Consider the following 141,875-nt stretch of genomic DNA (forward strand, 5'->3'; position numbering starts at 1 on the left):
AGCCTGGCTTTGATAAACCAGAGTTTGGAGCTGGGTCTGGCTTTGCTGCCTGCCCCAGGAGATGCTGGAGCAGAGTTTGTCCTCCTGGAAGCACAGCATGGAATGACAGGTAGGATACACCATTTTTTGGTTCATTGAGTTTGTGAGTGGAGGGTCTTTGTGCTCTCAGGGGTTTTCCCTCCTGACCAGTTTGCAGGGCCTGGGCCTGGCTGGTGCCTGGGGGGGGAACTGGGATGGGAGGTGGGTGAGGAACCCAAGGAACTGCTGCTGATTCCCAGCTCCAGGAAAACCTCCTGGCTCTGGTTAGAACATTTTATTTGCAGCTCCGTGAGCGTGGAGGGGTTTCTTTGAGCAGAGAAATCCCTAAATCCTGCAGGATCCCCTGGAGCTGCTGCTGCTGCTCAGGTCTGGGCTGGGTTTTCCCAGTGCCTTGCACCCTCTGGATTTATTTGCTATTTCTTGGTAACATGGGAAAAGGATTTTCTGGTGATTCCAGCAAGGAAATCAGGGCTTGCAGAACCCTCCTCCCCGTGTCACTGATGCAAAGAGCCTGACAGTCTTTCCCAGCCTGTTCTCCACTCACATCTTCTGCTCTTTCAAGTGTTGCAGTGTGCAAATAATGTTTTGTGTGTGCTTGAGGTCCTGAGACAAAAAAATAATTGGCTTTAACTTCGTTTGAGTCGCTGTCATACAAACACCAAGTCAGCACTCCAGAAAAAGGGAGATTTCTCTACATCTCAGCAAGAAACAAAGGCTATTTCTGTGGGGGACATTTCATCTACATGCAATGAATTAAATATCAAAGTGTGAAATTAAAACTCAGAGTAGTTTAAAATATTGTGTACAGGCTTTATGTGAGATAGAGGTTTATTTGCTTTAAAACTCATGGGTTTTCTTTTAAGAACCACCTGTGTAATTGTTTAATTTTTGATTCATGTCAGATCCAAAGAATGCTTTGGGTTGGGAGGGACCTTAAAGCTCATCCAGTCCCAGCTCCTGCCACGGGCAGGACACCTTCCCTGGAGCAGGGATGGGGATGATGCAGCTTCCAAGTGCTGGGAGCTTCCCAGATTTGCAGGACCAGCAGCTCCAGGGGTTTCAATCCTGGGCTCACTCTGGAGGTGTCTCTGGCTCAGCTCAGGAGCTGTTGCCAAGGAAACACCTGAAATCAAGGGCAGTAACCAATTAAGTGTGTTAATTATGCTGGGAGGTGCCAAGAGACCCAACTCAGCCTTGCTGAGCTCTGGGTGTGACATGGGGGAGATTCAGACAAACAAATTGTGGAACTTGGGAACTGAGGGAAAAATAATGCCTTAAATCCCAGGGAACTGGGAAATTCCTGCTGCTCTGGTGCAACAAAGACTCAACCAGGAAATATATTTGGGTAAATAATGTGTTATTGGGTTATTAATGTCCAAAAAAAAATAGGAAAGGAGAGAAGGAGTTGTTAAAACAAGCCTGACCTTGTTAAGAGGAGTGTTTTGGCCCCCACGTGCTGCTGGTGGTGGGAGGAAAATCCACACCAGCCTCTGCCTGGCTTGGCTGAAGAGCTGTCCTTGTTTCCCTAATGGGAACACGGATTTTCCATGAGTTTAGAGGAAAAGCTCAGTGACTGTTGTGCTTCACCTCCATCGATTGTTCCACATGAAGTGCCTTTTGAAGGACTGGAAATGTACTTTCAGTGTGAAGAGAAAGCCCTTTGCTGGCAGTGCCGGGGGGGCTCAGGGAGCTGTGGTGGCTTCATGGATCAGTGGGAATGGCTGAGCCAGCCCTCACCTCTGTTGGATCAGGGCACAAATTAAACCATCACCAGGAAAAGCAGCACAAGGGACAAACTGCTCAATTATCCCAGGAGCCAAATCGCAGCTTCCCCGTGCTTTGATACAATTAATGAGTTGTTCTCGAGCCTTGATTGCAAAAGGAGAATTTTTAAGCAGGCTGGGAAAGCACTTTATACCCTCCCTGAGGCTGAGAGAGCAATAAAACCATTTCTCTGCCTGTCCAAATATCAAAAGGGAAAAATAAGCAGTTTTTCCGGAGCCGGTTGTCGTTGGTTGTTCCCGCTTTGGAACATGGAGCTGCTCATGAATGGAGTTGTTGTGTGGTGTTTGCTCCAGGAGTAAAAATGGGCTTATCTCCTGCTGGGACTCTCCTCCAGCTGTCCCTGGGAGCCAGGGATGCAGCATCCCACTGGGAAGCAATGGATACTGGTGTGGCAGCTCTTGGGAAAGCTGCTCCCAGCTGGAATCACTGGGCACTGCCCCGGGTCTGGGATGTGTCCCAAAGCCACATTTAACCACAGGGAAGGAGAGAAACAGAGGGAATGAGAGAGTGAGAGGTGTGGAGTGACTGGGTGGGGGTGGAAAGCTTGGCTGCTCCCTTCAGCTTCCCTCCTGGACAGGGATTTTCAGGGGGTGATGGTGGTGAGAGCTGGTGTGGGAGCTGCTCTGGGGCTCCAGCCAGCCCTGGGATGGATGGATGGATGGGTGGATGGATGGATGGATGGGTGGATTCCAGGGATCTCCTCCCACCACAGACCTTCTCTTGGGTAAGGTTTTCCTGCAGTGGAGCAGAAGAAAACCCCTGAGTGCCACATGAGCAGGGTCAGTAGTGTCAGGGGTGGGATTCCCAGTGGGATTCCCTCAGGTCAGACTGGGATCAGCACTGGAGCTCTGGGGGCTTTGCCATGGAGATGGAATGAGCTCAAGCTGCACCAGGGGAGGTTTAGGCTGGATACTGGGGAGATTTATTCCCCAAAATGAGGGTTGTCCTGCTCAGGGCAGTGGTGGATCCCCATCTCTGGAGGGATTTAAAACCCCTGTGGATGTGGCACTTGGAGACATCCCAAGTGGTGGCCTTGGCAGTGCTGGGGGATGGTTGGACTCGATGGACTTGGGGGGCTTTTCCAGCCTAAACCATTCCATGATTCTGGAACACAGCAGTGAACAGAAAAATGAAACTCAAAAGGCAGAAGGAGGTGATTTCAATTTTTCCTTTCCACAAGATTCCCAGATCCAAATGACAGAGGGAGGAGACTGTGGGATTCTTGGGATGGACACTGAGGAACAAGGGGACTGGAAGCTCCAAGAGCAAGGAATGGTTTTCCCTCCCATCAGGATATTAATCCATGTCCTGACAGGCAGGGCTGTGCCCTGTTAATTAGCCAGGTTAATCCTCAGTGTCTAATTAAGGGCTAATTATGGAGATCCCAATCACTGCCCTGCTCTGCTCCCAGTTTATGGCCCAGGCCCTGCAGCTCCAGCAGGGATATTTTGGGAATGTTCACCTCTGGCCTTCCACTCCACAGCTGTATTTGCAGGCTCAGGAACTGCCCCAGCCGTGCTTGGAACTTTGGGAGACAGGAGGGGAAAAGCAAAGGGAAGAGGAGGGAAGGGGGAGAAACCTTTTCCAGGGGCTGGACATCATCTCCCCCCTCCAGATCTCAGCTGGTTTGTGCAGCTGCAGCCCAGCTGGGGCTTCACCCAAAGCACGGGGTGGGAGTTGAAAAATAGGTTTATCTTTTATCCTGGAGGTGCAAAATAAATGCATTTTCTGTTCTGGAGAGGGGATGTGTTGGAGACACGTGGGAATCTGGAACCAGAGGAGTAGCTCTGGGGGTGACAGGCTTAAAACAAATTCAAAATAACCCCTAAACCCTCAGCATCCCTGGGGTTTCTCCCATTCATTCCAGAGGGAAAGAGGGATTGTGACCGTACAGCAGGGGGTTGGGCAAAACCAGTTTGTATTTTTAGGTTCGGCAGGGAGGGATTCCTGGAGAATTAGGGAAAAAGAGCCTCGGGAGGAGGGTGAGAGGTGCTGGAGGGGACTGTCCCAGCACCATGGAGAGCTCAGGGCTGGTTTGGGGACGGGAGGAGGTGACAGGAACACTTTTGAGATCCCCAAGTGAGCACGGAAAGAGCTTTTCCATAGGGATGAGGATGTTTCTCTTCCTGGAACACTGGGATATCTGATGTTCCCTGCTCGGATCAGCAGCCTCAGCCCCACGCAGGGATCACACTGTGCAGAAAGACTAAACCATAAAACATCTTTCTGAGGAATAATCTCCAAAGGAGATGTTTTCCACAACATTGATTTTTCTTCATTGTCTTCATACATTTAGAATTTATGTGGGAATGTTTTAAGCTCAAGAGCAACCCACAAAGAAATAAACTCACTGTCCAGAAAGAGCTACAAAAATCAGGAAAATGCTCAGCTAAGCAAAACATCAGACATGGGGGAATAAATGTTAAATATGGACATAGAAATGTAGGAGCTCAGCACAGGATTTTGGGGAAATAAATGTTAAGTATGGACACATATATGTGAGATTTCAGCATAGGATTTGGGGGCAATAAATGTTAAATATGGACACCAAAAGTGTGGGAGCTCAGCACAGGATTTGGGGGAAATTGTTATTAAATATGGACACAAAAATGTGAGAGCTCAGCACAGGATTTGGAGGAAATAAGTATAGACACAAAAATGTGGGAGCTCAACACAGGGTTTGGGGGAAAAAAATGTTAAATATGGACACAAAAGTGTAGGAGCTCAGCACAGGATTTGGGGGAGATAAATATTAAATATGGACACAAAACTGTGGGAGCTCAGCACAGGATTTGGAGGAAATAAATATGGACACAACAATGTGGGAGCTCAGTGCAGGATGTGGGGGAAATTATTATTAAATATGGACACAGAAATCTGGGAGCTCAGCACAGAATTTGGGGGAGATAAATTTTAAATATGGACACAAAAATGTGGGAGCTCAGCACAGGATTTGGAGGAAATAAAAATGAACACAAAAATGTGGGAGCTTGGCATAGGATTTTTGGGAAATAAATGTTAAATATGGACACAGAAATCTGGCATCTCAGCACAGGATTTGAGGGAAATTAATATTAAATATGAACACCAAAAATTGTGGGAGCTCAGCGCAAGATTTGGGGAAATTATTATTAAATATGGACATAAAAATCTGGAAGCTCAGCACAGGATTTGGCAGAAATAAATATTAAATATGGACATAAAGATGTGGAAGTTCAGCACAGGATTTGGGAAAAATAACTATGGACACAAAAATGTGGGACCTCAGCACAGGATTTGGGGGAGATAAATATGGACATAAAAATGTGGGAGCTCAGTGCAGGATTTGGGGGAAATTATTATTAAATATGGACACAGAAATCTGGGAGCTCAGCACAGAATTTGGGGGAGATAAATATTAACTATGGACAGCAAAACATGTGGGAGCTCAACACAGGAATTGGAGGAAATAAATATGGACACAAAAATGTGGGATCTCAGCACAGGATTTTTGGGAAATAAATGTTAAATATGGACACAGAAATCTGGGATCTCAGCACAGGATTTGGGTGAAATTATTATTAAATATGGACACCAAAAAATGTGGGATCTCAGCACAGGATTTGGGGGAAATTAATATTAAATATGAACACCAAAAATTGTGGGAGCTCAGCACAGGATATGGGGGAGATAAATATTAAATATGGACAGCAAAAAATGTGGGAGCTCAACACAGGATTTGGAGGAAATAAATATGGACACAAAAATGTGGGAGCTCAGCACAGGATTTGCAGACACTCTGTGCTGGCAGAATTTAAAAATTAAATCAAGGAAGGCTTCATGTTGAAATAATTGTTTAAAATTTAACCCAGGCACTTCTGTCAGGGTGTGTGTCCTGGTGACTTTTAAAGAGAGTGACCTGCGGGTAAAAATATCCTTTGTCTTAAATTTTCAATGTACAGGCCCTGAGGGATTCTAAAATTAGGGCAGAGACCTTCCCCCAAAAGCACCATTTCTGTAAAAATATGGGAAAATAAATATGCTTTTTGCACCTGCTTAACTGGCCAGAGAAACAGGCACCAGGGTGAGGGGACCCACCTGGGAAAAATGGTTTAATTTTTTATAGTTAACAGTTAATTTTGAGCCAAATGAGAAGGAAAAATGGCCTCACAAGATCTTTGACCCCCGTGCTGCCTCAGCAGAGAAGGAAAAGCAGCACCAAACACAAGACTTTTTTATTTTTTGGTTGTTTCTTTTTAAGGCCCTGGGAGAACAATGACATCCAAGTAGGTCTCATGAATAATTCACCCCTGACTTAATGCCTTTTTTGTGCCAGGGCCAGTTATCCAAACAAACACTTGGCTTTCTGGAGGTCAGGAAATGAAAAAAGTGGTTCCTGGGACATGTTAGATGTGCTTTCCTTTGGGTTCTGCTGCCAGGCACAACTTCAGGGCCTCTCTCTCAACCACTCTTTAAATGGGATTGCCTGGAAAATCTTCCTTTTCATTCTTCTCCAAGAGAAATTAATGGAGAAACTATCATAGAGTTCTCAGATTAAATCTTGACCAGGTTTGCTCTGCTGCCTCAATGAAAAAAAATCTCCTTAATTTGTTTCCTTTTAGTTAATTCCTGCCAGAATTTGCATATCCCTTGAAAATACTGTGTTTTATAGTAAAGCTTTGATAAAGCAAGTTAAAGTTAGCAATCCTAATCATAAAAATAAGGTACTTCCAGTGCATTCTAAATGTAATTTTGTTAAAACCTCTCCTTGCTGGTGCACGTGGGTGGGTCAGGATCTGCAAAGGGTTGAGGGAAGTGGTGTTAACCAAGTCTTTTCTTTATTAAATTGTCTCATTGTCACTTGACTTTATAAAATCCCTCTTCTGTGTGAAGTGAGATTGGAATAATCTCAAATTCCAGCAGTGGGTTCAGGGCAAGGTGTGTCTTGAAAGTTTTATGTGCTCAATATTCAGAGAACTCTGGTGCGAAGTGCTGGGATTTGAGGGATTCCTGCTTTCCCGGGCGAGAATTCCACGGATTTAAGTGGCTCTGACGTGGCAGAAGAGCCTCTGGAGCATCCTCTGAGGAACATGTGAGGGCTGGGAGCTGTTGGGTGTCCCCGTTGTTGTTTGGGCTGTCTGGGAGGAGGATGGATGGCCCCGTTCCACCGCTCACAAATCACACCACGAGCCCCCGGGCTCTGTAATTGCACTTCACGGCCTAATTTATGGGTCCTCTGCTCAGAACGAGCCTTCAGGCTGAGAAAACAGAAATATTTAGCTAATGGATTTTTTTTTTCTGAGCCACTGCAAGAGATTTATTTGTGTTGTAACTTCTCCAAAGTGCCCGGTTTTGGAGCCGTGCCCCTTTGCCAGGAGAAGCACAGGAGGCTGAGCAGGTCCCTCTACCCGAGCTTGGGATGGGAAAGGAGGGTGGAGTGTTGGTATTTGGGGTGTCTGAGGGAGCTGGGGGGGCTCAGCCTGGAGAAAAGGAGGCTCAGGGGGGACCTTCTGGCTCTGCAACCCCCTGACAGGAGGGGGGAGCCGGGGGGGGTCGGGCTCTGCTCCCAGGGAACAAGGGACAGGAGGAGAGGGAACGGCCTCAGGCTGTGCCAGGGGAGGGTCAGGTTGGACATCAGGAGGAATTTCCTCCTGGAAAGGGTTGTCCAGACCTGACAAAGCTGCCCAGGTAGGTGGTGGAGTCCCCATCCTTGGAAATGTTCAAAAACTGTGTGGATGTGGCACTTGAGGACACGATCAGCGGTGACCATGCTGGTGGTGCTGGTTGGGGGTTGGACTTGCTGGTCTTAAAGGTCTTTTCCAACCTTAACAACTCTGCAATTCTAACTGGAAAAGGTGAGCAGTATTTCTGCTGCTCTTTTCTTTTAGTCCTCTCTGGGATTGTGCCATAACAACTTCTGTTGCTCAGAAGTGCCAGGGGAGGGGTGGCACCAACTCCCCTGACCAAAATTCTTTGAGGTCTTTTCCCACCTCAATGATTCTACAGTCCTATGATCTTTGGAATCCACCCATACATAAGAGTCTGGACAGCTCTGTTTTATCTTGACATGGCCAAGCTCTCACAGGCTGATAAAACTTCAGATGAATCCCAGGACACTAGGGGTTGGAAAAGCCCTCCCAGCCCATGGATCCCCCCTGTGCCCGATGCCCCCCTTGTCCCCCAGCCCAGAGCACTGAGTGCCACGGCCAGGCCTTCCTGGGACACCTCCAGGGATGGGCACTCCAAACCTCCCTGGGCAGCCCCTGCCAAGGCCTGACCACTCTTTCCAGGGAGAAATTCTACCCCAAAGAAAAATTTCCTCTTCTAGGCTGACTGGACAATTGTTAAAATGTGTTGCAAATGAACAATTCCCAGCCAGAAGGATCCTTTGCATCCTTGTCCAGAGAACTTAATCTGGACTAAGAAGGAACCTCCAAGATGTGTTGTGGCTTGTCACCTCCCACCCAGGTGTTCCAGAGGATTTAGGGAAAAAAAAACCCACCTAGAAATTCCATTCTAGCCCAAGTATGAGAATCTTTAACTGAAAATGCCACCAGAAAAGCTCAGCATAATTCTCTCTCATCTTTATTTTTGTTACCTTCTCCCTCCCTCAGTTCAGTCTCAGGTTTCCTATCTGGGGTGGGTGTTTGGGGATTTTTCTGTCTCATCCTATGATTTCTTCCTGTCTGAGTAGCTTTTCTAAAAGAACTCCAGGAGTTTTCCTTTCTGGCTCTGCCTGATAAGGGCTGTCTTTGGAAGATCAGGTGTGTTTTTTCCCTTTATTCATCTTTTCCCTTCCTCCCAGTGTAATTTCTCTCCCCTGGCCACTTATCTCTCCCTCTGCACAGCACATTTGTCTTGTCTTTCCCTTCTGTTTTACTTCCCTTGCTCCCACTCTTCTCTCCAGTTCAGATTGTCTCATCTCCATGAAAATATTCACTCCCGCTTCCCTCCAGCTGCATCCACCCCAGCTTTTATTCCACTTCAATTTACACCTCGTGGATGTTTCAAGTTAAGCAAAAATTTACTGCTTTTGCTTAAAATTAGCTCTACCTGGGTTTGTGAGGCATTTTGGGGCAGGACTGGTGTTCTCCACACCACACAGTCCATACATTAATATCAGGCCTGTTACTCTGATTCTCAGCTTTCACTCCTTTAGAGTTGAATTCCCCACACCAGGATGTTTAGTTAATAGTTTAATTCATCATTAACTACCTAAGAAACCTCCTTGTGCGAATTATTTTAATTAAACAGCCCCTTTTAATGTCTATTCCTCTTTTTTTTTTTTTACTTTTATAACAGCAGATTATTGTTAATCCTGCCTTATGTGACATCAGTTCTCAGCTGTAGGCAGGGTTTGAACTGAATCCAAAGTCTGAAGGGACATGGAATGGACACTACATTATATCCTTATACCTTTGATATATTATTTGACTATGAATTTTTAGACAAACTGGTGGGCAGGGGGTCCTGCAGTGCCTGAAAAGCACATGTCCATGTGAGACTGTTTTATGACCACTTGAATTTTTTTTTTTTTTTTTTTTTTTTTTTTATTTAGTGTTGCATCTGTGGGGTAAGAAATGGCTATTTTCTGTTTTATAGATCAGGAGTAAAGGAGAGGATTCACTATGGAAGTGTCACACTTTAAGCTCAAATGATTAAAAAGTGTGAATCCCACTAGGAAAAATACCTTTGCCAACAGGAAAAGGTATTTTCATTAATACTTTTGACACATGGGGAATAAATTTCTTCACTACCTCAGTTGTAGCAGAGCTTGGACATAACAGGGAGCTCAGAACAGGCACAGAAATTGATGTCCAAAATGTCATTTGTTTGGATGATGCTCCTGAAAGCACAGAATTGGAATTCAGTGGCTTCTCAGCCCTAACCAGGGCACTGCTGGAATGTGTTGGAGTAAAAGTGCTTTAGACAAACACAACAGGCTGAATGAGGAGCCAGGACCACTCCACAGGGATACAGGAGGCAGTTTGTAAGGATTTGTGTTCTCCAGCCGTACCCAGAGAGCACCAGGCAACATCCCAGAATCCTGGGATGGTTTGGCTTGGAAGGGAAATTAAGGATCATCCAGTGCCACCCCCTGCCATGGGCAGGCACACCTTCCACCAGCCCAGGTTGCTCCAAGTCCCATCCAACCTGGCCTTGGACACTTCCAGGGATCCAGGGGCAGCCACAGCTTCTCTGGGCAACTTAATTTGAAGGATTTTCCCTTCCAGCACTCCCACACTCCTGGTTCTGTTGGAAAGTCTGGAATCAGCACTCTCAGAGCTGGGCAGCTGGTCCCAAATTCAACTGGCACAGAGCTCCACTTGGAATCCTTTTATGGTGCAGGCTCAGGATTGATTTTCATGGAATCAAAGAGCAGCAGGTTGGAAGGGGGACCTCAAGGACCATCGGGGCTGATTTTAACCCACAACAGAGCTCTGTCCTTGGAATTTAACTCATTCCTGCCTTTGTGCTGCTTCAGGATGAGGGAACCCACACACACACACACAGAACTGGAGCAGCAGGAGGGGCTGAGGGAGCTGGGGGGGCTCAACCTGGAGAAAAGGAGGCTCAGGGGGGACCTTCTGGCTCTGCAACCCCCTGACAGGAGGGGGGAGCCGGGGGGGTCGGGCTCTGCTGCCAGGGAACAAGGGACAGGAGGAGAGGGAACGGCCTCAGGCTGTGCCAGGGGAGGGTCAGGTTGGACATCAGGAGGAATTTCCTGCTGGAAAGGGTGGTCAGGCCTTGGCAGGGGCTGCCCAGGGAGGTTTGGAGGTTTCAAAGCCCTGTGGATGTGGCACTTGAGGACGGGGATCAGGGGTGACTTGGGCAGTGCTGGGGGATGGTTGGACTGGAGGATCTCCAAGGTCTCTTCCACCCTGAGTGATTCCATCAGTCTGGGATTTCTTTTGGTGGAGTCACAGACCTGAGCTGGGGCAGGAAGAAGTTAATGGCTGAGAGCAGGCTCTGGATCCTGCCATGCGTGAAATTCCGGCAGCAGCATCCAAGGAGGCAATTAAGCCACTTCCAGGTTTGGATGTTACTTGGAGACCGACTCCAACACAGCAGCTGCTCTGCCAAGGTGTGGGTGGCATCTTCCCACCACCAGAAAGCTTTCAATGAGCTGCCTGCTCTCACATGGATTCACAGAGTGCAAAATTAAACCAAATTAATGCGTTTTTTTAACGAGGGAAATTCTGCAAGCAATAGAAGTGACATTTGGGTAATGCCTCGGGAAAACATTTGGGAAGAGTGCTTACAAAGGGAATGGAGTTTCTCCTTTTATAGCACACTTCATTCCTTTCCCAGGAATATTTCTGTTGGTGTTGTAGGCACCGAGGCCAAACCCCTCTGCATTTAAACAGAGTGAATTGAGGCAAATCTGCACCACAATGGGAAATAACTGCTCGTTTATTTGTACCTAAGAACATTTGTGGGTTGTTTTTGAGCCAAAAAGCTTGTTGGTTGCTATTATAGGCATAAAAACGTGCTCTCTCCTTTCAAACACGGCAGCAGTTCCTGACAGGAGCAAAGCAAACCCCGGGAAAACGCTGCCCATGGAATATCTGCGTCCCTGAGAGGAGCGAGGTCACCCCTGGCTGTGAGAGATGTGTCCCTAAAATGAAACATCTCCCCAGGCAGAGGAGCCATTAAGGCTGAATTAATGCCATAAATATCTAACAGCTACTTCAGGTGAATAATCCTGATTAAAACAGGGTTGCAGCTTCTGCTGGAATCGCGTTCCACGAATGCCAGGCTGGAAATGAGGAACAGGGGGTTTGGCACAAGGTGCTGATCTGCAATGTCATGGAAGCCCAGGCTGGTTTGGGTTGGAAGGGACCTTAAAACCCATCCCATTCCACCCCTGCCACAGGCAGGGGTATCTTCCAAGCCCTATCCAACCTGGGAAAGGTTCTTCCCCCAGAGGGTGGTTGGCACTGCCCAGGCTCCCCAGGGCAGTGGGCACAGCCTCAAGGCTGCCAGAGCTCCAGGAGGGTTTGGATGATCCTCTGGGGCACAGGGTGGGATTGTTGGGGTGTCTGGCAGGACCAGGGGTTGGACTGGATGGTCCTGTGGGTCCCTCCCAGCTCAGGATATTCCATGAATCCATGACTAGCCCCAGCAGGTGTTGGTGCTGTGCCCCTGGAGGTCCCACAGGTGCCTGGCCCAGGGCAGGGGCTGCAGAGCCCAGGCAGGGTGGGAGGGCTGGGGTTTAACTTCCACCTCTGCCTCAGAGAACTCCCATTCCCGGGAGGCTGCTGGGAATGAGGCAGGAAGGGCCCTATTCCAGCCCTGGAGCTGGGCACAGTCATTAAGGATTAATTGGGGCAGGAGGCAGCTGGGTGGGGCTGGGTCCTGTCCCTGCCCTTGAGCAGGGTTTGATGCTCTCCCTTGGAACAGCCCTGGGAGCAGGGACTGGATCCATGGCTGCTGGGATGGAATTCCCAGCCATTCCAGGCACATCCAGGGACAGGAGGAGCAGCCTCACCCTGCCCAAACCCAGCCCAAGGCTCTCCAGGGGAGGAGGGTTCCCACACCCTGCTGTCCCTGTCCCTGCCTTGCCATTCCTGAGCCCGGGAATCGCTTCCTAAAACCTGGAGCTGTGCAGCCAACACTATTTACAGTCACAGAATAGAGCTGTGGAATTGGTAAGCTTGGAAAAGACCTTTAAGATCATCAACTGTCAAAGCCTCAAACCAGGCAGAACCCCCACAGAGTGGAGCATTTATTTATTGCCACCTTTATTTTGTGAGCAGCAAGGGCATTCAGGGGCTCAGCTGGGTCACAAAGGGTGATCTGGATTTAAAAATTTGGGGTTTTTATAATTATTTTGTATATATTATATTTATATTATATTATATTTATATAATATTTATATATAATGTGTTAGTATATAATGTTTACATATAATGTAATATTCATATTATATTTATAATATATAACTATATTTATTGTATAAATACATATTTATTGTATAAATACATATTTATTGTATAAATACATATTTATTATATAAATACATATATGTAATAATTACAAATAATTTTAAATCATTTTATTTCTGAGTTCCAGATATGAAATTATCCACGTGAGATAAAAGCAAGAAATGCAACCCAGAGAACTCCTTTTGCTTTCTCAAAGGAAGAAAAACTTCTTCAGTCACTGCCAAGGGGAGTCACTCAGACATTCCCAGGTTTGCCAACCTCCCTTTTCCCCGGGGGAATTATTTGTTTCAAGGCTGATGAGTTGTTTCAAGCGTGACCTGCACATCACCAGATCAAACTCCTGGCACTGTTTTGTGTTTTCTGTTTGAGACTCTCATTTCTTTGGGGTTTATTTTATTTCCAAGGGGTTTGTAAAGCACTATTTTTCCTCTGAGTTGAGGGCACAAAAAGCAGGAATTCCTCCTCAAGGCCTCTGAGGTTTCCAAGAGGCTCAAACCCCAAAGGCAGTTTCCTGGTGTGAATTCCAGTCCCTTTTTTTATTCCTAATAACAAATTTCTAAGTTCCAATATTCACAAAGCATTGTTTCTAGAGAAGATTTTGAAGTACAATTTGCCCTTCCTGGAGACAGAGATTGGGAGCACAGATTAAGGAGTTAAAAAGAACCCACCCCAAACAATTGCCAGGATGATGCTGGCAGCAGAAATGTGAATTTTCAAACAGATCACTCGAAGGGGAAAGATGAATTGTGTTGACAAAGAAAATTGAGTTTTGCTAAAACAATGTCTTCATTTATCATGGAAGTTTTGCTGTGAACAAGTGGAGGGAGGGATCAGATGTGATCAAAATTCTGCTGGGGTTTGGCAGATCTTTATCTGACGCCCAAAACCTCAGTGAGAACTGCAAGAAAATATTAAAAATATGGAAATGGGATGTATTTTTATCATAGGATACCCAGAGAATCACAGAGGGGCTTGGGTTCGAAGGGACTCCTTAATAATTCTCAGTTAAGGACCCCACTGAGGACTCTGTGTCAATATAGAGAAGCAAAAAGATTTCTGTATCACACAACCAGTTCGACCTTTTAGGGTGATTTGTGTTCTAAAATCAACACTAACCCACCTTCTCTCCACTCTGAGAAGGTGGAAATGTCACCTGGGGGGGGGGAAAAAAGTACCTTAAAGTCCCCTTTCTGTCACAACTGAGTTTCCTCAGCTTTAACTGAGTTCAGGTGGTTTTATGCTGTTTTTAACAAGCAGCCAAAACAAAACCACTCCTGGCCTAAAATTATGGTAAGTTAGAGGTAATGAAAAATCTGGGCTTCAGACACTCCCCCACTGAATGAAATGGCTTCACTGGGAAGGGAGGAGGACTAATAAAGTCGTAATAAATGTCAGAAAGATGGGAGGCCTTTATTGGAAAAAACCTCAAGTACTGCTTTTAACAACTGGAGCTGTCAGGGATATAAATGATAATGGGCATTGAGGGAAAGGAAGTTATAAATCCTTCATTTCTGAGAGGAATTGGGATCAAACAGGAAGCAATGGGTTGGTGACAAAACTGATTCTCTGGTAATGGCAAATGTCTGGAGAACAGTGTTTGGAACTCGGAGCTAAAAGGCTTTTCCCACATCTTCTTGTGTCACAAGTGCTTTGCATCAAAGGTGCCCTTGCCCTTTGGATCCTCCTCACCCTCAAACTGAGAGCAATCCTGAGATGCTGATTTTGCCATCACTGACTGGGGCTGGGCAGAGGTTTTGGGGCAAACAGCAGGATGTGGGGTCCTGAGGAACCCCCTCCAGGAAATCCAGACCTCGGGGTGCTCCTCACCTGCTCCTCACTGCACCTGAAACACAATTCACTGAAATTTAGGATTTGGTTTTTCTCAGACTCAGTGTAAAGCCTCAGACTCAGTCCCACACACGTTTTCCAGCTTCACCAACCTCACTTATCTTTGTAAATCAAAGCAGACGATGCACCTAATTAAGAAGCAAAACATGGCCCAGCATTAGTGCCCTTATTTCACTGCCACCAGCTGAGAAATATATCCTGGTCTTTAATTAAGAGAGCAGAAGCAGAGGTAAATGATTCCACCAAGGCAGGACTAGCCAGGAGCAGCCTGGGATTTACCTCTATAAACAAGGGAGGAGGACTCAGGACACAGGGAAATGGAATCCCAAAGCCCAGGTGACGTTTGTCTGAGCAGAAACTCGAGTGTGAGGGACCTGAACTGCTGCCAGTGCAGGTGATTTATCCCTTCCCACACCTCCTCCATCAGCTGAGAGCTCTGAGTGCCAAACCCTGCCCTAAGAAACCTGCAGGATTCGTGTTGGAGGCGCAAAGGGAGCGCAGGGAGCACAGGGGGGTTTCAACCTCCTCACATTCCAAAGGTTGTCCCGTTTTCTTTCCAAACAGAACAGGCTGCGTCGTGTGGGAAGTCCCTGTTGGAGGCTGGGATTGCTTGAATGTTCCAAAGGACATTGCAGGGGGTTGATGAATGGTTACATTTGCTGTCCCTGCATTTGAAGAGGTAACACAGCCAGAGCAGTAACAGTGAGTGAGTGCAATAGGCTGCTGTTCCCTGGGGAAGAAGGGATGGATCACTCTGGAAGGCAGCACCCACTGCACAACTGGCAGCACGTTTTATTTCTGAGCTGGTGGGAGAGGGAGCTGCATTTTGCCTGATTATTGATGTAAAACTCAGATGAAAACAAATCATCTCCTTCCTCCAGCTTCATTTTCCTTTCTGCAGATCAGACCCAAGTCACAGGGTCTGTTCAGGGAAACAAACACACAGATATTTATTCTCCAGTAAAACCAGTTCCCTTCTGGCATGAAAAATTAGCTGAAGGTCATGGTGGATATTCCAGTTTTATACTTTGTGTTTCCCCAGTTGTTCAGAACTAGATTCCTGTAATAGAGGTTATTTCCTCTGTCCTGCCAAGACTTCTCTCTTTAAAATTGGCTTTATCCCTGTGCTAAAGGTGCTATTGGGAAAAAAAAAAGAGTGGACACACTTGATGGAATGACTGGCACTGATCTGGAGTGGATGTTTGGGAAACGGGCTAAGGAATAGCAAAAATATAAAATCATTCTGGAAAATGGGCTAAGGAATTGCAAAACTGTGGGACAATTCTGGAAAACAGGCTAAGGAATAGTAAAAATATAAAATCATTCCGGAAAACAGGCTAGGGAATAATAAAAATATAAAATCATTTTAGAAAATGGGCTAAGGAATAGTAAAAATTTAAAATAATTTTGGAAAACGGGCTAAGAAATAGCAAAAATATAAAATCATCCTGGAAAACGGGCTAGGGAATAGTAAAAATTTAAAATCATTCTGGAAAACAGGCTAAGGAGCAGTAAAAACTTAAAATCATTTTGTAAAATGGATTAAGGAATAGTAAAAATATAAAATCATTGTGGAAAGTGGATTAAGGAATAGTAAAAATATAAAATCATTGTGGAAAGTGGATTAAGGAATAGTAAAAATATAAAATCATTGTGGAAAGTGGATTAAGGAATAGTAAAAATATAAAATCATTGTGGAAAGTGGATTAAGGAATAGTAAAAATATAAAATCATTGTGGAAAGTGGATTAAGGAATAGTAAAAATATAAAATCATTGTGGAAAGTGGATTAAGGAATAGTAAAAATATAAAATCATTGTGGAAAGTGGATTAAGGAATAGTAAAAATATAAAATCATTGTGGAAAGTGGATTAAGGAATAGTAAAAATATAAAATCATTGTGGAAAATGGATTAAGGAATAGTAAAAATATAAAATCATTGTGGAAAGTGGATTAAGGAATAGTAAAAATATAAAATCATTGTGGAAAGTGGATTAAGGAATAGTAAAAATACAAAATCATTTTGGAAAATGGGCTAAGGAATAGTAAAAATACAAAATCATTTTGGAAAATGGGCTAAGGAATAGCAAAACTATAGGATAATTCTGGAAAATGGGTTAAGAAATAGCAAAAATATAAAATCATTTTGGAAAATGGGCTAAGGAATAGCAAAACTGTAGGAAAATTCTGGAAAAACAGGCTAAGAAATAGCAACAATCTAGAATGCTAATGGAACTCTTTCCCAGCAGCCTGTGCTTCCAGCAAATTCTCCATGTGGTGTTCCCAGTGTGGGGGCTGCATCCCGACCATCCCACTGGACTCCTATTTTTAGCTCTTCCAGGAATGTCTCTTCCCATCCCTTTCATTCTGCTGGCACTTTGGGTTCCAGCAGCAGCTGGAGCTGTGACAGTCCCAGGATTATTGTGAATTTTGTCCCAGAGCACCTCAGCCCCAGCAGGGAGCTGGGATGTGCAGCTGGATGCTCTCACTGGCTGCTCCTCCAGCCCAAACCGTGGATAATCAGTTATATCAGACTTTTTGAGGACATCTGGGATTTCATGGGCTTCAGTCTCTCTTTTCCTTTGGCCTCCACAGGCAGAGGAAAAATCCAGGTGGCTCCAGTTTCCCTCACAAAAAAGCCACTTCCCATCTCCACTCCTCCTCAGCTTTCCCTATTTTTGGTTTTTTTTTTTTGTTTGTTTGTTTTTTTTTTTTCCTACTAGAGCTTTTCTTTTTCCCTCCCAGAGCAAACAGGAATGCAGAACATCCCTTTGCTTCCAGATCCATGAGTGTTATCCTGGTTGTTGCATCCCAGAATCCTGCAATGCTTTGGGCTGGAAGGACCTTAAAGCTCATCTCATCCCACCCCCTGCAACAGGCAAGGACACTTTCCCCAAACCTTTCCACAAGTAAAACTGGAGGATTTTTAGGCTGCTCTTCCAAACAGGTGCCATTAGTGCTGAATTAATAATTCAGTCCCTGAATTTTGCTGTTCCTTTTTTATTTATCCCGTGGTGATAAATAGAAATTAATTCAATATAATAGAATGTAATAGAAATGATGAAAGGTGCCAAACCCTGTGGATCATTTTTTCCCTCTGCTGTGATTTCCCACTTGGAGCAAACACCTTACTCTGAGTCTTAGGAGGGGAGAGGGAAAGGATCCTCTGCACTTGCATGGGGATGCACATCCATTTGTGCATCTCCACGTGCTTTACAGGAAGCAATTAATGCTCTCACAGTGCTGAGGGGCTGGAGATAAGAAAGCTGCAATGCAGAGGAATTGACTGGCTCATCCTCAGGGACACAGGGAATGCTGGATTCCCAGCCCTGCACTGCTTTGCTGGCTCTGAGTTGACCTCAGGAATCACTTAACCCTTTGCTGCACATCTCACATAGACAGAGCAGTTAAAAAGCCCTGAGCAATCATCGGCGTGTTTTGGGGAGTGTAAGAGGCCCTCAAATCATGTGGTTAAATATTTTAGATCAGAGTGAAAAAATGTGTTTATTACTTATTTTATAAGGGGGGGGAAGTGCTTACATCACTTATTTTTGTAAGAGGAAAATGCTTATATTACTTATTTTTGCAAGAGGAACAGAAATACAAAGTGCCAAGAGGTTTCTCATCCTTGGATCAAAGCACTTCAGTTTCTGCACTTAGTTTTCAGTGTAAAAACAAATTAAAAGATATTATTCAACTGACAATACAACGCTGGAAGTCAGGAGTTTCTCGCTGTGCTTTAGTTCTGCCAAGGCTGGTCACAGACAGGGGAGGGAAAGGAGAGCAAGGATTGCTGGATCCAAACACCAACCCTCCTGGACAGGCTGGGAGAGCTGGGGGGGTTCCCCTGGAGGAGAGAAGGCTCTAGGGAGAGCTGAGAGCCCCTTCCAGGGCCTGAAGGGGCTCCAGGAGAGCTGGAGAGGGACTGGGGACAAGGGATGGAGGGACAGGACACAGGGAATGGCTTCCCAGTGCCAGAGGGCAGGGAGAGATGGGATATTGGGAAGGAATTGCTGGCTGGGAGGGTGGGGAGGCCCTGGCCCAGGTTGGGCAGAGAAGCTGTGGCTGCCCCTGGATCCCTGGAAGTGTCCAAGGCCAGGTTGGACGGGGCTTGGAGCAACCTGGGCTGGTGGAAGGTGTCCCTGCCCATGGCAGGGGTGGCACTGGATGGGCTTTAATGTCCCTTCCAGCCCAACCCACTCTCTTATTCCGTGATTTATCCACTCCTCCCTTAGGGAATGTCTGTGCAATCTTCCCGTGGCTCCTCATGCACGCAGGATGAACAGCTTTTACCTTCTGCTTTCCTTTTCGACTGAGAGATGTTTCCCTCAAGAAGTCGGGAAGGAAGCCTGCAGGGCCCCGGTCGGAGCGGTGCAGGGGGGGTGGTGCGTGTGTGACCCCAGCACTGCCCTGCTGGGATGGGCACAGCGCTGGGCGAGGGGCACAAACCTTTGACGCTGACCTGAAACGTGGCGCAGGAGATGTGCTTCAGTGCCCCTGCCTTCCCCTGCTCCCTCAGTACCCTCCTGCTCCCTCCATCTGCCCCCGGCATCGCTGCCCGCTCCGCTCGGCACCCCCTCCCGCATCCCCCGATCCCCCTGCTCTGCTCAGCTCCCCTTCCCGCATCCCTCGATCCCCCAGTCCCCGTGCCTTCCTCCTCGCTTCCCTGAGCACCCACCTCTGCTCCCTGCAGCCCCCCTGCCTTCCTCCCCCCTCCCCTCATCACCCCATCTCGCATCTCCCGCTCCCCTCATCACTCCATCCCGCATCCCCTGCTCCCCTCGGCCCCCCTGCCTTCCTCCCCGCTCCCTTCATCACCCCATCCCGCCTCCCCTGACCCCCGCTTTGCTCAGCGCCCCTTCCCGCACCCCCCGACCCTCTCAGTCCCCCTGCCCTCCTCCCCGCTCCCCTCATCACCCCTTGTCGCATCCCCCGCTCCCCTCAGCCCCCCTGCCTTCCTCCCTGCCTTCCTCTCGTCTTCCCCCATCACCCCATCCCGCGCCCCTCGATCCCCACAGCATCCCTGCCTTCCCCTATTCCCTTCATCACCCCATCCCACAGCATCCCCTGCTCTCCTCCTCACCCCTCCTCGCTCCCCGTACCGCCCCTTCCCGCATCCCCCGACCCTCTCAGCCCCCCTGCCTTCCACCCGGCTCCCCGCATCCCCCGATCTCCGCTCCTCCATCCTCCCTTCCCGCATCCCCCGATCTCCACTCCTCCATCCTCCCTTCCTGCATCCCCCGATCTCCGCTCCTCCATCCTCCCTCCCCGCATCCCTTCCTTTCCCCCGCCTCCCTCCCCGCCCCTTTCCCGCCCGCACCGCCCCCGCCCCTTCCCGGCCGCCGCTGTTCTGGAGGCGCGGAGCCTCCCCCGGCACCTGCCCGTCCTTCCCATCCCTCCATCCCTCCATCCCTCCATCCCTCCATCCTCCCGGCCCCGCCGCCTCCCTGTCCGCCGGGCCGGGCCTCATCCCGCGGGATCCGCAGCCATCGCGGGCCGAGGCGGTGCCGATCCCGATCCCCATCCTGATCCCGATCCCGGCGGCCCCGGGGCCGCGCTCCCGCCGCGCTCCCCCCGCACATTCCCGGCCATGCAGGGGAGGCGGGCGGCGGCTCCGCGCTGAGCCCCGGGCAGGGGGACAGAGCCCCGGGCACAGGGACAGAGCCGAGCCCCGGGCACAGGGAGCCGAGCTCGGGGCTCCGCCGCAGGTAAGCGGGGCGGGGGGTGCGGGACGAGACGGGACCCGGCTCCTGTCCCGCTTCCAGGGGGGTTGGAGGGACCGCCGGAGCCGGGGAGCCGCAGAAGGAGCGATGCTCTTGGCGCTCCCCCCGCCCTGATCCGGCTGCCTTTCCTGCCGCTCCCCGCGGGGTTTGTTAATCGGGGATTATCCCGACCCGGAGCGCGATGTGTGACAAGCCGGGATTGAATCCCAGCCCTGGCGCGCAGGGATTTGCCCGGGATCTCCCCGAGGAACAGACACCGTCTCCGCTGTGCGAGGCTGCTGGGAAGCATCGAAATATCCCTGGAAAACCACGGACAGAGGCTGCGTGTGGTAGGGACGGAGCAACGTTTTGGGCTGTGGATTTCAGCCGTAGGTTTCCCTGGAATAATGTTTTGGGCTGCCATAGGTTTCCCTGGAATAATGTTTTGGGCTGCCATAGGTTTCCCTGGAATAGCGCTTTGGGCTGCCGGTTCCAGCCGTAGGTTTCCCTGGAAGCCGCTCAGCCCGGCTCGTTCCCGTTTTTCCCAGCGCTCACACAGAGCAGGAAGCACCCGCTGCCAGCTCGGAACACCGGGAGGATTTCATTGCCCGCTGATATTCCTCCTGCATGGATATAAACCGGTGTAAATGGGATTTGGCACAGCTGCTCCAAGCTGGGGTTTTCCCTAAAAAATTCTGAAGTTGGGGTTTTCCGACTGTTTTCCCGAGGATCGGGTAAACGCTTCTTCCGAGCTAACGGCAAATAAAGTTTATTTTGCAGCGTTTGCTACGAAATTTCATCAATCTGAAACAGCAAAGAGAAAACAACTGTTAGAGCCGCTGCTGTTTCTTCTTTGTCGCAAAATAACGGGCTGAATAATTCTTTGGGCGCTGGAAATAGCAGGAGGAAAGATTAATGGGAGATTAAGGCAGGCTCGGGATGATGCAGAGGAGGGCAGGAGGCAAAGATTATTTTAACTGCTTGCTGGCTGCTGGACTTCGAGGAGAGAGATGAGGCCTTAAAAGCTCGTGGTTTTCAAGTCTGTTTTGGTTTTTCCTCTCCTGCACATCTGTGGTCTTGGTGTTCTGTGTAACTATCAGTAAAACCAAAAAAGGTGATGCTGAGAAGGTCTTAAAAATTCGACATAACTTGAAAAGTGGTGCTTTATCTCGTGGTGATGTTTTTTTTTTAGCCAGGCCTGTTATTACAAAACCTTTTGGATTTTATTAATTTTTTCTGTATAAAAAGTGGGTTTGGATGGAATTGAACTGATTGTGACACGGCATCAATTTGGATTCCACTGGGGTTGGGTTTTGGAGGTTTAGAAGTGATTTCTTCTCGGAAATAGAGCTCTAAGAAACAATTTATCTGCTGTGTCTCCTACCTTTGTGTTCACACCCGAGTGATCCGTGTTTGTGAGTTCCCAGAGGTGCCTGTGCTGGCAGCAGGCACTGATGCTCAGGGAACTGGGTGGAATTCCACCCTCCTGCTCTCCTGTTGGACTGTGGATGAGCTCAAAGAAAATCTGAGTGTGAATAACTGCTTTTCCTGCCCAGGAGAGGGACTGGAGGCAGGAAATCAGCCCACGGGCTCTGGGGTTTGTGGCTCTTCACACCCTCCTCCCCCCTACCCCAGAAACGGCTCCATTTCTTCAGGAGGGGGAGGTGACAGAGCTGTTCCCGCCATCTGTACCCCAAAAACCCCATTCCTGGGGGACAATAAAGTGTAAAAACCTTCCCTATCAACCTTATCAAGCTTAGGATTGGTTTGTGTGTGGAAATGTGGGTTTGTTTTGGGGTGAGGCAAAAGATGGTAGGAACGACCAAACCCCACCTTTGGGTGACACAACAATTAAGGCCCGAGAAGAAAAGCAGAATTGCTCTGGAAATAAGAAACTAGGAAAACTTGGCATATTTTTCTATGTGAGACACAGTTCCAGGGGGTTTTGTGCACCAGCAGGTGAATCCAAGGGAATAGTTTGCCTGAAAAGGGGGGAGAATTGAGTTCCAGGTGGCTGCACATCACTTTTATGAGAACAGGAAAATACGTTTAAGGGATTTTTTTTTTATTTTCTTTTTAAATCCAACATAGTGAGAGCTGGTCACTTCTAAAAAATCTGCCCTTCAAAAACTTGGAGATGAGTGGAAACTACAAAAGAATTTGGCTGTGCATATTCTACTTCTTTTGTGATGACCAGTTTTAAGTTGGAAGGAGTGTGATGTGATAAGTTAGTGATTGTACAAACAGCCTTTTTAGTACTCAGAAACTTTGGGGGTCTTTTCCCAGATTTGTTCTGTTGGGCTGGAAGAAGTGAGGGAATAATGATTTTTGTCCATGGAGCACAAAGTGTGATGAGGAGCAGCTGAGGGAGCTGGGGGGGCTCAGCCTGGAGAAAAGGAGGCTCAGGGGGGACCTTCTGGCTCTGCAACCCCCTGACAGGAGGGGGGAACCGGGGGGGGTCCCTGCTCCCATGGAACAAGTGATGGGACAAAAGGAATTGGCCTCAAGTTGCATCAGGGAAGTTTTAGGTTGGATATCAGGGAAAATTCCCTCATGGATAGGGTTGTCCAGCCCTGGCACAGCTGCCCAGGGAGGTTTGGAGTCCCCACCCCTGGAGGGATTTAAAATCCCTGTGGATGTGGCACTTGGGGACAGGGGTCAGTGGTGAACACGGTGCTGGTTGATGGTTGGACTTCATGATCTTAAAGGTCTTTTCCAAGCTCAAGGGTTCCCTGATTTGTCAGTGGCACTGGTGCCATGGGAGGGGTCAGGTAGTTTTTGGTGTGATGTTGATAAGGAGTGGTCCCACATCCCCATGGTGTCTGTGCTGGTGGTTCCTGCCAAGCCACACGTTTGTCACAGATCCATGTGGGCTGTGTCCTTCCTCTGCTACTTGTCCCACAGTCCTGAGCTGGAAGGGCCCCACAAGGACAATCCAGTCCGACTCCTGGCCCTGCACAGACACCCCAACAATCCCCCCCTGTCCCTGAGAGCGTTGTCCAAACCCTCCTGGAACTCTGGCAGCCTTGGGGCCGTGCCCACTGCCCTGTAGCCTTTCCCAGTCCTTGGATCACTGCCTGGCTTGCTCCAGCATTTTCTCCCTGTTTGATGAGCTGGAAAACTCCTCCTGGGTGGGACTTGTCAGGCTGTCAGTGCCACTCAACACTCCTTTCTTTTAATTTCCCGGGTATGTGGGAGAGCACCCACCATCTGAAAGCAGATAATTACAGTCAGGTTCAGCTGCTAATTAGCTGTGAGGAGGCCCTGCAGCAGCTTGGAGGGGGATAAATACCTGCCTCACCTGAGGAGGGGGAGGAGAGAGATTGGAGGACATGCCACGTCTGGCTGGCAGGGAAAAATCTGGGAGGCTGGTGACCGAAGCTCTCCAGTGTGCCTGTGTCCCTTGTCAGGTGGGCTGTGCCTTGGGGGAAGAACCTGGGAAAAGGAATGGGAGGAGGACTTTGAGCTGCTAATATGTTATAGCCCCTGGGGTTGTCAGAGTGAATTGCCAACACTTGAGTTCTTGCAGAGAAGCTGTGGCTGCCCCTGGATCCCTGGAAGTGTCCAAGACCAGGCTGGACAGGGCTTGGAGCAACCTGGGCTGGTGGAAGGTGTCCCTGCTCATGGCAGGGGGGCTGGAACAGGACAAACCTTAATATCTCTTCCAACCCAAACCATTCCATGAGCCTACAACGTTCTTTTAAGGTTTGGGGGGCTTTTTCAGTTTTCATTTTTAATTTACTTCAGTTTTTTGGTGCTTTGTGCCAGCATATTGGTAGAACAACCTGCTTTAGGACAAGGTCGGTGCCTGAAGGCAAGGACTTAAAGGAGGGGTAAACCCAGAGCAGTTCTTCCCAAATTGGCCATCCCGTGCAGGACAAATGACTTGCAGGGAGGTGGCTCTGAACACAAAAGCTCTTCCTGTCTGCCTCGGGGGGATGGGGTGCTTTGAGGGCTCGGTTTGGGGGGAGAAGCTGGTGCCTGGCATCGCCTGAACAAAGCAGCACAAAGCACAGGGGGGGCTTTCATGGCAGAGCACTCGGCTTGGATGAATTAATTAGTCTTTTCCACTTTAATTTCTGAGTCACGGAAATGCATTTTGAAGTGAAGAATGGGTCTGTTATCAAATGTCAAGCAGCCTATTTCAGGAAAGGAGAGAGGGAGAGAAACTAATTCTTAAAGCACAAAACACTGGGTGGCTCTGACTAGAGGTGCCTAATTTCTATTTTCTCCTTCTTTTTTTTCCTTACTGAAAGAGTTCCCGTGTCGATCTTGGAGTTTGACAGTTCTAACACTGGAAGTTCTTCTGACAGCTGTACATGAATTAATAAGCTGCTCATGGTATTAAATGTGGTTTTTGGAGGCGTGGTGTGTAGTCAGCTTTGGTTAGACCCAGCTGGCCAGAAGATTTCTGTAGGCAAGGTACAGCTTTAAATACACTATTTAAAAATTAAGGTGTGTTTAGAAAGTGAGAGCTGCAAACCTTCCTGGCCAGATCCCTCTGTGACTGACACTTGGATGTTGTTGTTGTTGTCGGGGAGCTGCAGTGAATCACAGGGACAACCACGAGGAGCAGCCACGCTCATCCTTTGATTTATCAGAGGTGAAGGCTGGGAATCTTGGAATTCAGGCGAGCCGAGCTCTGCTCTGCCTCCCTTGAGCGGCAAAAAATACATTTCTGATCGCTTCTCTTTCCCGACGGGAATTTCTTCCAGCAAAGTCCCGCGGTGGGTGCTCAGCTCCCGACCCCTCTGTGTCCCAGGCCGATGGAACGGCCGTGACGGAGCAGATGAGCTCCAGGCTCAGCTCGGAAAGCCTCCAGCACTCCTCGCTGGGGGGATCTGGGGAGTCTCTCCCTCCTCAGTTGCATTTATTCCTTAAAAATCCAGTGTTCTGCCGCTCCCCCCAGCTGGGGGTTCATTAGCACCAAGCGCTGCATCAGCTGGAATTTAATGTCCGATTAACGGGCTCAGAAAACGAGCTGGAATTCTCATCCCCAGGGCTCCTGTGGTCCGTGTCAGAGCAGTGGCTGCCGCCATCCCGAGGTTCCTGTTCCTAAATCCTTTGGAGCGTGTGCGAAAGGAGCGCTCGGGGCTGTGAACGAGGCGCTCGTACCGCACAGACCCGTCGGGCGGGATGGATTTCAGCGCCGAAGGAGGTGTTAAGTCACATCCATTAAAAGAATGGTCTGCATGACAAATTGGAGATTCCCTGGAAAACGCAGCCCGCCTCAGTTAAATAATGAAAAGGCAGGAAATTTCCTCTGGAAAACCTGCTCCCTCCTCTCTCCTATGAGCCGAAGGCTGCGGACAGCTCTGAAAACGTGCCCCCAAAACCTCAGCCAAGGCAGTTTTCTGCCCCCTCCCGTTGAGTAAATTTTTCCCCTCGATACTTCTCGAGAGATGTAAAGGCCGAGAGGAGGAGGAGGAGTTGTTCTCTCCGTGGTTGGTGCCGTGCAGAGGTGCTGGGGAAAGTCTCCGTGGGGCTGTAGATGATGTTTAATGTGATGTTTGACCAAACCTGTTTTGGAAACCGGCGGTACAAATATCAACAGATTTCCAGGAATGTTTTTGATTTGCTTTCCATGAGGTGCTGCTGAGCTGCAGGGAGAGCCCTGCTGTGCTTTGGGTCACAGTAGTGTCCCTTGTCCCCTGAGAAAGACGGCCCAGGTGTCACCAGGGCGTATTTTGGGGTGTCTTCAGTTCCCCTTCCACTGTCACCATCCTGGTGGTTGGAGTGAAACTTTTAAGTGTGACCGTGTCTCCTTATCCTTCTCCTTTGAGAGGTTTTGGAATGCTGCTGGGTTCCTGGTGCCCTGTGATCCCCCTTGGCACTGCCCAGCACATCCAGCCGCTCCCAGGGGGCTGTTGGGACCTGCAGGCTCAGCTCTGGGAGAGGCTGGAGGAGCCTGGAAACACCGGGAAGCAGGAAAAACAACTCCCCTCCCCTCCCTGAGAGCAATTCCCAAACCTCCCTGCAGCTGGGAAAGCCAGGCTGGGGTCCACTCTGCATCTGGTGACTGATGGGGAAACTGGGGAGCCACTGGGCAGCCTGGAAGGGATTTTGGGGAGCCTGGTCCCCAGAGGAAGAGCTTGGGATGGATTTTGGGGAGCCTGGTCCCCAGGGGAGCAGCCTGGGAGGGATTTTGGGGAGCCTGGTCCCGAGGAGAAGAGCCTGGGAGGGATTCTGGGGAGCCTGGTCCCCATGGAGCAGCCTGGGAGGGATTTTGGGGAGCCTGGTCCCGAGGAGAAGAGCCTGGGAGGGATTCTGGGGAGCCTGGTCCCCAGGGGAGCATCCTGGGAGGGATTCTAGGGAGTCTGGTCCCCAAAGGAACAGCCTAGGAGGGATTTTAGGAGAGCCTGGTCCCCAGAGGAGCAGCCTGGGAGGGATTTTGGGAGAGCCTGGTCCCCGGGAGAACAGCCTGGGAGGGATTTTGGGGAGCCTGGTCCCCAGGGGAGCAGCCTGGGAGGGATTTTGGGGAGCCTGGTCCCCAGGGGAGCAGCCTGGGAGGGATTTTGGGGAGTCTGGTCTCCAGAGGAGCAGCCTGGGAGGGATTTTGGAGAGCCTGGTCCCCAGGAGAAGACCTGGGAAGGATTTTGGGGAGCCTGGACCCCAGGAGAAGAGCCTGGGAGGGATTTTGGGGAACCTGGTCCCCAGGAGAGCAGCCTGGGAGGGATTTTGGGGAGCCTGGTCCCCAGGAGAAGACCTGGGAGGCATTTTGGGGAGCCTGGTCCCCAGAGGAACAACCTGAGTGGGATTTTGGGGAGCCTGGTCCCCAGGGGAGCAGCCTGGGAGGGATTTTGGGAATCTGGTCCCCACAGGAGCAGGCTGTTGGTTGCCTGGCAACTGCTGGCTGATGCTGCACAGCAGCTTGCTGTGGATGCAGACAGATGTGGCCACATCTGGCAGAGGAAGGAGGTGTGGAATTCCTCCCCACATTTGCCTATCACAAATGTTAAATTAAGCCATGTTTTTATCAGACCCAGCTCCTGGAAATCCTTCACTAAGCTTTTAAGGTGGCATTAAAAGCAATGTTGGCTGGAAAAGTGATGTTCAGCTCTGGTTTAGGTTTCATTCCATAAAAAAAGTGGCCTATTTAGGTTTGAAACCATCCTCCCATACTAATAATTTGGGCTTTGGATCCTTCCTTGTGCAGGCATTCAGTGAGTTTGGTGTCCCTGGGAGCACAGGTGGCCAGCACAGGTTTCAGTCTCTCAGGTTTTTGGAGATCAGATGAAATAGTTTTGATATTAATTTGGGAGATGTAACCACAGTCGTAGGATGTAGCTGGACTCGGACTCCAACTGTGCTGCTGTGCTGAATCAGGAGGAGCTGGGTGAGAAATTGGGCAATTCTCCTGATTTTCCGTGAGGAATTTCTGCAAACAGTTTATTTCTGGCTGGCTCAGGGATTAGGACACTTAATTCCTGGCGAGCCCTAAGAGTGGCAAGAGATTAAGGGGCTGTTCAGGGATGTGCTGATCCTGATTTACAGAAAGTGGCCATTTGGGAAGGGAAGGACTTTGACCTGTTGGAGTCCAGAGATGGTCTGAGGGATGGAGCAGCTCTGCTGGAAGAACTGGGATTGTTCAGCCTGGAGAAGGGAAAGCATTGGGGTGACACCCCATCAGTCTGGAAAAGAGCCTGGAATTACCCCAGGATTTCACTAAAAAAGTGAGACTGGCAGCGCTGGTAGGAAAATTCTGGCTCAAGAATTGAGGGGGTTTTTGTCAGATCAATGTTTATTTTGTCTCGCAGAGGTGCCTTGAAAGTGAATTAAGAGCTTTGGAGGCGGCTGGATGGAGTGGTGATGAATGTTGTGGCTTCGAGCCCCTGGGAAAATTAAATATTGTTCATTCGGTGCCTGGCCCGGCTGGTGGGGAACAAGCAGGGGCCGTGTGGGGACTCACAACAAGAAATGCTGAACAATTGCTTTGTTTTACCAAATTGTAGCTGCAGAGAATTGGGTTTTTTTGTTTTGTTTTGTTTTTTTTTTTTAGTAAATGAGAAAAGCAAGTCAAGGTTTTACATCTCCAGCTCTGCCACTTATTCAGACCTTGCATTTGCAGCCTCCATAACGTTGTCCTACCACAGCAGTTTATTGTGGCAGTTTTGGGAAAGGCTGGCAGTGCAGATGATTCCTAAAATTTGCATCCTGTTTTCTGCTATAAAAACCTGCTTTTATTGCTTCTAACACTGCCAAACTGCAGGGGTTGGGGGCAGGAGTTTCCCTCGCTGCTCTGCTGCAAGATAATGTTTGAAAAAATAGCTTTATTCTTGGAAGGGGTAGCTGAAAACCTCAGCGTTTTTGCCTTCCTCCTCTTCCTGGAAAACTTGTTATTCTGTATTTTACTTAACAATAAATGTGGTCTTTGAGAAGCTTCATCTCTTCTGAGGTCTGGAGGGGGGATTTTGTTATAGAACCACAAGATCCTGGGATGGTTTGGGTGGGAAGGGACATTAAAGCCCATCCAGTGCCACCCCCTGCCATGGGCAGGGACACCTTCCACCAGCCCAGGTTACTCCAAGATCTCTTCAACCTGGCCTTGGACACTTCCAGGGATCCAGGAGCAGCTTTTCCTGGGCAATGTGGGTTTTCCCTTTACAATTCCCTTCCTGTAACGAGACTGTTCCTGGTGACCAGCATGGAAATGAATTTTGCTCCCCTGAAACAGCAATTCCTGTGCCCTGAAATTCTAAATCAACTGCTGGGAGTCCCTCAGCAGGAAGAGCCATTGGTTGTGTTGATGTTGAAGACAGATGGGAAATGTTATTAATGAGGACACAGCACAATAATGCTTTGAGAATAATTTAAAAAACTTCATTTAAATCATTCCAGCTCTTCCACCCCATTGGCTCAGATGAGCTGGAATTACAAAGTCATGTAAAATGTAAAGCTGCCAGTTGTGATACTGCTGGGTTGGAGAGCTGAGGGGTTCAGAGTCAGCATGGAAAACTGTAATGGATAAAGGATTCCTTCCTGGAAAGGGTGGTGAGGCCTTGGCAGGGGCTGCCCAGGGAGGTTTGGAGTGCCCATCCCTGGAGGTGTCCCAGGAAGGCCTGGCCGTGGCACTCAGTGACAAGGGGGGCATCGGGCACAGGGGGGATCCATGGGCTGGGAGGGCTTTTCCAGCCTCGGTGATTCCATGAAAATTGCATTTAATGTTTTCTTTTATAGGCGCTTGGAAAATTATCCAGCAGTTGAGTGCTGAGGGGGTGCTTTGGGAGCATGGCCGGGGCAGGACAACCAGTGCTGGCCTGGAGTGCAGGTTGTGATGGTGAGTGGGACGTTTAATTACGGTCATTAATTAAATTGTAATTACTGAGCACAAATTGCAAACAGGGTAGAGATCAGAGAATCTCAGACTTGTTTGGGTTGGAAGGGACCTTAAAGCCCATCCAGTTCCACCTCCTACCGTGGGCAGGGAGACTTTCCACCAGCCCAGGTTGCTCCAAGCCCCATCCAACCTGGCCTTGGACACTCCCAGGGATCCAGGGGCAGCCACAGCTTCTCTGGGCAACCTGGGCCAGGGTCTCATCCTGATTCACAGCAGCAATTCCTTCCCAATATCCCATCTAAACCAGTTTAAACACATTTCCCCTTGTCCTGTCCCTCCATGCCTTGTCCCCAGTCCCTCTCCAGCTCTCCTGGAGCCCCTTTAGGCCCTGCAAGGGGCTCTCAGCTCTCCCTGGAGCCTTCTCTTCTCCAGGGGAACCCACCTGATTCTCCATCCCTTGGAGAATCAGGCATGGAGGCCTCACCCTTCCCTTTCTTCGCCCCAATTTCCTATTTCAGGCAGGAGCCAGACTGTGTCTGTGAGTGCCTCACTGCTCCTTTACGAGGTCATGGCCAGGCGGTGGCCAGAGTGTTTTTTGGCAAGATAAAAATGAACTTGCTTGTGGCGTTCAGAGACCTAAAATAGCATCATAAACACACCGAGGGCACTGCAGATCCATGTGCTAATATAACCTGATGGTCAGGAAAGCAAGGGGACTGTTGTAACCGTGTGTTGTTTTTCCCTCCCTTGCAGAGGGAGTCCCATCCCCGCTCCCGGGGCGGGTTTTATCCGTGGCTCTGTGATCCCTCCTCCCTCCCCGGTGTTTGCCCGGCTCCGGAGCCCGATCCCAGCAGAGGATGAGGAGGTTCATCTACTGCAAGGTGGTTCTGGCCACGTCCCTGCTGTGGGTGCTGCTGGACGTGTTCCTGCTGCTCTACTTCAGCGAGTGCAACAAGTGCGATGACAAGAAGGAGAGGTCCCTGCTGCCCGCCCTCAGGGGTGAGTGCCACCTCCAGCACCTCGAAATTCGAGATATTGATTGATTTCCCCCAAGTGTTTGCCTTTGGGGATGTTTGTCTGAATGAGTTTTCAAGTCAAAAAAAAAAAATGCCAGGAGCTGAAGTAGTTTCTGTGCTGCCTCGGTGGTGTCTCAGCAGCTTCAGGTGTCTTTGTGTGTCACGGGATGGTCTGGGTTGTTAAATGGCCAGTTAAGTTATATAGTGAGATGTTACTGTGTTTATTTCTATAAAATGTAAATATGAAAATAAATGTACAGTTGTGAATATAAAAAGGAAATAAAAAGTTGTGAATAGAAAAGGGGAATAAAAAAGGTGAATATGAAAAGGAAATAAAAAGTTGTGAACATGAAAAGGAAATAAAAAGTTGTGAATAGAAAAGGTGAATAAAAAAGGTGAATAGAAAAAGGAAATAAAAAGTTGTGAATAGAAAAGGGGAATAAAAAAGGTGAATAGAAAAAGGAAATAAAAAGTTGTGAATAGAAAAGGGGAATAAAAAAGGTGAATAGAAAAAGGAAATAAAAAGTTGTGAATAGAAAAGGGGAATAAAAAAGGCGAATATGAAAAGGAAATAAAAAATTGGGAATAGAAAAGGGGAATAAAAAAGGCGAATATGAAAAGGAAATAAAAAATTGGGAATAGAAAAGGGGAATAAAAAAGGCGAATATGAAAAGGAAATAAAAATTTGGAATAGAAAAGGGGAATAAAAAAGGCGAATATGAAAAGGAAATAAAAAATTGGGAATAGAAAAGGGGAATAAAAAAGGCGAATATGAAAAGGAAATAAAAAATTGGGAATAGAAAAGGGGAATAAAAAAGGCGAATATGAAAAGGAAATAAAAAATTGGGAATAGAAAAGGGGAATAAAAAAGGCGAATGGAAAAAGGAAATAAAAAATTGGGAATAGAAAAGGGGAATAAAAAAGGTGAATATGAAAAGGAAATAAAAAATTGGGAATAGAAAAGGGGAATAAAAAAGGCGAATATGAAAAGGAAATAAAAAGTTGGGAATAGAAAAGGGGAATAAAAAAGGCGAATGGAAAAAGGAAATAAAAAGTTGGGAATAGAAAAGGGGAATAAAAAAGGCGAATGGAAAAAGGAAATAAAAAGTTGTGAATAGAAAAGGGGAATAAAAAAGGCAAATGGAAAAAGTCAGTGTAAAAACGTGAATATAAAAAGCAAATACAAAATTGTGAATATGAGGGAAATATAAAAACGTGATTATAAAAACGTAAATAGAAAAATGTGAATAGAAAAAGTAAGTATAAAATTGTGAATGTAAAAATAAATACAAAAACGTGAATATAAAAAGTAAATATAAAAATGTAAATATAAAACTGTGAATATAAAAATGTAAATATAAAAAGTAAATGTAAAATGGTGAATATGAAAGGTAAATAAAAAAGGTGAATATAAAAGGTCAATATAAAAACGTGAATATAAAAAGCAAATATAAAATAGTGAATATGAGGGAAATAGAAAAACGTGATTAAAAAAACGTAAATAGAAAAAGTAAATAGAAAAACTAAATATAAAATCGTGGATATAAAAAGTAAATATAAAAATGTGAATTTAAAAAGAAAATATAAAATCGTGGATATAAGAAGTAAACATAAAAATGTGAATGTAAAAAGTAAATAAAAAATTGTGGATATAAAAACGTAAATAGAAAAATATAGAGAAAAACGGAAATCGAAAAATACAGAGAAAAACGGAAATCGAAAAATACAGAGAAAAACGGAAATCGAAAAATACAGAGAAAAACGGAAATCGAAAAATACAGAGAAAAACGGAAATAGAAAAATACAGAGAAATAAAAAATTGTGAATATAAAATCGTAACTATAAATATTAAGTCGTCACTGGAAATTTAAAAAACCCGGAATAATTTTTCATTTTGTTACAGAGATTTCCCCAAATGCCTTCGTTTATTTCTCCCGGAGAGAAACGTTTTGTGTTTGACTTCAGGAGTTAAAAATGCGATTTAAATTTAAAGGAGTTGTTTTAAAGCACCTGCAGACAAAGAACCGTCCCCTTTGTGTCACTAATAACTCATTTATGGGCTCAGAATGGCCCTAATTGAGGGTGTGGATGAGCTGGAAACAGAAAATTACGGGGATGTTAAAGGAGACACGAAAAGAATGGAATAGAAATTTAAATTGTTGTGCTCATTTGAAGCCATTTAATTAATAATTAGAGAGGAAAGATTCATTCCAGACTGAGGAATTTGAAGTGGCATCGACTTGGTGACAGAAAACTTGAATTTCAGATTCAAAATGCTGGTTAAACCAAGTGTTTTCTGTTTGGAAAACTGGGGTTTTTTGGTAGATTTTGGCAGGTTTTTTGCAAAAAAAAAATATTTATAATAGAAAATAGAAAATATAATATTTATAGTAGAAAATAGAAAATATTATATTTATAATAGAAAACAGAAAATATAATATTTATAATAGAAAATAGAAAAATATAATATTTAGAATAGAAAACAGAAAATATAATATTTAGAATAGAAAATAGAAAATATAATATTTAGAATAGAAAACAGAAAATATAATATTTAGAATAGAAAATAGAAAATATAATATTTAGAGAAAGCAAATAGAAAATTTTGAATGGAAAAAATGAATAGAGAAAGCAAATAGAAAATTTTGAATGGAAAAAATGAATAGAGAAAGCAAATAGAAAAGTAAAAAAAAAAGGCTCCAGCCAGAAAATGTCCTGTTTTTGCAGCACACTGTCAGATATTCCTTCCTGGAGCAATATTGTTTCCTAAATTCCCATTAATTCTTATTATTGAGTAGTTCACATATCAGATATCAGGAGGAAGGTTGCCAAGCTGGTTTGGAGTGAAATGGGTCTGGAAAAACGTGTTTAAATTTGTGATTTGTGGCTCCTAAAAATGGAATTTCACGTTCTGCACACGATTTGTGTCTGGGGGTGAATCCCATTGGGTTTATACAGATCAGGAATTTCGTGGAAAAACTTCACTAAAAATCTGGCAAGGGAGGGGAAAAAAAAAAAAGTCTTTCTGTGTGTGGTGTTTTGAAATGCTGTCAGTGGTTCCGTGGTTAAAGTGAAGTCAAATCCGTGTTATTTTCCAAGCAAAGGGAAAATCTGTCACTCCAGGCTGGCAGGAAGGAGCAGGGTGAAGTTCTGTTGTGTTCCATAAAATATGATTTCATTCCCGGTTTTGGGATGGGGCTTGGAGCAACCTGGGCCTCTGGGAAGGGCTGTGGGTGGAGCAGGATGGGCTTTGAGGTCCTTTCCAACCCAAACCATTCCAGGATCCTGGGATTTCTACCATTCATCCATTTAAAAAACTGTTGGGTTAGAAAGCAGCAGGAAAACCTTTAGTAATACTGAGGAAATCTTTTAAACTGACAAGTGCAAAGCACAAGGTCCTTGTTCTAACAAGTGGATACAATAAAAAAAATTCAAGTTTGGAGCGTGAAAATTGATTTCAGCTTTTTTTATTTTTATTTTTTTTTATAGCTCATTTCATATTTTATACCTTTGCTCGCTGGCACAGCCACAGGAATATTGGGAGGCATCAGCAGGGCTTTTCAGCTGCACAGAGGGACAGAAAGATGACACAGTGCTGACAAAATTGAGATTATGTTCTCCCTTGCTGCCAACTTCAGTGCAGAGTGTGGTAGGACCGGCTTTTAAAGCTGGCTGGAAACTTCCAGCTGTCAGATCAGTTGTTGAAATATGATTTTTTTCCCCCCCTACATGGTACCTTGAGGACTTTATAATGATTCTTTTTAGCTTTTTGGTTGATGTTTTGGAATAAATTGTTGTGTGAGAAACTCGTGTGGGTCTGTCCTGAAGGTATGAACCAAATATTGTTAATTTTAGCCAACAGCTCACATTTGAAGGGAGAAGGGCACAAGCAGTTGGGGTTTTTGACTTATTTAATTTTACTTTTTCTCTTGAGCATCCCCCACCCTTTTGTGAGATAAAATACTGTCACATGGACAATGTTTTTCCATGTTTTATGTTAAATTCCTGGATTTTTTTTTAATTTGAAAGAGTGGAGTGCTTTGCTATGCTGCAGCTGGGGAGATTGATATCCTTTATATCCAATTGATATCCTTTATATCCAATTGATATCCTTTATATCCTTCCCTGTTTTACCCCCACACTGAGGGATCAGCACCTGAAGATGGAACACGAGTTCATTTTGCACATCCCATTAATTATTCCTTGTGTGTTGGTCCCTTCCCTAATTGTCTGTCTTGCCTTATCTGAAGCTTTTTTTCACTCTCAATCTCGGTTTAATTAAAGCATGATACGATTTTTACTGTGGAAATCCATCCTTTTGCATTGTATTTCATGACTTTATTGTCAGGATTGGATCAAAGCTGGAAATGTTGGAAGTATTTAACTCTTGAGTTGCTCTGTTTCTGCCCTTACAATTCCAAGATTGTCTTCCCAATGTTTTCTTTCCTTCTCTTCCCTTGTAAACTTTTTGTGGTGAAATCAGAGGGTTTTTGGTGCAGCAGGTTCTGCTCTAGACCCAGCCTGGTCTGGTGGAAGGTGTTGGGAAGGAAGGGGGTGGGACAAGATGGGCTTTAAGGTCCCTTCCAGCCCAAACAATTCCATGATTCCATGACTGTCGCAGCCCCTGTTCCCCCTCTGTGTTTGCAGTGAGTTCATGTCTGTGTTGGGCTGGTTGGAATGTTGAGAGGGTAAATCCTGGTGGGAGGCTGTGACAGGAATTTCCTCCCTCCAGCTGCTCGTTCCTCAGTCCAGGGCTGTGCAAAAAAAAAGCTGCAGGAGTGCTTTGGGAAAGGAATATTTTTGGCTGAGTAGGAGAAAAGTGACTTTTCCCCAGAGCTCTGCAGAAATGACCCCCCCCCCCCCCTCAGGGGAGCCTGGGGTGCCCTGTTCTCTCATCAGCACAGGGGAGTGGCCATTTCAAATTCACAGAAATTACCCAAATTCATTCCTTGAAAGGAATCCCAATATAAACTAGTTTGGCAATTCTAGTGCAAGTGGATAAATTGAGAAATTGTGGAATCTCAGCATGGTTTGGGTTGGAAGGGACATTCAGGATCATCCCATTCCAAACCCCTGCCATGGGCAGGGACACTTTCTACTAGCCCAGGTTGCTCCAACCTGGCCTTGGACACTTCCAGGGATCCAGGGGCAGCCACAGCTTCTCTGGGAATTCCATTCAGCCCCTTGCTACTCTCCCAGGCAGGAATTCCTTCCCAATATCCCATCTCTCCCTGCCCTCTGGCAGTGGGAAGCCATTCCCTGTGTCCTGTTCCTCCATCCCTTGTCCCAGCTCCCTCTCCAGCTGTTTTGTCCAGGTTTGTCTTGTGGAGCTGCTCAGGGAATCATTTTCTCTGCCTGGGAGTGGTCCTGGCTCCTCTGAGGACAATAAAAGTGTTTGGGGACTGTGACAAGGAGCTGAAATGAAGCCCAAAACCATAAAAGACCCACCAACCACCCCTCAAACCAGGGAGATCTCCATAACCACAGAACCAGGGCATGGTTTGGCTTGGAAGGGACTTTAAAGCAACACATCCTGTGGAATTATCCCAGGGAATTCAGCTGGAGGTGTCCCAGGCACCGAGATGATCCTACTGAATTACCAGCACAGTGTTCTCTGTGTAACTCTGAGATCTGAAAACCAAATAAAAGCTTCAGTCAGCAAAGCCTTTCTCCATTAAGTGATAAGAGCCCTTTGTAATGAAAACTTGTCAGTCTTTCACGGTTTAGGAATAATTGAACCGCGTTAAATTCTTTTGTTTTGGCCTTTATGGAGCTCCAATCTCCCTTCTCTGCTCCTCCACTGGAAATCAGGAGTTTAAAGAGGGCTTTTTGGGGCCTGGTCCTCGTGGGTTCAGCAGTTTGTTCCTCTTCTGACGGTCTTAAAATTTAACTGCATTGAATTTCTCCAGTTTTAAAACTTCATAAAATGGCAATTTGCCTCGTTTTGCTCCTTGGTGGAAGCTGTAATTCCGGGTGGGATGTGCTGTGACTTTGGCAGGGGCTGGTTTGGGGGGGGGCCCGAGTCTCCTGCTCATCCTGAGGTGCTTTTTTGTCATGTGCTTGAGGTGTTTTTGTGGAGCTTGTTTTGTCAAATGTTGCACTTCGTGGGGACCTGGATGGTTTTCCCTGCTGGGACATGTGTGGTGTCACTGGGAAATGTTTCTTTTATTGAGTTATGGAATCAGGGAATTGTTGAGGTTGGAAAAGACCTTTAAGATCATTGACTCCAACCCCACGGTCTCCACTGCACCACGTTCCCAAGTGCCACATCCACAGGTTTTTGGACATCTCCAGGGATGGGGACTCCACCTCTGCCCTGGGCAGCCCCTTCCAAGCCTTACAGCCCTTCCCATGAAAAACATTCCCTAATATCCAACCTGAACCTGCCCTCCTGTTGGGGCTGATGTCATCCATGGGGTGTGCCAGGGTGTGGAGTTTTGGAGTTGGCTCCATGAAGGAGAAGCCCACCAGCAGCTCCTCTGGGCAAAACTGGGGTGGGAAGAGGCTTTTGGTGGCTTTTTTTGGGTGTTCTGACTTCTCAGAGCTCTGGTTCCCTTCCGAGAGGGAAAGATGTGGATCCTGGATTAACATTTCAGTCGAGCAGTGGGTTGAATTTCCTCCAGGATCCCGTATCCAGGGTGTCCATTGTGGAGGGATCCGAGCACTCCTGAGGGGTTGTTGACACTTTAATCCCTAAATGTGACATGACAAGACAATGGAATTGAGAGATGTGCTGTGTAAAAAGCCTTGATATTTATATATTGTATTTGCTATACTTCAAGAATCCCTTTGGTCTTTCATTTTAAGGATGCTGGAGGCATTTCTATACATTCCCAAAAAAACCCCAGAGTGACAGTTCTGTTTGGTCAGAATTTTAAATATTCTTTTTTTTTTCTTTTGTTTCAGTGGTTCAAGTATTTTTAATTTTTTCACTGTGTGTTGACAATTTCTAGGACTCCTGAGTCTACCTGTAGGTAAAATATTCCTTATAGAAAATGCACAAAGTGGCTTTTTATATGTTAATTGTTACTTTTGGGGGGGTTTGAAGATGATTGTGTTTAAGGAAAGTATTATGCCACTGCTACAATGGGGATTTCTTCAACTGCCTTTAAACTGCTGCTTGTGTCAGCTTTAATTAAATGGTTATTCCTGAAATAATTTTCTTTAGGGAATGTTTGGGACTTTCTGCAGATACAGAAGTTGCTGTGACGTTCTAAGGGTGTATTAAAAAAAAAAAGATAAAACAAAAAAAAACCCTTCAGAGTTGTGAACCACAAATAAGACAAGGCAGAGGATGCAACAGAAATGTGATTTATCTCGTGTTAAATTTTATGGGATGAGGGCAGGATCAGTCTCAGGGAAAAAAACTCCTTCCCCACAAGGAGGTTGTGCCCCTCAAATTAACTCTGAGCTAAACCTCCCTTGGTTTATTGTTTGCTGCTCCAGGGCACAAGGAATAATGAAAAATAATAAACATATCCTTTAAATGTTCTAAAATGCCCCAATCCCAGGGTGGTTTGGGTGGGAAGGGACCTTTAAGCCCATCTCATTCCAGCCCCTGCCGTGGGCAGGGACACCAGTGAGGGTGATAAACAGGGATCCTTTAGATGGGAATCTAATCCTGCAAAACCTTAATTACTGGGTAATTTGGAAGACGAACTTGGTCTGGAGATTCTCTTAAACTCTGCTGGTTGTTTGTCTGAGGCTGCAGTTGGAAGGTTTATTTCTGTGTTCCTGGGCACACGTTTGGAGCCACCAGTGGGGGGTCACCTGCTTGTTTTGGGGGGATTTTCAGAGAGATTCATGAGTTGGTTCCCCATCAAAAACGACAGAACCAGGTGGGATCCTTTAGGAAGGCTTTTCCCTTCCTTTTCCACGGCTGTGGTATAAAAATTCGGACTATAAAAAGCAGTAGGAAGCCGAGAACACAGAGCTGGGAGCTCCAGACTGTCCCTGAATGCCTGATCCTGCCCCTCCTTGCAGGTCTCCTTGGCACAGTAATTCCCAGCAGCAATTACACTCCAGCCTGGCAGCAGGTTTTAACTCGACCTTGCAATATTACAAAGAACTCAGTTATTAACTCCACTCCCAAATTGCTGCCTTTTCCATGGTTTTATTTCAGGAATGGCCGTTGTTTGCAAAAGGCACCTGAGAGTCTCCAGCAAGAGAAGTCCTGATGTCTTTGATTATCATCATGTTCTCATCAGAGCATTGTGGTATTTAAACCTTCACGTTGTTCTGGTGTCAGGAAGGACGTGGAGCTGCTGGAGAGAATCCAGAGGAGGTCCTGGAGCTGCTCCAGGGTTGGAGCCCCTCTGCTCTGGAGCCAGGCTGGGAGAGCTGGGGGGGTTCACCTGGAGAGGAGAAGGATCCAGGGAGAGCTGAGAGCCCCTTGCAGGGCCTAAAGGGGCTCCAGGAGAGCTGGAGAGGGACTGGGGACAAGGCATGGAGGGACACGACAAGGAGGAATGTGTTCAAACTGGTTTAGATGGGATATTGGGAAGGAATTGCTGGCTGGGAGGGTGGGAGGCCCTGACCCAGGTTGCCCAGAGAAGCTGTGGCTGCCCCTGGATCCCTGGAAGTGTCCAAGGCCAGGTTGGACGGGGCTTGGAGCAACCTGGGCTGGTGGAAGGTGTCCCTGCCCGTGGCAGGGGGTGGGATGAGCTGATCTTTAACATCCCTTCCCACCCAAACCATTCCATGATTTTAGGATTTACAAATAGGAGTAAACTTATTTATTTTTCCCCAGAAGGAAAGGCAGCCACATCTGTGGTGTCCATGGCTGCAGCTGGGAAGGACTGGGATCCAGGGAACACAGTTCCAGGTTGCATTTTGGTGTTCCCCTGGTTTGGGTTGAGTGCTGCAAGAGGTGTTGTGAGAATCTGGTAAATTAGGGAGCAGTTTAAGGAATGCTTGGGAATCTTCCTGGCTCTTGTGAGGAGGAAAATACTACCCTCCTGATGAAACAAATATCTAAATTAATTTAAATTTAATTGACAACTTCTGTGTTTTATTGCCATTCTGAAACCTTCCAATCCCAGTGTCCATGGCTCTGTCATGCTGTGGGAAGAATTTGAGCCTGTTAGTGTGTGATTTCCATATCCCTGTGTGGAATTCCCTGGATATCACAACTCCAGGCAGTATTTCAGCCCTTGGGTTGAAAATGTTTGTTCTTAAATGTGTTCTTTTCGGGGACCAGGAGTAATGACTCTCCTTGCTGTGTGGCACTTCCTTGCTGCTGCACTTTGTGTAGCTGATACCTTCAAATTTGTTTAATTTAAAGTCTTTTAATCTTTACCTCCAGTAGCACACAGTGCCATAATGATGATGAGAACACATCCATTAATTTAGTTAATGCTTTCCCAAATTGCCAGTTCTCTCATCCGTGGCAGCCTCGTGGAGCTGCTGTGGAGCAGAGGAGACGTCCCACCCCCCACAGCACCTCTCCCAGGAATAAACAGATTTATGGATCCTCCCAGCACAGGAGTCTGTTTGCCCACAGACCTTGTGCTGGGCTGGGAAGAGGTTTTACTGAGCTTTAGAATCCCAGAATCACTGGGGTTGGAAAAGCCCTCCAGGATCATCAAGTCCCCCCTGTGCCCAATGCCCCCCTTGTCCCCCAGCCCAGAGCACTGAGTGCCACCTGGGACACCTCCAGGGCTGGGCACTCCAAACCTCCCTGGGCAGCCCCTGCCAAGGCCTCACCACCCTTTCCAGGGAGAAATTCCTCCTGATGTCCAACCTGAGCCTCCCCTGGCACAGCCTGAGGCCGTTCCCTCTCCTCCTGTCCCTTGTTCCCTGGGAGCAGAGCCCGACCCCCCCCAGCTCCCCCCTCCTGTCAGGGGGTTGCAGAGCCAGAAGGTCCCCCCTGAGCCTCCTTTGCTCCAGGCTGAGCCCCCCCAGCTCCCTCAGCCCCTCCTGCTGCTCCAGACCCTTCCCCAGCTCCTTCTCTTCCCTGCCCCAGCACTGGAGGTGGGACGGGCACTGCCCAGGGGCTGGGACACACTGGTTTTCATACAAAAATATAAGAGTTTCTGCATTTTTTGGATGAGAAGGTGCCTCCTTTCTGATCTCCTCTCAGGAACACCAGCCACTATCCCTTAAAAAAATTTCCCATCCCTCCCAAAGGGTGTTTTTTTGGAACTCTACAGCTCAGTTGATTCTCTCACTCCAGACCTCCTTGCACCTCTTCAGCTGTTCTGCCTCGAGGCTACTGGGAGCAGAGGCAGCGTGGGCTGGGCTGTCTCCAGACAACATGTGTACCAGAAATGCTAAAAATGTCTTATTTCTGGCAGAAGTTACGAGTGCTGATGCTTTAGTATTGAAAAGCAACTCTTTTTGTGGAATCCTGGCACTCTTGTGTTGAGAAACACTGTGAAGTAAATGATCTATTTAATGATGTTTATGACAACTTTACAGGATTTATCGCTGCTGTATAATTAAAACTAGAATTCTTTATGTTCTGGATTAAGATGAGGCCATGTGGAGTTCTGAGCAGCAGAGATTCATCATGGAAATGGCAAATCGATCCTTGACTTTATTGGATTCTGTGTGGAGTTTATGGCAACAAATTATTGGGGAAGGAATTGTTGATGGTGAGGGTGTGGAGGCCCTGGCACAGGTTGGGCAGAGAAGCTGTGGCTGCCCCTGGATCCCTGGAAGTGTCCAAGGCCAGGTTGGATGGGGCTTGGAGCAACCTGGGCTGGTGGAAGGTGTCCCTGCCCAGGGCACTGGATGGGTCTTAAGGTCCCTTCCGGCCCAAACCAGTCTGGGATCCTGGGAAATCCATAAATTCCTAGCAAAGCAAACAAGGCTGTTTTACTTTGCAGCCAAACTCTTCTTCTAGGCTGATTTTTCATGGTTTTGAAACCCAAGTAGTCCCTGCAAGGAGCTGTTCACCTTGTACCCCCTGTGCAATTCCAGGGGGAGCTGCACACACTTCCCACTTTTCCAAGGAGGCATCTCCCTTAATTCCATGCACTAGTTGCACCAGGGAGCAGTGATTCAGCACTCCTCCTCGTTTACATGCTGAAGGGAGTTGCAAATATTTTGGAGGAGTGCCTTTTTTTTTATTATTTAAAAGCAAATCCATCCACCAGAACCAGCTTTACCTGCAAGGCCAGGGCCCAGCAGCTCCTCCCCGATGCCCATCCCGGAGCACACGGGAGCAGGGAGCTGACTCCAGGGGTGCCCACGAGGAATGGAAATGCTGTTTTTCCACCTTTTTGCCTGCAGCCATTTTTTATCATCTGTCAGCACCGACGGAGCTCCTTTGCAAATGCAAACAGCCTCTCCCCAGGGCTCGGTGCAAGCTCCGAGGTCTGCGGGGCAGTGGGGAATAGAGAGCACGGAATTCGAGATAAAGAAAGGGGAAAAAAAGCCAAGCTCGATAGATTTCAAAGCCTTCAATTTGTTTAACAATTCAGCACAGGCACTGCCCGGGGACTGCTGCCCGAGCACGCCCGACAACGCCGGCCAGATCCAAGGATTTATGATCCTTGCTGGGTTTTTGTTGCTTTTTCACGCCAAATGTTGGTTTTTCTCCCTTATCCTTCTCCTGCAGGAGCTGCCCTTTGGTTGTGAGCCGGGAATAACCCCGATAACCCTGCACATGGAACGGGGCACAGAGGGCAGGGCTGGGGCTCCATCCCTGTGCATCCCTGAGCCGGGATGGGAACGCCCCGGGGCGTTCAGGAAGTCATTCCACACTCATTCATGGATTTTATCCTTCCCCTGGATCAGGAGCAGCCCCTGGATGTGCTGCAACAGCAAGGAATTCCTCACTTCTGCTGGGATTACAGCAAAGATGGAACTGCTTTGGGATAGACCTGGAATTGTAACGTGGGGGCTCCAGGGACTGTTGTATCCAATGGGATTTCCTTGGGATGAGGGGCTCGGGGGTTAACATGGATTGGGGTTGGCAGCATCCCTCTTTCCATGTCTGAGCAGAGCTGCTGATCCCTCTCACCTGGAGCTGGGACTGGAATTTGTGACTGCACTACTACTTAATGTCATTTAAAAAAAATTATGTATACATATATATATAAAAAATATTAAATAATTAACTTATTTATTAATACAATCAACATAAATATATAAAATTCTAAATAACATTAATAGAATAATATTAGCATTTATTTATTTTATGTCAGAGCATTCATCTCACAGACCAAACCATTTGGAAGCGCCGCTGGCAGGGAATATTATAATTATTTCTGCACATGGGATTTTTCCTTTCATTCCCTCAACTGTTCCCTAAAAAGGCAGGATGTATCTTGTTTGTGATACTTGAGGTGATACTGTGGTTTTCCTTAACATTCAAAACACAAATATTTCCCCAAAATAATCTCTAATAAGATGTAAAAGACCCTCTGTAGGGTTGGAATATTATAATTTCCTCTCTGCCACTGAAGATTGTTTAATTATTTACCGGGATGGGATTGTGCTGTTACATGCCTGGGAATTAAAACTGAATAAAAAATAGAAGGAATTGGTTAAAATTTCATTGATATACATGTTCTTCAGGTGTTTCCAGCATCCATAGAAGTGATTTCCAAAGGTTTTCTATCTGCAGGTTCTCACAGCACAGCTTCTGCTGCTGGGCTCTGCGATCCTGCTGGAAATCTCTTGGGAATTGTCATTTGTTGTTGTTGTGATTACGGCCAAGAGCTGCAGGTGAACAGATCTGGGGGGTTTAATCATCTCAGAGTAAAACCAGATGTTGGATCTGGAGGGAGAGAAAACCTCCCAGTGGAGCAGGGAAAACGTGTGTTTTTATTGGATATTAGCATTCCTTGTTGAACACCAAACCCCGCCGGATAAATCCGACACCGCCCAGCTGGAAGTGGCTTTTTGCTGTTTGTGTTGCAGCCGTTATTTCCCGGAACCAGGAAGGGCCAGGAGAGATGGGAAAGGCCGTGCTCATTCCCAAGGACGAGCAGGAGAAGATGAAGGAGCTGTTTAAGATCAACCAGTTCAACCTGATGGCCAGTGACCTGATCGCCCTGAACCGCAGCCTGCCCGACGTGCGGCTGGACGGGTGAGTCTGAGGGCATGGAATGGGCTGGGGGGGAAGGGACATTGGGAATCATCCCATTCCAACCCCCTGCCACGGGCAGGGACACCTCCCACCAGCCCAGGTTGCTCCAAGCCCCATCCAAGCTGGCCTTGGACACTTCCAGGGATCCAGGGGCAGCCACAGCTTCTCTGGGCAACCTGGGCCAGGGCCTCCCCACCCTCCCAGCCAGGAATTCCTTCCCAGTATCCTATCCCACCCTGTCCTCTGGCAGTGGGAACACATATCTGTGAACATATAGCTGTTTTTCACAGATATGTGTTCACAGCTTCTCTCCTCTCTCCTCTCCTCTTCTTTTCTCTTTTCTTTTCTCTTCCCTTCCCAACCTTCCCTTCCTTTCCCAAACCTTCCATTCTCTTCTCTTCTCTTCCCAAACCTTCCATTCTCTTCTCTTCCCAAACATTCCCAATGTTCCCTTCCCTTCCCTTCCCTTCCCTTCCCTTCCCTTCCCTTCCCTTCCCTTCCCTTCCCTTCCCTTCGCTTCCCTTCCTTCCTTCCCTTCCCTTCCCTTCCCTTCCCTTCCCTTCCCTTCCCTTCCCTTCCCTTCCCTTCCCTTCCCTTCCCTTCCCTTCCCTTCCCTTCCCTTCCCTTCCCTTCCCTTCCCTTCCCTTCCCTTCCCTTCCCTTCCCTTCCCTTCCCTTCCCTTCCCTTCCCTTCCCTTCCCATGTCCTGTCCCTCCCTTGTCCCCAGTCCCTCTCCAGCTCTCCTGGAGCCCCTTTAGGCTCTAAGCTGTCCCTGGAACCTTCACTTCTCCGTAACAAAACACCCTCCTGTGCCTCTTATCACCTGGAATAATTTAAATATTTTGATCTTCAGGGAAAACTTTATTCCCGAGGCTTTGAAAAGATAAAAACATCAATTGTCTGCTTTACAAATTTCCAGAGCTCTGCTCTCAGCTGTTAAAAATTGACATTTTACAGCTGATAAAGAGAAAATGCTGCCAATACCAAAATCTCTTTCTTTTCCTTTTGTCCCTAGACATTTTCTGGAACATCCATCAAAGATTTTTGCAATAATTTAAAAACTGAAGGGGGCTTGGAGGTTTTTTTTTTATTTTGATTTTTAATTTTAGTAGCTTATAATTTGTGAGGGAAGCCTGAAGTTTGTGTGTGGTGACTTGGGGGCTGTGGCAGAGCTTGAGGAGGAGTTTCACCAAGTCCACTGAATTATTTTCAGTGGAATTTGCAGAGGAGAACTTCTGCATAACAGGACATTCTCCAGAGAATCTCCAACTGGAATTTCGTGTGTGGAGCATTATCCAAACTTCCTGCTTTTGGAAGTAGATTTTTAGAGGTGGGATTTTTTTTCCCCCACAGAACTGTTATAGAAACCTTGTGTTTATTGGATTTTATCTTTTTCCAGTTCATTTTTTGCCCTGTTTTCCTTTTTTCCTTGTTCTGTAAATCCCCTGGTCTGATTTATAGGTACAGCAGCTTATAACCAATAAAAATTGTGATAAATAAAAGCAAAATTAATCACTTATACACAAGTATAAGTGCTCCAAGCCCCGTAAAATGTCCCATTACTTTGGCTTTTTGAGCTGAATTGTCACTTGGCTCAAGTTTTTCTTATTATGCTTTGATTGAAATGAAATTCTTCAGGTTCCCATGAGGTTTTAAATGAAATTAATGCTTTTTTTGCCTGGATTTTATTCCCAAATGCCCGCAAAGGACAGAAGGAGAAGGGGAATATTCACCTCAGTGGCTGGTTGTGCTCAGCTGGAGGGAGAAGGGCTGTTTAACACTGAGGGAAATGTGTCTAAATGCATTTTCCTGATGAAAAGAAGTTTTGTCTTCTCTGGTGAAAGGACAGAAAGCATTGAGAAAAATAATTTCCCCATTTCCCTCCTCAGACAGAAGCTTTCTGTACATCCTCTGTCTTTAGGGAGTATCAGATTGTTCCAAAAGCCAATTTATAATGGTTTGCTCTTAAGGAAGAATATGATTTTATGGTTTAATATGTTTAGTGTGTGACAGAGAGACTGATTTTTATTGACACGGGCACAGAGGGCCCAGGTTTGCACTGGCTGTGATTTTCCCTTTATCAATGCAGGGTTTGGGATGGTTTTCTGTGGCAAAAGAAGGTGAGGAGAAGGAAATAAAATAAAATAAAAAATGCTCTTGCTGGACGTGTCTGGTGGGAAGTTTGTGATGAGCTGTGTAGGTGTGGGTGCTGCTGTGTCAGGGGGGATCCTGAGCTGGGGGAGGTGTGAATTAATGTCTCCATCTTAATTTGCCTCCCCTTATGTCCAGAACTGTCTCCCAAAGGATGTCCCCTTGACTGCCTGAGTCCTGCTGGAAATGGCCAACTGGAAGATTTTAATCAGTGCCAGCTCTAATTTGAAGTAGCTATTGATTAAACCTTAAACCAGTTTAATTCAACAGAGAAATGCTTAATTCTATTTCTAAGTATTTTCTGCAGCAGGGGAAGAAATCCATCTTCAATCTTTTCTGGCTGAGTAAGGTTGCAAGTGCTTGTCTCCAAATTGCTAGACCGTTATAATTGGATTTTCTTACTGAAATGTAGGTTGAAAGTAGCTCCTGTGTGAGTATTTGTGCTTAGGAGCATCCACTTCTGAGCAGAAATGTGATTTTTTTTAGAGAGGAATCATGGCTTGAATGTGGTGCTACAGTTTAGTGGTGGATTCTGTGAAGCAAAACCCTTGAGAGGTGGTCCCAGGGTGGGGGGAAAGGCTCAGGAAGGAGCAGTTCAGGACTGAAAACCAATGTCTGTGAGAATTTCCCTGGTGAAACATCCATGAAAATTCTCCCATGCCCCAAATCCCTGCTCAGGGCAGGAAGCCTTGCCTAGATTTATTTAGGTGAGACCAGTATTTGCTGTTCCTGCAACTCAGCCCAGATAAAGGAGGGTAAATGGGTTTATTTTGTGGTGTTCAGCTCTAATCCATTTGTCCCGTGGGATGCACTTCAGGAAAACATGTGGGATTGACACATTTAAGGGAGCCCAGTGTTATCTCAGCTCTGCTTTTCCTCAGCAGCTCATCCCAGGCCAGTCCCTGTGTCCTCCCAGGCTGCTCCAGGCCCTCTGGAGCAGAGTCCTTCCCACCCCAGGATTCATTGGGAATTGCAAGGGGCAGGGCTGTCTCAAAAATTGGAAATATTCCCTGTACAAGATCATGTTTTAGCAGGACCTGGAGGGACAGGACACAGGGAATGGCTTCCCACTGCCAGAGGGCAGGGATAGATGGGATACTGGGAAGGAATTCCCAACTGGGAGGGTGGGGAGGCCCTGGCACAGGTTGGGCAGGGAAGCTGTGGCTGCCCCTGGATCCCTGGAAGTGTCCAAGGTCAGGCTGGATGAGGTTGGAGCAACCTGGGCTGGTGGAAAGTGTCCCTACCCGTGGCACTGGATGGGCTTTAAGGTCCTTCCAACCCAAACCAGTCTGAAATTCTGCAGTTTTGTGAAAATCCTGGTGCAAACCTTGCTGCTGCCACAATTTGCCCGCATCCCATGGGAAGAGCGGGGAACAGGGAGAGTTTTGCTCTGTTTCCATGTCACTGATCATGGGGAAACGTGTTTTCCTGCCGTTCAAACAGCTGCATTGACTTCATGTGTATTCATAAGGTGACAGCTGGTGGCTGCAGGAATGAAAACAGGGATTGTGGGACAGGGATTCCAGTGTTGTGAGAGTTAACAATCAGTGAGTATTGTACAGTGCAGGGGGGGAGGGAGACTGAGTGTCTGGGAGCCTGTGAGGAGCAGGAGACTGATCCATCAATTCTTCAGCATGGGCTGGATTTCTGAATTGGAAAAATGAGTCTGTGAGTCACTGTTTGGTTTCAGTGAAGGGTTTTATCTGTCGTGTGCTCACAGTCCCTGGGCTCTGAGGCGTGGTGGGAGTACAGACTGTGGGAAGCTGTGTCACGGAGCTGGGAAGGGGCTGGAGCAGCAGGAGGGGCTGAGGGAGCTGGGGGGGCTCAGCCTGGAGAAAAGGAGGCTCAGGGGGGACCTTCTGGCTCTGCAACCCCCTGACAGGAGGGGGGAGCCGGGGGGGGTCGGGCTCTGCTCCCAGGGAACAAGGGACAGGAGGAGAGGGAACGGCCTCAGGCTGTGCCAGGGGAGGCTCAGGTGGGATACTGGGGAAATTCCTTCAGGGAAAGAGTTGTCAAGCCCAAAGAGGTGGATGAGCACCAGGGGCAGAGGGTGACTGTGCCCAGCCAGGAGCGAGGTGGAGCTCAGGGTACAGATCAGTCACCTTTGGCTGGGGTTGTGCTTCCCTGGCCCTGTTGGCCACACTGTTCCTGAGCCAGGCCAGGATCCATTGGCCCTCTTGTCCCCCTGGGCACACTCTGGCTCCTGTTCAGCTTCCTGTCAATCCAAACCCCCAGCTCCCTTCCTGCCTGGCTGCTCTCCAGCCCCTCTGGCCCAGCCTGGAGCTGCTGGGGGTTGTTGTGGCCAAAGTACAGGACCCGGCCCTTGGCCTGGTTGAACCTCATCCCGTTCAGTAGAGCCCTTTGGGGATTGTTACAACCCACCCCAGAAAAAAGGGGAGGGGGGTAACCCAGGTTCTTATCAATGATTCCCCTGGGGTGGATTAGAGTGAAACGACACTGAATAATCAGTGTTTGAAAACATAGATAGGTAGAGTTTATTTTAAACATAGATAGGTAGGGTTCATTTTAAACATATCTAGGTAGGGTTCATTTTAACAATTTTGTTTGAACAGGTATGTCAGCATTTTGGCTGTTGTCATCTATATCATCTATCACAGGGATAACCCCTGGGGGGAAAATGCATAAGGGAGAGAAAGGAAAGAGAGGATAAGGGAAAGAAAAGCTGAGAGTGGACAGATGTCTGTAGTCACTGCCCACGGGGTCCAGTGATGGAACTTGGGAGTTGCATCTTCCACGTCTGTCAGTTGAAGTGGTGGCCTTGATCTGTTGGGGGTGAAGGAGGGAAGCCCCCACACTCCAAGAAGTTATGAGTTATTATATCCATGGTCAGTGTCACAGGCCATGCCACGAGCCTCCAACCTCTCCTGGGTCTGTGCTGAGTCTCCATGAGGGGCCTGGTCAAAGGGTTTTTCCCACCTTTCAAGATTGGCAGAGGGGGTTGGGGATGGGCTTTGATGGGCCATCAGAGCCCTAATGCAAAAGCCCTGCAGAAGCCTGCAAGAGTCCCTTGGCAATCCTAGAACGCATAAATCACAAACCATTTCAGCCTCTGACAGGGAGATTTTAAACACCGACCTCCCTTTCCCTGTGTCTGGGGCAGGTGCAAGACGAAGGTGTACCCCGAGGAGCTGCCCAACACGAGCGTGGTGATCGTGTTCCACAACGAGGCCTGGAGCACCCTGCTGCGCACCGTGGCCAGCGTCATCAACCGCTCGCCCCCGCGCCTGCTCCGAGAGATCATCCTGGTGGACGACGCCAGCGAGAGAGGTGGGGCTCTGGGATGCACATTTCCTGCCCCAAAAGGCGCGGTGGAACCACTCAGAGACAATCTTTGAGTCTTTAAGCAGTGAGGGATTTATTTCAGGTGATGCCTGATAGGACCTGAGGGAAAAAAACTCTGGAGATGAGATAAGACAGGTGGGTTGTTGGGGTGTAACTCGTAAAATCCCAGACTGGTTTGGGTTGGAAGAGATGTTTAAAGGTCATCCAGTCCAGCCCTGCCACCATGGGCAGAGACACCTTCCACTAGCACAGGTTGCTCCAACCTGGCCTTGGACACTTCCAGGGATCCAGGGGCAGCCACAGCTTCTCTGCCCAACCTGGGCCAGGGCCTCCCCACCCTCCCAGCCAAGAATTCCTTCCCAATATCCCATCTCTCCCTGCCCTCTGGCAGTGGGAAACCATTCCCTGTGTCCTGTCCCTCCATCCCTTGTCCCCAGTTCCTCTCCAGCTCTCCTGGAGCCCCTTTAGGCCCTGCAAGGGGCTCTGAGGTTGTGTCAGAATTCCATCAGTGCTTTTTTTACCCTGCAGTTTAATGTTTCACGTTCCTCTAAAGGTCAGTCCTTTTCCACTTCTCTCCCTGTCTCTCCACCTCCTCATTCTGTGATTAAGATCTTCCTGAATATCCACACTGAGCCAATTTCATGGAATCCCAGGATGGTTTGGGTTGGAAGGGACCTTAAAGACCATCTCATTCCACCCCCTGCCTGTATTGCTCCTATTTGGGGTTCATTTCTTTGGCTCTTGGTTTTTTTGTTTTTTCCCCTGTTCTTTTTTTAAACTCAGGCTTTAGAAAGAAAACTGTCTCCATGTGAAACTCACATTACCTGCAAAAGGAATCACACAACATTCTTTAAATGGAGTCAATGGAATGATAAATTATCCTGGAGTAGCCAAATGTGCCTAATGGCAGATACAACCTGGAGCTGCAGCTGCTCCAGGGACAGAGGATGCAGCGACTCCGTCCTTTAGTTCTGCCTCATGGAGCATTAACTTAACTCTAATTACTCTCCTGCATTTCCCTGTTCATTAGGTGCCTTAATGGTCCTCTGTTCCAGAAGGTGGAGGAAGATTTTAGCCAAGTAACTCCAGTTTTTCCTAAGAGGAGCCGAAGAGCTCAAATGTTTAAATTCATCCAAAACGACCCTTTTTGGATCGAACCGTTGGCAAATCGGCCAAAGGGTCTTTGTTTTGCACTCACTATTTGCTGGTTTATTTCAGGAAATAATTGATTGGGATTTATTTAAAATTCCTGTGATTTTATCAGAGAACCCAAGAATGGGCTGGGTTGGGTTGGAAGGGACCTTAGAGATCATCTCGTTCCAATCCCCCTGAGATGCTCCAACAAGCAGGGGGGGGAGTTGTGTGTCCTTTGGAGTCTTCAGCAGCTGCTGAACCTCTCTAACCCCCACATTTTCTCTCTGTTTCCCCCCCCCAATGATGTTTGGCAGAGTTTCTGAAGGCCTCCTTAGAGAACTACGTGAAGACCCTGGAGGTGCCCGTGAGGATCCTGCGGATGGAGCAGCGCTCGGGGCTGATCCGGGCGCGGCTCCGCGGGGCCGCCGCTTCCAAGGGCCAGGTGATCACCTTCCTGGATGCCCACTGTGAGTGCACCCTGGGCTGGCTGGAGCCTCTCCTGGCCAGGATCAAGGAGGACAGGTGAGGGAATCCTGGCTCCAGGGGCAGGGATCAGCTCCGGGCTCTTCCGGGGCCTCACCGTGCCAGAAATCGGGGTTCAGGCACTTCACCGAGCTCAAAAGGGAGAGTTGGGTTTTAATCCATCAGATTGTTCTCTGATGCTGGTATCAGAATCTGATTTCTAAATAAAGATGTGATAATATTCCCCAGGGTCTGGATGTTCCCACCCCAATGGCAGCTTTGCCCTGCTTGTTACCAGCGACAGCTTCTTGTCTGTCTGACCCCCAAAACTCACTGCAATTTGCACCCTTTTTTCCTTCTTTTTTTATTTTTTCCCTTCTCCACCCCTTTTTCCCATATCTTTCTTTTTTTTCTCCATTCCCCCTTTTTTCTCCCTTTTCCCCTCCTTTTTTCTTTCTTCTCCTCCTTTCTCCTGTTTTTCCCCCCGCTCACCTTTCTCTCTATTTTTCCGTTTTTCTCCCTCCTTTTCACCTCCCTTCTCCCCCCTTTTTCTCTCCCCCCTTTTTCTCTCCCCTTTTTTCTCTCCCCTTTTTTCTCCCCCCTTTTCACCCCCTTTTCACCCCCTTTTCTGCCCTCTTTCTCCCCCCCTTTGTCCCCCCTTTCCTCCTCTTTTTCTCCTCCACTTTTCTCCCCTCCTTTCTCCTCCCCTTTTCTCCCCTTCTTTGCTCCCTCCTTTTCACCCCTCTTTTTCACCCCTTTTTCTCCCCCTCCTTTTCACTCCCCTTTTCTCCCCCATTTTCTCTTTTGACCCCTCCTTTTCACCCTCTTTTTCCCCCCCTTTTCCCCCCCCTTTTCTCCCCCTCCTTTCTCCCTCCTTTTCACCCCCCTTTTCTCCCCATCTTTTCCCTCCCTTTTCCTCCCCCCTTTTTCTCCCCCTTTTCTCTCCCCTTTTCTCTCCCCTTTTCTCTCCCCTTTTCTCTCCCCTTTTCTCTCCCCTTTTCTCTCCCCTTTTCTCTCCCCTTTTCTCTCCCCTTTTCTCTCCCCTTTTCTCTCCCCTTTTCTCTCCCCTTTTCTCTCCCCTTTTCTCTCCCCTTTTCTCTCCCCTTTTCTCTCCCCTTTTCTCCCCCCTTTTCTCCCCCCTTTCCACCCCCTTTCCTTCCCCCTTTCCTCCGCTTTTTTCTCCCTCCACTTTTTCCCCCCCTTTCCCTCTTTCCTCTCTCCTTTTCCCCCCTTTTCCCCACACACAACCCCCCGAATCCATGCAATATCCCCCTGCTGTCCCTAAAAACACCCCTTTGAGTGCCCTGCTCAGATCCAGGTGCCTTTTCCCACAGGAAAACCGTGGTGTGTCCCATCATCGACGTGATCAGCGACGATACCTTCGAGTACATGGCGGGCTCGGACATGACCTACGGGGGCTTCAACTGGAAACTCAACTTCCGCTGGTACCCGGTGCCCCAGAGGGAGATGGACAGGAGGAAAGGGGACAGGACCCTCCCTGTCAGGTGAGGCACTGCCCCAGCTCTGCTCTCTGTGTGTGCTCCCCTAGGCAGTAACTCAGAATTCCCAGAGCTCTCCCGAGATCCCGTTGGGGAGTTGTGGGGAGCGAAGGCCAAATTCTGCCCTGTCCTTAGTGCTGCAGCAGAGCTGAGAAAACCCATTTCATCTCCTCCTCCAATCTTTCTGCCTGCTCAGCTCCCTCCCTTAGTTTTCTGCAAACAGCCTTTTTATTCTGGTTTTTTAACCAAATAGCAGGTGTTTCTGAGCATTTTGGACGCTGAACCCCAACATTCAGCTGTGATGATTTTTGCACTTGAAGCTCTTGTTTTCTTGGGAAATAGAACTGATGACTGTACACCCTGAGTGAAAAATGATCTAAGAGCATTTTTTAATTGCCTTTTTTTTCCCCCCACCATCTTTAGCTGGGATTTTGGGGGATTCTCCCATCACAGGGGTGTTAATGAGCAGAGTGATGGTGGAGGGGTCAGGGGACCAAGTGCCACATGTGCCCATAGAACTGATGACTGTGCATCCTGAGTCAAAAATGATCTAAGAGCATTTTTTAATTGCTTTTTCTTTTTCCCCACCAGCTTTTAGCTGGGATTTTGGGGGATTCTCCCAGTCAGAGGGGTGTTAGTGAGCAGAGTGAGGGTGGAGGGGTCAGGGGACCAAGTGCCACATGTGCCCATAGGATTGATGACTGTGCACCCTGAGTCAGAGATGATGGAAGAGCCTGTCCTGACCTCTTCCATTTAATTGCTGGAACCACAGAGTGTAACAAAACCTCTTCCCAAATTCTAAATGAAGCTGAAAGGGAACAAATTGAATAAATTACTGGTGAGGGGTTATTTGCTCAGCTCTAACGGCTTCTGTGGCTTCAGGGGAAGTTCAAAAATAGATGAAATAAAGGTTTCCTGAGTGGATGTAGTGGTTTCTAACCTGTGGAAGGTGGGATGGAGTGGGCAGAATTCCAATGCTTCACATCCCTGGATTAGGGAGGGAGGAGGAGAGGCAGCTCAGGGGATGGTGTGTCCAGGTAGGGCAGGGATGGAGGGGCCAGAAAAAGCCTTTCACCATTAATTCTGCCAGAAAATGGCCAAAATCTGTCATTGCTTGTCCGTCAAATCCTGGAATGAGGGAAGGGCTGGATGTTTTAGGTTTTATTCCCAGGAAAAGCGAGGAGGGTTGCCAGGAAGTCCTTAATGGAGGGAGGGGGTGAAGCTATTTTGGAGTCAGGAGAACTGTTCTTCTCAGGATCTAAAATGTTCTCTCTGGGCTGTGAATTCAGGCAGCAGCTCCTTCATTAAAGCTCAGGTGTGGGTGGAAGTTGGGAGAGTTAATTAATTACCCTAACGAGCTGCAGAGCCTCTCTGTGCTCTGTCCATCCCAAGTCTCCCAGATATACAGACATTTTCCAGAGGAGGGAAGGGGAATTTCCAATGAGAAATTGGAAATTTCCCTTTGTCACAGGGAGTCACAGGGCGTTTCCAAAGAAAGGCAATTCCCAGTTCTTATTTCCTTCCCTTGGGATGGAGCAGGGCTCAAAGTTAACCCTGACTCAGACAAGTCGTCTACTCTGCAAATTGTTAAAATATAAAAATGGAGGGTTTTGTATTTCTTTTTTTTTTCCCCCCACACCAGCTTTTAGGTGGGATTTTGTGGGATTCTCCCCTCAGAGGGATGTTGGTGAGCAGAGTGAGGGGGTCAGGGGGCCAAGTGCCACATGTGCCATAATTGTCACTCACACAAGAGCTGTGGAGTGAAGAGGAGGCTCCTTGTGCTGGGTTAAGACCAAAGTGTTTGGGTTTAGTTTAGGCATTCCAGGCTCTTTGGTGTCAGAAGAATGCCAGAATCATGGGATCATTTAGGTTGGAAAAGGCCTCTTAAGACCATGGAGTCCAACCATCACCTCCACCGTGTTCACCAGCACATCAGGAGCTACCAGAAATTCCACATCCAAGGAGCTGAGTTCTACCCTCCAGCTGTGCCAGGGGTCAGGTTGGACATCAGGAGGAATTTCCTCATGGAAAGGGTGATCAGGCACTAGAAGGGCCTGCTCAGGGAGGTTTGGAGTGCCCAGCCCTGGAGGTGTCCCAGGAAGGCCTGGCCGTGGCACTCAGTGCTCTGGGCTGGGGGACAAGGGGGGCATCGGGCACAGGGGGGATCCATGGGCTGGGAGGGCTTTTCCAGCTTCAGTGATTCCATGATTCTGTGAAAAAAGACACATTTGAGCTCAGTTACAAATAGTTTTGGCAGCTGGATATTCAAAAAATAGGCGGGGTAAAATCACCACCAGCCTAAGCCAGGCCAAAAGTGTAGAAGCAAATTGGTGAGTTCATTTTTTTAATTCCATGTCGCTTTCCCTGTTCTCTCACATCATTTCAACCTCATGTTTTTATTCCTATTTTTCTCTGTAATCAGTGGAACAGGCAGAAAACACAAACCTCCTTGGGTGACCCTTGTGTGCATGTCTGTAACACCATTGCTGCCCTCAGACTCTGCTCTTTGGTAATTTAAAATCCCTGTGATCTGCACAGGTTTCACTCTAAAGAATTTAACTTCCATAATTACAGGGATAAATCCCTACCTTCGCTCTCTAGATTTAAAGTCATAACACCATTACACCAGGGGTTATTTTACATACAATTTATTATTTATGTGTGATTTGTATTGCTGCAGAGGTGTTTTTTTGGAAAAAAATGAGAGAAGCTTAGTGAGAAGAGCTGGCTGATGGGTCTGGACAGATCTGAGCCATCACATTCCCTAAATTAACTCATTGACCCCTATGGAATTAAGGGCAGAAGGTGCTGAACCTCTGGAAAAGGGTCCCTGACTCTTCCCAGTCCGTGGATCTGATCAGTGCTGGTGGATTTGCTGAGGGAGTTACAGGAGCTGATCCGTTCTCAGTCCTGTAGTGGAGTCAAACATCTTCTTGGGATCTCTGGATTTGCTGGGAAAGGTTAATGAATTCCATGACTCTGCCATTCAAAGCCCACAGCTCCTAGTCGTGCAGCACAGCAGGGAGGGAGCTTCTCACATTCCTCAGAAAAATGGGATTCTTTGCCTTATTTTTAGCTCAGGGAACATGGGGATCCACAGGTGCTGCTTGTGCTGCTCAGGGATACCTTGGACAGCTCCATTCTCCTCCAGGATCCGTTCCTGGATGCTATTCCTGCTCTTCACACACCCGTTTCTGCCACCTCTGCCCCTTGTTTCTCCTCCTGGTTCTTCACCCCTGGTCTCCTCCCTCACCCATCCATTGCTCAGGTCAGTTAATTAACACCACAGGGCAGGACCTTGCCCAAAAACAGTCTGAAATGGTACCTCCAGCCCAAGGAATCCCAGGTTTTGTGAGGGCAGGGAAAGCCTTTCCTGCTGGCAGATGTTCCGAGGTGATGGATGGGCATGGGCAGTGCCAGGGCTGGGGGCTGAGCAGGGCACTGGCAGCAGGTCAGGCCACCCCCACCCCTCAGTGCCCCCCACCCCGGGGGGTGAGGGGGTGGCAGTTGGTGCTGATCAGATTTTGGCATTTCTTGGGGGGTTTTTTGGAATGTACTTCCCAATTTTGTGTCATGTCCAGTAGTTGTGGCTGCCCCTGGATCCCTGGAAGTGTCCAAGGCCAGGCTGGAAGGGGCTTGGAGCAACCTGGGCTGGTGGAAGGTGTCCCTGCCCATGGACAGATGAGCTTTAAGGTTCCTCCCAACCCAGATCATTCCATGATTCCTTGATTCCTTACAATGCTCAGCAGCAGGATGACCATGGGGACCTTTCAGCTCCCGAGGTGTCTCTGCAAGGACTGAAACCAAACTGAGACCAAGGGCCACTCAGGAGAAACCCCTGAATTACAGGTTGTTCTGGAGGCAGAGCTGCTCAAGACAAACCTTTCATTCTCTGACACGTGTTTGGATCAGTTGGAACACGTTTTTTCCAGGTTTATTTGCAGGAATGAAATAGGAGCTGTGGCTTTGGGAGCACACATTCCCTGAGCCTTGGAGCGGTCAGGGGTTGATGCAGGAGTTTGTGCCTCACTCTGAAGGTCCAGCAGCCCCCAGGGACTCGTGGCAGTGGGTTTAGAGGTATTTTTTTTGTTTGGATAACAAAGACTATTCGCTGCTGTTTGGCTGCTCCTGAGGATTTTCTCTGTTTCCATGTAAATGCTGTAATTCCACTGTCACTGGAGCAACCTCCGCTTGGAAATGAGCAGACCTTGTCAAAAGGGATTATTTGAAGTGCAAAGCCCGTTTTTGCTGCTCAGGGAGCAAAACCTGGATGGTTGCCCTGGGCAGAGGTGGAGCTTGAAGCTGAGTCTTCCCGGGAATGGTCCAGTGGCTGCAGGAAGGTCTGGGAATTCCGGGAGTGGAGCGGCTGCTCCTCAGGCAGGGCTGGTTCAGCAGGCAGTGCTCACCGGGCTAAACCCAGCCCTGTTAAACCTTCCCTCCTCCTTTTTCCACTGGGAGACCCTTGTACAGTATTTGTACTCTGCAGAGCATCCTTTGCTTTGAGGGAACTCGTTTTCCTGCAGCAACAGAAACCTTGTCTGTGCTAAAGATCAGCTCCCAAACATCTCGTCTGACAAGGATTAAAAACATGAAGCGTTTCTGTGCTGGGCTTTTGCAGTCCCTGCTCAGCCCATTTTTATGGATATTTCCGTGCCTGCCCTTCAGTTTTTTGAGCTGAAGGCGCTCCAGGCAAGTATCAGAAATACTAAAATATAGATTTGTTCTGGAAAATCTTTTCTCGAGTATAAATTAGATACTGGGAGGAAAAATACAAGATTAAATATTAGGAGTGTATTAGAACCATAGAACATCCTGAGTTGGAAGGGACCCACAAGGACCATCAAGTCCAACTCCTGGTCCTGCACAGGACACCCCAAAAATCCCACCACGTGCCTGAGAGCATTGTTCAAATGCTCCTTGAAACTCTTGGTATTGTGTTTATTTTATTATTAATAATTACAACTTAATTATTGAACCTAGAGTTGATTGCAATTAGTCCTGCCTAGGTGATGCACAGCAGGGATTGAGACTGTGTAAAAGGTGTAAAACCCTTATTCCAAGATAAATAAATAGTGGTCTTGTTTATTAATAATGTTGTGACTGTTGGAGCCGTTTGAGTGGTGGATGCCCAGGATGGGATTCCTTGTGGGATGCAGGGTGAGGTGCTGTTGCCTGGAATTAGGGAGTATCCCATGGCAGGAGTGGGGTCCCTTGGATGTCTCTCTTGCCATCAGGGCATGCTGGGCTGGGCTGAGGCATCAGTGGGATGCAGCAAACCTGGGGTTTGTCTGGTGCAGGCCCAGGGGTGGGAGTCCTGTTGTCTGCACAAATGGGAAGCTGAGGCTGTATCCAAAATCAGCCTGGGTTCAGCTGGGGATCAGAGTTAACCTGAGCCCATCACTGGAGTGACTCCAGGAGGTAAAATAGCATTGAGAGGTGTGGAACTGAGGGGAAGCTGTAGGAACCCTCATTATTGCTGCTGCTCCTGCAGGGGCTGTGCTGGGATGGGCTGAGCTGGTGTCACATCACCCACCCCAAAATCCAGTGTCACCCACCCCAGAATCCAGTGTCACCCACCCCAGAATCCAGTGTCACCCACCCCAGAATCCAGTGTCACTCACCCCAGAATCCAGTGTCACCCACCCCAGAATCCAGTGTCACCCACTGGGCTGTTGGGTTTGAAGCTGAGGATGGAAACGTGGCTGATCCTTGATTCCTGAACAAGGATCCTTGATCCTTCCCTGAGAGGGTGGGGAGGCCCTGGCCCAGGTTGCCCAGAGAAGCTGTGGCTGCCCCTGGATCCCTGGAAGTGTCCAAGGCCAGATTGGAGCAAGCTGGGCTGGTGGAAGGTGTCCCTGCCCATGGCAGGGGATGAGCTTTAAGGTCCCTTCCAGCCCAAACCATTCCATGATTCCATGACACCTCAATGTGCCTGGAGATCCTCCCCACCAAATCCCACAGATTTCCCACAATTCCCTCAGAAATGCTGAGAGCTCAGCAAACAGGGCTGGGACAAATTTGGGCTGAACCTCCACCCTCTTTATCCGCACCCCCGAGTCCGTGTGTGGGTATTTTGTAGGAGAGCTGGGATTTGGGGGGGTGTTGTTCCCTCCCTCAGAGCTGTGCTCCTGCCAGCTGGGGTGGGCATTCCTCGTGTCATTTGGGAAAACAGGGAAGTAGGACACCCTCACACAAAGGGAGCTGCACTCCGGTGGATTTGCCGGTTGTAAGGATTTATAATCCTGTTAGGAGAGATTAGGCCTGGTAATTTTATGCACATTTAGTCTCCTCTGAGGCGAAGCCGAGGCATTAAACTCCTCACTGAGCATTCCAGATGGGATTGGAGCTGCTGCTCTGCACGCAGAGGGCCAGGATTCCACCCACTTCACCACCACAATGCTCCCAGATAATCCCTGGAAATGCAGTTTGACGGGTAGGGAACGACCCGGAGCTGTGGCGGGGACGGGGCTCCCGTGGATTTTGGGGGAGAGCACAGCAAGTACAGTCAAATTGTCCTTTTATTCCTCGTGGCTTCTGTTCCAGCTGTGTGCCTAGAAATGCTGCGTAGTGCAACTGGGAGGTAGTGAAATGTGCTGTAGTGTCGCTGCTCAATTCCACAGCGTCTCTCAAAAGGTATTTTTTCTTTTTTCTTTTCTTTTTCCCTTTTCTTTTTTTTTTTGTTTTGTTTTTGTTTTGTTTTGTTGTTTTCGTTTTTGTTTTTGTTTTTGTTTTTTTCTGTTTGTTTTCAACTAGGACCCCTACTATGGCTGGTGGCCTATTTTCTATTGACAGAAACTACTTTGAAGAGATAGGAACTTACGATGCAGGAATGGATATCTGGGGTGGCGAGAATCTTGAAATGTCTTTTAGGGTAATTGCTGTTTTCCTTCATTTTCTGTCCAAAACCCCACAGTTGTGCTGTACCAGTTCCTACCCCACGCTCAGGGCACTCTTAGGTGGCTTAATTTGAATTTCCAAGGATTTGGGAACCACCTCCCTGCAATGCTTCCACCCTTTTTACTGCATGAAATATTTTAATGCTCTTTGGGGGTTTTTCTGCTTTCAAAATTCTGTGTATTTTAGTAATTCCTCCTTACAAGGAACGAGGCTTCCTGTGAGCTGATGTTGATGACAAATATTGATGTAAATTTGTATACAAAGCAATATAAATATATGTTTCAACAGAAGTTTTGGAGGTTATGACACCGTGAACTTGCCAGTTCTGGCTGGGATTTTGGGGCTGTGTGAGGGAAATTCCCCATCCTGCAGAAAATCCCTGTGTTCCTGCTGGGACAGGTGTGTTCCCATGGCATGGATCACATCTCTGAGGGAAATCCATTTAATAACTGTCTTTTAGACAGAAAGGAAAGCTGGAAAATGGAGGCTTTGATGAGTGCTGGTTGGCAGGGATGTTGGAAATGGCTTTGAACTGCTCTGAGGGGGCACAATTTGCAGGAATTCCGGGCAATAACCCCCGGGATTCCTGTGTGGCACCCACAGCACGGCCTGGAGAGGCCCTTTGTCCCTTTTTTCTGTCTTTCCTGTTCAACCAGGACCATTTTCCACGACAGAAACCCCTTTGAAGGTTTTTATGAAAGAGGTATTTCTAGAGAGGACCAACTGAGAATTTAAAAGTGTTTTCAGGCCGTTTCTATCGACTTTATTCGTTGGCTTTGCAGTAAAATCGAAGGATTGAGTCACTTCTGCTGAGCCTGAGTGTTTGAAATGAGTAATTTCAACATTTTTGGGGTGTGTACACCCCTAAAATACTCCTTAGTTGTTTCCCACGTTTTAGAGCAGCTCCCTGGAGCACAGAGTGACTGGCACTGCTTTAAAGCATCAAAAATGTGCCTGTCCCAGATTAAATCAGTGTGTTCTTGCTGTTCCTTGGGATTCCTGGAAAGTTCCCTGGCATTTGAAGATGAGAATTGCTGATGCACATCAAGCCCTGGCAGAGGGAACCTCGAGGCCATTTGTTACTGCTGGAATTTGTGCCTTACAGAGGCTTTTGTGGGACAGATTTTGGGTCATTCCTATGGAAAGGGCCCTTTCTTGTCGGGGAAATCTAAAATACTTCACTCTCCTTTGGGAAGAACAGTGAGTTTTCATCCTAAAAAAGATAATCCCTAAAAAAACCCGACTCCAACACAAAGGGATAGACAAGGGGGTTTGTTAAGGATTTATACTGGAGAATATGGACATGGCAAGGGGGTGGAACAAGATGAGTTTTAAGGTCCCTTCCACTCCAAACCATTTTGGGATTCTGGGATTCCATAAATACCTGGTGTGACACAGAGCAGCCTGTGATCATTTATCCAGCTTCCAGCAAAGGGTATAGAAATGCCCTAAATGGGATATTCCTAATTCCTACTCTTGCTTTAATAATGTTCACATGTTTGGGGAAGCTTTTCCTGAGGAGCTGAGCACTTCAGTGGTGTTATTTTGTCTTCCCCTGGTGCTGTTCTGCTCTGGCTCTTGGCAGCTTGAATTCCATCCCATATTTCTCTCAGTAAGCCAGAGATGGGCTTAACTTCTATAAATTTAGTGAGAATGCCAGCATAAGATCTTCATTTCAGCTTTGAATTATAAATCTCGGTCCCAAATGCATGGAGGGACAAAGGCCAGCAATATCCGTGCTCTCCACAGAAATCCCAGGGGATAAAGGCAGGGCAGCAGCTCTGCCCTTGCTCTGAGAATCAGAATAGAAGAATATCATCAGAATAGAAGAATATCATCAGAATAGAAGAATATAAAACTATAATAAGAATATAATCAGAATATAAGAATATAATCAGAATATAAAATACTTTATAAGGCTGAGGGGAGGGCAGCAAGGAGAGGAGACACATGAATTTTGGGGCATGAATTTCGTATTAGAGAACATGATTTGTTTGTTTTCAGAAGATTTTCCCACTTAAATTTAAAGAACCATTGCCAACCTGGAATATGTGCGTGGCCTAAGAGAGGGCTTGGTGTTAAGAATAGAAATAAAATGAATAAAATGATGGATTTCCAGCCCTGGGATGTTGCCATGGGAGGGCCAGGGAACTTCCTGGTGCTGTTTCTTGGAATTATTTATTGGAATTAATTGTTCTGTTAAGGCCAGTCAAATATTCAGGTGCATTGAGTCCCACTGGGTCAAGGACAGAAAAGGGGTTTAAGACCCACCTCATGTGACACATCTGCAGGAAATTGGGAGCAGAGAGAGCCAAGGGTTTGGGGAGGTTCCTCCAGCTCCAAACCTGCCATTATCCAGCAGGATATCTCCAGAATATCTCATGGAAAACAGGAGACTCCACTGTGGTTTGGAAAATAATAGAGTTGAGCTGTCAGGATGTTCCTGGAGCTGTTTTTATTTGGGTGTTTATCATCAGATGGGAGGGGGGAGTTTTGATGTTGGTCCAGAGCCCCAAAACCCCCTGTTTTGGGAATCCCTGAATCCTCCAAAGTGCCTTTCCCTCCCTGGATCCTGTCCAGGGTTCCAGCCCCTGCACCATCCCATCCTCCAGCAGCAGTGACATTATCCCAAACAAATGCCATTATCCCAAACAAATGCCATTATCCCAAATATCAGCATTGAAAGCCTTTGCAGCCCTTTTAGGCCCCCAGAAATTTCGGGGAGGGCTCTGGAGCAGCATCCACGGGGTATAATTTGGTTATTTCTGGGCAAATCAATATTTTGTCTTTTTGCTGTGCTGCTGCTCGCTGCTGATTGCCCTGTAATGACTCCTTTATGGGATGTCTTTTAATAAAGGCAATTGGAAAAAAATAATAATAATAGTCCTGGCAGGAATCTCTTCCAACTCTAAGAGTCTGATTTAATAATGAAAACCTCATTTATTCTCAAGCCTTATTTTTATTTATAGAATTCCTTAAGCATTTTTAATTTTCTGTTGTATTCTCTAGATGTTTTTTTCCCAGTTGGAGAATGCCCTGAAAACTTGCTACTCAGAAAGGAGCTCATGTGGCTTTGGGAAAGGGTATTAAAAATAATCTCTGCACCAGGAAAAAAAAAAAGATTATTCTTTAGAATAATCCAAGTAGGCCAAAGCAGGGCTGGGGGAAGGAAATGTGTGCTCTGACAGGGGTAAGATGATGCTTATTTGGGATTTCTGACAGCTGTTGGAAGTGCAGAAGAGGACACAGAAATGGGGATTTCCTCAGGGTTGTGACAAGTTCTTCTTGGGCTCTGAAGTTTGTGTTTGACTGTTGTGGGAGTTCTTACAGGAACTGAGTAAGGGGCAGGGAGGTTTAAGTCTCTTGTATCTTAGTGTGGTCCCAATTAAAAATCTTTCTTGGTGGAAAAAACTGCTGGGCTGGAGCCCCTCTGCTCTGGAGCCAGGCTGGGAGAGCTGGGAATGTTCCCCTGGAGAAGAGAAGGCTCCAGGGAGAGCTGAGAGCCCCTTGCAGGGCCTAAAGGGGCTCCAGGAGAGCTGGAGAGGGACTGGGGACAAGGGATGGAGGGACAGGACAAGGGGGAATGTGTTTAAACTGGTTTAGATGGGATATTGGGAAGGAATTCCAGCGGTGAATCAGGATGAGACCCTGTCCAAGGTTGCCCAGAGAAGCTGTGGCTGCCCCTGGATCCCTGGAAGTGTCCAAGGCCAGGTTGGACGGGGCTTGGAGCAACCTGGGCTGGTGGAAGGTGTCCCTGCCCATGGCAGGGGTGGCACTGGATGGGATTTAAGGTTCCTTCCAGCCCAAACCATCCTGGAATTCTGTGGGTGCTTTCCCAGGGACAGCAGATCATCAACAGCAACCTCACCCTGCCCGTGTGGGAGGTCTCACCTCCACCTGCAGAATTCCAGGTGGAGCAGAGCATTGGAACACATGGAAATGAACAGTTTTATCCCAATCCCTCCTCTGGATTTTGGGTTGGGTCCCGGGGCCGGTTCATGCCTGGGAGGTTATTTTAGAAGTACAGCGTGACACTGGAATTAATTCTGCATGTTGGGGAGTGGAATTTGGGGACTATAAATCCCTAATCAGCTGGCAAGCTGATGGAAAAGCTCTCTGTGCTTTGCAGGATTCCTCAGCTGTGTGAGTGCATGAACTCATTGGAGGAGCAGAGTTTGCTCACAAATTGTACTTAAAATGTATTTGTGTGGTTGCATTTTTCCCTTTCTTTGGGCTGCATTAATTTTCTCTATGTCAGGGTCCTTAGGATTCCATAGGGAAAATATTCCAGATATACCAGTTCAGTTGGTTTCATTAGAGAGATTTTTGGTGTTAGGTTTTTGAGGGTATTTTTCTCCTGTTTATTACTTACACATCATGCATTCCAGAGCCTGTGTGTAGAACAGATCCCTGAAATCCCAGAGTCCTTCACCAGGATAGGAACTTGTGGAAAGCAGTCAGGATGTTCCTGGAGATGTTTTTATATCGGGGGTTTATCATCAAATGGGAGGGGGGAGTTTTGATGTTGGCCCAGATCCTCAAAACCCCTGTTTTGGGAATCCCCAAATCCTCCAAAGTGCTCCAAAGGGCCTTTCCCTCCCTGGATCCTGTCCAGGGTTCCACCCCCTGGACCATCCCATGTGCCAGCAGCAGTGCCATTATCCCAAACAAATGCCATTATCCCAAACATCAGCATTGAAAGGATTTGCAGCCCTTTTAGGCCCTTTTACATGGGAGCATCCAGGAAGGTTGATTTGTTCGGGTTTCTTAAATAATATTGAAAAAAGTCTATTTTAGAGGAAGAGGGTGCAGGTTCATTCCCACTCCTGTTCCAGCTGTCACAGGGAGCAGGTTGCACCCAGGGGAGCCAAAAACGGGCTTTCCAAGTGTCCAGGACCAGATATTTTTACAAATGGTGGCGTGGGAGGAATTTCCTGCCGGGGAGAGCAGCAGAACTGGTGGGGAAGTTGTGTGACCCCTTTCCTGAGCTGCCCAGTTCCTCCCAGTTGCTCTGTGTGGATTTTGGGTTTATTCCGGGCTCCCTTCGGGGCTGTTTGTGTTTTTTGGGATCCATCAGCCCGAGGTCCCCCCTGAGCAGCCAAACCCGGGGTGTTAAAAACAGGGATCCTGGGATGTTGTCCTTGCTGATCCCACAGAGCCACGTCACTCCTCATGCTAATGACATTAGGGGAAAGGAGGGAGCCCTAATTAAATCAAATCTGCATTAGGTTGCCCTGGTAACTCAGGGCTGTGGCAAGGAGCTCTAATTACAAGACTTCACCAGTGTTAATGTTCAAACCACCCAATGGCTCCTGAACTTGGTGGTTATCACCAGGAGGGGCCTGATAATAACGAATTAAATTATACACATATATATATATTTTATATATATAAAAATATGTGTGTATGTATAATATTTATAATATAAATATTGTATACAATGTAAACATCATGTATTTTATATATAATATATAGTATCTAACATATTATATATGATTTTGCATATTATGTTCTCATATGTAGTATGTGAAATATATGTATAATGTGTAACATAATATATATTATATATATAATGATATATAAAACATATAATATAATTATATGAACATTATATATAATTATACATAATATATAGTATAATTATATATTACATATAATTATATTATATATAAAAATATAATGAAATTATATATAGTATATATAATATATATTAATATATAATGTATATAGATATATAATATATATAAATATATATTTTTTATAAAATATACTATATATAACGTATTATATAAAAATATATATAATTTTTAATAAAATATATTATGTAAATATATATAATTTTATATAATATATAATGTATATAAATATATAATATATAAATATATATAATTTTTATAAAATATACTATATATAACGTATTATATAAAAATATATATCATTTTTTATAAAATATATATTATGTAAATATATATAATTTTATATAATATATAAACATATAATATAAAAATATTTAATTATATATATTATACATTCATATATTATGTATTATATATTTATATATTCTAATTATATATTATTATATATAATATAATTATAATTATATATAATTATACATTACTATATATAATATAATTATAATTATAAATATAATTATATATTATATTATATATTGTATATAATTATATGAATTACATATAATGATATATATAATATATATATCATTATATATATAAAATATATAAATATATATAAAATTTTTGTATCTGTAAAAGTTCTTCCCTGTTTCTTTAAACATGAAATCCCACAAAATCCATGCCCTTGCCCTTAGGGGCTGACCCCTTTCTCAGTGGGATGGGGTCAGAGAGCCAAGTGACCCCTTCCCACCAGCTCCCCCCTCGCAGTTCAAGTCTCCCCCATTTCACTGCCATCCAGAGCTGTATCCCCGAAGTTCCCATCAAACCTGCCCTTAAAATTCCCGGGGAGATCAGTGGGGGGCCACGTGCTGCCCTCGCTGTGGGTGCCCCCGTGCCAGGGGTCCCTCTGAGCTGGGGCTCTGCCGTCCCCCCGCAGGTCTGGCAGTGCGGGGGCTCCCTGGAGATCGTCACCTGCTCCCACGTGGGCCACGTGTTCCGCAAGGCCACCCCCTACACCTTCCCGGGGGGCACCGGCCACGTCATCAACAAGAACAACCGCAGGCTGGCCGAGGTCTGGATGGACGACTTCAAGGACTTCTTCTACATCATCTCCCCGGGTAGGGCAGCGTTCCCCCGGCATCATTCCCTCAGCGTTGTCCCCTCAGCGTTGTCCCCTCAGCGTTGTCCCCTCAGCGTTGTTCCCTCAGCGTTGTTCCCTCAGCATTGTCCCCTCAGCATTGTCCCCTCAGCGTTGTTCCCTCAGCATTGTCCCCTCAGCATTGTCCCCTCAGCGTTGTCCCCTCAGCGTTGTCCCCTCAGCGTTGTTCCCTCAGCGTTGTTCCCTCAGCATTGTCCCCTCAGCATTGTCCCCTCAGCGTTGTCCCCTCAGCGTTGTCCCCTCAGCATTGTCCCCTCAGCATTGTTCCCTCAGCATTGTTCCCTGGGTGTTCTGGTCTGGGGAGCTGGGAAGGGGAGGTGTGAGGGAGGTGTGGATGGGTCGTGGAGTCATGGAATGGTTTGGGTGGGAAAAGCCCTCTTAGATCGTCCAGTCCAACCATCCCCCAGCACTGCCAAGGCCACCAGTGACCCCTGTCCCCAGGTACCACGTCCACATGGATTTTAAATCCCTCCAGGGATGGGGACTCCACCTCTTCCAGGATTTGATGACCATTCCATGAGGAATTCTCCCAGTATCCAACGTGACCCTCCCCTGGCACAGCCTGAGGCCGTTCCCTCTCCTCCTGTCCCTTGTTCCCTGGGAGCAGAGCCTGACCCCCCCCCCCCGGCTCCCCCCTCCTGTCAGGGAGTTGCAGAGCCAGAAGGTCCCCCCTGAGCCTCCTTTTCTCCAGGCTGAGCCCCCCCAGCTCCCTCAGCCCCTTCCCAGCTCCGTTCCCTTCCCTGGACACGCTCCAGCCCCTCCGTGTCAAGCCCCTCTGTGTTCTGTTCCCAAGGAAAAACACCTTAAGGCCCCTCCTCTCCTGCAGTTCTCAGGGTTTTTTTGGAACATTATTCCCATAATGTTCATTTGCAGCCAAGCAGGGAAGGTCTCTGAACCCAGAATTTGACCAGGTTATCCCTAAAATCCCTGAGGGTCCCTGGGCAGGATGTCAGTGGCAGAGGCAGCAGAGATGCTCTGGGTCATGGAAAGCAGGAGCCCTTGGGTGCTCAGTCCTCTGTGCCAGGAATTCCCTTCAGGAATTCTCTTCCCTGCAGGTAGTGGAGGGCAGCCATGGAGCGTGGAAGTGATTGTTGCTGTTTTATTGTGTGCTCTGGGATAATTTCCCCGTTTTTCCATCTTTAAAGCTCCTTCCAATTGAAATTCTGCCGCAGTGGAGTCAGTTTAGATTTTCAGTGTCACCAAGAAGTAAATAATACCTGGGGGAGTTTTTGATTTCATCTCCTCTATTGCAGCTCAGCTCATTCCAGCTGCACTCCTGCTTTTTTTCCACGAGCTGCTTTGGGGCTTGGATTTTTCCAGGGGTTCAGGACATCTCAGTCAGTGCTCAGGTGCCAGGATTTAATCCCAGGCTGGGAATCACTCTGGGTTTGTGCTCCTCTTATCCTACGTGTCCCGTGGCTGCTCAGAAAACATTCTGGATCCATCCTGGAAAATCCTTAGGAAGGGAAAAAAAAATTAGAGCACCATAAAAATAACTCTGCACATCTTAAGTGCCCTGTTAGTGGTGTAAAAAAGGTATTTATGTGTCTACACCTTAGATATACATTAAATATAGAGCTGAAGAGGGACTTGGGACAGGGGCCTGCTCTTTCTGTGAAGAAAAACCACCATTCCCTTCTGAAACGAGCCCAAATCAGCTGAAATTTGGTGCTTCTGAACATGTCCTCTCATCTTTAGTCACACATTCCCACGTTTGCCCAAGGTTTTGGTACAAAATTCCAACAGAGAACCCCTGGACATGATTTCATTGAAAGAAAAGGGTGAAATCAGGTCAGTAAGAGTGGTGTTGGCAGGACAAGGTTTGTGGAATTCAAAATTTCCTGCCCGTGGCACAGGAAAAAGCTTTGGTATAGGTGGTCTTGGTATTTTCTGCTCTCTTTTGAAGTTATTTATTAATATGCTGTATTAATTGAGACATAAAACGAGATAATGATGTTGCCCAGGATTAAGAAGCAAAGGGAGGAGAAAAGATTTCGGAAACAAAATTACCATTTTAACTGAAAACTCTCCATAAAAATGCACAGGAAATAGTAGATTTTTTTTTTAAATAGGTCATTCCTAAAGATCAGAAATTGTTCCCAATATTTTTAATCTGCTTTTTTATCCTTTTCCCTTCATTTATTAATCAAAAAAAGGGGAGATCTCTGCATAATTCTGCTTGAGAACAAAGCAAGTTGCATGTCAGTAATTAGGTCTCTGAAGCTGTTATCCATCAGCACAGACTCATCTTCCCACTCCTCCCCTGGGACCTGATTAATTGGATTCCTCAGTTGATATCCCAGGAGAGAGAGGAGCCAATGGTTCTTCCCAGTGAAGGGCATTAAATATCTCTCTCAGCATAATTAGGGTGCACACCCAATAATTGTATTCCAAATTAAAATCTGATCAATAGAGTTGCTTGTGGAAACAGAACAATGCTGAAGAAGAGCCCATCTGAAACTTTTGGGGGTCTTGCACGTATTTTAAGCTGGTGCCTTCCCTTATCCTTGTGTGTGGGTAAGAAAAACCTCTTTATTTCTGGGAGCCTTGAATGTGGCCATGGATGTGTTGCCTGTTTGTTGCCACGTGCTGAGATGAGTCAGGAACTAGAATTTTTAAGAAATCCAACCTAGATTGACAAAAAAAAGGGGAAAAAAATCCCCACATATCCCTGCAGTGCTGAGAAACACTTGTCTGTTTGGTTTAGTGTAACACTGCACTGACAGGGAGCTTTGGGTTTTCCTGGGAGCCTGGCTCAGAGCTGCAGCTCCAACCACGAGCCAAATAATTCAGGAGGGCTTAAAAAAACCCCTCAGAAATGCTGGATACACTCAAATGGGATTAAAGGAGGAAAGAAAGGCAATGGAGGAATTTGCTCTGTAAAACAGGAGCTGCTGTGTGGCCCTGTCCCAGCTGGAGTCGGTGATTGGAGCCACCTTTGGGATGAGATTAAAATGGTCCTGGGAGGTGGGAATGGGAGGGATTTCCCTCCTAAATCAGGACAACTGGTTGCAATTGTCTGACTGCAAAAAGGGTTTTTTCCCTGCCTGCTTGGGAAGTCCCCATGCCCAGAGGGGAGTGGAAATCCCAACATCAGAGCCACTAAAGAACATATTCCTTTATTCTCTCTCCTTCCCCCCATACCAGGCTGTTATTGGCACCTCTAGCAAGGAGTTCATTTCTGTCATTAACAGCAGTTAATCTGTGTAATTAGCAGTCAGCCTGCCATTGATTTGACTTTAGGTCATCAAATGATCAGTGGAAATGATGGTGATCCACAGCCCAGGGTCACATTCCAGGTGCTTCTTTGCTCTTATCCCAACTTTCCACGGAGCTGCTCCAGGGCTGGAGCCCCTCTGCTCTGGAGCCAGGCTGGGAGAGCTGGGGGGGTTCTCCTGGACAAGAGAAGGCTCCAGGGAGAGCTGAGAGCCCCTTGCAGGGCCTAAAGGGGCTCCAGGAGAGCTGGAGAGGGACTGGGGACAAGGCATGGAGGGACAGGACATAGGGAATGGCTTCCCACTGCCAGAGGGCAGGGAGAGATGGGATATTGGGAAGGAATTGCTGGCTGGGAGGGTGGGGAGGCCCTGGCCCAGGTTGGGCAGAGAAGCTGTGGCTGCCCCTGGATCCCTGGAAGTGTCCAAGGCCAGGTTGGATGGGGCTTGGAGCAACCTGGGCTGGTGGAAGGTGTCCCTGCTCGTGGCAGGGGGTGGGATGGATGGGCTTTAAGATCCCTTTCAGCCCAACCCATTCCTTGATTAACTCCCTGCCTTAAAGGGGACTCCTTGGATCAGGAGCTGGTGATCCAGGTGTTCAGAGCTGAACTCCAGCCAGATGTGCACAGGGTGACTTCTCTGGTCATGTTTTCCCTTTGAATCCACTGAAAATCCCCTCAGTACAACAATCACTTTCTCCCAGGCTTTTCCAGCCCCTGGACTGTGGCAAACCTCTCATATGGATTAAGTTTTCTGAGTGTTACTCGTAGATAAATAAAACTATTCTCAGTTCTTCTGTTTCATTCCAGATGATTTTTTTTCCTCCATCTTTACCAACATGAATTAACATCTCCTTGCTCAGCAGTGGCACATTTTGCCAAATTTGGAGCTGTGCCCTTGTCTGCCCGTTTTCAGGATATGCCTATTGGGGGAGGAAAAAAAAATCAGGTGTAATAGAAGCCAGCAACCATTTAATTTGTGCTGCAAACACATCTGCTGCTCCCTGGAAACAATCTGCTGCCTCCCTGAGATATTTTAAATCTGTTCTTCCTGCAGCTTCCCCTGGTGTTTCATTCCTTTGTTGCACCCAAGGACGTTTTCCTTGCATTTCCTTATTTAAGTGGGAGCAGACTTGAGTCATTCCTTATTTTTATGTTTCCTGTGAGTCCCATCGATTATTCAGCAAGTGGGGACAATAAATAGGGATTGATTTATAATGACCTGGCTTTAAATGGAGCAGGAGGGAACAGAGAGGGTTGCTGGGATCCATATAGATGAGGTCCTTGCTTGGAGACAGAGCAGGGGGGGTGTGCAAGTTGGTGTAAGATGAGGAGAATATATATAGATATATATAGATAAATATATAAATATTTATTGATATAATATAGATATATAGATAAATATATAAATAAATATTATAGATAGCTAGATAGATATAGATATATATAAATATATATAGATAAATATATAAAATAAAGGAGCTTTGGGATCAAGGGAATGTGAGTTTAGGAAAGAAAGGGAAGACACTTGGAAGGGAAAGGGGGCTGATGCCCAGTGCCAAACCCCCCAAAATCTCCCCATCTCGACCTCTGTTAGAACGGAAAACCAGAATTTATTTTGCTGGAGTTTGTTTAATTGCAGAAATTGAAGTGTGAAGTTGAGTGGCATTGAGTGGGAAAAGGTTTGTTGCTTTTTCTACCCGGGAATTTCAGGGCTGAAGCAAAGGTGGGAATGGAAATCCCTGGGAGGATTGGGAAGTGAAACAGAAATGAGGTGTTGGTTGAATCCCAGGGGTGTTTTCCGTGAGAGCTGGTGGTTCTGGGCTGGTTTGGAACAGGAACCTTTGGGTCCTTTTGGGGTGAATAAAGAAGGACACACAAAGCAAGGGGACAGCCCTGAGGTGTTGCCACTCCATGGGAGCCCAGGTTTGGTGCTGAGGGGGTTCAGTTCATGTAAATTAAATCAGTGACTGTGTAATTGCCATTGGGAAAACTAAAATATTAACTAAGAGCTGACCTTTAGATGCTTTTTTCCCCCTAAACAGTCCAGTGGAACTCTGGGATCAATCCCCTTGCTGGCAGAGCAGCTGATAAATTACCTCTGTTTCTTTGGGGGGAAAAGTATAAAAATCCTGGAATCCTTTGAGACTTGGACAAAACCTCCCCAAACCTCTCCCTGCTCAGAAGATGCCCTGGGAGCTGCAGATTCCACTCCTGTTCAGCACCTCCAGCAGCTCTGCTACAGGACAGCACCTGGATTTCACCTGGATTTGATTTCCCTTCGCTCCTCCACCACCCCAGAAGTCCTTGTGATTTAATTTCTCTCTCTGAGTTATGCTTGAGTGTTTTATTGGAATATTTCCACTCGCTGGAGTTTATCATTTCATGCTTCCCCAGAGCCTGAGCAGGTGCCACTTAAATTCCCTGGCACCAGGCAAGAACGTGGGGCTCCTGAGGAGTTTGTGCTGGTGGAGCATCAGTCGCTCCTGGCCATTGTCATCAGGATAAAGTGCTTCCAGGAGCACTTGGATTTAGCCTGGAGCAAGAACTGGCAGCTGTATTTCAGTTAATTATCCAGAATTACATCATCTCCTACAATTACATAGAGATACATAAACCTGGTTTGTCAGAGATGTAACTAGCAAATATTTGAAATGTGGGTTTGAGAAGGGATCCAAAAGAAGTGTTTTGGGTAGTAATGGACAGTTTTACTGGGGTTTGTACTGAATTTCTCTAAAAATTGCCATTACCTTGTTCTTTAAGGTGTGAATTCCTGACAGAATATTCTGCTACCCTTGGAGCTTCACTTGTGTGACAGTTTCAAAGTAAGACCCCATAAAATAGTGGGAAGTAGAAGATGAAGGAAATGCAGGATGGATTTCAGAGATAAATCCGGCAGTGCTGTCCAAACTGTTCCAGATGAGGGCTGGGAGTTGCTGCTGCTTTGCCAACCCTGGCTGGACCACAACTCTCATCCAAAATGAGATTTAGCTGGACTACAGGGAATTTTTGACTTGCTTTTGGTTCACTTGGAAGTGTCCAAGGCCAGGTTGGACGGGGCTTGGAGCAACCTGGGCTAGGGGAAGGTGTCCCCGCCCATGGAAGGGGGATGAGCTTTAAGGTCGCTCCCAACCCAAACCATTCCATGATTGTGGGATGATTTAATTTTATACAATAATTTAATTTTATACAATCCTCAGTGAGGCTGACAGCCCTCCCATCCCACTGCACCCCAATCCCAGCACATGGACATGGATAACTGGGAGCTGGTGCCGGCTGGAGGTGGCTCCGGGATGGTCCAAAGGGGATTTTGCTCAGTTCTTCTCTCCCCATTCCAGGTGTGGTGAAGGTGGATTATGGAGACGTGTCCGTCAGGAAGGCCCTGAGGGAAAGCCTCAAGTGCAAACCCTTCTCCTGGTACCTGGAGAACATCTACCCCGACTCCCAGATCCCGCGGCGCTACTACTCCCTGGGAGAGGTACGGGATGGGCACGGGGATACGGGAAACCGGGAATGCAGGGAACCAGTGAGAACAGGGAGCCAGGAGTGCAGGAAACAAGGAATGCAGGGAGCCAGTGAGAACAGGGAGCCAGGAGTGCAGGAAACAAGGAATGCAGGGAGCCAGGAGTGCAGGAAACAAGGAATGCAGGGAGTTAGGAGTGCAGGGAACCAGGAGTGCAGGGAACCAGGAGTGCAGGGAACCAGGGATGCAGGGAGCCAGAGTGCAGAGAGTCAAGGATGAAGGGAACCAGGAGTGCAGGAACCAGGAGTGCAGGAAACAAGTGAGTACAGGGAGCCAGGAGTGCAGGAAATCAGGGATGCAGGGAAGTAGGAGTGCAGGGAACCAGGAGTGAGGGAAACCAGGGATGCAGGGAACCAGGAGTGAGGGAAACCAGGAGTGAGGGAAACCAGGAGTGAGGGAAACCAGGAGTGAGGGAAACCAGGAGTGAGGGAAACCAGGAGTGCAGGAAACCAGGAGTGCAGGGAACCAGGGATGCAGGGAGCCAGGAGTGCAGGAAACAAGGAATGAAGGGAACCAGGAGTGCAGAAGCCAGGGATGCAGGGAGCCAGGAGTGCAGGAAACAAGGAATGCAAGGAGCCAGGAGAGCAAGAAACAAGGAATGCAGGGAGCCAGGAGTCCAGGAAACAAGGAATGCAGGGAGCCAGGATTACAGGGAGCCAGGAGTGCAGGAAACCAGGGATGCAGGAAACCAGGGATGCAGGAAACCGGGGATGCAGGGAACCAGGAGTGCAGGAAACAAGGGATACAGGGAGCCAGGAGTGCAGGAAACCAGTGACTAAAACAAACCAGTAAGTGCAGGAAACCAGCAAGCAAAGGAAACCACTAAATAAGGGAAACCAGTAGTACAGGAAACCACTAAGTGAAGGAAACCAGTAAATGCAGCAAAGCAGTAGCACAGAAACCAGTAAGTGCAATAAACCAGTAAATGCAGCAAATGAGGACATGCAGGAAACCAGTAAGTCCAACAAACCAGTAAGTCCAGAAGACCAGTTTGACAACCCAGTGAGTGCCCTGAGCAAACAGAGCCATCCCCGAGCAGGGAGGAGGCTTTGGAGAAGGGCTGAAGTGCTGCTGGTCACTCCTGGATATTTATCTTGATTATTCTGGGCAGGGGGTATTTTCCTCAAGCCTCTTTTAAGGGGGAGTAGCTGTTCTAAATTGCACCATTAAAAATTCATCTGTAAGCTGAGTGTACATTCCAAATGCTCACCGTCCAAATTTATCTTTGAAATGGAGCAGTGGATGGGAAAAGTGAGGTTTGGGACTAATATTTTGACATAATGAATATGCAGCAGTTGAAGGGGACTTTCCATCATCCCTTATCGTTCAAAAACAGGCTAAAAAATAAAAAATGCTTTTTTTGGTTTTTTTTTAAAAAAGAAACATGTTTGTTCACTGAGTGTTTTGCAGCCAGGCTGCCTGGAGCTGAGGATCACAGACATTCCTAATAATGCCATGGTTTTGTACCACCAGGAGCTGAAATCTCTTTAAAATTCAACTGTTAAAAATACTCTATTGAGTTGTACCTACGCTGACTTTTCAAAGCTCTTGAATGGGTTGATTTAAGGATAGAATAACAATCAAATGGCTAAAAAAATGGCTTTTTTTTTTTTTTTAACGCCCAATGGGAAAGTAATTTCCCGTTGAAACTTGCCATTGTAGCGAGAAATAAAAGGCACTGTTGGGTTCCCAGTTAAATTATGGCAAAATAAAGTGAAGTGTGGGTTTACAGCGAGGAAAGAACTCGTCTAACAAGTGTCAAATAACGTGGGTTTGTGCCACTTTGTCAGGCTGCAAAACAGAGCTATGAGACAGTCATAAAACAGTTATTAAAACACCTGATTTTTGCCAAGGTGGCCTCAGTTTCTATGGTAACAGCAGTTCAGGGGCTGGGAATTCAAACTCCTGCTTGGCTGTTCCAGCTGCTGCCGGTGGAGCAGCAAAGGGGGTTTTGAGCCCCAAAGCAGCAGGAATGGGCAATTTTTAAGCCTTCAGAAGTGCATTTTTCAGTCATTTTTTTTTTTTCCTTTTCAGTGGAGATTTAGGCAGGATTTGAACCATCCCACCTGGCAGGGCAGCAGGGGGGTGACCAGGCTCCTCCTCAGCTCAAATCCAAGGAAAAATGATGCTCCAAACTCACTCTGCAGTACAGGGCAATCTAAATATAAGGAGGTTTGAATAGGATTTCCCTCAAATGCTTTTCACACTTACACTTCATATATAATTTAAAATCTCATTATACTCCTCGTAATTATCGTATTGTCACCTTCTTTGGGGAGGGTGATATATTTACAATTTTCAACAAATAAATACATTAAAATCAATCAATGCCTATATTTGAATGCACAGAAAATGTACTTTCTGCTGATAGAAACACGATTTTTTTTTCTGCAGAAATGTGGCATTTACAGACATTTCTTTCAAGGAATATTTCACCTTTTTTCTTCCTTCAGATCAGGAATGTTGAAACCAACCAGTGTTTGGACAACATGGGCCGCAAGGAAAACGAGAAAGTGGGATTTTTCAACTGCCATGGAATGGGAGGAAATCAGGTAAAGCAGGAAAAAAGAGAGGAAAGGTGTGTTATTTGTGAAATAATTGGTTCAGAGTGGTGTGAGAGCTGAAATGTCACCCAGGTAGGGCTGGGGGCTTGTCCTGGGCACCCTCACTGGCCCTTGGTTCATGATGAAAAATATTAGTGAAAAATATTAGTGAAAAATAGCTGTATAATTTTTATATTAAAACATAATATTTTATAGAAAACATTATGTTTTATATAAAACCCTATATGTTATGGACACATTTTTAAATTTAAAATATCTAGTTAAATTCTATTTCATATGCAAATAATATAAAATAATCAATGAACATTCCAAAATATTTTGCATTTGGGTCAGAAGAATTTTAGGAGGACTCAGCCATTTCTTTGAGCCGTTCATTTTATCTTATTCTATTTTATTTTGTCATATTGGCCATTTCATGTAATTCCAGCTCTTGAGTTCTCTCTGATGTCTGGAGTGTTTCTATGGGCTGCAGTGGATCTCTCCCAGTTTCCCTCCTTGGTGCTGAGCACCAGGCCAAGGGAATTCCTGGCGCTGCTGGTTGGAGGTTGAGGCAAAAGCAGAACAGGTTTTATAGGAATTTTCCAAAATGTGAAGGTTGTGCAGCCCTGGCAGGGGCTGGAACCCCCATCCCTGGAGGGATGTTTTACCTGTCCCACTGGGATGTGTGAAATGCATTCTTTAATTAGCTATAAATGCATTCTTTAATTAGCTATAAAATGCATTGTGTCCTCACTCTCTATTTTTAGGTGGCATTAATATCGTTGTCTCTGTAATTAGTGTGGGTGGGAATTTTACATCAGCTTAATTAGCATTCACTTTTCTTCTTAACGTGGCAACTTTCCCAAACCCAGCTTCCTTAACTGTCAGTTATCCGTGGAATCAGAGAATCCCAGAACGGTCGGGTCGGAAGGGACCTTAAAGCTCATCCCCTTCCCACCCTGACACCTTCCACTATCCCGGGTTGCTCCAAGCCCCATCCAGCCTGGCCTTGGGCACTTCCAGGCTTCCAAGAGCAGCCCCCCGGTCTGGAATTCTGTGACCCTCTGTGGCTCCATCCGTGTGTTCCAGGTGTTTTCCTACACGGCCGACAAGGAGATCCGCACGGACGACCTGTGCCTGGACGTGTCGCGGCTCAACGGGCCCGTCCTCATGCTCAAGTGCCACCACATGAGGGGCAACCAGCTCTGGGAGTACGATGCCGAGGTACCCGGGGGGCTGGGGACAGCCTGAGGGACGGGGGTGTCCTTGGCAGAATCCTGGGATTGTTTAGGCTGGAAAAGCCCTCCAAGGTCGCAGAGTCCCCCCTGTGCCCGATGCCCACCTTGTCACTGAGTGCCACGGCCAGGCCTTCCTGGGACACAACTTGCTCAGTCCATTTATGACAGAAGCTGTGGCTGCCCCATCCCTGGAAGTGTCCAAGGCCAGGCTGGGGGGACCCTCCTCTTCCTCACCCACCTTTGGACCTGACAGGAGGGTTGGGCTCTGCTCCCAGGGAACAAGGGACAGGAGGAGAGGGAACGGCCTCAGGCTGTGCCAGGGGAGGCTCAGGTGGGACATCAGGAGGAATTTCTCCTGGAAAGGGTGGTCAGGCCTTGGCAGGGGCTGCCCAGGGAGGTTTGGAGTCCAAGGGAAGATTATTAGTAGATGATCTTCTTCCATATAGGAAGGAATTACAGAACTATTTAGGTTAGAAAAGACCTCCAGGGTCATGGATCCCCCCTGTGCCCGATGCCCCCCTTGTCACTGAGTGCCACGGCCAGGCCTTCCTGGGACACCTCCAGGGCTGGGCACTCCAAACCTCCCTGGGCAGCCCCTGCCAAGGCCTCACCACCCTTTCCATGAGGAAATTCCTCCTGATGTCCAACCTGAGCCTCCCCTGGCACAGCCTGAGGCTGCTCCCTCTCCTCCTGGGGCACAACCCTGTCCCCTGACCTGGTACAGGGTGTGCTGGGGGTGTCTCCTGCCACAGCACAGCCTTGGCAGGGCAGGGCAGGGCAGCCAGCAACCAGCTTTTAAGCTGCATTTTAATTTTCCATGAATTTTCCATATAATAATTCCCTACATTTTCTTTTTTAGAGGGGTAAAAAAACCAGTTATTGCTTAAAAAGGCTCATTTCCAACAGCTGGTGTTGTGCTTTCTTACCAAATCAAAGAAGTATTTTGCAGTTTTTAAAGAAATGAAAATAATATATTCATAATATTTATTTATTTTTATTACACAAGATCTTTTTTACTTATATTTAATTAAACAAGATCTATTTCTTAATTGTATTTTATTAAACAAGTTCCTTTTTTTAGTTATATTTCGTTAAAAAAGATCTATTTTTTTAGTTATATTTCATTAAACAAGACCTAATTTTTTTGTTATATTTCTTTAAACAAGATCTGTATTTTTAGTTATATTTCATAAAAAAAGATCTATTTTTTTAGTTGTGTTTTATTAAACAAGTTCCTTTTTTTAGTTATATTTCATTAAACAAGATCTATTTTTTTTAGTTATATTTCATCAAACAAGATCTGTTTTTTTAGTTGTATTTTATTAAACAAGTTCCATTTTTTTAGTTATATTTCATTAAACAAAATCTATTTTTTTAGTTATACTTCATTAAACAAGAGCTATTTTTTTTTAGTTAAAGTCTTTTCAGCTTATTTCCATTGGCTCTTAAAGATAATAAGAAACGTGGTGGGCTATGGTGAGGTTGAAAAATTGATACAAAATATGTGTAAATTTATCAGGATTTTATGGCCAAATAATCCTTCTTTTTAAGTTAGACAGGAGATGAAAATTAAAATTCCTTCATGGAAAGGGTTGTCTGGCCCTGGCACAGAAGTCCCTGCAATAATTGATTTTTAACCAGTTTTTAATTGGTTTAAATAGACATTAAGGGCCTGCCCAGAGTCTGAGGATGTGGAATTGGGGTCACAGATTCCAGATCCACCCCCACCTTAAAATTCCAGGTTTTCACACTCTGAAGTTGGGAGATTCCAAGTTCAGCTCAGTTATACCTCGTGGGATAAACTGGAAAAAATGTTGATTTAAGAAATACATTATCCTGGCATCTCTCCGTGGCTGCAAAGGTGGAACAATACTGATGGATTTGAGACATACAATCTTTTAAAAAGTATTTCCAGCATTGCCCAGCAATGGCTCTTTCACCTTTTTCTGCCTGGAAAACTGGAATTTTGCCAACCAAATACAGCCCTTTTAAGGCAGGAAACAGGCTGGTTTTTCTCTTAAATTGAGTGTTTCAGCCCCAGAGTGGAGAGTTTCTCAGGAGCCGTGTAAAACCCAGCTCGGCCATGAGGTGGAGCTCATAAAACAGAAATACTCCGGGTTTTTACAGCAGGATCTCCCAGAGTTTGCTGCTTGTTCTGCTGTGGAACAGCCCATTGATTTCTATGCCTCTGCATTTATTAACAAAATATTTTCCTTGTCAGTTTTACTCTCAATATTCAGACTTTAGCTTCCCTTCTTCCCTTTCATTTCAGTATTGCTGTTTATTAGTGTATTTTTAGGCTCCAAACATACCTAATATTCAATATTTTTTTCTAGAGAAAACAACCAGCTTGTGATATTTTAATATTTTTTCCCAAATAGTTACAAGGCATTACCTGAATCCCTCGTATCCATTAACTTGTTTTTTTAGTGAAATTAATTATTACCTTTGTTTGCCTATTCAGGACTTGGCTGGAGGGGATTTTGGGGGGTTATTCTGTGGTTTCAGACCATAACCCTCCTCCTGCTGAAGGTATTCAGGAGTTAAGGCTTAAAAGGGACAACAGGGCTGGGGATGTGAATAACCATTAAAATGGATTTCTCAGTACTGATTTTCAGGCAATTTGTATTGATTTCTTGCTGCTGTTAAATGTTTGATAACGTTCTAGTTTAGTTTAATGGATGATATTTAAATGCATAATACAGGAGCAGCCTGATCCAGTGGAAGGTGCCCCTGCTCAGGGCAGGGGGTGGAACTTCATGAGCTTTGAGGTCCCTTCCCACCCAAACAATTGTGTGATTCCATGATTCCATGATATGATTCCTGCCCTTTCCCAAGCTGCCCGTCCCTCCCAAGGGCAGCTCCATCCCTCACCTCAGGCAGTGGGATGTGCCAAGCAGGATTTGTCCAAAGGCTCCCTGTCAGCATTTTTACATCATATTTATAATGTAGAAATGTGTTTGCTTTAGAATGGGGTGGGAAATGAGGAGGAGGATCAACAGAAAAGATCTGGGAATTCTGTTCAGGCTGGAGCCAGAGTTGCTCCATCAGTGCCTGACCTTGCTCATCTTGGGAATTTGGGGTTTTGGTTGTTTTACCCCATATGGGTCTGGGTGCAGATATTCCTGCAGGAGCAGCTGGTGTTTGGCTCCAGATGAATCCATGGGACTGAGGTGGAAGCACGTGGAGCATGTCCAGGTCTGGATCCTGGTGATTCCCAGTTGTGTCTCCCTGGGACACCTCAGGATTTGGAGTGTGAGGAAATTCTGGGACATAGCACACACCAATGAACCCAGGGAAAAATAATTCTGTGAATATGTCACAGCTGATGGGAAACACTTTGTTTCCTCGTGCATGAGTGGTGACACCAGGATTTATTCCTGATGGTTTCCTCAGGATGTATATTGCAAGGCTGCCAGAGCTCCAGGAGGGTTTGGACAACGCTCTCAGGGACAGGGTGGGATTGGGGGGGTGTCCTGTGCAAGGCCTGGAGTTGGACTGGATGATCCTTGTGGGTCCCTTCCAACTCAGATATTCCATGGTTTGATCCTGCATAAGCACCCCTGTTTGTCCCCAAACACTGTGTCTGTACCAAGCTGTGGAATTTCCATTCCTGGAGAGTCGAGGGGCCTCACACAAAATGTTTGTTGACTCACTGACTCCAATTTCCTTTTGTTTCCCCTTCCATCAGTACTTTGGGAAATGGGAATATAGCTTTGAGGTAAGTTTGGTACCAACTGCGACCCCTGTGCCAAATCCCAAACCCTGGAATAGCGTCTCCCTCCTCCTCCAGCAGTGCCTGTAGAAGTGACACCTCTTAGTGCCTTCCCATAGATGCTCCAACTGCCAGACCTTCTTGACCAGCTGCTCTGGAGCCAGGCTGGGAGAGCTGGGGGAGAAGAGAAGGCTCCAGGGAGAGCTGAGAGCCTAAAGGGGTTCCAGGAGAGCTGGAGAGGGACTGGGGACAAGGCATGGACGGACAGGACACAGGGAATGGCTTCCCACTGCCAGAGGGATATTGGGAAGGAATTGCTGGCTGGGAGGGTGGGGAGGCCCTGGCCCAGGTTGGGCAGAGAAGCTGTGGCTGCCCCTGGATCCCTGGAAGTGTCCAAGGCCAGGTTGGACGGGGCTTGGAGCAACCTGGGCTGGTGGGAGTTGTCCCTGCCCATGGCAGGGGGGTGGCACTGGATGGGGTTTAAGGTCCTTTCCAACCAAAACCATTCCATGTAGCAGGGAAAAGTCTACTCAGATTACCAAGATGATGCTTGGCCTTGTTTTTACCCCTGAACAATCCACTGACTTTAGGGATTTGATACAATACAAACATGCAACACAGAGATTCCCAAGTAATTTATTTATGTGCCTCTGTTTTCCCTGAAAAGAATCCCAGACAGAAGGCACAGGGAGCAGTGATACATAATGGAACAAACCCAACAGTGACGTTCACTCGAACTGGCATTATAAGGACACTTGTCCTTGATATTTTTAGTGGCCTCTTTATACTCACACCACTTTTTCCCTTATCAAGCCAAAAACATGGAGAGGGAATGGGCAGGAGGAGCATCTCCAGCTGCCCTGGCAGCACCAGCCCTGGGGAACCTGCAGTGATGGGCAGAATTTAGGGGAGTAGAAGCTCCCCTCCATCCCAACCCACCTGGTGTTGGCACCAGGAAGGAAAAGCTGGAATTGTAGTTGGGGAAAAAAAAATCCTTATCTCATATGTGAATGTTCAATTTGTTGTATTTTTAATTTGATGACTCTCAAATGGGCTCAAATGGCCTCCAGAGGAGGCCACGGAGAGGCTCCCAGGGCTGGAACCCCTCTACTCTGGAGCCAGGCTGGGAGAGCTGGGGGGGTTCCCCTGGACAAGAGAAGGCTCCAGGGAGAGCTGAAAGCCCTTGCAGGGCCTAAAGGGGCTCCAGGAGAGCTGGAGAGGGACTGGGGACAAGGCATGGAGGGACAGGACCCAGGGAATGGTGGTTGGTGCAGAGCATTAGTGCAGGAGGAACCTCATCTCTGCCCAGATCCTACTGTGCAGTGGGAACTGGGGATTGGGGCGAGGCAACAGTGAGTGTGGGGGCAGATCCAGAGGCACCCTCAGCTCCAGATCACGGGATGTGAAGTGGAGGAGTCTTGTGTGAAGCTGAAGCCTGGCTCATGCATATCCCTGTGGATACCCCTGTGTGTGCCTGCAGCGTTCCCAGCCCCGTTATCCATCAGTCATTTGTTTGTTCCCCTGTTTGTTCCTTTGCTGTTCCCGCTGCCCGCTGGGGGTGGCACCGACCCCCTCCCTGCCCTTGCCCCTGCATGTCCTTGGGTTTTGTTGACTTTTGGCCGTGTGTGTGCCCTGCAGACCCACACCTTCCTGCACGTGATCACCCAGTCGTGCCTGACCCTGAGCAGGATCGAGGACGGCTCCCACGGCCCCACGGTGGAGGCCTGCAACGGGAGCCCCCTGCAGACCTGGATCCTCAGGAACTACTCCCGCCTGGAAGTCTTTAGGAAGGTTTACTACAGCCCCACCGACTATTTCCTGTAGCTCCCAGGGGGAGGTTGGTACAGCAGCAAATACAGGACTCAGTGCTTGGAGCTGTTCCCAAAAAACGGCACCTCTGTCTTGTTTTACTGCCACACAAACCAAGACAGCAGATTGTTCCAGAATAGCATAGAATAGATGTTTAATGCTAGTTCAGCTTAGCCCTTATTAGTTCTTAGTAGTTACCATTAGTTATTAGTAGTTTTAGTCTCAGTTATTATTAGTTACAAATAATTTTAGATGAATTCAAGTGCCTGGATCTCCTGATGTCGATGTGATTGTTACTATTTGGAAGAGCTGAAGATTCGGCCCCTCTTCCAAGACAGAAAAATAAGACCAATTGCCTCATAGTTTTCAAAAACCTGCATTTTTCATGTAGTTCATAGATTTTAATAGAATTTTCATAGAACTTTTGTAGAATTTTATAGAACTTTCATAGCATTTTCATAGAATTTTTCACGGAATTTTTCGTAGATCTTTTCATAGAATTTTTCACGGAAGTTTTCATAGAATTTTTTGTAATTTTTTTTTAATAGAATTTTGTGGAATTTTTTTTAGGCTTTGTTATAGATTTTTTCGTAGCAGTTTCATAGCATTTCATAGAATTTGCGTAGACTTTTTCATAGAATTTTCACAGAATTTCATAGATCTTTTCATAGAATTTTCATATGAGCCTCTGAGTTTGAAATTCCCTGAATTAAACAATGAAATTCCTGATTTCCAGTAATTCAATCCTAGAGATGTTGGTGACAGAGAATTTCAAGCCATCAATAGATAACCTGGGTCAGGTTGGGCTGTTTTGGTGTTAATTCATCTTCTCTCCCCTGTCTGGGAGGCTCCAGAATTTTCCCACCCATCCTTCTTCCCCTCTTTGTTCCTTTGCTGTCTTTGGTTGCCCAGTGGATGATCTCAAACAAGGTTTCAGTCCTGGAATTGCCTGTTCCCGTGGTTGTTGGTGTTGGGGCAGGGTCACAATCCTTGTGGAGCTGCTGGGGAGAGTCCAGAGGAGGCCACGGAGCTGCTCCAGGGCTGGACCCCCCTGGAGCCAGGCTGGGAGAGCTGGGGGGGGTTCCCCTGGAGAAGAGAAGGATCCAGGGAGAGCTGAGAGCCCCTTGCAGGGCCTAAAGGGGCTCCAGGAGAGCTGGAGAGGGACTGGGGACAAGGGCTGGAGGGACAGGACACAGGGAATGGCTTCCCACTGCCAGAGGGCAGGGAGAGATGGGATATTGGGAAGGAATTGCTGGCTGGGAGGGTGGGGAGGCCCTGGCCCAGGTTGGGCAGAGAAGCTGTGGCTGCCCCTGGATCCCTGGAAGTGTCCAAGGCCAGGTTGGATTTGGAGCAACCTGGGCTGGTGGAAGGTGTCCCTGCCCATGGCAGGGGGTGGAGCTGGATGATCTTTAAGGTCCCTTCCACCCCAAACCAACCCTCCAGCACCATCCAGCTCATTTCCAACCCCCAGCTGGGACACTGCTGTGTTCCCCGGGGTGTTCCGGGGTGTGGCCTCCCCAGCTGTGTCCAGATGTGCAGCTGCTGACCTGCCATGGGTGGAAGAGCATTTCCTTAAACTGGGAAATGCAGCTTTCTTAGCAAAAGGCTCGAGGAAGGTGTTAATTGCTGGGATTCTCTGTGTGAAACCCCTGGATCAATCCAAGGAGTGCTGGAGGGAACACCCTGAGCTCAGCTGGGACTGGACCTGTCTTTCTTCATTTAAATACACAACTTGATGTTTAACTTCCCTGCATCTCTCCAGGAACTTGTTCTCCCAATGCTTTCAAACAGATGATTTATTCCTTCAGAATAAGTTCTGTCTCCTTCTAATGTCCCCATCCCTCAGAAATGCAACATGGTGGGAGCAGAAGGGGGTGGGTGTCCCAAAGGAGGAGAAATGTGTTAAAACACAAGAGTTTTCATGGAATGTATTTCCCCCAGCAGTAACTTCTGCACTGGCAGAGCTCTACTCTGAAAGGTTTCCACGTCTCTGGAGACTCAACTCCTTCATCTGAAGTGCTGTTGCTTTGGAATAGTATTTTGTGGCACTTCTTTTGCCCTTCCCTGTCCCGTTTTCCCTGGCTGGGTGCAGCACAGGGGACAGGGTGTCCTGGCTCTCTGGGAGGAGGTGAGTGGGAGCAGTGTGGTGGAGCTGTCCTGGAGCCCCACGAGGGATCCCGCGGCCGGTGCAGCGACTCAAACGGGACTGAAATAAGCCCCCGGATGCCTTTACAATTCCCAGCAGTAATTCCCTGTGTCTCCTCCCTTGCAGAAGCTCACCCTGAGGCACGTGAACAGCAACCAGTGCCTGGCAGAGCCGTCGGAGGAGGACAGGCTGGTGCCCACCATGCGGGAGTGCGGGGCCGGCCGCTCCCAGCAGTGGCTGCTGCGCAACATGACCCTGGGGCCCTGAGCTGGGCACGGGCATCTCCTCCTCCTCCTCCTCCTCCTGCCCTCCCCCTGCAGAGCCCAGCCCTCTCCCAACCCCAGCGGAGCCTCGGCGCTGCAGGTCTCTCTCTTTGGCTGCTCCAAGAAGCTCCTCCAAGCCTGCGAAGGATAAAGCACGTGCTGGGGCCACACAAACGTGCTCAGAGATGGTTCCAGAGACAGCAGCCTGCAGCAGAGAGGTGTTGCTGCGTGTCACACACCCCCACAGGGAGGTGGCCCAGTGTAAAAGGCCTTGTGACACCAGTTGGCACTGGGAGCCACCCTGGCCGGCGTGTCCCGAGCTGGGGGTGACGGTGCTGAGCTCCCTTGGCGAGGCCTGCAGGATGTTTGCTGATCTCTCGTGCCCACTGGGATCTGACAGCACCAAACTGAGCAGGAAAAGGCACCAGGCAGAGCCAAAGCCTCGTGGTTTGTGCTGGGAAAAAATGGGATCTGGTGTTTGGAAAACTGGGCAAAGGCTGCACTTAAAAAAGGAGGCGACAACAGAAGACACGGGAATGTGGAGAGGAAGGAGGGACAAGTGTGGTCCTTAAGACCAGCACTGAGGGAACTGTCCTCTCCATGGGACTGGAACTGTCCTCTCCATGGGACTGGAACTGTCCTCTCCATGGGACTGGAACTGTCCTTTCCATGGGAATGGAACTGGCCTCTCCATGGGAATGGAACTGTCCTCTCCATGGGACTGGAACTGTCCTCTCTATGGGACTGGAACTGTCCTCTCCATGGGACTGGAACTGTCCTTTCCATGGGAATGGAACTGGCCTCTCCATGGGAATGGAACGGGCTGGGGCTGGACTGGGGGCTGCAGGGGGCAGATGGAGGGACCAAAACTGCCCCTCTGGGCCCAGCAGAGCCTGGAGAGCCCCCAGCCCTGGCTGCCCTTCCCCAGCAGTGTATCCCTGTCCGGGACACAGGCAGAGCTTCAGCCCTGGATCCCCTGCACGGAGCTGGATCCGCTCCCAGTTCTGCTTCCAGAGCCGTGCCAGAGGCTGATTTCTGTGTCCTGCTGATTCTGTGGCTCAGCCCCTTTGTTGGTGTGGTCATTCCCAATGGTCCCTGGTGGGGTGTGGGGACAGGTCCTGCCCATACAGGTGACATTTCCCATCTGTACCGGGGACATTTCCTTTGGTGACCACCCAAAATCCATCTGTTGCACTCCAGGCTGGGTTTTTGGCAGTAGTCCGTGGCTTCTTATTGCTCAGAGGGCTCAAGAGACTGAAATCCCAGGGCAGCGTGATCCCAGCACGGGGAAGGGGTGAAATGTTTCCCAGGATTTCACTCCTAGTTCCTCCAAAGGTCTGTAAATGCACTGGGTCATTAAAAAGGACAGTATTTTCTGTATAATGCTCTGGTTGGTCTGGATTAATTGTGTCAGATATGGATGTAATATAAATTTATAGCTCATATTTTCTTGATACACGTCAGTAAATGGAAAGCAGGAGGGTGTTAATTGGGAAGGTGATTGCTGTGCCTGCATGGAGCTGGAGTGTCATGGAATAACTGGGATTGAAGGCTCATCTTCAGCCTCCCTGCTCCAAGTAGGGTCAAACTCATCCAGTCCTTGTCTCCAAATCCCCACAAAAGTACAGAATGTGGCTTAAAAGCACCAAGAAAGGGGCAGGCTGTTGTTCTGCTCCACAGAAAGAGCATGAAAGCCCCGTGGTCCAATTGAAATAGTCATTTCCATGCAGAAAAAGATGAATAAATTATTAGTTCCTCTCCTTCCCCAGGGCTTTGGGCTTGGGGGAAACCCCAAAAACAGGGAGAAAGGGGTATTTTTCTCCTCAGGATTGCTGTGAAGGTAAATTTTATTATAAAGTGATCAAATTTAAACCAGTATATTGTGGCTAAGGGACGACACACTGTAAATGTCCTAAGAGAGGTTATTTTGCTCCCTGCCCCCCTGTGCTGTACAGCTCAATATTTATACAGTTTTGTAGAATTAAAACCTGCTGGTTTAGTTTTCTTTGGGTGCACTCATCTTTTTCTAGATTACTTTCAGCTGGTAAGGGGGTTATCTGCTAAAAACCCCCAAACTTCCACACAATAACTGCATTTTTAGGGCTTTATTTCCGCATTGAGGGGTGGAAATGGGGCAGCAGAGCTGCTGGGTGTGAGGGCTGAGAGGGGACAGGACGTGGCAAGTCAGAACAGGAGCTTCAGCTGTCCCCAGGTGGAGGTTAAAGCTCAGTTTTCCAGAACATCTTAAAGGATTTGTAAACATAAATGAAAATTAATCCTCAGGAGACCAAGAGGGAGAGACCAGTTCGTGTCCTCACTGAAGTGGAAGTGATTTCTGGGAACCTTTAGCACAAATATTGATATGTAAGCGTGAATTATTTCAGATTTTACTCTTAATTGCTGGACAAAATTAAGCCTTTTTGGTACAAAAAGGGACAGAGGTAAGTGTTGTGAGAGAAAATGATGCACCCTTTATCTGTGCATAGCAAGTGATAATTATAACAAATTATGTATATAATTATACATACACATATATGTAATTATATATCTAACAAATTCTAAAGATTTTTAATAACCATTTTTTAGGGTTTAGAGTTTGATAAATGTTATAATTTTATAAGTTTATATATATAGTTTATGTATTTACATGTAGTTTTATAATTAATCCTCCTCCACTGCTACGGTGCATTTCAATCAACTCAATCAAAAAAGGGCTAATTAATACCTCATTTAATAAGATTCCCTCCATAAAAATACAGAGAAAACCCCCAAATTGACTCTTTTTTTACCAAGATTTCCCTGTTTCAGGTTGTCTTTGCAGGAGCAGGTGTTGGTGTGTTTGTGCTGCAGTGCATCCCAAACACCAGATCACACACAACTCCCAACTTTCTGCACTGATTATTGAACTGCTCTGCACAAAGCTGCAATTAACTGCTGAGCTGGTGTTAATTAGGGATGAGAATCATTTATATGGATCATAAAATAATCCATTTATAAGCGATGAATGCAGACCTAGAGGTATTTTCCTTTTTTTTGGGATTTCTCAGAAGTGTTTCTGATTAGGACTGATGGTGGAGTTAAATTGCAGAAGGGAAACAACCCACAGCTCATTTCCCTTAAAAACTGGGTTTATGTCTAATTTAGAGGTCTGTTTAAGGGACTTAGGAAGCCAATCCCTGGATAAGCTCCATGAGGCATCACTGGAGGTCAGGAAAATCCTGGCCCTGGTGCCATGACCACCCACTCCAACTCCCATTTTAAACTGGGAGGTTTTTGCAAAGGAAAATGGCAGGATCTGCCCTAAAATCCACATCCAGGCAGCCTCCAAGCAGTGGGACTGGATGACACGTGTCTGGGGATTGTCTCTGTTAATTCAGGTCATAACCAATCAGTTTGATCATTTTATTTCTCATCAGCTCCTCCTGTTTCCTCTCATACTGGATCAGATAAAGCCTGGAAAAGCTTCCAGGTGCTGAAATTAGGGAATTGCAGGGAATAGATGGAAACAGGAAAAATACCTCCAGAGGTAACAATTGCCCAGGGGAGTTTCAATGGAAGCAAACACCCACTTCTGTGTGCTGGGTGGGAAACCTCACCTGGAATGTTCGGGAATGAAGTCAGGCACATCCTGGAGGTTTGGATTTGTGAGCTCAAAAGCACAGGAAGGACGTGGAGCTGCTGGAGAGAATCCAGAGGAGGCCACAGAGATGCTCCCAGGGTTGGAGCCCCTCTGCTCTGGAGCCAGGCTGGGAGAGCTGGGGGGGTTCTCCTGGAGAAGAGAAGGCTCCAGGGAGAGCTGAGAGCCCCTTGCAGGGCCTAAAGGGGCTCCAGGAGAGCTGGAGAGGGACTGGGGACAAGGGCCAAACTAGACTGGTTTGGGTGGGAAGGGACCTTAAAGCCCATCCAGTGCCACCCCCTGCCATGGGCAGGGACACCTCCCACCAGCCCAGGTTGCTCCAACCTGGCCTTGGACATTCCAGGGATGCAGGGGCAGCCACAGCTTCTCTGGGCAACCTGTGCCAAACCAGTCTGGGATTCTGTGCTGATTCTTATTGAACCCATTACTGACCTTATTTCCCCTTAGGAGGTTGGTTGCTGTGACCTCACAGAGCAGAGCAGGGAACAGGGATCGATCCCACAGCGTCTGCTCCCGGTGCCAACACAAACCCGGGGGCTACAGGAGATCAATGAGGGTCAATTTGGGGCACCCAGGGGCTCTTCCACGGGATAACTCTGTCCTGGTCCTGGAGGAAGCTGGGAAGAGCCTTGGCACGTCTCATCTAAACCTGCAAAAGTGCAGGAAAACACCCTGGATGGGGAAAAACACGCTGGGAAAAGTGCTTTTGGATTAAAGCTATTTTGAGTGATATTTTTGCTGTATTGGTCAAGACAAGTTTTTAGGGTATTTGTCATATTAAAAGCGGGTAAGAGGTAGTACTGGGCCATGCTGGGGGCTGGCTGGGAGAGTTGTGGGACACCTCTGGCACTTGGAATCATGGTCAGTGCTGGCCTTGGCAGTGCTGGGGGATGGTTGGACTCAATGTCTTGGAGGGCTTTTCCAACCCAAATGATTCCATGATTTGAGGATTCTCCAGGGGCTCCAGCAAAGGCTGCCTCAGCTCTGCTGCTGCCCCGGGCTCCTGCATTATCCATTTGACAGCAAGGAGCATCTGCCTTCCATGGCTGTGGAATTCCTGCTGGCCTCTGTCACAACCATCGCTGCTCCCTGCCAGAGCCAGGGCCAGGGGACAGGGAAATGTCAGAATCATGGAATCCCTGAGGTTGGAAAAGCCCTCCCAGCCCATGGATCCCCCTGTGCCCGATGCCCCCCTTGTCCCCCAGCCCAGAGCACTGAGTGCCACGGCCAGGCCTTCCTGGGACACCTCCAGGGATGGGCACTCCAAACCTCCCTGGGCAGCCCCTGCCAAGGCCTCACCACCCTTTCCAGGGAGAAATTCCTCCTGATGTCCAACCTGAGCCCAACCCATCCGTGGTCACCCTGAGGTGTCCCAGGGAGCTGCTCAGGATGCAGAACGTGGTTCCTCAGCCCCGTGTCTGCCTTTGGGGTCCATTTGCTCCTGAGTTAATTTGATGATTCACAGTGGAATTTTCTGTTCTGCATCCCAGGAACATTCAGCATCTCCACGTGCATCTGAATTGGAAATCCCCACATGAGTTTCCTGAGTGGCTTTGCATCCAAATTAGTCCCTCCTTGCTCTGCTGGGCACCATCCCCTCCTCCCACCCCGGGGGAAGGACTCCTGGAGTCAATGGCACAACTAATTCCTGAGGAGAAGATCGATCAGCTCGTGGTTTGGGTGGGGAAAAACTGTTCTGGGCTCTTCCTTCCTCACCCTGAGGAGAGCTGGGTTGGCTGAGAAGCAGCACGGAGGAACAGGGTCAGGGCCATCAGCAGGAGTCAGAGGTGAAGGCACAGTGAATTCCTGGGTGTTCCCACTTTGTCCTGTGGCTATGGAGCAATGGGATGAGCAGGGACTTCCCTGGCTCTGGGGCTCCTGGCTGGGGGGACAGAACTCCCCCAGGGCCTTCTGGGGCAGCCTGTTCCTGTCACCAAGAGCCTTCCCATGACAAAGGATATTTTCTCATGTCCATCATTTCCCTTTCCACTCCCGTTATTCCCTCACCTCACCGCAGAACATGGACACTGGGAATGTGCTTGTCTGCCCAAAAGCAATTACAGTGTTGATTTTAATGTCACTAATTAGCAGGGAATGGCTCCCCTTGGACTGTTGTTGCTCTGCAACCGTAACAAGATGAATAATGTGAATTCTTTGCCCAACTCCAGCCTGGAGATGGGAAAGATGCAAGAGAGGCCTCTGGGAAATCTGAAGGGATGGAAGAAGGAGAAAGACTGGGAAGAAAAAGGAGAGTGGAAGCTGGTGGGGCTGGATGGCCTCTGAGCCAGGAGGGTTCTGGAACTGCTTACCCAGAGTTTGGGATGAATTCCACCTGGAATTTCTTTTAATTGGGTGGGAAAAGTAACAGACATGGTTACTTTCGTGTTGCAGCAAGGAAAGTGAGGTGGGGAACAGGAGAGATTGGATGGGAATAGAAAACAGCAAAGTGAGACTCATCTTGGGAGAACTGAATTCATTCTCCAACAAAATTAAAAAATAGCGTGAAGCAGAAATGCAGTGGCAGGAAAAATCCTCGGAAACCAACTCTGAGGAAGGTGAAGGGATAATGGTGAGGAAATGAGGTGTGCTTGGGTTTATTGCACAAGTGAAAGCCGACAATCCCCATTTTCCCTGCCCTCCCCTTGGCACGTGGTCGTGGGTGGCACAGGTGGGCAGAGGCCCTGGGGCAGCAGGAAGAAGAACAGGTGAGGAGTGAAGGGCCCTGGGATCAGTGTGACCCTTCGGAGCATCACCAGGACCCTTCAGCCCAAGCAGCTCCGTGATTCCATGTGTATTTATTGCAATTTTTGGACTGATTTTCCACTGCCCGCCAGTCCCATCTGGGGCTGAGCTTTGTGGCTGTGCTGCATGGAAGGATCTTGCTGCTGTTTGCTTGCTCTCATCTTGGGCTGCTCTCCAAAATCCTGCTCGTGCCCTTCTCTTGTGAATCATGGATACAAGGACTGGCCCCAGTGTCCCACTGGCACTCGTGTGCCAGGCACAGGGGTAATGACACAGTCCTGGACCTGCTTCTGCTCCGCTTTGGTTTGCAAATATCCACCCTGTGGGACTTTCTGACTGTATCATTGTCATGGACTTCTTAAATAGATGGGATATTGGGAAGGAATTCCTGGCTGGGAGGGTGGGGAGGCCCTGGCCCAGGTTGGGCAGAGAAGCTGTGGCTGCCCCTGGATCCCTGGAAGTGTCCAAGGCCAGGTTGGACGGGGCTTGGAGCAACCTGGGCTGGTGGAAGGTGTCCCTGCCCATGGCAGGGGGTGGGATGGGGATGTGCCAGTCCCTCACCACCCCTAAAGCCACCAATTTTAACCCCTTTGATGTTGGTTCCCGTGACCCCACGGAATGCCTGTGAGCAGGAAATGAATAATAAAATATGAAGTAAAATAAAATAAAATAAAGTAAAATAAAATAATAAAATAGTAAGAAGGAGTGGGGGTGCCTGATCTCCTCTCACCCCTGGCCCCCTCCCGGCCGGTTCTGTGTGATGGGGAAGGAGGGGTGATGTGCGGGGGGGGGGGTGTGCGGTGTGCGGTGTGCGGGGCATTGCAGAGGGGGCGTGTGCGGAGTGCGGATCGCGGGGCGGTGCGAGGGGCCGTGTGCGGGGAGCGGGGCGGTCTGCGGGGCGGTACGAGGTGGGCGGTGCGGCGGGCAGTGCGCGCGGGGCGGTGCGTTGCGGGTGCGGGGCGGTGCGGGGGGCGGTGTGCGGGGCGGATCGAGGGGCAGTGCACGGGGGACAGTGCAGGGTGGACACTGCACGGGGGGCAGATCGAGGGGCGTTGCGTTGCGAACCCGGGGCGGTGCGGGGGGCAGTGCCCGGGGGGCGGTACGGGAGGGGTAGTGCCGGGTGGGCAGTGCCCGGGGGACGGTGCGGGAGGGGCGGTGCGGAAGGCGTTGCGGTGGGCAGTGCAGGGTGGGCAGTGCAGGGTGGGGCAGTGCCAGGGGGCGGTGCGGGAGGGGCGGCGAAGGGTGGGCAGTGCAGGGTGAGCGGTGTTGGGGGGCGGTGCGGGGTGGGCAGTGCCAGGGGCGGTGCGGGAGGGGCGGTGCAGGGTGAGCGGTACCGGGGGGCGGTGCGGGCTGGGCAGTGCCAGGGGCGGTGCGGGAGGGGCGGTGAAGGGTGGGCAGTGCAGGGTGGGCAGTGCCAGGGGGCGGTGCGGGGTGGGCAGTGCCGGGGGGCGGTGCGGGAGGGGCGGTGCGGGGTGAGCGGTACCCGAGGGGCGGTGCGGGAGGGGCGGGTCGCTGCGGGCCCGGGGCGGTGCGGGGTGGGCAGTGCAGGGTGGGCAGTGCCAGGGGGCGGTGCGGGGTGAGCGGTACCCGAGGGGCGGTGCGGGAGGGGCGGGTCGCTGCGGGCCCGGGGCGGTGCCGCTGCCGCGGCCGCTGCCGGCGGCTCCGCGTGGGTGGCGGCGGCGGCGGCGGCGCCGAGCGGAGGCTCCGCGGGGCCGGGCCGGGCTGCGGGGGCTCGGCGGGGCTTTGCGGGGGGCGCGGAGCATGTCGGCGCTGCGGCGCAAGCTGGGGGACGACTACCAGGTGGTGAGCACCTCGGCCAGCGGAGCGGGGCTGCCGCCCCCCAGGGCCGCCCCCCGCGGGAAGCGCCAGCGCTTCGTGGACAAGAACGGCCGCTGCAACGTCCAGCACGGCAACCTGGGCGGCGAGACCAGCCGCTACCTGTCCGACCTCTTCACCACCCTCGTGGACCTCAAGTGGCGCTGGAACCTCTTCATCTTCATCCTCACCTACACGGTGGCCTGGCTCTTCATGGCCTCCATGTGGTGGGTCATCGCCTACATGCGGGGCGACCTCAACAAGGCGCACGACGACAGCTACACCCCCTGCGTGGCCAACGTGTACAACTTCCCCTCCGCCTTCCTCTTCTTCATCGAGACCGAGGCCACCATCGGCTACGGCTACCGCTACATCACCGACAAGTGCCCCGAGGGCATCATCCTCTTCCTCTTCCAGTCCATCCTGGGCTCCATCGTGGACGCCTTCCTCATCGGCTGCATGTTCATCAAGATGTCCCAGCCCAAGAAGAGGGCCGAGACGCTGATGTTCAGCGAGCACGCCGCCATCTCCATGCGGGACGGGAAGCTCACCCTCATGTTCCGCGTGGGAAACCTCCGCAACAGCCACATGGTCTCGGCGCAGATCCGCTGCAAGCTGCTCAAGGTGAGGGACGCGGCCCCGGGGTGCGCAGGGAAGGGTTGGGTATGAGGGAAAATTCCTTCGCGGGAAGGGTTGTCCTGCCCAGGGCAGTGCTGGAGTCCCCGTCCCTGGAGGGATTTCCAAGCCGTGCGGATGTGGCACTTGGGGACAGGGGGCAGCGGTGGCTTTGGCAGTGCTGGGGGATGGTTGGACTCGATGGTCTTGGGGGGCTTTTCCAGCCTTAATGATCTGTGAAAGAGCTGTGGCCCCGTGGCCTCGCTGCTGGTCCCTTGGGGACATCCCACCACCTCATCCCACCACCTCCTCCGTATCCCAGAGCTGTGCCATCCCTCCCTCCTGCCAGGGCTGCCCCCTTGTCCCTGCGTTGGGAGCAACCTGGTCTAGTGGAAGGTGGCCCTGCCCAGGGCCAAGGTTTGGAACGAGATGATCTTAGATCATTTTTGGGTCCTTCTGCCGCCATCCCAGCCTTCCCGTCCTGTTTTCCTGGAGCAGGGACCACCTCGGAGAGCCTCAGGCTGCGGGCTGAGCCACCAGGAGTCTCAACTTCCTTGGAGATAATTCTGCTCTTCAGCACAGGATTTAAATGCATATTTATAGGTTCCTATAAAACGCTCCTTTTCCCTGACAAGTAAATCCTTTGTAGCTCAAATTCCTAGGCGAGCCGGTGAGGAGAAAGCTCTCTGCCTTCCGGGCGTAATCCTGAGCTTTTGGGCAACCCCGAGCCCAGCCGGGCGGAACTTTTATTTCTGCGGAGCGTGAACTCCGTGGGAAGCTCAGTGCCGGGGTTAGACGTGGAAAAACCTGCCAGTGGCCCTGGAAAAATCGAGTGTTTGTTTGAGCGTCGCTCCAGCGGCCGCGGATCCATCTGATCCATAGGGGAGAGGGCGGCAGGATGGAGGGGGTGGAAGGGGCCGGCTCGGGTGACGTTTGCCGCAGGCAGAGCATCCCGCGGGGTGCCCCGGCCCTCAGGTGGGTGCTGGGCAGGGAATGTGGGTGTCCTGGCAGGGATGCAGGTGCCCTGCCCTCGGGATGGGTGCTGGGAAGGGAATCTGGGTACCCTGCTCTCGGGTGGGTGCTCTGCCCTTGGGGTGGGTGTCCTGCAGGGAATGTGGGTATCCTGCCCTCGGGATGGGTGCTGGGAAGGGAATCTGGGGTGCTTTGCAGGGAATGTGGGTATCCTGCCCTCGGGATGTGGGTGCTGTGCAGGGAATGTGGGTGCCCTGCCCTCGGGGTGGGTGCTGTGTAGGGAATCTGGGTGCTCTGCCCTCGGGATGGGTGCTGGGAAGGGAATCTGGGGTGCTTTGCAGGGAATGTGGGTATCCTGCCCTCGGGATGTGGGTGCTTTGCAGGGAATGTGGGTGCTCTGCCCTCAGGACGGGTACTTTGCAGGGAATGTGGGTGCCCTGCCCTCGGGGTGGGTGTCCTGCCCTCTGATGGATGCTGTGCAGGGATTGTGGGTGCTCTCCCCGGGCTGTGGGTGCTCTGCCCGGGCTGTGGGTGCTCTGCCCGGGCTGTGGGTGCTCTCCCCGGGCTGTGGGTGCTCTCCCCGGGATTGTGGGTGCTCTCCCCGGGATTGTGGGTGCTCTCCCCAGGATTGTGGGTGCTCTCCCCGGGCTGTGGGTGCTCTCCCCAGGCTGTGGGTGCCATGCAGGGCTGGGCAGGGTCCCCCTGCCCGGGGTGCTCCCCCTTGGATCCCCCCACCTCTCTCCCCTCTGCCCTGGCAGCAGAAGCTCATCCCCCATCGGGGGCTCCTGAAGTTGTCCCGTTTTGCCCCAAATCCCTGTTTTCAGTGGGATTTGACAGTCAGGATGTCAGGGCTGGGGGTTGCAGAACCCCCCCCCAGAGCCCCTAAATCCTGTGCCCAAAGGAGGGGGAGAGCTCCTAAAGAACCCCCAAACCAGCCCTGTAATGGCTTTAACACTGTGAAATATCACATCAAAGATGTATAAATATATAGAAAATAACATTGCAGCATAATATCATTTATTTATATAACATAAAACCATACCTTTAATCTATATTTAATAATATTGATGTGTTTTTAATAGTGATGTGTAAATATGCATTTATATAATATATAAATATAATAAGGAGCATCCAGCAGTGCCCTTTGCTGCCGAGCTGACGGGCTCTCCCTAAATATAGTTTAACTCTTATATGGAGAGCCATTTGATATATAATATTATATATGTAATAGAACTATTAAAGCTCTTTAGGAGCTTTAAAGCTTTTCAAAATATATTTAAAGATATTAAAGAGCAAAAATGAGTCATGTCCATTATAGCATTTCAAAAATGGCCCTTTTTTCGTGTGTCTTGAAGTGCCTCAGGGGGAATTTTAAAAGTTGGAGCTTAAAACTTGGTGTGGCTCCAAAAAAATTCCCTGGGTTTGAAATGTGAATGAGCAGGTTCAGAGGAATCAACTCTGGGTGTGGGAGCAGCTGGGAATGGGGAGGGAGAAGGGAATAAAGGGTAAAATGTGGCTTTTCCAGGGATACAGGTGGAGCTGGCTCTGCATATTCCCTATAAAATATCCCTACATGGAGCTTTCCTTGGCTGGGAGGGGGGGAGCAGTGCTTGGCCAGCATTCCTGGGAGGAAAAAGGGAAAAACAGAAAAGGAACAAAAAAGGAAATAAATAAAAGGAAAAAAGGAAAATAAAGGGGAAGAAAAGGGAAATAAGGAAAATGGGGGGAAAGGGAAAACAAAAGGGAGAAAGGGAAAAAAATAAAAGAGAGGAAAATAAAAAGAGAAAAGAAAACAGGGGAAGGGAAAATAAAAGGAACATAAAAAGAAAAAAGGAAAATAGAAGGGGAAAAGGGAAATAAGGAAAAAGGAAAATAGAAGGGGAAAAGGGAAATAAGGAAAAAGGAAAATAGAAGGGGAAAAGGGAAATAAGGAAAAAGGAAAATAGAAGGGAAAAAGGGAAATAAGGAAAAAGGAAAATGCAAGGGAAAAAGGGAAATAAGGAAAAAGGAAGGGAAAAAGGGAAATAAGGAAAAAGGCGAGAAAGGGGAAAAGGGGAAAATACAAAGAAAAAAGGAAAATAAAAAAGGGAAAATAGAAAGGGAAAACGGGGAAGGAAAAAATAAAAGGGAAAATAAAAAAGAGAAAAGAAAAGGAAAAAATAAAAAAGGGGGGGAAAGGGAAAATAGGAAAAAATGGGAGAAAAAAAGAGGAAACAAAAGGCAAATAGAAGGAACAAAAAGCAGGGGGGAAGGAAGAAAAATAAAACCCCCAAGGACTGCAGAAGGGAGAACAATCCAGCCCCTCTTCCCAGGTACTGCTGAGCCTGGACACTGTTCCCAGCTGGCAGGAAACAGGGATGGGGGGGAATTCCTGGCTCAGTGTTCCTGTCCTGGTCCCCATCTCACCTGTGCAGGTGCTGCACACCCAGGTGCTCACAGATATCCTTCTGAAATGCTATTTTTTCTCCCCATAGAAGGTTCTTTTCCTTGCAAAGCCGTGTGGAATTGGAAATCCCAGTACACTCTGTTTAATGTTTCTTTGTTTTTCCTGGTGAGCTCAAACCACAGCAGAGAGAAACCAAACCCAAAGCCTCAGCAGTGACAAATCAGTGCAAAGCCTTGTTTGCTGTAATATGAATTGTAAATTATTGATTTTGTAATAGATTTTTAGGATTGTAAAGAACTCAAATGACCCTCAGAATTCCTAAGCTTTCCTCCCTCATTTCTTGGGGCAAACGAGTCACTCAGGGTCATTTCTTGGACAAATTATGGGCTTGAGTAGCTCAATAGTCCCTTTAGGAATTCTTCCAGCCTGGCTGGGGTTGGATATTTCCTGGGATTCAGGGAAGGTGTAAAATAATACCTGATTTATCTGTATTTTAACTTCCTAACTCCATCTCAAATCCCTGGGAGCAGAGTGGGACTTGGAGTGTGTGACATCCCAGCTGGCTCATGGAACACCTGATTTCCCTGCAGTGCCACCCAGGAGGGTTTGGGGTGGATGTGCTGGATTCCCTGGGAATCCCACGAGCTCCAGGATGAGGGGGCAGGGGTGGTGCCCTGGGAATCTAATCTGGGGGCGGATTGGATATTAGGAGAGATTTGTGCATGGAAAGGGTGGTCAGGCACTGGGCAGGGATGCAGTCCCCGTTCCTGGAGGGATGTAAAATCCATGTGGATGTGGCACTTGGGGACAGGGGGCAGTGCTGGGGGATGGTTGGACCTGATGCTCTTGGAGGCTTTTCCAGCCTGCAGGAATCTGTGATTCTGGGATTTCCTTCCCCCCTCTGGAGCTCTTCCCGTTTCCCTGGACTGTGCTGAGTCCCTCAAGCCCCACATTTGTCTTTAACTCTCCTTTTCCATCACTATTTCACCTGTTCAGATCATGGAATCCTGGAATGGTTTGGGTGGGAAGGGACCTTAAAGCTCATCCCGTCCCACCCCCTGCCATGGGCAGGGACACCTTCTGCTATCCCAGGTTGTTCCAATCCCCGTCCAGCCTGGCCTTGGACACTTCCAGGGACCCAGGGGCAGTGCTGGGTGACAGTTCTGGGTGTCCCCAGTGTCACCCACAGCACCCCAGCCCTCCCTCCCTGTGCTGGATCAGCGTTGTCCAGCCGTGGGCTGTCCATGGGAGCAGTTCCCTCCCTGGAGCTGCTCCTTGCTCAGCTCCCAGGAATTATTTGCTACTTTTTCCATGGGATTTTTGCCTTTTTACTGAAACCTTCTCTGTGGGGAGGGAATCAGCCCAGCCCTGCAGGTGGGTGTTTGTGCAGCTGTGCCCTGGCTGTCACTGGGCTCCTTTAGGGCTGGGATGGGATAACGGGGGCAGGGCTGGCAAATCTGCACTTTCACACCCAAAAATGGGAGCCCAGACTTGAGTGAGACACCCAATTGCTTGTCTGGGGGTCGATCTGCTCCCAACCCAGCACCACTCAGGGGAAGGTCTAAAAATAGAACCCGAGTCCCGAGCGAGGCTCGTAATCCTGTTGGCTCTGTCTGATGCCTTGGGATTGTAAAAAATCCCATTTAAGTCGGTGGAGTTGCTCAATGTGGGAATTTTCACCTCGGCTCCAGATGTGGGGAAGGATGGAAAGGCATCCCAGGCAGTGATTCAATGCTGGGTTTGGCTCTGCACGACAACCACAGCAGTTCCTAAAGCTCCTTTTTAAAATCTGAACGGAAATAATGGGAAATTCTGCAATAAAAGTAATGACCAGGACGGGCTGTAATGTTCTGTTCCTGCCTATTCATAACTCAGGGAGAAGGAATAAAAGCTGGAGAGGGGGTGTTTGAGCAGGGCTCCTTATGGATTAGGGATGCCAAGTGTGGCACTGTGAGCTGGGATTGGAGGGTTCAGCTCTAGGTGGCATTTTATGGCTTTGTTACCTGGCTGTGAATGGTGGGACACTGTGGGTGACACTGGGACATCAGGGACACCCAGAGCTGTCCACCCAGCACTGCCCCATCCCTGGAAGTGTCCAAGGCCAGGTTGGACAGGGTTTGGAGCCACCTGGGCTAGTGGAAGGTGTCCCTGCCCATGCCAGGGGGTGGCACTGGATGGGCTTTGAGGTCCCCTCCAGCTTCACCCTGGTGGGTGATGCTGTGGGTTGGTGGCACAGCCACCATTCCCATGGGTGGCCAGTGGTTTTCCAGGGCCTGGATCTGTGATTGAATAAAATATGTGTTGGAAATAATCCCTCCCTCCTCTGCCAGTGCTGGGCTCCCACCTCTGGCACGGCCCTGTGGCTGGAGCGGGGTTTGCCTGGTGAGGTGGGTGCTGCAGAGCACTGGGATGTGGGATATGGGGTGTGGGATGGTGTGGGGTGTGGGATATGGGGTGTGGGATGGTGTGGGGTGTGGGATATGGGGTGTGGGATGCTGCAGGGGTGTCTCAGTGGTGGTCATCCCAGCAGTGATCCCAGAATCCCAGACTGGTTTGGGTGCGAAGGGACCTTGAAGCCCATCCTGTCCCACACTCTGACACCTTCCCCTGTCCCAGGTTGCTCCAACCTGGCCTTGGATGCTTCCAGGGATGTCCCCAACCCCTCTGGGCAGCCTGTTCCCACTCCCAGCCTGCTCCTGACCCCCTTCCCTGCCTCTGCCTCTCCCTCCCCAGTCCCGGCAGACCCCGGAGGGCGAGTTCCTGCCTCTGGATCAGCTGGAGCTGGACGTGGGCTTCAGCACCGGGGCTGACCAGCTGTTCCTGGTGTCCCCCCTCACCATCTGCCACGTGATAGACTCCAAGAGCCCCTTCTACGACCTGTCCCAGCGCAGCATGCAGACAGAGCAGTTCGAGATCGTCGTCATCCTCGAGGGCATCGTGGAGACCACGGGTGAGTGGAGGGGGCACAGCCCCCGGGGCTGGGCTGGGAAAGGGGGGCTCCAGGGCCTGGGGGCAGGGAGAGGAACTGCCTGCAGTGCCAGCAGGAGGAAAATGAAAAAGAGAAAAGAAAAGGAAAAAAAAAAAAAATAAAAAAGGGGGGGAAAAGGGAAAACGGAAAGGAAAAAAATGGGAGAAAAAAAGAGGAAGCGAAAGGCGAATAGAAGGAACAAAAAGCAGGGGAGGAGGGAAAAAAATAAAACCCCCAAGGATTGCAGAAGGGAGAACAATCCAGCCCCTCTTCCCAGGTACTGCTGAGCCTGGATGCTGTTCCCAGCTGGCAGGAAACAGGGATGGGGGGAATTCCTGGCTCAGTGTTCCCGTCCTGGTTCCCATCTCACCTGTGCAGGTGCTGCACACCCAGGTGCTCACAGATATCCTTCTGAAATGCTTTTCAGCATTTGTGTGGTGACACAACCACGGGAATTAGGAGCTGGATGATCCTCTCAGCACGTGGTGACTCTTGGGATGGGCCTGTGCAGGGTTAAGGGTTGGGCTCCATGACCCTTGTGGGTCCTTCCAGCTCAGCATGTCCTGGGACTGTGTGGAGCTAAAGCAGGAAACATCCCCCAGGACCTCGTGGACATCACCTGCTCTTTCAAAAAAGTTCAAGGAGTGGCTGGATTTTACCCAGAAGGAGGTTTTATTTAATGATGTTCCCAAAGCAATACTCTAAAAGTGTCCAAACCGGAGAGGAGCCAGCCTGTCCCAAATTCAGAGAGTGAAAAAGTGCCATTTGTTTGTCACCTCAGCACTAACAGTGCTGGAAAAGCTGAGCTGATTGTTCCAATTACTGAAAGACTCCAACCCCACATTTCTGTGGCAAGTCACTGCCGTTAACATCCCTTTTGGAATATACGTGTTCAGTTGTGCAGTAAATGGAGGAATATGAGAAAGTGTGGTTAGAAATGGAATAAAATGTGCAACTAGCAATCACATATCATCAGAATAACAGAGAGGTGAACATCACACCTGACTCTGAGCTTTGTCCTGGGTGATTTATGGACACCTGATCTTTGAAGGCTGTCTTTTCAGATAATTAATTCTGTTGGATTATCTGGACCAAATTTGCTGTGCATGGATGAGTTGGTGTATCAGGCTCCTACGAGGTCTAGTAACAAGAAAATAGGGTCCAAAATTTCATTAATCCTGTTTTTTTTTAAAAAAAAAGATGAAGTTTGGAGTAGCACAGAATTTTTGAAGGGCAGCCAAAGTCGTGGTTCCCTCCACACTGTGGCCCCTGGAGGGATTCTGGCAGTGTGGGTGTTACCCAGGTGATGGGTTTTGGTGCTCCCTGGATGTTCTGGTGCTGTGGTGATGCTCTGGGGGGGGTTGGGAACGTGGTGCCCCCAGCTCAGCCCAGGCTGGGCTGTGATGCTCCTGCAGCCAGCGAGTCCATGCCTTCATTTCCCAGCCTGCTTCCTGCCCCAGGGAATGTTCAGAATAGCTTTGATCATTTTTTGGGTCCATATGTTGGTGTTCCAGTGCTTCCATCCTCTTTTCCTTGCACATCCAAGAGCCTCAGGCTGCAGCTCAGCCTGGTCCCAGGGAGGCTGGGACAGCACAGGGGAATCCTCTGTGCTCTTCCATCCTGATATTTCCATAAAAACTTTCGTATTTCCATAAAAATTCCTTGATATTTCCATAAAAACTCCCTGATATTTCCATAAAAGCTCCCTGATATTTCCATAAAAACTCCCTGATATTTCCACAAAACCCTCCTGATATTTCCATAAAAACTCTTTGATATTTCCACAAAAATTCCCTGCTATTTCCATGAAAGCTCCCTGCTGGGGTGGAAGCTTTACAGGGCTCACCTGCAGCCCAGAACATGCACGTGGCTTGTTTTTATTCTTTGCAGAAGAGTTTTCAAACAAAATAACGGAGGACAAGTTATTTTGTAAATAACTCTTGGAATTTTAAAACAAAGTGGTCTGTTTGGGTTTGTTTTGGTAAATATTTTAGACCTGGAAATTGTACAGAGAAAGGAGGAAAAAAAAAGAAAAAAAAAGCCCCAAAGAGGGATTTTCTGGGTCTTTAAAGCCTAATTCGTATAAGCTGCGAATTTCGTGACCTAGTTTTGTGAGATGAGCTGAATATTGGGCAAAATAGAGCAAAATGTGCTCTATCTTGATAAAACATGAAGGGATGAAAGGGTTTTAAAGTTAGAAAAAAAACCTTTCAGTGGGAGAAAATGAGGGAGGAGGAGAGGACAGGGCTGGAGGAGGACCAGGGATGGCAGGAGGGGGTCAGAGGGTGAAGATGATGGAGAGGAGGGGAAAATCCTTCCTCCAGGGCTCTGCCTTCCATGGGTGGTTCCAGCAGCCCCTTGTGCTGAGCCTGGCTTGGGTGTGGAAGAGAAGGATGTGAGGGAAGGGATAATCCCATCTGAGGATGCTGGGTTTTTGTAAGAGAGGAGAAGTGGACAGTTCAGGAGGGTTAAAACCTGCAGGAAGGCAGGATCCACCTCTATCCTGGTGCTGTCCCAGCACATTCCTTATTTCACTTCCCACCTCTCCTGTCAGTCACCTTAAAGCTCAAACATCTGGCAAGGCAGAGGTTGTGCTCTGGGAACAGCCAGTAATCTGTGTGCAATCCTTGTTTGTAAATGTGGGAAACACTTCCCATGGATTTTGTCCCCGGACACCTCTGCCAAGGGTAGAAGGGGTTTAGCTCAGAACTGCAAGGTCAGTGTGGTGGTGGGAGTGTGAGCCTGGAGCTGGGCTGGAGGTCCAGACACATCAGCCTCAGCACTGACAGTGTTTTTGAAAGGTCACAACCCCCAGGATTCTTCTCCTTGTGGAATAACCAGAGCAGGGATCTGGGGGGGTTCAGCTGGGCCGTCTCATCCAGGCCGGGCTCTCGCCAGGAGAGGTTGGAGCAGATGGTCCTGGAGGCCCCTTCCCACCTGCTGAGGGTGATTCCAGTCTGGGATTATTGGGAATACGGTCAACAATTTGCAGGTGGCTCTGGGGGAGGTTTTGGAGGTGGAACTGCTGGGAGACCAGGGCTGTGTGTCCTTGTCCTGGCTGTGCCCGTGTCCCGCGGTGCCAGCGGTGCCGCACGAGCCTCCAATCTCTGCTGGCGTGGAAGGAACAGAAATAACTTGCAGTCGTTTGGGAACCAGGGAGCTATTTTTGGGTTGGTGTGAAAACAGGGCTTGTTTGGTGGGGTTCTTTTATGTCTTGGAAAGTCAGTGAGTAGGTCGTGCATGTGGAAAGGCTTTTCCGGTGGGTTCTGAGGGGTGGGAGAGGGCTGGGGGCACCCCTGGGTCCCACCAGGGACCACCCCGAGGGATCAGGAGGGTCCTGTGGGCAGCAGGTTGGAGGCAGGTTCGATGACCTGTGGTTGGTTTGCAGCTGGACTGAAGTTCCAGCTGGGAGTGTTTGAGGTGGGACCGATGGCAAGAGGGTGGGAGGAGGGTTTGGGGGGTCCTGTTGTCTCTGGTCCGGTCGAGCCCAGCAGGAGCAGCCTGAGGTCAAAGCCCAGGCTGAGGAGAGGAAGGTGGGGGGTTGTGTGGGGTGCTGTGCTGCAGATCAGCCCAGCTGGTCCCTCAGGAGATGCTCCTGCTGCCTCCCAGCCCTCCCAGCTTCCCACAGAGGTCCCTTCCCGCTGCTGCTGTCCCAGACCTCGCTGTGTTGCCTTTGATTTTGAGTTTTGAGGTACAATCACAACGTTCTGTTGGTCCTACTGGGAGCAGAGTGAATTTAATTGGGAGTGAAAGCTGTGCAGGTCTCAGAGCAGCCCCTGGAGGGTGAGTGTGCTCCAACCCCTGCTCCTACCAGGGGTTTCTCTTGCATCCCACGAGGAAACCAGATGTTTAGTGCAGAGGGAAGAACTTTTACCTTTCAGCCTGTACAGCTACATTTGTAGTGGTTTTCAATCCCCTCAAATCAGTTACTGCAGGAAAAAATCCTCATCATTCTGTGTCATTGAGTTGAAATTGTGCTGGATTTTGAGACTCAGAATTAGATGATCCTCAAGGACCCTTCTGACCCAAACTGTTCTGTGATTCTGTGAAATGCTGCTTAGGAAACTACCTTTTGTGTTTAGAATTGGACTCAGCTCTAATGTTTCCTTATAAAACCAGTTAATTCCCCTTGGATCTGCCTTCCCAAGCAGGGAATGTTGCTGAGCAGAGCAGCAGTTTTAGGAGGAGTTTTCCCCAGCACTGGATGTGCCCCTTGGCTCCTGTGCCACCACTCCTGGCTGGACAGCCAGGCAGAGGGGCTGATAAATCAGGGAATCGCAGAATCCCAGGATGAAGGATCCCATTAACCTTCCCATTTTCCATGTTATTCTCATTCCAGTCCTCCACTATCACCAGGGTGCAAGTCCCTCACAAATTACAACAAGGATTAGAAGGTGTTGAGTGTTTCTCCCTCTCTATATTTACAATAAACAGGGATTTAGGAGCCAGATATCGTTGGTTTGAGCCATGTCTGTCTTTTCATCTGGACTTGGAGCTTCTTGCTTTGCTCCAGCAGGTGCTTATGGAGATTTTTTCCCCTCTTTCTTTCCTGCTTTAATCCGTTGACTTTTGATCTGCGACACCGCCGAGGGGTTTAGGGAATTAGTAAATACACACAATAAATTTTGTTTTGACTGTCTGCAGAGGCAGTAAAGATTTTTTTGGAGCTGTCTAATGAGTTGTTTAAGCAGGATCTTCTTGCTTATAAATCCCACTTGGCTGATTAAAATCACCATTTCCAATGCCTTCTCTCATTAAACCATATAAAAATGATTTCTCATAGATGCCTCCCAACTTGATTAAGTTAATTTACTGCCTCATCAGTGAAATTTTAATTTCTGGATATATAAACATTTCTTTATGCTTTCCTTACCCTCCTTAATTACAGGTTTTAGGTTGTTTGGATAATAAGATGTGGAAAGTGGGGAGCAGAGGCAGCACATCCCTGGAGGGAGGGACCCTGGGGCCTCTGACCCCTCCTGGTCCTCCCTGGGGCATCAGGGCTGAGCTGGGCAAAGCCAGGCTCTCCTTCCCCTCCCAGGGGGACTTGGCCCTTTCCAAGCAGCTCTTTCTTTTGGCAAAATATCTCAGCAGACAGATTTTTTGTGAGGTCACAGCAGGGGTCACAGCCCAGGATGCCTGAGGTGACTGAGGGGGGCTCCTGACTCTCCTCGTGACAGGACAAGGGGGTTTAACTGAAAGAGGGAAGACTTAGGTTGGATATCAGGGGGAAATTTCTGGCTGGCAGAGAAGCTGTGGCTGCCCCTGGATCCCTGGAAGTGTCCAAGGCCAGGTTGGACGGGGCTTGGAGCAACCTGGGCTGGTGGAAGGTGTCCCTGCCCATGGCAGGGGGTGGCACTGGATGGGGTTTAAGGTCCCTTCCAACCCAAACCAGTCTGGGATCCTGTGACCTAAAACTCCTGTGTGGGGACTGCTCTGAGCTCATCCCAACACCAGGCCCAGGAGCTTTCCCTGGGAATGCTGGAGGATGCTCAGTGCTGGCTCTAGCATTGGGTTTGTTCCCAATTTTTGGAGCGTTTCCCAGCCATGTTCCAATGGCTTTTCAGGACCCAAGGATGGTTGTGATTCACAAGGGTAATTGCTGATCATTTGGGATTTATTCTGATAGATCTTCAACCCCTCTGTTATTCTGATAACATGTAATTTTGAAGGACAGAGTGTTTATTTTCCAACCCATTTTTCTCATCTCACGTTATTGTGATGGGGAATGTTGTCAAACCTTCCTGGGGGTGCTCATGGGGAGAACAAGCTTTGACTTTCCCCCTGGCTTCTCCTTCTGGATGTGTTTAGGATTACACAGCCCTTTACAGTTCCTGTATTATCCTGTGGCTTATCAGTAGGCCTCTAAAACTGCTAAAAAATGAGCACTGGATAAGAACCTGGAGTGTACAAAACCTGGCAGGAATGGGATGTGCATCCCTTCTCCAAACTCATTAAATGCTGCTTCGGAAACCTTTTAACATCATTTTCTGATTAAAGAAATCAAACAGCCTGCCAGGCTTTTTAATTAAATAAATAGAGATGGCATCAAAGGCTTATTCCACTGGTTTTACTTTTAAAAACATGATTAATTTGAATTATGGAGCCACGGGTCTCCACAGGAAGGTTTCCCTCAGCAACAGATACATGGGGGTGATGGCAGAACTCAACAACTCGAGGGAACAAAGAGCTGTGACACAGATCTGAGAACTAACAGGATTTAGATCATTTCTACAACCATTTCCAAGTGTTTTTCTCGTGTGTCATTCTCAGGGTTGCTTTGCCTTGAAGAAACCTCGATACAAATGTACAGCTTTAAATGTGGAGTGTAAAGTATCATGGAATTACAGATTGGTTTGGGTTGGGAGGGACCTTTAAAGGTCAATATACTTAATTTGGTTTTGTCTTACCATTCAGATTCTGGGGTGTTGGTTTTTTTTTTGCACAAATGTGGGCAAAGCATGGAAGAGGGAAAACCCTCTGGAGGTGGTGGAGGAACTAAGTGGTATCCACATACTGCATCACTTGAGAGCTGGTGGGTTTGTTCTCTCCTTCCCCACTGTCTGACAGCAGATTTTGTGTCCAGGTCTTGGTGTTCCTAAGGAATCACCCATCTCATTGTGTGGACAGGGCAGCAGTTTGGGTGGAGAGGTGGGTCAGGAGCTCCCAGTCCAGAGCTGCCTCTTGCAGAGCATCCCCTGTGCTGGTGCTGCTCCCCCAGGGATGGCTGGCCTTGGATCACTCTGGGTCCTCTGTCAGCCTGGGAATGGCAGGAATCTGTCAGGAGCAGGGATCTGGAGTGTGGAGTCACCTGCAGGTCGTGGTCTTTGGTGAGGGAGTCCTTGTGTCCTGCCTTGGTGGGACGGGACCGGAGTGGTTCCCCAGGGGTGACTCAGGGGCTGAATCTCCTGGAATCCACCTTTCCAAACCACTCCTCTGCCAAATACCACAGACTGACAGATGCCTGAGGTTGGGTGGGACTTTTGGAGGCCCTGTGACCCAGCCCCACTGCTCCAGCAGGGCCACCTAGACTCAGTTGCCCAGGAGCACCTCTGGGTGCTGAGACATCAGTAAAGGGAGGGTGACAGGAAAAGAACAACTCAGCAATTTCACATCACCAAAGTGGCTTTTTTCTCTCTTTACTTATTTATATTTTTAATATTTTTTTTAGGCATAACCTAGACATGATAAGATAGCAATTAAAGATCCCCCGTCTTGGCAGTTCAGCGGCTCTTTTTCCAGTGCTGCTGTTACGTAAAATCCCTCAGTGGAAAAACCAATCTGGGTTGGTGGTGTGGGCAAAGGCAGAGGTTTGGCACAGCCAGAGGGCATGAGCTGGGCCTGGGAAGCATCAGCTTCCCCCTGCTGCTCAGGGGCAGCACAGCCACCATCAGCTGGGCCAGAAAAAGGGGGAAAAAGCATTTTTAGTGCTAATGAATCGTGATCCTGGAATGGTTTGGGTTGGAAGGGACCTTAAAACCCATCCAGTGCCACCCCCTGCCATGGGCAGGGACACCTTCCACCAGCCCAGGTTGCTCCAAGCCCCGTCCAACCTGGCCTGGGACACTTCCAGGGATTCAGAGGCTTCTCTGGGCAGCCTGGGCCAGTTTCTTGCCACTTGTTTTTTCTGTTAATAACCATAAATTGGAGATCTTCATTTTTTTCTTGTCCTCTCACCATTGCTGCCTCTCTGCTGAGCTGGATAAATGATTTAGGGATTTTTCATATTTTTTTTGTCTGCCATGACCCCAGTGCTGGAGGCAGGACAGTGATGTTGGACAACATCAGCTTAAAGCCCTGCTCAACCCCTGTGGGTTGTGCCAGAGTCTGAGTTTGAGCCAGCAGGAACCTGAGGGGCATTTTATTTCCCACATGTGGAAGTGGGGCACTGCACATCCTAAATAAACAGGTCCTGCAGAATACTTTGGACCCAGGATGAAAATACTCATCCCTGAATGGCTGATGTGGGCTGAATTCAGGAAGCATTTTAATTGCTGGTGCAATTTGAGTGATGGGTTTTGCATGTTCCTAAATATTTGAGCTCCCAGCAGGGTTCCTCACACCCTCACTCACCTGAGGGCTCATGGCCTGGAAAGAGCCAGGAGAGGGGCAGGTTGGGTGTCAGGGACAATTCCTTCATGGAATTGGGGTGGAGTCCCCATGCCTGGAGGGATTTCCAAGCCCTGTGGATGTGGCCCTTGGGGACAGGGGTCAGTGGTGGCCTGGGCAGGGCTGGGGGATGGTTGGACTTCGTGGTCTTGGAGGGCTTTTCCAACTGAACCATTCCATGATCCTGTGGAGACCAGGCTGGGGTTTCCAGCAAGGCTGTTGCTTTAAATGGAACTAACTGGGAGATAAATGGGAAATCTTCTATTTTCTGTTAGTGCAGCAAATAAATTCCTACTTCCAAGAGCTGCACTTGTATAATTTCCTGATATTTTGCATATCTCTCATTTTTTTCCTCCAGTTTTTCAATTTTACTGCAAAATACCCTTTAAACACCCTGGATCCCTGCAGCAGCCCAGCTCTGTCCCCTCAGCAGCCCTGTCCCTCTGCCTGGGAAGGAAATTAAGCCCATTTGACCTGATTTGCTCTGACAAATCCATTTTGGCCCTTGCTTCAACCCTGCTCTCTTCTGGCTGATGAAAATTGTTTTCTTGCTTTGTGCAGTGGTTTTTTTTTTGGGATGTGGAGTGAACCTGATGGGGTGTAATGACCTGTCCCCTTCCTCTTCCTCCTCACTGGAGCATCCCTGGATCCAGGAGCTGCTCCATGTGATGGGAGTGTCGGTGTTGTCCCTTTCTGAGGCAGCAGGGGAGTGATGGGGGGGGGGGAAATCAGCAAATATTTTTAATATCAAGGGTCAAAAATTGAAGTTGGAAATACTGATAATTCCTGGGAAGGGCTTGCAGCTGCTGAGCAGCTCAGCGAAGCCCTTCTGGCTTGCCTTCAGTTTGTAAATCAGGATTAATTCATATTGCATTGATGAAAACAAGGGGTTAGAGCAGTTTGTACTTTGTTCCTTTCTTCCACATGATCAGAAATGTTCGTTGTCTTCAAAATTAAAAAATTCCTTCTGCCTTTTTATTACTTGGAAATTCTGGGCAGTCACTGTTGAGCATCAGCCTCCTTCAGTTTTCAGGTGGTTTTCTTACTCTTCAATCTCATTTGTCACAAACCCAAAGGTTTTTACTCTTTTGCCTGAGAATTTGGCTGGGAAGACACCAAATGCTCATCCTGAGCTGGAACATAAAGCATTCCAGGAGAAATGTCCCTGCTCAGAGCAGGGGGTTGGAAAAAATGAGCTTTAAGGGCCCTTCCAACCCAAACCATTCCAGAATTTTATGATATTCTGTGGATGCATCTCAATTTCTGCTTTAGGTACAGAGAAACAGGTTGTTTGGTGGGAAAATGGATGGCCAGTAGCTGGAAATTGTTTAATTCTGGGGGGAAAAAAATGGAAATAAGTAGCTGCACCTCACCCTTTGGAAATTCAGACTAAATCCTCCCCGTGTGGGTCTGTAAATGAAACATCGAAAAGGGAACGTGGCCTTCCTGGTGGGAAGGGTGGAGGGAAGAGTCCTCTGGGATGAGGGAGGAGGGGATGGAGGGCAGCAGGAACAATGGAATTACAGCCATTAAGCTCTGGGAAGATGAGGAATGACCTGCTGACTCTGTCTCTTGGAGGGCTGGGGTTTATTAATCACGGGCTTGTCTCCACTGGGGATCTCCAGCCTGGCCCAGCCCTTGGATTGTGCTGGGGGGGAGAGTGTTGGGGGGTTGGAGCTGATCTCTGAGGCCCCTTCCAACCCAAACCAGCCCGTTTTGTTTATTCTGTTGAAGCCTGAGCCATTATTTTTATGTAACAGCCTATTTCCACTCCTTATTTAACACCCTGGATCACCTGGAAATCCAGCCTTTCCCTGGCCACTTCCCCTCCATGAATTATTGCTGCTGCTGTCGATTCTGTCAGCAGCCAACTGATGGCTCTGAAGTGTTATTTATCTTTTGTTTAAATACTCTTCAGCAGGGTACCTGCCTCTGGCAGATGTGCTGGCTGTTAAAACCTGCCAGAGAATGCCCAGCTGTCTTTTCCATGGATACCTGTCCCTCGTCCTGGATACCTTTGTGCTCACTGTTCTTTATTTACAGCACTGTAACACGGGGGGGTTGTTGTTGAAGGTTTTGGTACCAACTGGGGGCTCAGGGGTTTTATGGGTGACATAAAATAGTCGTGGTTTCTGTTCAAAGCCTTGTTGTGTGTCTGCTGCTGTTTCTTTGGGGGTTTTTTTTTTGAGGTGAGACTGAAGCTGAAGCAAAGGGCTGCTTTAGCTCTTTGTGTGTTACACAATCAAACCTCCACTTAGTGCTCCTTCCAACCAGCTAAATGACGATAAAATCCTTTGGCAGGAGAAGGGGAAGAAGTCGTGGGTAAAAGGCTGTGATGTTTCAGGGGAGCCATCCAAAATGTCATCAGGAAGTTCAGGATTTTAGGGAGGAGAAACTGTGCTGGGGCTGGGAACAGCCTGGAGGCTCCTGCAGTGCAGGAGGCTGTGACACCCTCCCTGGGGGGGGGCTCGTCCTCCTGCCTCCCTTCCCTGGCTGGGCTGGATTTGTGGGATCTGGGGAGAGCAGGTGGAGCAGGAAGGGGTGAGGAGGATGGGCTGTGTGCCCCCAGGGTGGGGCTGAGCCCTGTGGGCATGGGGCTCTTGGGGCTGGGGGCTGGAGCCCCTGCCCAGTCCTGGCTCCTGCCCGTGCTCAGGACTCATCCCACTGGACAAGGTCCAGTTATTTAGGACTGATCTGCTATTGGAGCCATCCACTGCAGATCATTATCTTGGCTCGTTGCACTGAGTTAATCTTGAAGTCAAAAATAAGCTCATTAGTGACCGTGACGGGGTTCAAAGGGTTTTTATCTCTGTATGTCATCACAGCACTGGGAGAGGGTGCTGGGGATGCTGGAGCAGCTCTTCCTCCTCCAATTGCAGGATTTATCAGAGGCTCATTGTCTTTTTTTCTCGTCCTTACTGACTCTCTGCAGCCCTTGAACATATTGTGCAGCACATTAACAAATCCCAAACCTCACTGCAGAGAAACTCAGCCCTCCTGGTTCGAGTGGTGGGGTCTGAACCTCTATGTTTTCAGACCAGATCCTGGGGAATTGATGGGAGGGGGGTAGGATGTGATTGCCAAGAGCAGGGCACTGGATCAGGGTGTGTAGGTGCCTCTGGACTCAGTGTGACCAGCAGGGAGGGGGGGATCCTACCCCTCTGCCCCCTCAGGTGAGACCCCCCTGCAGAGCTGCTCCAGCCCTGGGAACAGCAGCACAGGGACGTGGAGCTGCTGGAGAGAGTCCAGAGGAGGGCATGGAGATGCTCCAGGGCTGGAACCCCTCTGCTCTGGAGCCAGGCTGGGAGAGCTGGGGGGGTTCACCTGCAGAAGAGAAGGATCCAGGGAGAGCTGAGAGCCCCTTGCAGGGCCTAAAGGGGCTCCAGGAGAGCTGGAGAGGGACTGGGGACAAGGGCTGGAGGGACAGGACACAGGGAATGGCTTCCCAGTGCCAGAGGGCAGGGAGAGATGGGATATTGGGAAGGAATTGCTGGCTGGGAGGGTGGGGAGGCCCTGGCCCAGGTTGGGCAGAGAAGCTGTGGCTGCCCCTGGATCCCTGGAAATGTCCAAGGCCAGGTTGGACGGGGCTTGGAGCAACCTGGGCTGGTGGAAGGTGTCCCTGCCCATGGCAGAGGGTGGCACTGGATGGGCTTTGAGGTCCCTTCCAACCCAACCCATGCTGTGATTCCATGATTCCCTGGTTTTTACCCTGTGCAGTTCAGGCTCAGGGCTGGCTCTGTTATTCCTGTCGGGAGGTTCTCTCTCCCGGCTGTTCCTGCTGACAGGGTCAGTTCTGCACTTCAGCTCTAATTCTCCCCTTCCAGTTATTTATAACTTTCCAGTCAATTAACTCCTAAGACTGCAATTTTTTCATGCTTGGTCTTTGCTTGGAGGAAAATATATTTTGGCAAGTTGGTAGACAAAAAAAAAAAATCCCTTTGCTTTTTGTGGCTGCTGCTTTCCCGGTCCCCAGCTGTGCGTTCCCGGCGCTCCTGGGAGGTGGGGAGAGAAATCCAAGCAAAAGAGGGGGAATTAACATTGCAAAAAGAACCTTTTTTTTTCTTAATCCTACCAGATTTCCATCTCCTCTCACGTATGACTTGCTGAAGTGTCTCTTAATGGGCCGAGGATCCTGAAATATTGAGAGGCATTTAGCACAGTTTCCGTGTATTTCCGTGGAAAGATGTTGAGGAGCTCGTGGAATTCGCCCCAGAAGTCCCAGAAAGTTTGAGTTTTTTTTTTTAAAAAATAATTTTCTGGGATCTAACAGATTCTTCCTGCTGTTCCAGATTTATTCCATTTATTTCCTGGGAGGATTCTTCCTGCTCAGGTTTGGTCAGAAATTATAAAGGATTCAGGGAGAGTGACAAGGACAAGGGGAATGGCTTCGAACTGCAGGAGGGTTGATTTAGAGTGGACATTATGGAGAAATCCTTCCCTGGGAGGGTGGGGAGGCCCTGGCACAGGTTGCCCAGAGAAGTTGTGGCTGCCCCTGGATCCCTGGAAGTGTCCAAGGCCAGGTTGGAGCAACCTGGGCTAGTGGAAGGTGTCCCTGCCCATGGCAGGGGGTGGGACCGGATGATCCTTAATTTCCCTTCCAGCCCAAACCATGCTGAGATTTTTTGGGGTGATGACTTTGGGGTGCTGTGAGGTCCCACAGCTGCTGTAGTGTCAGTCAGGCACCCCAGTCCCATCAGGAATCACCTCCTGTTTCCTTTGGACAGATCTGAGGAGGGAGAGCAGGGAAATGCAGAGATGGATGGGGCCAAAATGAGGCGGCCTCGTGGAGCAGTGATTTTTCTAATGAGATTTCCTGGGCTCCTCGTTAAGGTATCGACCTGTGTGTGCAGCAGGATCACTCAGGACAAAGCAGAGGCTCCCAGCTCCTGCAGGAATAACCCAGGACACGGCAGGACTAATTGCTGGTGATTAAGGACACGTGTCAGGGTCAGGGCTGGGCTGGGGGGATCTCTCTGTCTCCCTCCTGTCCATGGCTTTGGCTGGGTCAGAGCCTTGCATTGCAAAGGGGCTTCTCCAGGGAACCCACAGTGCTTTAAAGGGGGCAGGATGTGGGGATTGGGCTGACTTTGGCTTGTGGAATGTTTTTGGGATTGGAGTAACCACGAACTGGAACAACTTGAAAGTTAAAATTGTGTCCTTGGAGTGCAAAGATAATAAAGATCATGGAATCACAGAACAGTTTGGGTGGGAAGGGACCTTAAAGCTCCCCTCATCCCACCCCTGCCATGGGCAGGGACACCTTCCACCAGCCCAGGTTACTCCAAGCCCCGTCCAACCTGGCCTTGGACACTTCCAGGGATCCAGGGGCAGCCACAGCTTCTGTCATAAATGGACTGAACAAGTTGTGTCCAAGGAAGGACTGGCCATGGCTCTCAGTGCTCTGGGCTGGGTGACAAGGGGGGGATGGGTCACAGGTTGGACTCGATGATCTGGGAGGGCTTTTCCAACCTAAATGACTCTGGGATTCTGGGATCAAGTTCCTGACTAGTGTGTTTGATTCCAGCTGCTCCATCAGGTACCAGATAGAGCTCTCTACATGTACCAAACTTCCCTTCAGAGCCCCGTTAATGATTCATTTTTTTTGCCCTTAGATTTCATACCGTGACACTTCCCGTGTTTTGCCTGCAGTCATCCAACAGGACACAGACCTGAGCACATTCCCAGCATTCCAGCTCCTTCCCTCCTCCTCATTATGCTTCAGATGCTTTAAATTCCCCCAGTAATGGGGAGGAAATTTCCCACAGTGGAACATTGCTGACTTAATGCTACTGACTTAATGTTCAGTGCTTAATGTGATGAAGTAGCACAGATTTATATTTAATATTTCCTTTCAAGCCCTGCAAGATTTCCCTGCTCGTGGCTGTTTTGTGCAGTTTTGCTCAGCAGCCAGACCTGGGCAGGTCTTTAAAGCTCTGAAAAATTCATATAGTGCTTTGTACCGAGCACCTCATACATAACAAAAGTGGATTTTTCATTTATTTTTCACCTGGAAGAGCTTAAGACTTTAAAACCTTCCCCAAAAAAACATGCCTGGGGATGTTGTTTGATCCGTGATGCCAGTGAAACCATCCCATCTTTCCACTCCAGACTGGATATTGGGGGACATTTGTGGTTTGAGATGGGGAGGCCCTGGCACAGGTTGCCCAGAGAAGCTGTGGCTGCCCCTGGATCCCTGGAAGTGTCCAAGGCCAGGTTGGACGGGGTTTGGAGCAACCTGGGCTGGTGGAAGGTGTCCCTGCCCATGGCAGGGAGTGGGATGGGATGGGCTTTGAGGTCCCTTCCCACCCAGACCATGGAATTCCATGTTGGGGTGTATATATCCCCCCAGGAATGTGTCTCCAGGAGTAGGATGAAGGTAAATGCCATTCCCTGGGAGCTGTGGCCCAGGGGACCTGGCTCTGAGGGGAGGAATTAATTCATCAGCACAACTGCCTGGGCTCAGGGCTCTGCTCCCACAGGGGCTTCTAATTGGAGTTAATGGCTCGTTAGTGTTGGGCACATCCCCCTGAGAGCAGCACCCACACAGACATGGTCAGGAAGGACCTGCAGGCAGTGGGATCTCTCATTCCACAGTAGGATCCCCCATTCCACAATAGGATCTCTGTTCTGTCTGTGCCGGTTCCTCGTGAGCTCAGAGGTGGGTCTGGGCTGGGACAGATGGACTGGGGGGCTCTGGCTGTGCTGCTGCCCCTGGGGCTCTGGGAGGGCTCAGGGGATGGGATGGGATGGGGTGGGGTGGTCATGGCCTCCTGCTTTGGTGCCTCCTTCCTCTCCGACCCAAACCGGGTCCATGGGGTTAAGGTGGGTTTTGGGTAAAAACATATGAAATGGGCAGCAGTGGCTGCTACCCAGAAAGATGTAAAAATATAAATCTTAAGATCCCAGAATCCTGGAATGGTTTGGTTGGAAGGGACCTTAAAGCCCATCCAGTGCCACCCCCTGCCACGGGCAGGGACACCTTCCACCAGCCCAGGTTGCTCCAAGCCCCGTCCAGCCTGGCCTTGGACACTTCCAGGGATCCAGGGGCAGCCACAGCTTCTCTGCCCAACCTGGGCCAGAGCCTCCCCATCCTTCCCAATATCCCATCTCTCCCTGCCCTCTGGCAGTGGGAAGCCATTCCCTGTGTCCTGTCCCTCCATACCTTGTCCCCAGTCCCTTTCCAGCTCTCCTGGAGCCCCTCTAGGCCCTGGAAGGGGCTCTCAGGGACCCTGTGTGAGACAGGGACTGTGTATGTGGAGAATTTGCTGGAAACAATGCAGGGAAGGGAAGGGGACTGTGGGGAATGGACATGTCCTGGTTTAGGGCAGGGGCCGCACCAGGAAAGCAGCAGCAGCCCCAGAACTGCCAATCCCGTCTCTCCCTTTGGTTTCCCAATGTTTCATCTTCCAGGGAGAGGAGGATAATAGCTTGGAGATGCCCAAAATGGCTTTTCACACCTCAGTGCACAGAGAAGTGAGTAAAAGGGGAAAAAGGTGACTGTATGTTCCTAAAGTGTCTGTCCCTGAGTTCTGTACCCTTTTAATACAAGGAGGAAGAGGAAGGGGGGAAAAATGGGAATGGGACGTGCAAACACCATGTGCTTTGTTATTTGTCAGGTTAGTGGTGATTCAGTAAAATGTGTATTTTCTGTTAGACCTGGAAAACAGCATTTTCTTTAGAATAAAAGAGCTGCAAATTGGACTTTATAAACACATGAGTTGCTCCACCTGATATCATTCCACCTGTGTGGGGATGGATGTTTGTCCTTGGAGGGATGAGGGGGGAAAACTCTGCCAAGGGCAAAATTATTCAGTGTTTATTTACAGGGTCAGGTGTTCTCCACTTCAGCCTCTGGGGGCTGAGCATAAACCTTCCAAATCCAGGTAAATACTTTGGCTTTAGCTTTGCCTGGGGTGAAATATCGATTATTCCAAGTGTGGTGCCGGGTGGGAGCAGTTGGCCTTGGGGATGTGTGTTCATCCCTCCTCCCAGCACCTTCTGAACCACAGAGACCTCTGGAGAAATGCTCTTACTGTAACTCGGGCTGGGAGTATAAAATCAGCATTTTAGGCTGAGCCTTGTGCTGTGTTTTCTGGCTGTTTGGACCAAAACAGGGGCAATTACAGTTTGATCCCTGAAGATCCCAGGCTGACAACCAGCAGTGTTTGTCTGGGCTCACTTGGCTTTAAATCATTCTAAAAAAGGGTGTATTTGTTGCATGGGCTTTTTTCTTGCGTTTGTTTCATTTTTCGCCGTTTAACCTAAAACTGAACAAGTGGTGGGAAGTGGGGAATTGCTGGGTTTGAACCTGGGTTTTGTGGGGGTTTTCACCTAAAGAGCTCAAAACACATCTTACTAACTCCTCTGGCCCCAGCCTGTGGGAAGGTTTAGCTGGCAAGGTCAAAAGTTGGACTTGGTGTTCTTGGAGGGCTTTTCCAACCTGACTGATCCTGTGATTCTGCGAGTCCCTGAAGGTGGGGAGGCACCTCTGCAGCCCAACAGGTCTTTTCCCTGGAAGCAAAGCAGCGCCCTGACATTTAGGACTGGAGTGAAATTCAGAATGTCAAAAATACCGACTTTGCTCTTCAAATCCTCAGACAGAAAAGTCACAGTTTTCCCTAAAATGGCAAAGATGCTCCAGACTCCGAGGATTTTCAGCCTGGTGAGAGCTCAGAGCAGCGTGGTTGCAACGTAAGGAGAGAGGGGGTTGTATATAAAATTAGAAACCCCTCATAGGCATATGGCTGTTTGTGCAGCTCAGCACTGAGCTGTGGCTTATTTATCCTCCTGGGGTGCACATGGAAATAATGAATGTGCTGTGTGACATCACACTGCCAGAGACATTGTCACTAATTAACCTTCCTGGCTGCTGGAACGGCCTCCCCCCGCACGCGCCGCAGGAAATCATTTGCCTCTGTATTATCTCCTGGATGCTTTGGGGCTGAACCAGAATGGGGCCAGAGGAGGAGAGCAGCAGCCAGGAACTCTGAGCTCTGTCTGCCTCTCCTGCCTTTGCGCCAGGAAACGTTGGGTGGGTTGCATTTTGGGATTTTTAGTTTCCTCTGGTGCTGCAAAGGAAGGAGCAGCTCTGAGCTGGGCACCCGGTGACAGGGTTCCACCTGGGTCACCTGGAGAGCTCAGGAGATGTGTTACCAGGGGGAAAAACCCAACTGAAGGGGTGAAGGTGCTGTTTGAGGAGTTTTTCCAGGGGGAGCCCAAGCTGAGCAGAGGCAGAGCTCAGAAGGCTGGGGAGGTACCACGAAGATGTTCCACTCACTGCGTGGCAGGGGGAGACCTGCACTGCCCCTGCATCCCTGGAAGTGCCCAAGGCCAGGTTGGAGCAACCTGAGCTAGTAGAAGGTGTCCCTGCCCATGACAGGGGGTGGGAAAAAATGATCCTTAATTTACCTTCCCACCCAAACCACTGTGGGATTCTATAATTGGGCGATACTGGTATCTGTGTGTATATTTATACATAAGGTGTGTCTGGTTTGCTGAAGAGCCTTTCAGAGCCCCAAATCCAGGCTGACAGTTGTCCCCCCCAGCACTGACAGCACTGATGCCTCTCTTCCCTGGAAGTTCTGTGCTCCTGACGTGTTTGCAGGGAATGTTTGTCAGCTGAAGCCGGTGCCTGAGCAGCAAACGCTATGTTTAGTTCAGGGATCTGCTGTTAAGCTGTGCATTAATTTTAAATACATGACAGGAGCTGTTCCAGGCTGGGAGATGCTGGGGATGGAGCTGGGAGCTGTGATGTTCCAAGGGGAAGGCAGCACTCCAGGAGGGATGCAGGTGAAGAGCTGTTAAAGCTGGTTTAAATGCAGTGTCAGCAGCTGGCAGGGACAGAACAGCCCCTCAGAACAGGAGGTTTGGGGTTGTTGTGGCTGGCAGGGATAGGCAGGCACATTCCCTGGACGTTGGGTTCCTGTGGGCAGCTCCTGTCCCAAAGCAGGAGGTCCTTTGGTGCCCATCTCCCCTCTATTTGGGGGTCACCTCCTGGTTCCCAGCAGCTGAGTCTCTCTGTCAGCCCTGGATCCTGCCCTGAGGTCCCTCTGGGAACACGTGAGGGGAGTCAGTGACCTCCATGGATTTTAAATATTATACCCCAGGAGAGGATGGTGAATGAGGGTTTCACAGAGTCACAGAATATCCTGGGCTGGAAGGGACCCACAGGAATCATCCAGTCCAACCCTCAGCCCTGCCCAGACACCCCAACAATCCCACCCTGTGCCCCAGAGGATCAGCCAAACCCTCCTGGAGCTCTGGCAGCCTTGGGGCTGTGCCCACTGCCCTGGGGAGCCTGGGCAGTGCCAACCACCCTCTGGGGGAAGAACCTTTCCCTGAGATCCAACTTGAGCCTGCCCTGACACAGCTCCAGGCCGTTTCCCCTCTCTCATGGTCAGGATGGGGGTGTCTCACCTTGAATTTTCTGTCTGGAGTGGCCACGGGCCACCCAGGGCTGCAGGGCAGGAGCAGGAGGGACAGGGCAGGTTTGTTGGGAGCAGGTTTGTTGGGAGCAGCTCTGGGATGAATTGATAGCCTCCAAATGGTTGGTGTTGCCAAGATATTCAACAATTAATACATATGTTGAACCAAACACTACTTAAGGAGAGTTCATATCCACACACAGCTCTGGGCTGTATTTCACAGAATCTTGGAATCACAGAAGGGAATTCTGTGATCTCTGAGGGACCTTAAAGCTCATCTCATCCCACCCCCTGTCCCATGGGCAGGGACACCTTCCACTGGACCAGGTTGCTCCAAGCCTTGGACACTTCCAGGGATGGGGAATCCATCCACAGCTTCCCTGGGCAGTCAGAGACGTTTCATCCTTCTCTGTCTCGTCCTGCTGTTGACACAGTTCATATCAAACACCACATTATTGCGGCTCAGAAGGTGCTGCTGAGTTTATTGATATTTAAATCAGTCTCCCAGCCATCCTGAGAGCCCTTTTCCATAGGGTGGATGCAGGCAGGGATGCAGGGATGGAGCAGGTCTCCCTCTGATGGTGCTGTGCTCCCTCCACTCTCTGCAGGCAGCATTTGGAGCATCCACGAATCCTGGAGCCCCAAAAACACCCTGACTGTGTGGCTGTGTTGTACAGCCCTGCAAACTGTTCCTCCCAGTATGGAGAGAACTGGTTTTTCCATCCCAGGAAGGCAGTGTGAATTCCATGGGGTGTTTTTAGGGCTGCCAAAGCCCTGCAGATGAAAGCTCTATTTTGGTGCTCAGGGCATATGGCCGGGTGGGTGTTTGGAGCTGCTGGGGAATCGTGTGTTCAGAGGGAAGGGCTGGGCTCTGGGTTGCTGTTTCTTGCCTCATAATTAAAATGTTCTCGTTCAAAGAGCATAAATTATTTTAAATGTCTTTTTTTTTCCCCTTTTCTGACTGGTTTGCAGACTTTGCTCGGGTTTTGCTCTGTCTGTGTGTTCCTGAGGCCCCCTCTGACCTCAGTGTTCTCTGATTTAACAGAATATTCCTGTCTCCCCTTGTCTCTTCCCCACCATCCCCAATGGACATTGTGCTGCAGATAAACCCCCTGATTTCGGGCTGCACTTCAGAGCCCAAACTCCATGAAAAGCAGAACCAACTTTATTTCTTCATTTTTAGGTTGGAAAGCCCGTTTAAGACCACTGGCTCCAACTGTTGCCAAGCCACCACTGCCCCCTGTCCCCAAGTGCCACATCCACAGGGATTGAAATCCCTCCAGGAATGAGGACTCCCCCCTGCCCTGGGTAGCTGTGCCAGGGCTGGACAAACCTTTCCAGGAAGGAATTTTTCCTAATATCCAACCTGAACCTACCCTGGAGAGACTCCATGCAGAGTGTGTTGCCCAGGGAGGGGTGAGGATTTGGACAAGGACATCCAACATTCCCTGGCTCCTCGGGGTGGGAGGGCTCTGGTGCCCTTTGCTACCCCATGGAAAACCTTCAGTATCTGCTCCAGGGTTTTAAACCATTATCAGCTGTTAGGAAGGAATTCCTGGCTGGGAGGGTGGGCAGGCCCTGGCCCAGGTTGGGCAGAGAAGCTGTGGCTGCCCCTGGATCCCTGGAAGTGTCCAAGGCCAGGTTGGACGGGGCTTGGAGCAACCTGGGTTGGTGGAAGGTGTCCCTGCCCATGGCAGGGGTTGGACTGGATGGGCTTTAATGTCCCTTCCCACCCAAACCAGTCTGGATTTTAGGATTCTGTAATTAGCATGAGGAAGCTTTTCAAAGGATTGTGCTATCAGTAAAAACCTGGGAATACTTGAGGCTGGAAGGGAGCCCTGGGGAGCAGAGCTGTGCTCTGTCAGGGCACGGATGGGCAGCTCCTGTTCATGGCAGAAAACCACTTTATCCGTGTCCTCAGGCTCACCCTGTAAACATCCCCATCCATGGGGAGGGAATGCATTGCCTCTCCCTGCTCCCATCCTTTCCTCCCTCCAGCCCTTCCTCCCCTTTCCCTTCCCAGTGCCAGCACTGCCTCCTGGCAGAGAGCTGCGTGGAGCAGGGAATGAAATCCTTCCCGTTTGGTGCTACTGATTCAATAACATCCCGGGAGGAGGGAAATGATGCAAAACTGGGAATGTGGCAGATGGCTCAGGGAAAAAAAAACCTGCTCCAAGGAGGGAGCTGGAGGGGCTGGATGAGCCCTGATGCACTCGGCACGGAGGGAAAAGGGACGGAGCAGAACTGGAATTTGGGATAAAAAATGGAGAGAGAACAAAAATCCCAGGCCACATTCTCAGTCTAAATTTCTGCCACTGCGTTAAATGTGTGTTTGATGGTTTGGTTGAGATAACTGTGCTCCTGGCTCTGTTTTTCCCAAAGAATGGGAAGCCCTGCTGCAGCCATGGCAGGGCAGCACTGAAGGCTGCCAGGCTTTAAGTGATCCCCCCTTCTTTTGGTGGCCAATCCAGAAGGGGGGAGGTTGGCTCGCCTCTTGCATCCCTGTGCGTGGAGCAGGGTCAGGATGTGCTTTCCATGCTGCTTCCATGGCATTTTTGGGATCAGGAGGGGAGCTGCGTTCTTGTGTTCCTGGCAAACAGCAGGATGAGCTGCCTGCAAGGTGCCAGGGAATTGTGCATGTCTGAGGGATTGGAAATGGCCCTGGGAAGAGGGATGGCTGATAAGGAAATACCTTTGGTGTCACTGCTGTTTTTAAAGTGTCACGAGAGCTCCCGGGAGAAGAGTGGGAATAAAGCAGGAGTATTTGTAGAGCTGAGCCCAAACAATGGGGCTGAGTTCAGAGCAGAGCAGGAGCCTGGCTTTGTGCTCAGGGGGGGGCAGAAATTTAAGTGTTTAGCATAAGGTTGGTGTCTGACTGACATGAGTGTGTGCCTGGCATTCCTGGAACCACGGGATCGTGGGACAGTGGAATGGTTTGGAAGGGACCTTAATGATCGTCTCATCCCTTGGGTCCCTCCTGCACACGTGATGAATTTGTTAAATCTCTGACCTCGGGGTGTTGGGGTGACTTCTGGGTCTCAGGAATAAATGGGGATTAAAATGACAGGTTACCCAGAGAAGCTGTGGCTGCCCCTGGATCCCTGGAAGTGTCCAAGGCCAGGTTGGACAGGGCTTGGAGCAACCTGGGCTGGTGGAAGGTGTCCCTGCCCATGGGTGGCACTGGATGGGCTTTAAGGTCCCTTCCCACCCACACCAGCCTGGGATTCCATGATATTGTCATGATTCGTGGAGCACCTTTTTATGGTTGGTACCTTGAAGGCTCTTTTTGTCTCTTGTATTTCAGGAAATGCCGATTTTTTTTTTTTTCTCTTTAACCAAAATGGGTTTTTATGGAAAAAATACGTTAATCAAAGGGATTAAATGTATAGATGGCAAGGTGGCTGCCCCATCTCCCTTCTGATGGGTGGACTTGGTGATCTTAGGGGTTTTTTTTCCAACTTAAACATTCAGTCATGGAATCCCAGAATCCCAGAATGGTTTGGGGTGGAAGGGACCTTAAAGCTCATCCAGTGCCACCCCTGCCATGGGCAGGGACACCTTCCACCAGCCCAGGTTGCTCCAAGCCCTGTCCAACCTGGCCTTGGACACTTCCAGGGATCCAGGGGCAGCCACAGCTTCTCTGGGCAACCTGGGCCAGGGCCTCCCCACCCTCCCAGCCAGCAATTCTTTCCCACTATCCCGTCTCTCCCTGCCCTCTGGCAGTGGGAAGCCATTCCCTGTGTCCTGTCCCTCCATCCCTTGTCCCCAGTCCCTCTCCAGCTCTCCTGGAGCCCCTTTAGGCCCTGCAATGGGCTCTCAGCTCTCCCTGGAGCCTTCCCTTCCCAGCTCTCTGACCACAGATTGCCAGAAGGTTCTGGTGCCCTTCAAACCATCATCACTTTGATAAACAGCCCTTGACATTGTGATGGGGAAATGTTAACACTAAAAATAGCTGTTCTTTCCAAATAGTTGGGAGTTCAGACACCACACGGTGTCTGGGAGGAGCCCTCCCTGTGCCTTTCCCAGCCTGGCATCTGAACTTCCCTGGAAAAATAATGTGGCACTGAAGGTGGAGTGGAAGAGCCTGAGAGCTTCCTTTCCTCCCGGTTTGGGTGCTGACTTCCCATTTCTGTCCCCATTTTCTGGCTTATCAAAAACTTGGGTGTAGTTCCCGTTCCAGGTACAGGGTGGCCATCAGGATATCCCATTCCTTGGCTAAATGGGATAAAACCAGCTGCTTTCCCTGTGTTTGGAGAGAAGCTGTGGCTGCCCCTGGATCCCTGGAAGTGTCCCAGGCCAGGTTGGACAGGGCTTGGAGCAACCTGGGCTGGTGGAAGGTGTCCCTGCCCATGGCAGGGGGAGGGAATGGGATGATCCTTATTTTCCCTTCCAACCCAAACCGTTCCAGGACTCTGTGGTTTCCTCTGGATGAGGAGAGATTGCCATGGAAATCTCCTTTTTCCTGCAGCAGTAAATCCTGCCTTAGTGCCACCAGGGTAGGGGATAAGTGTGGGGTGTTTTTAAATCAAGTCTCACATCCAGCTTTACTCTTCCCTTCCTGGGCCTGAAATTGCAGTTGTAAATTAGCTTAATTGGTAGCACTTCGTTAAGCATTGCTGTCTGATTGACTTTTAACAAGGGGGTTTAGAGTTAAACTGCAGGTTTAAGGGAAATCAACCCCCCAAAATCACCAGGAGCAGCCCCTTGGACCAGGCTCAGCTCCAGGGGTTTCACCTGCAGCTCTTCAAAGGGAAAAAGGAGAAAGTCTGACAAAACATAATCCCATTTGTGCATTTTGGCCAGGAATGCTGGAGAGATTCCTCTTCCTTCCAAGATGCCCTTTCTGGGGCCCTTGGGACCATGTGCTGTTGGATCATGGTAAAGCCAAATGAATTATCTCTTTCCCCACTGATTAACTCCTCCATGTTCAGAGGACACCTGGTGTCCCTGTGTCCAGCCCTTGGCCAGCAAACTGCATTCCAGGCACCCAGAAAGATTTAAGGGGAAGTTTCTGGCATTACTTTGGAGAGGGAAAGGAGCCACAGAACCTTTGTGTGCCAAAATTGGTTCTGAAGACTCTCACAGGGTGGGGGTGGGGGCTGTTAAAAGCTTATTAGTGATCTGTGATTTCCCAACCATCAGCCAACTTCTGGAATAAAATGGAATAAATAACAGCAGGGCTGGGTTGGTTTTTTTTCAAGGCAATTTATTATGAGCTCTAGAAATTGCCTGAAAAGAGCCAGTTCCATCTGGGTACTTGGAAATTTGGGAATAATTGGAGGGTTATTATAGGGTAGAATTAGTCAAAGCATTTATTTACAGATTTCTTTGGCCTCCATCTGCCCCTTACTAATCTGAGGAGGCAGCTCTGAGCTGGGCTGACAGCGAGTTGTAGAATCATGGAATGCTTTGGATTGGAAGGGAAGTTAAGGATCATCTCATCCCACCCCCCTGCCATGGGCAGGGACACCTTCCACCAGCCCAGGTTGCTCCAAGCCCTGTCCAACCTGGCCTTGGACACTTCCAGGGATCCAGGGGCAGCCACAGCTTCTCTGGATGTCCCCGATGCAAAAGCATCATTCCCTGGTTTTGACATAATGAAGAGGGGGTTTACTGGATGTTTTTGGGGGTTTTTTGGAATACAGGCATTCTCATGCCTCTCTCAGGTGATTTGTGTGCAGGCAGAGCTTTGCTGGTGTTGGGAACAGCTCTGGGATGTGGGTGTTCATTGGGAGTGAGGGACAAAATGCACCAAACCCTTTTCCTTTGACAAACCCATGGCTGGTTAATACCATAATAAATAATTCCTCTGCTTGCAGCCTGTTTGCTTCCAAACCAGAGCTGAACATTTATGCTGCAAATGAATATTAATAATCCAGAGAACTTGGTGAGATGGGAACAGGCCCATGAACGTGATGGAGGCAGTGCAGGGGGTGAGGGCTGTGGGTGCTGCTGGGGGAGAACTGAGGGGAAGAGGGCACAAAAAAACCAGGAAAGCCTTTCCCAGCAACAGCAGGAAAGAAAAACTGGCAGCCAGGAGGGCCAGTGCCTAAAGAGTCCCCAGGAGAGCTGGAGAGGGACCGGGGACAAGGGATGGAGGGACAGGACACAGGGAATGGCTTCCCACTGCCAGAGGGCAGGGAGAGATGGGATATTGGGAAGGAATTCCTGGCTGGGAGGGTGGTGAAGCCCTGGCCCAGGTTGGGCAGAGAAGCTGTGGCTGCCCCTGGATCCCTGGGAGTGTCCAAGACCAGTTTGGACAGGGCTTGGAGCAACCTGGGCTGGTGGAAGGTGTCCCTGCCCATGGCAGGGCTGGAATGGGACAATCATTAATGTCCCTTCCACCCCAAACCATTCTGGGATTCTGTTATTGCTGGAATGCTCCCCCGGGGATGGTTCCAGGCAGTTGGAGCTGCTGCTCCAAGCATGGAATAGCAGAACAGCACTGTGAGCTCAGAGCTGGAGACTGAGGCTTTGCTGAGGGAATGGAATGTGAAGGAAAAGCTGGAAAATGCAGCAGAGCTGGAAGAAAACCCGGGGATTGGTTTCTTGTCCAGGGGCTGATCGTGTCAGCACCTCTCAGCACTGGCAGTTCCCTGACAGGTATTCCCAAGAACCTTGGGAATACGAGTGGCTGCTGTTCATCCAGAGGCTCTGAAATCATCCGTGCCCTCGGGTTTGTTAGGGAATGAGATACACGGATTGGAAGCACAAATGCTACTCCTGCAATATTTATCCCTCCAGTGAGCTTCCAAAGGAGTGGAACAGAGTATGAGGCTGCTTTTCCTGACATTCAGCTGATAAGTTTTTCGTTGGTAATAGAGGGTATAAAATTCCTCCCCTGGAATCCTGCTGGGAGGGGGCAGGATGGGGGAGCGGGAGGTGGGAATAGTAGCCCTGGGGAAGAGGAACTAATGGGGAGGGGAGAGACCTTCCCTTGGCCATGGGAATGCCTGGGATGGGGATGGAAACGTGGATGCAGATGGGGATGTGGATGGAGATGGGGATGTGGATATGGATGGTGAGTGGGGATGCAGGTGCAGATATGGATGTGGATGGAAATGCAGGTGCTGACAGGGGTGTGGATGCACATGGGGATGTGGATATAGATGTGGATGGGATTGGAATGGGGATGAGGATGGGCATGTGGATGTGGATGAGGATGCGGATACAGAAGGATCTGAGGATGGAGATGCCATGAGGATGGAGATACCATGAGGATGGAGATGCCATCAGGATGGAAATACAGATTCAGATGTGGATGGGGGTACAACTGTGGATACAGATGCAGCTGTGGCTATGGATGCAGATGCCAGTCTGTCCTGTTCCCAGTTCCCCTTCCCAAGCCCTCACCCACACATCCCCCCATGCCCCTGTTACACCCCCAAAGGCACTTTGCTGACACACCTTCCCCACTAAACCCCAGTTCTTTATTTGATGTTCCCCACACACCCAAAGAGCCCCGGGGGGATCCCCACCTGACCCTGGACTCTGCAGGACAGTGGGATGCAGCGGGAAGGGCCCCAGTGCCTCCCCCCTCAGCAGAACCAGCCAGGGTGACAAATAATTGTCCTTTGCAGACAGAGTGATTTGCATTTGAAGCAGTTTGTTACCCGGAGCAGGGGTGAGCAGAGTTGCCCAGCTGAGTGCTCCGCAGGCAGCACACAGCCCCTTCCCAAGGCTGATCCCTGTTGGACACATCCAGTCCCCAAAGAGGTCCCTGTGTGGGGTCAGGGCTGGGGCAGCACAGGGGACAGGTCTGGCTTTGCTAGGGAAGCTGCTGCTGAGCAGCTGTGGAGTGAAGGGCACAGCTGGGGCAAGGACTCGCTCAAATTACCTTTTTTCTCTGAATTGCAGGTTTTTCCCTAAATCCATTAGGTATGGGATTGCTTCTGCTTCACTGAGGGAGCAGGAGCACGTGGTGACTGAGTGGAAACACACTGAGAAGTATAAATAGTGTCCTGGAGGAGTTGGGGGATGTCTGGGGCTCTGGGCACGATCCTGCATGTCTGTGGCCTCCCCGGTGCTGGGGCAGCATCCAGTGGTAAAGAAACTGGATTCCTGTTTTTCTCCTAAGAGATAAAGTGGAAAACTGAGCATTTTGCCTTGTGATCTGTTCTGATGGATCAGCAACAGAATCCATGATGCAGAACTAATGCTCTGATTCCATTAACAGGCAGATAAAGTGTAACAAACTGGAATTTTCCTGGCTGTGTGTCACCAGCCCCATCCCATCCCATCCCCTCTCCCCCTCACTGCAGCCCCACTGCTGTTTTTCTCATGTTTTCCAAAGAGTCCTTTCCTTTCCCCCTGGATGCTTGCAGGCATCCTTGTGAGCAAGGCAGAGGATGTGTTTGCAGAGGTGGATTTAGCTTCCTGAAACCCAAATGTCACATTTCCACTTGGCTGTATAAAATGGCAGCGTAATTCTATTTACAGATTGCTACAAGAAAAAAAAAAATAATAGTAAAAAAAAGAAGCAGCAGGATTTCTTCTAGAAGCCTCCAGCAAGCCATGATCATCTCCCCCTGATTTCCAAGGTTGGATGGGTCACTGGGGTGACCAAGTCTGGGTATTCTAAAAGACTTTTCTCCACAGTGGCAGGTGGGGGAGGAAGAGGAAGGGCAGTGTCAAGGTCTTAGTCGTGTTTTTTTTTTCCCCTGCTAATTTTTTGGAGCCTGGGTCTCATCCTGGCAGCGGTGGATCTGTGAGCAGGTTGCTGGTGAAGCCTTTAAAGAGGAATAAATGTATTTTGAAGGACTTATTGCTTGCTGATGGGTTGGAACGTGCTGACACAACGTGCTTGGCTTGTGCATGTGGTGTCTGGCTTTGTGTGTATTCATTGATATGATGAAAATATGCAATAACTTAGTAAGACTTTAAGATCTGCCATGTCCAATTTTCCATTACCATTAGCAGCTCTTGCTGGTTTAATTACCAGGGTTATCAGCTAGCCCTGTCCCTTTGTCACCAGCACCTTCAGGAGTCAAAGTGTCTGGAATAGTAGATGGGAATTATTCAGTTCCACTCCTTGCTGTTGCTCACTCCTTTTCACCTAGAGGATGACAATTTAATAGCTACTGTCTGATAGAATCATGGAATTGTTAAGGTTGGAAAAGGCCTTTGAGATCATCAAGTCCGACTGTCAACCCAGCACCACCACCATGGTTGCCACTGACCCATGTCCCCAGGTGCCACATCCACACAGCTTTTAAATCCCTCCAGAGACGAGGACTCCACCGCTGCCTTGGGCTGGACAGCCACTTCCATGAAGGAATTTTCCCTTAAGTCCAACCTAAACCTCCCTTGGCACAACTTGGGGCTGTTTACTCCGTTAAATGGTAGGCAGGCCCATGCCTTTTCTTTTCTACATTTAAAACCATAAACCCCGTTCCACTGGCTTGTTAAAAACCCCAGTGCCTCTGTGCATCCCCAGTTATCCGTGACTGGTGCCGGTGTTTGTGCCTTGCTCCTTGCAGGGATGACGTGCCAGGCCAGGACGTCCTACACGGAGGACGAGGTGCTGTGGGGCCATCGCTTCTTCCCCGTCATCTCCCTGGAGGAGGGCTTCTTCAAGGTGGATTACTCGCAGTTCCACGCCACCTTCGAGGTGCCCACCCCGCCCTACAGCGTGAAGGAGCAGGAGGAGATGCTGCTCATGTCCTCGCCCCTCATCGCGCCCGCCGTCGGCAACAGCAAGGAGAGGAACAGCTCGGTGGAGTGCCTGGACGGGCTGGACGAGGTGGGCACCAAGCTGCCCTCCAAACTGCAGAAAATCACCGGCAGGGAGGACTTCCCCAAAAAACTCCTCAGGATGAGCTCCACCACGTCGGAGAAGGCCTACAGCATGGGGGACCTGCCCATGAAACTGCAGCGCATCAGCTCGGTGCCCGGCAACTCCGAGGAGAAACTGGGCTCTAAGACCACCAAGATGATGTCGGATCCCATGAGCCAGTCGGTGGCCGAGCTCCCGCCCAAGCTGCAGAAGCTCTCGGGGGGCGGGAGGATGGAGGGGAACCTGCCCCCCAAACTGCGCAAAATGAACTCCGACCGCTTCACATAACCCAGGGGGCCGGGGGCGACCGCGGGGAGCTACGACTGCTCCGGGAAGGGAGCGGGGCCGGGAGGGGCCCCAGCACCGGGGGGTGCTGAACTCTGAGCTCTGGAGGCAGGAGATGCCCCGGGGGCGGCGCCGGGAGGCCGGCGGGCCGGGGGCCGTTGGCATGTACCATCACACCACGCATGCAGTACCAGTGTGCAACCCCTGCATATAGTCCTGTGGCATGACTCCCACTGTAGTGACACTGTACAGCCCCAAACGCGGGGAGGGGCCGCCCTTCCCCCCCGTACCCCTGAAGGAGTAGGGCCAACACACGAGCGGGGAGCTTTCAGGGTAAGTTCTAACTCCATTTGGGTCTTTTCTCTCCTGGTGTGGGTCGTGATGATTTGTTCAACAGAGTAGTTCTGGTGCATGTCTTTTTTTTTTTTTTCCTTCTTCAAGGGAGGTGTATTAGTGAATTCCTGACACCGACTCTGCTGGCCTTAAATTAACTGCTGGTTTCTAGTTTGCTTTAAGGTTTTCTTGGGGGGTTTGTTTCCTGTGTCAAGGCTACTGGGGAAAAAAACAAATCTGTATTTCATAAGGCTTTGTTTAGAGAAGAAACTTGTATTTATAAGTCTAGGCAAGACAATAAATAAATGAATAAAATTCACACTTTAGATACGATCAGTAAAAACTTTTTAAACCGCTGTGATTTATAATCTATGTGCAAGAAAACCGTTTTAAATAAGCAGGATGTGCTTGCTTTCTCATGTCGATAAAATAGCTGGACATGAAACAAGCTGAATGTCTCCACAAAGCCAAGCAGGCTCTTCTGCTGGATGAACTGCACCCCAAAGGCAGAGCCACCATTCCCTCTGTCCCACCGGGCCTGGATTTCCCTCCTCTGGCTGTGGTGGCCAGCTGGGCCAGCAGCCTGCAGGCCGTGGTGGTCCCGAGCCCGGGGAGGCTCCTTGCTGCTTTTGCTATGGTGAAAATGATGTTTAACCATGTTCTGGACTGAAGTTGACCCTGTGGGTTTCCAAATGAGTAATGCTTTGTTTGTAAATGTTGGGGTTGATGTCCTCTGTGTTTGGGTTTCCTTTGTCCCTCCCGTTTGGCTCCGGCAGCGGAGTCGACGCGGGATGGGCTGAGTGTTGTGTGGTTGCCCCGTCATCATGGCTTCTACTGGGGGAGCACCCTCCCCAAAATTCCAAAGGTCAGCTGTTGAGGTGCCTGTGGATCCTGTGGGCTGTGTTTGGGGCCTTCCCGTTGGCTCCTTCTCGGAGCAGGAGGTCTGGGATGGATGGAGCGATGGGTGGCACCATCAGTGCTCTGGGTAGGAAAGCTGCTGCCAAGAGCACCCAGGAGAAGGGCTCTGTGGGGTGTCCTCTGTGTGTAAAACCCTCGGGACCACATCCAGGTGGTCCCAGGCATGGCCAGGTGAGGGTCAGGGGAGCACCCACGGCTTCATTAATGGCTGGGCCCTTCTGGCTCGCGGGCCCTGGCCCATCCTGCACAAATGCTGGCACGTGCTGCCTGAGTGGTAACAGATCTCATCGTCTTTGAGGGGAAAACGGGGTTTGTTATAAATGTTGGCGTGGAGCAAGGCCCCTGAAGCCCAGCACTGCTGGGGGCTGGCTCAGCCACTGCTTTCCCTGGAAGTTGCAGTGCATGACCTGGCGGTTGTATGAATAACTTTGTATGAACTTTGTATGAACTTCCAAAGTTCCTTTCATGGATTCTCACCCTTTTTGAGTGGCACTGCGTGTTTTTCACACCCATGGCTGCCCCTCAGTGCTCTGCACGTTGCTGTGGAAGGGCAGGGCTGACCCATGCTCCACACGTGCTGAGCCAAGGGAAAACCTGGGCTTGTGCTCCTCCGTTTTCCCAAAACTCCTTCAGATTGTCTTGTAAAATACCCCTGACTTTTGTGGCTGTTCTCCCAGTCCTTGCCTGGCACCAGGAATAGCCATGTCCGGTTGCCAGGTGTCCACAACAGATCCACCACCCAACCCAGTGAGCCCAGAGCAGTGCCCAGCCTGGGAACCAGCCAGGGAGCCCCCCAGCAGCATGGGCACAGGGCTCTGCCTGGGAAAGGAGGGTCTCCAGCATCTTGATCCCCCCTCAAAGCTCCTTTGGTTTATTTGGGGTGGGTGGGGAGCAGTGGCTCCTTCCTGGGGGCTGTCAGAGCATGACCCAACCAACCAGTGGACTGTGTGACACTGGGCTGGGTGGGCATTGCAGGGCCCTGCCAAACAAAATATTCTGTTCTATTCTTTTTCTTAATCTATTCTATTCTTATTCTTAACCTATTCTTGTTCTTATTCTATTTTGTTTTCTATTCTTACCCTTGATCTATTTTTATTCTTATTCTATTCTTAATATATTCTATATTCTATTCTTATTCTATTAATTCTATTCTCATTCTATTCTTATTCTTGATCTGTATTCCTTATTAATTCTAATTCTGTGTTCATTCTGTTCTATTCCCTTCTAATTATGTCTATTCTATTCTATTTTCTATTCTATTCTATATTCTATGTTCTAGTCTAGTCTCTATTCTATATTAATTCTGTGTTTGTTCTAGTCTAGTCTCCTATTCTATATTAATTCTGTGTTTGTTCTAGTCTAGTCTCCTATTCTATTCTATTCTATTCTATTCTATTCTATTCTATTCTATTCTATTCTATTCTATTCTATTCTATTCTATTCTATTCTATTCTATTCTATTCTATTCTATTCTATTCTATTCTATTCTATTCTATCCCATTTTATTCCCTTCTGGTTTGTTCTGTTCTGTTCCATCCCTGCTGCAGTTCTGTGACTGGTACAGGAGCTCAGGTGCAATTTGGGGTCCCCTGGGGTGTCCCACCTTTGCTGAGCTCTCCTGCCGATGCCCTGGGATGGCTCATGGTCCCCTTGGCTTTTCCTTATGGAAAACCCACCGTGTCCCAGGGCCTCCTGCGTCCTCCCTGCCCAAATCCATGGGTTCCCATGGCTGCAGCAGGAGAGCCACGTGGCCTTTTCCCTTGGGAAACCTTGTGCTGAATGTGTGTACAGAGCGAATGAAGGAGGAGCCACAGGGATGTGCTCCCCAAATTGGACTGAAAACAGGTGACAGGGAGCAGAGCTGGAGCTGGAAAACTCCTGACAGTTCCAGAGCTACTCAGCAACCCCTGAAAAATCCCTGGAAGTGTGTGAGACACTGGAGAAGGGGCCTCATTTTTATTAAATTAATGCCATGAAAATACTAAGCTATGATTTGATTTTTTTAACTCAAAACTCTCAGCCATCCCCCCTGAATACAAAATTCCCGAGGTTTGGGGCCTGGATTAAGGTGACAATGAGGTGTTTTTAATAAGAGGTAAAGTGCAAACATGGCCAAAACCTGCCTTTAGTTATTTATTTTAGGAAGTCACTTGTGGTTAATATTTAGTTTTTATTGGTGTGGCCACTGCTTTTTTTTTTTAACTGATTAACATTTGAGCCCAGTCCTGATGCTTCTGCTAATTAAAGCTCCCGTTTGATTGCACAGCCGGTCTGTGTCTCCTGCTGCAATTTACGCTTGAATTCTCCTGGAAATTGTACAGATCGAACTGAAATAAAGAAATAAAGAAATGCATTTTCAGCATGCAGCCTCTCCCTGTATCAATGGACACGGTGATCCAGAAGAACCAGCTCTTGTGTTAGTGCTGCCAGCTCAGCTTGGTCTGAAGCTCTGTTGAACTTCCCCCAGCTGCTGGGTTGGAAGGGGTTTGTTGTTCCTCCACTTTTTAGCACCTTAATAAAGGATTTCCAGCTGCTCGAGCTCCTGATCTCACCTCTGGTGTGTGCTGAAAGTTGGGCTCTTGAATGAGCCCAGATAAAGCTGAGTGGGGTTGAGCTGCGTTTTCAGGGTGGTTACAGCCATTTCTGAAGGGCCTTTTCCCTCACACAGAGCTTGGATTTCTTATCTCCCCAATCCAGCCCCAATCCAGAGGGGCTGGCAGAGCTCCTCCCAACAGCAGAGCAGCCCTTCCTCTGGTTTTTAGTACAAATTCCCCCTTGGTGGCTGGGCACCAGCACTCAGGGAGCAAAACGGGATTATTATTATCATTATTAATTATTTATTATTATTTATTATTATTATTTATTATCGTCATCATCATGTATAGAATGTATATACATTACTAATATTATTAAATAATATCTCTATTACTATATATTTATAACAATATATGTATATACATAGTATATACTAGTGTGTATAGATACACTATTTATATATCTATATATCTATATGCCTATGTAGGTATATATACTGTATATATATATTTTAATGTATATACATTTTATATACATTATATATAATATAATAATATATTGTATATATAATATACCATATAACATACAATATAATATAATGATATATAAAATATAATTATATATAATATGTAATATATAATATAATTATATATAATATATAATATATAATACAATATAATATAATAATATATTGTGTATATAATAATATATGGTACAATAATAATATATAATTATATATAATACAATATATTGTATATATAATATACACTATAACATACAATATAATATAATTATATATAATATATAATAATATATAATAATATATAATACAATGTAATATAATATAATCATATATAAATATAGCAAAGATGACAATAATAATAATAATTAATAATAATAATATATAACTCAGAGGGTGGTGGGGCCATGGTCGAAATAAAGTGAATTTTTGTGGTTGGGGGAGCTGTGAAAGTGGAATTGTGAGTAGATTTGAAATGGCCCTGTAGGAAACATGGGGAGGGAAGAGGAGCATTCCTGGGATAAGAGCTCCAAGGGGGATTTCTTCTTATCCACCTGCTGAGGCAAACGAGGAGGGGAATTTAAACACCCTGAAGTGAGGTGTGAGGGCCCAGGCCCCACAGACCCCCCGTGACGTCCATGTGCCCCAGAGCAGGGCGGGCATTGCCACTGGGCACATTGCTTTGCTCATTCCCATTTATTCCCCGTTCCCACTCTCCAACCTCCGGCTCCTGGGGTTATATTTTATCCCCAGCTCCCTGGCTGGGGGTTTCTCCCAGTGTTTTGGGCAGAGCCCGGGGAGGCCTTGGCCTGGTTGCGGGGCGGCTGCGTGCCAAGGGGAGCGCGGCCGGATGGGCCGGGGCGGAGCAGGGCCGGGCGGGCACCCAACAACCACGAGGCTTTGCCCTTGGCATCTCCCGCCTGGGCCTGGGAAGGCTCCAGGCAGCCTTTCCTTGAGTGTTCCCTGGGAAAAAAAGGTATAAAAGCCAAATTAATGCCCGTCCCAGCGTTGTCAGGATGATGCTCAGGGTGAACGCAAACTCCCCGCTGCAGGGAGGAATCACAGCAGATAGTTCATACCCGTTTACAGCGTGGGTAAATCCACACTTTTCAAGCAAAATTAATTTAATTTTTTAAATAAATTAGCCAAGCTCCCTTTTAGGACAATAAAAGCAAACTGTTTTGTTCTTCTCTTAGGCAGTGCATTACGAATTTATGCTTTGATTTTCATGCAAATTGGCGGAAAATGTCAACATGTTTACTCGGATGTTTTGTTGGATGATCCATCGTTCCTTTAGTCCCAAAATCGTCCCTGCTAATAAGCAGAGGTGGCAGTGGTTGTACACTGAGGCAATTTAAGATAAACGTGGGATGCCTGGAGCATTTTTCCAGCTCTCATTCCCATTTCATGGTGGCTCCATGAGGGAATGAGGGACACATGGGAGCAATGGGGACAAGGAATCCCAGGAGAGGTGGGATCAGGAACAAAAACCCCATAAGCGTGTCTGTCCCTTCCAGCTTCCCCCCAAATCTGCTCCTCCCTCCAGTCTGAGATGATCAAATCCAGAAATACAGCTGTGCATCCCAGGAGCATGGGAATGGAATTCTGGATAACCACAGGATCATGGAATGGTTTGGAAGGAATTCTCACCTCGCAGGGGACAAGTCACCATGGAAAATGCCTTCCAAGCATTATTGATAAACAGACAACCCAATGACCCCTCCTAATGCATAATTGAGCATTTAATATTAAAAAAAAGCAAGAAACATTTTCTTTGACAAGACCAATTCTTAATTTTTATATAATATTCTGAATGTAGCTGTTATAAATTTGAGATGTCGTGTGTCAGCTCCATTACTGTCATGTTATATTTTATATTTATTTTATATTTTATATTTCATGGAAATATTTCATATTTTATAATTTTTATATGTATATTCCATATGTCATATTTTATAATTTATATTTATTTATAATTTAGATTTTTATTTTATATTTTACATTTTACATTTTACTTCTTATATTTTATATTTTATATTTTATATTTTATATTTTATATTTTATATTTTATATTTTATATTTTTATTTTATATTTTATATTTTAATGTTTTCTATTTATTTAATATTTTTATTTTAGATTTTATATTTCATCATTTATATTTTATGTTTTACATTTCATGATTTATATTTATTTTTTATTTTATTTTTATGTCCTATCACTTTTTATTAAATTTTATTTTTTATTTTATATCTTATGTTTTCTATTTTGTATTTTTTAAGCACTCATTTACCATCACACACACACACACACACACACACACACACACACACACACACACACATATTATTTTATATCTTACGTTTTCCATTTTCTTTTATATTTTGTATTTTCTAAGCACTCATTTACCATCATTCACACTCACACACAGGAAATGTGACCCAAGCACGAGGCCTCCATACAGAACCCTTGATGCTCTCACACAGTTGATGTTTTCTATGATCTTTATATTTTTATTTTAGATTTTGCATTTTTCTTTATATTTTACATTTCATGCTTTATATTTATTTTATATTTTATTTTTTGTCTTACTACTTTGTATTAAATTTTATTTTTTATATCTTACGTTTTCTGTTTTCTTTTATATTTTGTATTTTCTAAGCACTCATTTACCATCCTGCATACACAGAGACACAGAGGATATTTGACCCAACCATGAGGCCTCCATACAGAACCCTTGACACTTTGCACAGTTGATGTGTTTTCTATGATATTTATATTTTTATTTTAGATTTTACAATTTTTTTCTATTTTATGCTTTGTATTTATTTTATATTTTATTTTTGTCTTATTACTTTTTTTAATTTTTTTTTTATTTTATTTTATATGTTACATTTTCCATTTTCTTTTCTATTTTGTATTTCCTGAGCACTCATTTACCATCATGCACACTCACACACAGGAAATGTGACCCAAGCACGAGGTCTCCGTACAGAACCCTTGATGCTCTCACACAGTTGATGTTTTCTGTTCTTTATATTTTTATTTTAGATTTTATGCTTTATGCTTTGTACTCATTTTATCTTTTATTTTTATGTCTTATTACTTTTTTTTAAATTTTACTTTTTATTTTATGTCTTCTGTTTTATTTTATATTTTGTATTTCCAGAACATTCATTTACCCTCCTGCACCCACACACACCTTTTTCCAAGCACGAGGCCTCCATAGAGAACCCTTGATGTTCTTCCACAGTTGATGTGTTTTCTATGATCTTTATATTTTTATTTTCTATTTTACTTTTTTTTTTATATTTTATGCTTTATATCTATTTTACATTTTATTGTTATGTCTTATTATTTTTTATTAAATTTTATTTTTTATTTTATTATTATTTTATTTTATTTTTATTTTATATCTTATGCTTTCTGTTTTATATTTTACATTTTTTAAGCATTCATCTACCATCCTGCACACACACACAGGAAATGTGACCCAAGCACAAGACCTCCATGCAGAACCCTTGATGTTCTTCCACAGTTGATGTGTTTTCTATGTTCTTTATATTTTTATTTTAGATTGTACATTTTATCTTTTATATCTTATATTTTACATTTCATGCTTTTTATTTATTTTATATTTTATTTTTATGTCATTATTTTTTATTAAATTTTATATTTTATTTTATATCTTACGTTTGCCATTTTCTTTTATATTTTGTATTTTCTAAGCACTCATTTACCATCCTGCACCAACACACACAGGAAATGTGACCCAAGCACGAGGCCTCCATGCAGAACCCTTGATGTTCTTCCACAGTTGATGTGTTTTCTATGTTCTTTATATTTTTATTTTAGATTTTACATTTTATCTTAATGTCTTATATTTTACGTTTCATGCTTTATTTAATATTTTATTTTGATGTCATTATTTTTTTATTAAATTTTATATTTTATTTTATATCTTATGTTTTCTGTTTTCTGTTTTGTATTTCCTGAGCACTCATTTACCATCATTCACACTCACACATAGGAAATGTGACCCAAGCTCGAGGCCTCCATACAGAACCCTTGATGCTCTCACACAGTTGATGTTTTCTAGGTTCTTTATATTTTTATTTTAGATTTTATGCTTTGTACTTATTTTATCTTTTATTGTTATGTATTATTACTTTTTATTAAATTTTATTTTTATTTTATGTCTTCTGTTTTATTTTTTATTTTGTATTTCCAGAACATTCATTTACCCTCCTGCACCCACACACACCTTTTTCCAAGCACGAGGCCTCCATACAGAACTCTTTACACTCTTGCACAGTTGATGTGTTTTCTATCATCTTTATATTTTTATTTTAGATTTTACGTTTTTTTTTATATTTTATGCTTTATGTTTCATGTCTATTTTACATTTTATTTTTATGTCTTACTACTTTTTATCAAATTCTATTTTTTTATTTTATATCTTACATTTTCCATTTCCTTTTATATTTTCTATTTCCTGAGCACTCATTTACCATCATTCACACACACACAGGAAATGTGACCCAAGCACGAGACCTCCATACAGAACCCTTGACACAGTTGATGTGTTTTCTATGATCTTTATATTTTTATTTTAGATTTTACAATTTTTTTGTATTTTATGCTTTATGTTTATTTTATATTTTATTTTTATGTCACTATTTTTTATTAAATTTTATATTTTATTTCATATCTTATATTTTCTGTTTTATTTTGTATTTTCTAAGCACTCATTTACCATCATTCACACTCACACAATCAGTAAATGTGCCCCAAGCACGAGGCCTCCATACACAACCCTTGACATTCTGGTACAGTTGATGTGCTTTCTATGATCTTTATATTTTTATTTTAGATTTTACAATTTTTTTGTATTTTATGCTTTATGTTTTATATCTATTTTACATTTTATTTTTATGTCTTACTACTTTTTATTAAGTTTTGTTTTTTATTTTATATCTTCTATTTTATATTTTGTATTTCCAGAACATTCATTTACCCTCCTGCACCCACACACACCTTTTTCCAAGCACGAGGCCTCCATAGAGAACCCTTGATGTTCTTCCACAGTTGATGTGTTTTCTATGATCTTTATATTTTTATTTTAGATTTTACATTTTATCTTTTATATTTTATATTTTACGTTTCATGTTTTATTTTATATTTCATTTTTTGTCTTACTACTTTTATTAAATTTTATTTTTTATTTTATATCTTTTTTGTGTTTTCTGAGCATTCATTTACCATCCTGCACAAACACACACATACACAGAAGATATTTGACCCAACCATGAGGTCTCCATATAGAACCCTTGACACTCTTACACAGTTGATGTGTTTTCTATGATCTTTATATTTTTACTTTCTATTTTACTTTTTTTTTATATTTTATGCTTTATATCTATTTTACATTTTATCGTTATGTCTTATTACTTTTTATTAAATTTTATTTTTTATTTTATTATTATTTTATTTTATTTTATTTTTATTTTATATCTTATGCTTTCTGCTTTAAATTTTGCATTTTTTAAGCATTCATTTACCATCCTGCACACACACACAGGAAATGTGACCCAAGCACGAGGCCTCCACACAGAACCCGTGATGTTCTTCCACAGTTGATGTGTTTTCTATGTTCTTTATATTTTTATTTTAGATTTTACATTTTATCTTTTATATCTTATATTTTACATTTCATGCTTTATATTTATTTTATATTTTATTTTTATGTCATTATTTTTTATTAAATTTTATATTTTATTTTATATCTTATGTTTTCTGTTTTCTATTTTGTATTTTCTGAGCATTCATTTACCATCCTGCACACACACAGAGGATATTTGACCCAACCATGAGGCCTCCATACAGAACCCTTGACACTCTTACATAGTTGATATGTTTTCTATGATCCTTATATTTTTATTTTATATTTTACATTTTTATATTTTACGCTTTATGCTTTATTTTATATTTTATTTTTTCTCTTATTACTTTTTATTAAATTTTATTTTTTATTTTATGTCTTATGCTTTCTGTTTTCTATTTTGTATTTCCTGAGCAGTCATTTACCATCCTGCACACACTCACACAGAGGATATTTTCCCCAACCATGAGGTCTCCATGCAGAACCCTTGATGTTCTTCCACAGTTGATGTGTTTTCTATGATCTTTATATTTTTATTTTAGATTTTACATTTTATCTTTTATATTTTACATTTTACGCTTCATGTTTTATATTTATTTTATGTGTTATTTTTATGTCATTATTTTTTTATTAAATTTTATATTTTATTTTATATTTCAAGTTCTCTGTTTTATTTTGTATTTTCTAAGCAGTCATTTACCATCCTGCACACACACACTCCCACAGAGACCCAGAAGATTTTTGACCCAAGCATGAGGCCTCCATAGAGAACCCTTGACACTCCACAGTTGATGTGTTTTCTATCATCCTTATATTATTATTTTAGATTTTACATTTTATTTTTTATATTTTATGTTTCTTCCTTTATATTCATGTTATATTTTATTTTTGTCATTATTTTTTATTAAATTTTATTTTTATTTTATATCTTTCTATTTTCTATTTTGTATTTTCTAAGCACTCATTTACCATCCTGCACACACACACACACACAGAGAGGATATTTGCCCCAAGCACGAGGCCTCCATACAGAACCCTTGACACAGTTGATGTGTTTTCTATGGTCTTTATATTTTTATTTTATATTTTATATTTTATTTTTAATATTTTATATTTTTTGTTTCATGCTTTATATTTACTTTATATTTTATATATAAAATATATAAATATATATAATATATATAAATATAAATATATATTTATATATAAATATATATAAATATATATATTTATAAATATAAATATATAAATATATATACAAATATAAATATATAAATATATATATTATATATATTATACAAATATTTCTATTCTTATTTTATATTTTTATGTTATATTATTTTTATATTATATTAATTATTTGTAGAATTTTTATTTATTATTATTTATTATCATGTTATTATATTATTATATTAATTATTTGTAGAATTTATATTTATTATTTATCATTATGTTATTATATTATTATTATATTAATTATTTGTAGAATTTATACGTATATTATTATATTATTATTATGTTATATTAATTATTTGTAGAAATGATATTTATATTAATTAGCGAATATGAGTGTAATTATTGCCGTGGCAAAAAGCTGATTTATTCTGGTGAGGCCAAGTGCCAGCAGAGGCAGGTTGCTGCTGCTCCCAGAAATATCTGATTTTTGGATTAAAAGGGAAGGGATTGAAGGGCTGGAAACTTGACTCCCATTTCCAGCTCCGCTTCCGTGTGTTTTTTCTGTGTGTTTTCCATGGCTGCTGAGGAGGCAGGAAGGAGCAGGAACACGGAGGGGATACTTTCAATGAGAGCTCAGCTGCCTTTCCAAATTTTTAGGAACAGGCACAGGAAAAATAATTGGAAAAATCCCAGTTCTTCAGGTTGGAAAGGGAGACAGTCGGTGTTTGCCGGGCTCTGCTGACTCCCCATCCAGTCTGACACGCTGGGAGCTTCCATCCAGGGAATCCTGGCATGGTTTGGGTTGGAAGGGTCCTTAAAGCCCATCCAGTGCCACCCCTGCCCTGGGCAGGGACACCTTCCACCAGCCCAGGTTGCTCCAAGCCCCGTCCAACCTGGCCTGGGACACTTCCAGGGATCCAGGGGCAGCCACAGCTTCTCTGCCCAACCTGGGCCAGGGCCTCAGCTGGAGCCAGAAGGTGCCCAGAGCTCATCTGTTCGTGGGAAAAGCTCATTCCAAACAATCCCTCTGGAATCCCCTGGCCAGGGGCTGCAGGGTGGGGGGGTTTGGTCCTTTCTTCCATCTTATTCCTTCTCTGCAGAACAGTCCCCCACAGCTGGGGAAAGGACTTTGTAACTTCATTTCTGACCCTTTTGCCTGCTCTAGACTTGCCTTTTTCTCTTTGTTGTCCTAAGGTGAGAAATTCGGGATTGTGCCAGGGTTCTGCTGCCTGGTGTGTGGGTACCGGGGTGGTCCTGAGGGCAGGTGGGGTCTGTGCCAGGGTCATCATTTAGGGTCACTTCTCACACTGACCTTCTGGAGCACGGACTGAGTGTTGTCACCTTGGAGATGGTTGGGATTGAGCACCCTCAGGGACCTGCAGCAGGGCCAGGGCAGTGCCCACCCTGTGCTGGCACTGAGGGGGCACCTCCAGGGCTGGGGCAGTTCTGGGACCTCAGACAGGACACGGAGGGGCTGGAGCGTGTCCAGGGAAGGGTCTGGAGCAGCAGGAGGGGCTGAGGGAGCTGGGGAGGCTCAGCCTGGAGAAAAGGAGGCTCAGGGGGGACCTTCTGGCTCTGCAACCCCCTGACAGGAGGGGGGAGCCGGGGGGGGTCGGGCTCTGCTCCCAGGGAACAAGGGACAGGAGGAGAGGGAACGGCCTCAGGCTGTGCCAGGGGAGGCTCAGGTTGGATACTGGGGAAATTCCTCATGGAAAAGGCTGTCCAGCCCTGGCACAGCTGCCCAGGGCAGGGGTGGAGTCCCCATCCCTGCAGGGATTTAAAATCCCTGTGGATGTGGCACTTGGGGACAGGGGTTTTCCAACCTAAATGATTCCATGATTCCATATATGGGATCATCACAGGGATTTTTCCATGTCCTTATCGTCACCAGTGGCTGATAAACCCCCCCTGGTCCCTCAGAGGACTGCCCTGTCCCACCCACCCACAAGTTCTGGGGTGAGCTGGCTGTGCCAACACCTTTTCCCACATTTTCCCCCCGAGGTGCTTTCCATGAAGAGCACAAAGGGCTGCTCCAGGAGGATCCTGCTGCTGCTGCTCTGCCTCGGGAACGGGGTTTGTAGCCATGGGCCATTCGTGGATTATCTGTTTCTATGGAGATGGAGCAGAATAAACGTGGCCCTGGCTGCCTTCAGCTGCTGCTTTTCCGCAAGGTCTCCCTTATCAACACTAAAAATACAGCCTCGAATTCCCCCCGGATCAGCCACTGACTGCTGGAGGAGATCATGGCATGTGGCCGTGAAAAATCACTGTGGCAGCACCTCCTGTGAGCGTTGGAGGCTGTACCAGAGCAGTTCAGAATATCCCCTGTCCTGATGGCAGGGGTGGAGGAATTACCGGGAGGGAGAGAAAAAAATTAATAGATAAAAGATGTTTTTCAATGTGGGGCTTGTAGAGCCAGAAATATCCCATTGGCACGGGCAAATCAGGGACTGGAAAAGCCAGAGGTGCCTTACACAGTTATAAAAAAGGAGGCCAAGGCAGACATGAGTTTTAAAAGCTGTAACATTATTTGAGGGGGAGTTATCAAAAAAAATCCTGTATTTCTGAAAATATCCCCCTTTTGTCCTTGGATGTGGAATCTACTGGTTCCAGTCTGGCTCCCACATCAACAGGAGAGGCCAGTGCTGCCAGTGGGAGCTCTGCACCCTCCAGGAGAGGTTTCTGGA

The 141,875-nt window shown here is 47.8% G+C and overlaps 2 protein-coding genes across 5 annotated transcripts; both read left to right on the top strand.

Annotated features, from left to right (window-relative positions):
• Positions 1 to 19,981: 19,981 nt before the first annotated feature.
• On the top strand, positions 19,982 to 85,701 carry GALNT13 (polypeptide N-acetylgalactosaminyltransferase 13). Of its 2 annotated transcripts, none has more exons than XM_032693362.1 (13): positions 19,982 to 20,307; positions 29,479 to 29,578; positions 30,332 to 30,577; positions 43,465 to 43,633; positions 48,905 to 49,071; positions 50,535 to 50,742; positions 52,017 to 52,187; positions 58,935 to 59,052; positions 65,649 to 65,829; positions 72,420 to 72,559; positions 75,058 to 75,156; positions 76,237 to 76,371; positions 84,182 to 85,701. In XM_032693362.1, exons 3-13 carry the CDS (start codon positions 30,436 to 30,438, stop codon positions 84,320 to 84,322), a joined length of 1,671 nt encoding a protein of 556 aa, XP_032549253.1. In that variant the 5' UTR covers positions 19,982 to 20,307; positions 29,479 to 29,578; positions 30,332 to 30,435; the 3' UTR covers positions 84,323 to 85,701. The 2 variants fall into 2 exon arrangements, with proteins under 2 accessions (XP_032549253.1, XP_032549254.1); XM_032693363.1 differs by lacking the exon at positions 84,182 to 85,701 and adding an exon at positions 81,739 to 82,352.
• Positions 85,702 to 92,416: 6,715 nt separating this feature from the next.
• Positions 92,417 to 130,388, top strand: KCNJ3 (potassium inwardly rectifying channel subfamily J member 3). Of its 3 annotated transcripts, XR_004358086.1 has the most exons (4): positions 92,417 to 93,136; positions 99,219 to 99,435; positions 127,466 to 128,379; positions 128,813 to 130,388. XR_004358086.1 is itself a non-coding variant. In XM_032693537.1 (3 exons), exons 1-3 carry the CDS (start codon positions 92,459 to 92,461, stop codon positions 128,047 to 128,049), a joined length of 1,479 nt encoding a protein of 492 aa, XP_032549428.1. In that variant the 5' UTR covers positions 92,417 to 92,458; the 3' UTR covers positions 128,050 to 128,722. The 3 variants fall into 3 exon arrangements, 2 of the variants coding, with proteins under 2 accessions (XP_032549428.1, XP_032549429.1); XM_032693537.1 differs by lacking the exon at positions 128,813 to 130,388 and having other exon boundaries at positions 127,466 to 128,722; XM_032693538.1 differs by lacking the exons at positions 99,219 to 99,435; positions 127,466 to 128,379; positions 128,813 to 130,388 and adding an exon at positions 93,626 to 94,253.
• The last annotated feature ends 11,487 nt before the right edge of the window (positions 130,389 to 141,875 follow it).

Source organism: Chiroxiphia lanceolata, chromosome 7 (genome assembly GCF_009829145.1).
Source record: "Chiroxiphia lanceolata isolate bChiLan1 chromosome 7, bChiLan1.pri, whole genome shotgun sequence".
NCBI classification, from domain to species: domain Eukaryota; kingdom Metazoa; phylum Chordata; class Aves; order Passeriformes; family Pipridae; genus Chiroxiphia; species Chiroxiphia lanceolata.

Bases quoted from the DNA above. Each gene is read 5' to 3' on its own strand.
- GALNT13 (XM_032693363.1), top strand. From the start codon at position 30,436: ATGAGGAGGTTCATCTACTGCAAGGTGGTTCTGGCCACGTCCCTGCTG. The intron at 43,634-48,904 runs GTGAGTCTGAGG...TGTCTGGGGCAG, and splicing joins CCCGACGTGCGGCTGGACGG to GTGCAAGACGAAGGTGTACC. The intron at 76,372-81,738 runs GTACCCGGGGGG...TGTGCCCTGCAG, and splicing joins TCTGGGAGTACGATGCCGAG to ACCCACACCTTCCTGCACGT.
- KCNJ3 (XM_032693537.1), top strand. From the start codon at position 92,459: ATGTCGGCGCTGCGGCGCAAGCTGGGGGACGACTACCAGGTGGTGAGC. The intron at 93,137-99,218 runs GTGAGGGACGCG...CTCCCTCCCCAG, and splicing joins TCCGCTGCAAGCTGCTCAAG to TCCCGGCAGACCCCGGAGGG. The intron at 99,436-127,465 runs GTGAGTGGAGGG...TGCTCCTTGCAG, and splicing joins GGGCATCGTGGAGACCACGG to GGATGACGTGCCAGGCCAGG.